At 40.2% G+C, this 144,179-nt stretch overlaps 6 protein-coding genes, 1 long non-coding RNA gene and 1 pseudogene across 19 annotated transcripts in view; 5 read left to right on the plus strand and 3 right to left on the minus strand.

The window, feature by feature from the left end:
- Positions 1–10,580: 10,580 nt before the first annotated feature.
- On the minus strand, positions 10,581–13,295 carry LOC100454610 (large ribosomal subunit protein uL10-like; annotated as a pseudogene).
- A 4,007-nt stretch (positions 13,296–17,302) lies between these two features.
- On the minus strand, positions 17,303–31,326 carry PRR9 (proline rich 9). 2 transcript variants are annotated; one of them, XM_063727543.1, is made up of 3 exons: positions 31,191–31,326; positions 21,160–21,439; positions 17,580–18,487 (listed from the first exon to the last, which is right to left on the minus strand). In XM_063727543.1, the coding sequence occupies exon 3, from the start codon at positions 18,465–18,467 to the stop codon at positions 18,117–18,119; it is 351 nt and encodes a 116-aa protein (XP_063583613.1). In that variant the 5' UTR covers positions 18,468–18,487; positions 21,160–21,439; positions 31,191–31,326; the 3' UTR covers positions 17,580–18,116. The 2 variants fall into 2 exon arrangements, with proteins under 2 accessions (XP_003775615.1, XP_063583613.1); XM_003775567.4 differs by lacking the exons at positions 21,160–21,439; positions 31,191–31,326 and adding an exon at positions 19,383–19,921 and having other exon boundaries at positions 17,303–18,487.
- Positions 31,327–31,381: 55 nt separating this feature from the next.
- Positions 31,382–31,794, minus strand: LELP1 (late cornified envelope like proline rich 1). The gene has a single exon (XM_002810170.4). It carries the CDS (start codon positions 31,792–31,794, stop codon positions 31,498–31,500), a length of 297 nt encoding a protein of 98 aa, XP_002810216.1. The 3' UTR covers positions 31,382–31,497.
- Positions 31,795–33,170: 1,376 nt separating this feature from the next.
- On the plus strand, positions 33,171–43,481 carry LOC129049262 (uncharacterized). 3 transcript variants are annotated; one of them, XR_008512226.1, is made up of 6 exons: positions 33,187–33,663; positions 36,968–37,040; positions 37,164–37,360; positions 38,739–39,744; positions 40,891–41,202; positions 42,326–43,481. It is a non-coding gene; the product is annotated as an uncharacterized LOC129049262 (long non-coding RNA). The 3 variants fall into 3 exon arrangements; XR_008512216.1 differs by lacking the exon at positions 36,968–37,040 and having other exon boundaries at positions 33,171–33,260; XR_008512207.1 differs by lacking the exon at positions 36,968–37,040 and having other exon boundaries at positions 33,184–33,663.
- An 11,154-nt stretch (positions 43,482–54,635) lies between these two features.
- Positions 54,636–91,091, plus strand: SPRR2G (small proline rich protein 2G). Of its 5 annotated transcripts, none has more exons than XM_054527703.1 (4): positions 54,636–54,745; positions 69,468–69,613; positions 70,294–70,484; positions 90,546–91,091. In XM_054527703.1, exon 4 carries the CDS (start codon positions 90,567–90,569, stop codon positions 90,786–90,788), a length of 222 nt encoding a protein of 73 aa, XP_054383678.1. In that variant the 5' UTR covers positions 54,636–54,745; positions 69,468–69,613; positions 70,294–70,484; positions 90,546–90,566; the 3' UTR covers positions 90,789–91,091. The 5 variants fall into 5 exon arrangements, 3 of the variants coding, with proteins under 3 accessions (XP_054383678.1, XP_063583618.1, XP_054383697.1); XR_008512202.1 differs by lacking the exon at positions 54,636–54,745 and adding an exon at positions 65,288–65,519 and having other exon boundaries at positions 90,546–91,090; XR_008512199.2 differs by lacking the exon at positions 54,636–54,745 and adding an exon at positions 66,824–67,172 and having other exon boundaries at positions 90,546–91,090.
- Positions 91,092–97,864: 6,773 nt separating this feature from the next.
- Positions 97,865–99,426, plus strand: LOC100455334 (small proline-rich protein 2E-like). Of its 6 annotated transcripts, none has more exons than XR_008512250.1 (3): positions 97,865–98,115; positions 98,814–98,854; positions 99,114–99,426. XR_008512250.1 is itself a non-coding variant. In XM_063727557.1 (2 exons), the coding sequence occupies exon 2, from the start codon at positions 98,833–98,835 to the stop codon at positions 99,049–99,051; it is 219 nt and encodes a 72-aa protein (XP_063583627.1). In that variant the 5' UTR covers positions 97,865–98,115; positions 98,814–98,832; the 3' UTR covers positions 99,052–99,107. The 6 variants fall into 6 exon arrangements, 2 of the variants coding, with proteins under 2 accessions (XP_063583627.1, XP_054383712.1); XR_008512244.1 differs by lacking the exon at positions 97,865–98,115 and adding an exon at positions 98,284–98,346; XR_008512252.1 differs by lacking the exon at positions 97,865–98,115 and adding an exon at positions 98,286–98,346 and having other exon boundaries at positions 99,176–99,426.
- Positions 99,427–127,216: 27,790 nt separating this feature from the next.
- LOC103891370 (small proline-rich protein 2B-like) lies at positions 127,217–127,484 on the plus strand. The gene has a single exon (XM_024232071.2). It carries the CDS (start codon positions 127,239–127,241, stop codon positions 127,482–127,484), a length of 246 nt encoding a protein of 81 aa, XP_024087839.1. The 5' UTR covers positions 127,217–127,238.
- A 15,726-nt stretch (positions 127,485–143,210) lies between these two features.
- The window catches only part of LOC100456072 (small proline-rich protein 2A), a 1,391-nt gene continuing 422 nt past the window's right edge, over positions 143,211–144,179 (plus strand). Inside the window, exons 1-2 of the mRNA XM_002810174.4 lie at positions 143,211–143,253; positions 143,967–144,179. The exon at positions 143,967–144,179 is cut by the window's right edge and continues 422 nt beyond it. Of these exons, the coding sequence (XP_002810220.1) occupies positions 143,986–144,179 (194 nt within the window). The 5' untranslated portion in view covers positions 143,211–143,253; positions 143,967–143,985. The remainder of the gene's footprint in view (positions 143,254–143,966) is intronic.

Genomic DNA, 144,179 nt, shown 5'->3' on the forward strand with positions numbered 1-144,179 from the left:
GATTAGAATTGCATTCATTTTACAAATTAATTTAGGGCAAATTGATATTTTTACCACCTTTACACTTTCCTATCTAGAAACGTAGAAACATTAACCAAAACATTTAGAAGAGCTGTAGATTTTTAAAAAGTTGAAAAGATGGTATAGTGCTCCTGTGTACCCCATATTTTTCCCTATTGTTAATATCTTACACTATTTTTTCCCTATTGTTTTCCCTATTGTTAATATCTTAACAGTTTTCCCTATTGTTAATATCTTATACTATTGTAGTACATTTGTCACAACCAATGAGTCTATCAATATACAGTTGACCCTTGAACAACATCGGTTTGAACTGCATGGGTCCACTTTTATGTGGATATTTTTCAATAAATATATTGGAAAAATTTTTTGGAGATTTTTGACAATTTGAAAAACTTCTCAGGCATACTGTGTAACGTAGAAATAGCTAAACAATTAAAATGTTAGGTATGACATGAATGCATAAAATATGGGTAGATACTAGTCTATGTATGTGTTAATCACCTATTTATGTTATGTGTAAGGCTTCTGAACAACAGTAGGCTATTAGTGTTTAAGTTTTTGGGCAGTCAAAGTTGTATGTGAATTTTCAACTGTGAGAAGGGTGGATGGGGGCTGGTGCCCCTACTCCCTTTGATGTTGAAGGGCTAACTGTTATTAACTAATGCCCATAATTTATTCATATTCATTAGTTTTCTCCTGATGTCCTTTATTGATCCCAGCGTTCCATTGAGAATACCATGTTTGTTGTCACGTTTTCCGAGGCTCTTCTAGACTGCGGCAGTTTGTCAGACTTTCCTTGTTTTCAATAACCTTGACTGTTTTGAAGAGTGCTGGTCAAGTATTTTAAATGTCCCTCAATTTGAGTTTGTCTTATTTTTTTCTTATGAGACATTGATTTTAGGTCACAGTAGTGTGAACCCTGAATATCTGAGACGGTCTCAATTAATTTAGAAAATTTGTTTGCCAGGGACGTGTGCCCCTGACACAGCCTCAGAAAGTTCCAACAACATGTGTCCAGGGTGGTTGGGGCACAGCTTGGTTTTATACATTTTAGGGAGACATGCGACATCAATCAACATATGTAAGAAGTACATTGGTTCAGAAAGGCAGGGACACCTCAAAACAGGGAGGGGGCTTCCAGGTCACAGTTAGGCGAGCGACAAATGGCTGCATTCTTTTGAGTTTCTGATAATCCTTTCAAAGGAGGCAATCAGATATACATCTATCTCAGTGAGCAGAGGGATGACTTTGAATAGAATGGGAAACAGGTTTGCCCTGAGCAGTTCTCGGCTTTACCTTTCCCTTTAGCTTAGTAATTTTGGGGCCTCAGGATTTTCCTTTCACAGTAGCTAGGGAAAATCTTATTTTTTTCTCCCTAAGAAATATCTATCAGTAGGACCTTACAGAGGAGACACTGAGTGCCATGGAATACCAAGTATCCATCAAGAGTGTGGTAATATGTGGAAATAGTTTTTCATGGCCAATTTTCATTAATACTAGCACAAAATCTTATGTCAACACATGAAGTTTCAGTCCAAGGAAGGCCATTTTCTGAGCAACTAGGTTAATGCAGTTGACTATTTAGTTTTACAGTTGTCTAACTTGTCTCACGGATAGAACTTAGAGGAAAGGATTAGTATCTAGATAGTGACTTCCTTAGACTACCATTCCCAGTGTTTAGGAGTAAAGGCTTAGAGTCAAACTGCTGGGTTCAAATCCTGTCTACACCTCTTCTCTCATTCTCTGACGCTGACGTCTCTTCAGGGTTGTGTCCTAATCTCATGCTGGAGGAGATGATCGTACCTGCTGAAGAGAGCTGTTGTATGAATTAGATGAGATGGCACATCATAAATAATCAAGACTGTTAGTTAAAGTAGTCATTCTTTCAGTTGAGACTTCTGATGAGCTCTGGACCCATGAGGATTAGGAGTTACACTCTCAGATACATGCCTGAAGCTCTTGAAGATGCTGTTGAATGTATTTACATATGCTTTGGTAACTAAATGAATAGGTAGCAGGATTGATAATCTAGTATGAAAATTGAGAAGTCAAACCAGTGCGCTCTTCTAGATGGACAGCTACCTGCCTCTGAATGGAGCCAGGCCTTTGCTCCACCCACAGGTAGGGTTGGGCTTTCTGTAGGAAGCAGCTTAGGGTCAGCTGTGTCCCCTACAGAGGTCCTTGGTTGAATCCCCAATCTCCTGCTTCACAGCACAAACAAATTATTTTGTCCTGAAAGCAAAACATTTGCTTGGTTTCAGAAAATTCTGTACAAGGCTCCCCCGATCATGAGCTGAGGGTTTCTCTCAGGACTCCTTTGTTTTGAATTAGCTGCAAATGGTTTCCCATTACAATCTCTATTGCCACCCTTTCCAGGACAATGTACAGGTTTGCTCCATGGAATTATTGAGTCAATTAAATTTTGGAGGAAATTACCCAAGGTAGCCATTTTCATGAATTATCAATTATTGTTGACCCATACTCTCTGACTAATTAGGTTCTAGGACCTAGTCCCTTGAGACCATGAATCTACATCATCTGTCTTTCAATTATGCATGGCAGGAAGGCACAAATCCATTTAATCTAACAGTGTTATTATATTATTAGTATAACTATCAAGGAAATGCTAAGACATTTACTAACACTTAAATGCTTAAAATGTTGCAGTTGTACTGAGATTTGAATGTTGCCACTCATTAAGGATTGAGCTTACTTAGTGCTTGAGCCCATGGCTGATTTTGACCTGTAGAGACTGAATTATATTTTGTTTTTGGGTCCATGCTTAAGCTTGGAGCTACCATATTAATTTTTTTAGCATTCAGAACTCTGTGCTTTGTGGGCACATACTTCAGTACTCTCATTTTATAAGTCAGGAAACAGAGAGTACAAAGGTCATATATGTCATGAATTAGAGGCCAAGATGATGGTGGGGGTTCCAAGTCCAGTTTCTTTTAAGTGTTAATAGCTCAACTATGTCTTCAATGAATTTGTTTCCTCACTCACTTTGGAAATCCCTCTCCTGGCCCCTTTTAAGCTGGACATTTCTCCAACATTGTATTTCTTTCAGCATGTTGCTTTTTTTTTCGTCCTCTTTCTGCCTCTGCCTCTCCTAGTTGACTTTGAGGTCCTTGAGGGGAGTGGCTTTGTCTATTATTTTCTGCATATCTAGTAGCTGGCTCCATAGCAGGCATAGAAGGCTCCCATTAAATGCTTATCGAATGAGTGAATAGACGAATGGACACAGCATGCCAGTTTGATGAACGATCCTCACATTTGTATTTGACTGCCAACATTCTTTGTGCCAGGGATTTGCCACTAGCCTGTAGTATGGAGCTGGAGACTGGGCCTTCCTTTCTTGGGACCTTGCACTTGGGTGCTCTGGGTGGGTTCCCCTCTTGTGTCACATATGTATGACATACTCCAGGGTCCCTGTTGAGACCTGCTTAGAACCACTGGATGTCATAGGTGGAAGAGGCCATAAAGAGCATCTAGTGCAATCCCATTCTTTCACAGATAAGGGGGCTGAAAAGACCTCATATCCCCAGCTCTTGTACCTAGCCGAGAGCTGCGATCCAGAGGGCAGTCAGATGGGACTGATGGTTTGATTTTATGTGAGCTGAAGCAGAGTGACTCTTTAATGCTCTTTGAGGCCGTGGGTGGAAGTGCTGCTTTGCTTTGCAACATCTAGGGCTATGGGCACTGAGGTAGATTTGTCACCTGGAGATTCTAGTAGAAGTAATGACAATTACCAACTGGTCCTTCTTGCTGCTTCACATCCTGCCCCTCCTCATGGCCTGTCACAAACACCTTGCACAACTGTCCTTGTCCTCCAAATGCACATGGGGCAACTCTTTCCATGAGTCAGCTCCACTAAGCTGTGTCATTACTCAGGCTGTGTGGCCTCAGGAATGTCACCTGCAGGATTGGAGTGGGGCAGGGAGCTGGAGCATGGTTCCCTGGTGAGGCTTTGCCTGGGCCGTGTGAACAGGGACAGGCCACATTCTGAGGAGCCTGGCTCTATGCCAGTTCTTGACCCCTGCTCTGCCTCTGAATCTAAAATTCTCATATTTGAAACTGGGTCAAGTAAACATGGGTGATGTGTTGGTGGTAGATACGATGATATAAAGACTGGAGTGTCAGAGTCGATGTTTTAACTCCAGCCTGGGTTAGACTTCAGGTGAGTATTCAACATATGACTGAAGAAACACACTTGTCATATTTTGATCAGGGCTCTTTAAAGGTGAGTAAGTTGGATGTGATTTTCATTTTGTATTTTGTACTATGTCTTTAAAAAATCCAAGTCCGGAGAGGGTGAGGACAGAGATGTGTAGGATGGAGACCCTCACACTTTGTGGGGACATTAGCATTGGGGATCTTCTGAGGCCAGGGACCTTTTCTTTCTCCTCAAACTGGGGATAACCTTAAGGCCAGGACTGTGTCTCTCCACTGCATTCCCTCTGCAGGCTCCAGAGGGTGGGGCTGTCTTCTTCCTCATCCCGGGGTCTCCCTGAGGTTTGCTATGTCCTGTCTTCACACTGGGGCTTCCCTGGCAGGAAGGGCTTCCTCCAACACCGGATGAAGTCTAGGAACACTAAGGCCTCAAAATGAGGACCCTGTGATGGACAAAAATAGTAGCATGAATTACAAAAGGGCAGAATTGTCATTTTCCTTCTGCCTGTGTGGCCAGCATGGCAGGCATTTGGCAAAGGGCAAGGGGAGGCATGGTTCCAGCATCTGGAATCATCACACTGGCTCTGTGTATGTAAGTGTGTGTGTGTGTGTGTGGTATATGGTGTGAGAAAGTGCAGTGTGTGAACCTCATGCAGGTGAGGCTCTGGGGGGTGACGAGAAAGAGGTGCTCCCTCTTCTAGGAGGACGTGGTGGGGATGGAGAAGCAGGCATGGGCTGAGTAAACCCATGCAAAGTCTGATTACGGCTTAAGGTGTGTTTGCCATCTGGGCCTGACTCAGCCTCTGGTGTCAAAGGTTCAGGTGAGGTTGCTTTGTGAACAGGGTGGAGTAGTCCAGGTCCACTTGTGGAAACTCTATAAATGGAAGCCTGGGCTTCGGTGTTGGCTTCCCTCCTGGTTTGGGGAAGTGCTGCTCAGTCCTGCCTCCTCCCACTCGCCTTCCCACACCTGGACACCTGCAGCCAGGCATCTTTCATGAAGGCCTCTTCTGTCCCAGAGTAGGTCTGAGCTGGGATTTTCTTTGAGCAGCAAACCAATCCAGCTGCATCCAGGAATCCCACAGGCCGCCCTGCTTGGTACCTCCCTTTGCTCCTCAGTCCACTCTGTTCTGTTCTGGCCTCTGTGTCCCCACCCAGGCTGTCCTCATCAAGATCACCAGCCACTCTGCATTTCTTGACCAGTTAGTATTGGTTGACTCCATTGATTCTCCTTCCTTTCTTGGACACCTGTCTTCTCTTGTCTTTCCAGTCTCCACCCTCCTAATTTCTCCTCCTTCACTGACCGCTCTTTGTCAGCTGGCTGTACAGGCTCCTTCTGCACTGTCCAACCTTGAGATCTTGTGGTGTCCCCAGCTCGGTGGGGCCCTCTCTTGTTCTCCTTGGGTGATCTGAGCCACTCACATATCTTTAAATACCTTCTATGTGATGACAGCTCTCAAATATGTACATTTTTGGCCCAGATATCTCTGAGCTTCAGACATGTACCCACATATCTCCTAGTCCTCACCTCTCTGCATCCACCTAGTGGCCTAAGTCATAAACTTGGGAGTATTTCTGCCTTCTTTCTCCTCCTTTACCCCGCACATTCAGTCCCCCTGCTACTCCTGTTAGTTATTCCTCCAGAACACTTAGCATCACCCTCTTGTCTTTGTCTCCACTGCTGCCGTCTACCACCTTTAGCCATAACTCCAGTAGCAGGTCCTTCCTCTCCCTCTTTCATGCTTCCTCTAACATCCAGCCTTTATACATTTTGCAGATGGAATAATCTTTTGAAGCTTTGAACCAAATAAAAAGCCTCTGCTGAGACCCCTTCGGGGTCTTCCCGATGCATTTTGAATAACATCTGAACAGTATATACATGTTGTCTGAGGTTTGATGGGATACATGCTCAGGCAGGTGTGTGTTTATGCCTGTGAACAAACCTAAACAGATGCAGGTGCATATTCACCTTGGCCACGATGTGCCCACCCCAAGATAGCCCTATTGTTTAGGGTCTGGGACCCATCAGTGTCTGGCATCATGCTTGGCATTAGATGCTCAGCAGGAGCAAGGTGAATGAATAAATGACCTTTTGGTGTCCTCTAAGTGTAAACTCCACAAAAACGGCACTTTTGGTCTGTTTACTGCTACATCTCCAGCACCTAAAGGAAAGCTTGGCATACAGTAGCTTCTCAACAAAGATTTGTTGAATGAAAAAATAAATAAATGAATGAGAACACATTGAGTAATCTACAGATAGGCTTTGTCATTCTGGCTATTTAGGAATCAAAGGTAATGTGTTCAGTGGCACTTTTGTCAGTCAATTCACATTCAAGAAAATGTTCCCTCAGATTTCCTCTCACCTCCAGCACCCTGCCATCGCCACCATCATGTAACCCATCATCTCTGTTGCTCTCACCTCAGATCGGCCTTTCCACATTACCCGAGCTAAAGAGCACTCCTCTTCCCTGGTCACTCTTCATCACTTTGTTTCATTTTCTTCAATTTCTTATTTATGCATTTGCTGAGTTGCTTTTTGTCTGTCTTCCTCCTCACGTGAGCTCCGGGAGGCAGGGATTCTGTGTATCTGGTTCGCTGCTGTAACTCCAGTGCTTGGCACATAGGAGATTCTTTGTCACTTACTCTCACATAGGAGAAATTTGTTTTAAGGCAACAATGGAAGTGGTGGAGTCTAGATTTGAATTCCAGAAGTCTGATTCCTGAGCCTATGTCCTGAACCATTATTCGTGTTGCTCCCACCCTATAAGTAATGTAACTCTGTCTTGCACATATAGCCTTCCTCTGACTCTGTTAGATGCTGCATCTCTGTACTCTTGTCTTCACATGGAGTATTGACTGGGCCCGAGTGTGTGCGGCCATCTCTAACTCAGGCCAGACTGGGTGTGATTAGCAGAAGGCCAAGTGCCTCTATGGCCAGCAGGTGGTGCTGTTGGGAAGAGAAGAGAAAAGGGGTCCCCAGCGGCTTCTAAAGGAGGGAGGACTGGTTATGAGGCTGGCTTGGGAACCGGGTGATGAGGGAGGTTGAGTTGAGAAGGCCCTGCCAGCTGACCACCTCTTTTCTTTCAACCATGAATGGCGGTGGTGGCCCCCATGATACCACAGTCACCACCATCACCCCTCACCGACAACTCCAGAACACCAAGCTCCCCTCTGAGCTGGCCCTACAGGGCGAGTGGCCAGACTCTCACATGCTCGTCAGTTGAGACAGGGTCTCAAGGATGTAACCCAAACTATACATTCATTTAGTGTAAAGGTTATTCCTTCATGCATCATCCCCTGGATAGGTGACCTTAGGGGATGCCTCTCACTCCCTACCCCAGTTTTTGATGAACTCCTAAGCCATAGATTCAGTTTTAGAGATAAGTAAAATAGTCCTTAAAGTATGATATTAAACATGACAGAGAGTGTGTCATCAGAGGTATTTCCCCTGGGTTAAAGCTTGTATTTTTAAACCAAGAATATGGACATTGGAATCAGATGAGCTGGGTTTCAGCTCTGGCATTGATACTTACTGGCTGGATAATCTTGGTCAAGCTGTTAAACCTTTTGGGTCCTCAGATCATTTATCATTCATTCACTCATTTATTCCCACGTACCAGGATCTGATGGCAAACCGCTGTGCCTTAGAAGAAGAGAAGTGAGTGGGAAGAGGTTCCAGTATTTGAGCAACCCCTGGGTGACCAGCCTGGCTGGACCCTCCCACCCCCATGCCTGCTCTCCATGTTGTCACTCAGTGTGGGCACTTCCTGATCCTCAGTGGCATTCAGCATTTTGCGCACTCTCTCCTTCCTGACTTTTCTCTTAAATCATTGACTGCTTCTTAATCTTTTGTCAAGGGCTCTCTCTCTTCTCAACCTTTAGCTGTTGAAGTTTCTCAGGGCATGGTCTTAAGTTCCCTTCTTTTCTTAATCTATATTCTGTCACTGGATGATCTCTCCACCCCAAAGCTAGAGTGCTACCCCTGTGATGATGGCCCCCAAGTGTAGATCTCCGTTCCTGACTTTCTCCTCAGCTCCTGACTCATAGATGTAAGTGCTTACTTTGTATCTTTGCTTGGTTACTCTATATGCATCTCAAAATTGACAGGTTCAAAACTGAGCCCCTGGTCTTCTTACCTGGACTGCACCCAAACCTGTTCCTCCCTCAGTCTTTCCCAGCTGCTTCTGGAAATGGTGGCTGCTGCTGCACAGAGGTCATTCTAGAGACTTGGCTATAGCCATGGTGTCCCCAGTGGCTCCCGCTTCACTTCTTGCTTGCTTCCTCTAATCCATTCTCCACACTTTAACTAGAGCAATATTTACAATCTGCAAATTGAATCTTGTCACTCTCTGCTTAAAAATCTTTAATGCTTCACTCTTAGGGCAAAAGTCAAAACCTGTCATGTGGTCTCAGAGGCTTGTGGGGTCTGTTCCTGCCCACATACCTCCTGTCCCTGTCTGGGGACACAGTCCCTCTCACTCCCTGTCTTTGTGTCTGACACAACAATCAGGCTTTTCCTATATCAGAACCATCTTTTGTTTTCACTATAATTTTTTTCTTCTTGTGACCTGGACAACTCCTCCTATCTCTCCAGTTTCAGATTAAATTTTATTTCCTCATGGAAGATTTTCCTGATCTCTAGTCTAAATTAGGTTCTCCAATTCATTATTTTATATAACCTAGAACTTTCTTTTGTTGAATGTAACAAAATTTAGAATTATGTATTTATTTTTGTGTATTTCTTATATTGATTGCCTCTTTTACTAGATCATATGCTCTGAGTGCAGGGACTGTGTTTGCTTATTTACCATTGCATACCCAATAACCAGTATAGAGCTTGGCATGTAATAGGGGCTCAAAAATACTTGCTTAATAATAGATTAATGAAAGGAAGTTTGCCTTGATATTAGACTGAGCTTTGCTGAATGGGAATAGATTTTGAATGCTCGAATCAGCTTTGGAGGGTAATGTGAAGAGCATCTAAACTAGGCTATCTCGATTGTTATCTCTGAGATCTTGTGTAAGTTAATTTCTTTGAGCCTTAGTTTCTTGTCTATAAAATAGTCATATTAATATGACCTCCTTCTTTTGCTTGTTATAAGGGTTATAATAGCAGCTAATATACATAAAGTGCTTAGAAAATATCTGCCACATAGTATTCACCATTATTATCATTTTTAATATCATTATTTCCACTCTCTTCCTGGTGCAGGAATCACTCTACAATACCTTTGGCAGATAGTTTTGCCATCCTAGTGATGGAGAACACTCTTCTTGAAACCTCTAGCTACTTTTAATGAAATCCAAACTATTTACTATAGAAGTGGCTTCACTATCATGTAAATCTATGTTAATAGTAACTATCTGCTAATAGTAATAATCATATTAACCCTTCACAAATACTTCCACAAATACCTCATTTGATCCTGAGGACAGCCATCTGGGATGGGTGGGTGATCACTAGTGCAATTTTACAGATGCAGAAACTGAGGCTGGGAGATTTGCCAAAGATCATGCAGCGTTTAAGTAATCCAGGACTTGATTATAAAAAATCTCCAGAGAAGCTGATTGTTCACTGAGGGTGCATAAAACTATTCATTGGGAGCAGAAAGAAAAAATTTGAACTTTTTTCTTTATGTATTTTTATCTTTTCTTTTAAAATTGTCTGTATTTTGTGTTTGTTTTTTAACTTACATGATGTTAGAATCACAGTACATATCTATTGCTTCTAAATAATATATATTATATGATGAACCCCAATAAAACTTTCAACTCTTTATTAAAATATGCATTCAGAAAAGTGCATATATTGTAAATGTCCAGCTCAATGAATTTTCACAAACTGAACACAACCAGATAAGCAGCCCCCAGATAAAAAAATAGAATGTTACCAGCAACACAGAAGCCTTCCTTCTTCTCCCATCCAATGACCATGCTACTACAACCAACACACACACAACCACGTTCTTACTGTCTACAACAGAGATTTATTTGGCCAGCTTTTGTACTACACATAAGTGATATAAATGGAACTATACAGCGTGTTTTATGTTAAACCCTATGAACAGTTTTTGACCTCCATAAATGGCAATTTTATATGTTTCATCCTAATGCTTTTTTATGTGTCTTTTTGTTTGGCCACTTACTTTATGTTTGTGAGATTCATCCGTATTGCTGTGTGTAGCTGTAGATCATTTGTATAAATTGCTGTATGGAATTCCATTGTCTGAATATACCACCGTTTATTTATTCATTGATGGGTATTTGTATTCTTTCTGATACTTGGATATTATGAATAACACTAGAATAAACATTTTTTTTTGAAAGAAGTAAGGCTTCATTTCTTTGTTTTGCAAATAAAGCTGGCTGAGTTGGTTGCCTTTTGGTGATTAGTCAAATAGGCCAAATCCCATATTCTCATCCAAGTCCTCCAACTCTTCTTGGCCTCAGCCTTGGCTGGAGCTGCAGCAGGAGCAGCAGTGGTGGCAGTGGCCCCAGGGGCAGCAGCCACAAAGGCAGATGGATCGGCCAAGAAGGCCTTGACCTTTTCAGCAAGTAAGAAGGTGCAATCAGTTTCCACAGACAAAGCCAGGACTTGCTTGTACCCATTGATTGTAGAATGAGGTACTGATGCAACAGTTGGGTAACCAATCTGCAGGCAAACACTAGCAACATTGCGGACACCCTCCAGAAGGTGAGAATGCAGTTTCCTATGTGATGTCAAGCAGTTCAGGGTTGTAGATACTGCTACTGTCAAACAGCTGCTGGATAATCAGCCCAAAGGAGAAGGGAGAGATGTTCATTCAGCATGTTCAGCAGTGTGTCTTCGCTAGCTCCCACTTTGTCACCAGTCTTGATCAGCTGCACATCACTCAGGATTTCAGTGGTGATGCTTAAAGCCTGGAAAAAGGAGGTCTTCTCAGGCTCCAGCCCAGTGTTCTGGCCTGGGACAGTGACTTCACATGGGGCAATGGCACCAGCATGGGTGGCAGCTGGCACCTTACTAGCCAGCAGCATGTCCCTGATCTTAGTGAGGTCTTCCTTGGTGAACGCAAAGCCCACATTTCCCTGGATATGAGGCAACAATTTTTCCAGAGCTGGGTTGTTTTCCAGGTGCCCTTGGATGGCCTTGTGCGTCATGGTGTTCTTGTCCATTGGCACCATGGCCTTCCCTCAGAGGGACATGTGGATCTGCTGCATCTACTTGGAGCCCACATTGCTGCTCCTACAATGAAACCTTTCAGATAATTATTGAAAAATTGGATGATCTGAAGGAAGTAGTTGGACTTCCAGGTTGCCCTGTCTTCTCCCTGGGCAGCATGGCAGTGTGTCAGGGGTTGCCACTTAGGGTTTAAAGGTGATGCCACTTTCACAAGGATGCCTGATGAGCGCTAGAATGAACATTCTAATATTTGACTTTTGGTGACCGTATGCAGGGCAGATGCCTAGGAGAGGAATTGTTCAGTCATTGGCTGTGTATACATTCTACTTTAGTAATGACCGTCAAAGAGTTTTCCAAAGTGGTTGTACCAATTTGCACTCCCACAACCTCACCCACACTGTGATTCTGTCTTTTGACTTTTATCCCCTCCAGTCGGTGTGTTGTGGTATCTCTTAGGTTTTCATTTGCATTTCTCTGATGAATAATGAGAGGTTGAACACCGTTTTTATATGTTTGTTGGTGAGGCTGAAATATTTTTATTACCAGGGTGTGCAACATAAAAACTTTTGGGACTTGGGAAGAGTAGGATATGTTCTCTAATTGCTTATTGCTTAGACTAGTTTTTTCTTAGACCGTTGTAAGGAAAAGGAAGTTCCATCTTCTGGTGCTGGGACAGAAAAGGGGAGCATATGAAAGGGAGGTGAGGACCTCCACTTTTCATCTTTGCCAGAGTCTGCTCTGGGTTTGACAAGAAGCGTGTTCTGTACCCAACAGCCAGTTTTCTCCTGCCCTGCTGTGATGTTCCCCAACCCTGGGGCAGACATTCCTTCAGTGACTGGCTGACAAAGGCTATTTTACTGTATTCAGAGAGAAGCAAAATCTTGTGGTAACCTATAAGCAATTCAAGTGCAAGAGTAGGTGATAATTAAAGATTAAAAACATTGCATCCACACTTCCTATAATCTCAGCTACTTATTTGGCCTCTGCTTGCATATTTCATGGATGGTGGGATCACTACTTCATGAGCAGTGGGCCATTTGCTGGGCCATTTTATTCCTGATATGAGCAGAATCCACTTTTCTGTGCCCAGAACTCACTGATCCATGCTATTCTCCTTGGGATCACAAAGAATATATCCACTGCCTCTCTCTTTGACATTTGACAGGCCTGAAAACAGCCACTGTGTGTCCCTAAGTCTCCTCATCTCTGGATGAAACGCCCCCTTCCTTCAGCCACGGCTCATGTGACAAGGTGCCCAGAGACCTCGCTCTTTTTCTCACATTAATTTGGATGAACTAAAAGTTGGCCAGGGTCTACCTTCAAATGCAGCATCCAGCATCCGAGTTAAGGCTCCAGGGGCAGTCTGACCTGCAGTACTCCCTGTACCTGCTCTTCTTTTTGCGCTGATACTTACCCCTGATTCTACATGGATGGCTCCTCCTACTGTTCATGTCGCTACTCGGACATCCTCATCTCAGATCGGCCTTTCCACGCTACCTGAGCTAAAGAGCACCCCTCTTCCCTGGTCACTCCTCACCCTTTATTTCATTTTCTTCATTTTCACTTTCTTATTTATACATTTGTTGAGTTGCTTTTTGTCTGTCTTCCTCCTCATGTGAGCTCTGGGAGGCAGGGATTCTGTGTATCTGGTTCGCTGCTGTAACTCCAGTGCTTGGCACATAGGAGATTCTTTGTCACTTACTCTCACATAGGAGAAATTTGTTTTAAGGGAACAATAGAAGTGGTGGAGTCTAGATTTGAATTCCAGAAGTCTGATTCCTGAGCCTATGTTCTGAACCATTATTCGTGTTGCTCCCACCCTATAAGTAGTGTAACTCTGTCTTGCACATATAGCCTTCCTCTGACTCTGTTAGATGCTGCATCTCTGTACTCTTGTCTTCTCCACATGAAGCATTGACTGGGCCCGAGTGTGTGCGGCCATCTCCAACTCAGGCCAGACTGGGTGTGATTAGCAGAAGGCCAAGTGCCTCTATGGCCAGCAGGTGGTGCTGTTGGGAAGAGAAGAGAAAAGGGGTCCCCAGCGGCTTCTAAAGGAGGGAGGACTGGTTATGAGGCTGGCTTGGGAACCGGGTGATGAGGGAGGTTGAGTTGAGAAGGCCCTGCCAGCTGACCACCTCTTTTCTTTCAACCATTTTCAGATGTGAGGCAGGTGTCTGTAGGAGAGAAGGAGAGCAGGAGTGGACAAGTCCAGATCTGCTGTCCATGGGGTTATTGACAGGAGCAGGAATGGGGGTGGTGGCCCCCACGATACCACTTCCCCTGGTCAAGACCTGCCAGTTCATGCTGAAACAGGCCTAGGCTGGGAACCTGCTCGTTGATCTAGTATTTGATCACCCCTCACCAGCCCCTGCTGCCCCCACCCCTGCTCATGGAAAATGTGGCTATGTAGGGGGCAGGCAGTGGGAACTAGGCCTCCTGGGTTTACAGTTTTCCAGAAAAATCCCTTGGGCTATAAGTTCCTCCAGCATGGAGGGCCTCGTCTGCTTTCCCTCTGTGCTCCCCCACCCGGAACAAAGCATCATGTCTTATACACACAGGTGCTTAGGGCAACCAACCATCCCAGTTTGTCGGGGACTGAGGGAGTTCCCAGGATTCAGAAATTTCAGTGCTAAAATTGGGACAGTTCCAGGCAAATCAAGATGAGCTGGTTACCCTATCAATAAAAGAGATTGTCCAGGTGGTCTGGAAGCCAGCATCCTCCTTTGTCTCTGCTCAGGGGGCATGCTGGTGGCCGGCCGTACGGGTTTCTCAGACCTCAGTGTGATGGGCCCTGTGAAGTCAGGCAAGAACACAGACAGCCCCAGGAGCTGTCATCTGGGCTCTCATGCCGACAGGAGACATGTGTCATTCACATACAGGCAGCTGGTGGAGGGCTGCAGACCCCCGGGGCCACTGCAGCACAGAGCCCAAGCTGCAGTACTTAGGAGCTAGGCTGAAACCATGGAGGGCTTCCTGGAGGTCAGGTTGAAACCCCTGGTTTGGCTGAGACAAACAGAGAAGAGCCCTGGGTGGGAGAGAGGAAGGTGCAGGCAGAAAGGAATCTGTGATAGGTTGTCAGGTGGATCACTTTGGTACAGAAGAGAAAGGGTATCTGGATGGTAAAGAAATGAGATGTAAAAGGGAGTGAGCACACTAAACCCAGCTGGGAAGAATGAGATTAGAAAGCAGTGAGGAATTACTGTAGGGTGCTTCTCAGGGCTGAAGCATTTGTGGGTCCAAAAACATTAAGAAAACCCCAAATCTGGGGGAGCCTCTTCCCATGACTTACCTATCTTCCTCCTTTCCTTTAGTTTCAAGCCAAGGTCTCACATTCTGCTGGTCCCCAGAAGTTTGGGCCCCCTGAAGAGCCTCCCAGCAGTGTTCTGGAAGCCAGGGAAACTTCCTGTCTCCTGAGCTTGCGGTCAGGTCTTCTGAATCTCCCTTCGCGGGAGGCTCCCTGCCCCTGGGTCCCATTTCCACGTACAAGTTACAGTTAGAGGAGTCACAGTATTTGATGGATTGGGAGGAGCTGGTTGTCATCCACTGGCTTGCAAACCTCCAGTTCATGGGACACAATGCATCCAAAGGCAGCTCCTGTCGCAGTCCAATAGATCTCATTATAAGAAAGTTCTTAAACTGAGCCCAATTTCATGATTTCTGCCCATGGGTCCTAACTTTGTTCTTTGACACTTCACAAAAATCTCACTCCTCCCTCATAAAAGCACTTAAAATATTTGAGTTCAGCTGTCCCACTCCCTCGGGTATTTTCTTTTGTGGACTAAATATTTTTCAACACTTCCTGATGTGAAAGTCTTTCAGGCCACTGCTCTGCTTGCCCACCTCCTGGCATTGTCGCAGGTTTCCAGAGTCTGGCTTGGAATAGTAGTTTCTCCATAAATATTTTGAGTGATTGAGTGAATCCACAGGTCCTCCTGTGAATTCCTGTCTGTTTGTGTTTTTTCCTCTTGGCATGTGGGGCCCACAGATCCACTATTGTCTCATGTTGAGTTAACTGTTAGCTAGAACCCCTAACATCCAGGGCTCTCCTTGGTAAGGCCCCTCCCTACTTCCTGAAAGGCTCAGCACAGAAGTGGCAGCTGGGGAAGTCTGAATGCTGTGTCCTAGCTGTCCCTGTGGCCTCTGTGGCTGTGGACCTGGTCTGTGTCTTAAGAGACCAGGCTGCAGCAGCAGTGGCCCAGGCAGTGGCTGGGGCAGACCTCTGTGAGGATGAGGAGGTGTGGAGGTTCCTATGACAGAGCTAGATGAAGGCCTGCTGGCTGCTTGGCATTTGCTCACCTATCTGCAATCTGCAGACTTGTCCCCTTCCTAACCGTAGAGGCCTTCCCTGTAATCAGCAGATTTCTCCTCTCTCTGATAAGTCTGGACTCTCCCTGTTCATTAGCCCCCTGCTTCCTTTAATGCCTGGCTGTCTGATCTTGGACTCCAATCTGTGCATGCCTTTGATGCTGGAGAACAAAGATGTTTCTTGGACTTGAGCCAAGCTGGAGAAGTGTCTGTGAACAGAAGCTTCACTGATAGGAAGGCCTGTCTGGCACATCTCCGCAGGATGGAGCTCTGGGAGCTGCTGGCCCTGGGGAGCAGCTGGTTTATTCCAAGGTTGGAAAATGGATGAGAAAACCTATTTCAACTAGGCAAGGAGGCAAGAGAACTGTGATTCAGGCATCTGGAGATGTTCAGGGACTTGAGACATCCAGGAGGTTTTCAGAAAGGTACCCTTGGTGCATGTGGCCTGCAGAAGAGACAGCTTGTAGCTCTGCACAGGGATACTGACTGCCTGGTTCACCACTGTCTCTCCAGTACCTGGCATGGTGCCTGACACCTGGTAGGTGTCAGGGAGCATGTTTTAGGTGGATAAATGAATGAATGAGTTTCTGGAAATCTCTTCTGTATGCCATAGCACTTTCATTACAAAAGTGAGAGCTCCATTCTGGAGTCAGAGGGACTTGGGTTAGCATCCTGACTTCACCACTTACTGGCTTTAGGACAAGTTCCTAAGCAAATGGGCAGCACAGGAACTCCCCAAGGCTGCTGTTAGAATCCCCATAGAGAATGTGCATGGAGTTCAGGGCCTGGTCCATGTCACCCACAGACTCAGTGACCCTCAGTTTAGCCAAACGACTGAGACATAGAGCTCTACAGGCCCTACAAGGAGGGGCTATCCCAGCTGTCCACCTCCTCCTCACGAGGATTGAGGAGGGAGGGGGACCTGTAGAATGGGTAAGAAGCTACATCCCCCCTAGGAAGCTGGTCCTTGGCATAGCTTCCTTTGGGCTCAAGTCGGAGCTCGGGGCACTGCCGAGGGAGCAGCCTGTGGCTATTTCATGTCAGTACAGTGCCCTCTCCACCCGTTCACAAACCCCAGTGGCCACTGCCTGTGTTTCCTCCATGGGTGGGGGGCAGCAGGCCGGTTACCCAGGCCCCAGGCCTACCTGAAACCTGGCCAGATGGCAGGGCAGACAGTTTTGGTCCTCGAGTCTGCATTCATCTCAGAGGCGTGCTTTGCTCTCTCCTTTGACACAGATGCTATGTTTGTAGGTGTCATGAATTGATTTGGGATCTCTCTTCCACACATCTCCCCTCCTTTCCATTTCAGCCCTTCCCTTTGGAAAGCAAGGATCAGGGAGGAAAGATGCTGTAGTAGAAAGAACCTGGACCTGAGGTTTTGAGTGTGGGCAGGTCCTAGCCCCTTGCTGGATTCTCTCATGTGTGAAGTGCACAAGTGGGTGAACCTAGGATATGTTGTGGGTGGGGTGGTCTCAGTGACCTTCAAGAAGCCTCTTTCAGAACTGCTATTTTATGCACCGGTGAGGTCTGTGTTTTATTCCTGTTTCAGATTACTCTCCTCCCCCACCAAAGGAGGAGACAGTTGTCACAAGGACAATGAGGGGTTTGATGGTGGAGAAAAGAGAGCACACGTCAAGTCAGATATCAGCCTTAGGATCAGCTTTATTATGTATTTTACCTTCACCAGGGAGAAGAAGGCAAGAAAGCTGGAGAACAGACCAGCCTGCATCACACAGACACAAATCACATCTCTAAAGAGTGTACATGGTGAGAACTAAGGGCCCACATTAGACCAGCTATGAAGCACAGAGATTGACAAGGGCACCAAACATCCATCTCATCTTTCCCTTCTGATTGTTTGGATTCAATCATTTACATACTTTCGGTTCATTTTAAAAAAGCACAACCAACATTTCAATGTTCAATAATTTGCTGTTCTTTTTAATGTATAGAGACAAAATCACCCAATTTTTGATTTTTGAAACACCGCAAGCCGCTTTGTCTCAACACCTGTGGTGGTGGTGGTGGTGGAGGTGGTGTTGGTGGTGATAAGTGGAAAGTCCATCAGAATTCAATTTGTTTTGAGGCTTATTTGAGAGCCTGAAACTCGGAAAGATGAATGAAGGCATCCTTGGCTGTTACACACCCAGAGCTGCGTGAATTTTTGCACCAAGGAAGCTGTGCTAGGCTTCTGTGGTCTTCCCTGACAACCACACCATTCCTACATTTAAGACCTTCCATCAGACTGTTGAGAACAATGCTTATTCACAGAGGGTGATGAAATACAGAAAGAACTGTCTTCAGAGACACAGACCAAGTCCTGGAATGCTAAGGAAGCCAGGAGGCAAGAAGGTACATTGCACACAGAGGTAACCACAGAAGAAGGTCACCAGAGCTGGGCTGGGGTCAGGGTTTCATCTGCTGGCCATCTTCTTCACCCCAGATGACATATGAGCAGCTACTTTCCCTTGCCAGGGGATGAGCACTTCTCCTGGACTTTCTGTGGGCAAACCTCCACACATTTTGTCTGGAATAGCTCCTGGCATGGTTCTGCACACTGAGGTGGACATTGGTCTTGGCATGGAGGTAGGCATGGATCTTGGCCTTGCTGTGGGCATTTTTCTTGACTTAATTCCTGGCACTGAGAAAGACATACCTCCTGGGCCTGCACTAGACACTTATCTTGGCAGGGGTGCTGGCATGTGGGGAGGCACACCTCCTCAGCCTTTGCCTGGCACTGCTCCTGGGTCTTTGGGAGGAATGGAGGGGGCACACATGGCTGCTTGCACTGCTGCTCACTGAAGGACATCCTAGGGTGATTTGCAGAGCCTGAAAAAAACACAAGATTCGAAATTATCTGCATTAAAAATATCAGCATGGGAACTGGGGAATGAAGGGTTGAGAAAGAGGAATGAGGAGTGGATGGAAGAACTGATGGAGTGGAATGAGGAGTGGAAGTAAGAACTAATTTCTTGGCTGCTTTTTATCTCTTTCTCTTTTCTTTTTTTTTTTCTTTTATTATTATTATTATTATTATTATACTTTAGGTTTTATGGTACATGTGCGCAATGTGCAGGTAAGTTACATATGTATACATGTGCCATGCTGGTGCGCTGCACCCACCAACTCGTCATCTTGCATTAGGTATATCTCCCAATGCTATCCCTCCCCCCTCCCCCCACCCCACAACAGTCCCCAGAGTGTGATGTTCCCCTTCCTGTGTCCATGTGTTCTCATTGTTCAATTCGGGGTTTGGAGCTATGGGTGTCTAGACAGAGGCCGTGAGAATACTCCCACTTTGGAGACAGGTGCCACAGGGAGCTGCGGCCAGGATAGAAAAGAGAAAGAGAATATGCAAAAACCAAACACCGCATATTCTCTTTCTCTTTTCTATCCTGGCCGCAGCTCCCTGTGGCACCTGTCTCCAAAGTGGGAGTATTCTCACGGCCTCTGTCTAGACACCCATAGCTCCAAACCCCAGTCCTACCACAGGTTTTTTTCCCTTCTCTTCTAGTCTACGAATCCTTTTGAAAAACTGGTGCAAGAGACTAGACTAGATAGACAAATTCTAGTCTGGATAGAATATACAGGATAGTTTGTGAGGCCCAAGAAATGGCAAACCACTTAAAAAATCAGTAGAAAGTACAGTCCATAGGAGGAACAGAACAGTGGCCACCTAAAGACAGAGTAACAGGGAGAGAGAGGGCACAGATGCCCCACTTACCTGATCTTCAACAAGACTCAACAAAGGCTGTGGACTGTGAAGCCCAGCAAGGTGGGACTTTTATATGGTGCTTAGTCCAGCCTCCCGCGGGACTGACTGGCCACATGGGCTGTGGTACTAATTGTGGAGTCACCATAACAAGCTTCCTCTGAAATTGCTGATGGTTTGAGTCACTGCTTGGGATGCCTGTTAATCAGACTGCATTTTGGCCTGTGGGTCCTCACCAGACCTCAGCAGGGAGGGGCTTCTATCAGATCTCTCTCATCAGAGGCAGCAGGAAAAGAATGTCATAAAGTGTTATCTCAGTCTGTTCAACCAGGATTCCTTGTCTTCCCAAACTGGTACAGGATGTGGTGAGAGATAAGATCCACCTTGCTCATCTCATCTTCACCAATGGGAAGATTTTATGCCTAAGGCCTGGGGCCTCTCTGGGTCAAGGGCTTGTATGGCCTGTTGCAGACACTTTTTCATCAAGCCTAGAAAGTCACCCTTCAGATGCAAGGACGAAGGCTTGTCCTATGGTTCCAAGCGAACAAAAGGCTTTCAGCCTGCTGAAGAGAGTGATTTTCCTACATGGTGGTCTTGAGGGAAATTGCGGTTCATTTGTTACTCTTGGGTTGTGAAGTGGGGTGAAGGGGAAGAGAGAGGAAGGAGAAGGCAGACAATCTTCATCTTCTCAACCTTGATTTATGACACCCTTCTGAAAGTGGAGTTACTCACAAAGTTTTCATAGTGACCAGGAGAACAGGCTGGAACAAAGTTAACTTGTCTCTTTGCCTTCTGGAAAACGTTTTCTTAGAACTCAAGTCAATAAAAGTCAGGGGATGAAAGGAAAAGTTTCAAAGCAAACACACCCAGTTTTCTCTACCTCTACTTTCTAGTTTGGGCTGTTAGTTTTTGCCTGGTGTGTTCTCCCTGTGCCTGTGGAAATCCTAAGCATTCTGCAAAGCTTTACTCATGTCTACCACCCTCTGAGAGCCTTTCCTGATTACTCTAAACCAGAAATGAATCCACCTCTTTATGCATTCCCATGGTATCTATTGTTTATATTATCCATATGACATTTACTATTGAAATTAGGACTTTCCAGATATTTATATACAGATCTTATTTTTTCCTGGGTTATAAGTTCCTAGAGGATAGGTACTATGCTACAGGTATAGTAAGTGGAAGATGATGGAAGACAAATGATTATTGATGGGGTAAATGTATTAATGAAGGAATAAAGAAGGTGGATATGGGAGAGCTGGGAGTAGAGGAAAATCTCATTTAATTGAAAATGGAAAAGATTTACTTTAAAAGAAGCCCCCACTTCCTTAAAGTGGTGGTTCTGTGTTTGTTTGCTGAAGTTGACCAAATTCAAGGGTCTTTAAATATGATGATGTTCCCTTCCTTTCTCCTTAATTTAAAGTTATGTTCTCACACACTGGGGCCTGTTGTGGGGTGGGAGTAGGGGGGAGGGATAGCATTTGGAGATATACCTAATGTTAAATGATGAGTTAACATTAGGTGTTTAACATGTGGTGCAGCACACCAACATGGCCCATGTATACATATGTAACTAACCTGCACGTTGTGCACATGTACCCTAAAACTTAAAGTATATAAAAAAAGTTATGTTCAATCTCTTAACTTGAAGGGGTAGGTTTAAGTCATTTCCTAAGAAGAATATTTGGCTAAAATCAGAAATGTCTCAAATGTTTATGTAGGTTTTGGATGCTTGATACCTGAAAAGTTTTTAAAAGGTAAGCTGGGGAGATCAGGAAGCATTTCTGACCTTTGAGACTGGTTCTCAGAGGTTAATGTGACATCACCATGAGCCCCATTGATGTCCTGGCAGTAGACAGAGGCCTGAGAGTGGAAGGACTTGGAATACCCAGCTGTATATCTGAAGAGACAAAGTCATTTGGGGCATCTGAGAGAGTAGGTGTAGGGTGGGGAAACTCATCCTTCTTTTTCTCCTCTTTTTTCATTTCCTCCTTTCAGTCCTCTTCCTCTTTGTATTTTTCATCTTTTCTTAGAATGCTGTTGAAGAGACAAAGCAACTCTCCTGTGTCCTAGAAAACAAGGAATTCATCACTGAGTTTAATAATATGTTCTTTCAGTCACTCATGGCCCCTATGTGATGTTGATGCCTTTCCCTTCCAAAATGACTCACAGTTTCATGGAAAATATGGCCAGAGGTAAGCCCCTGTGCTCCAGAAGAAGGCCTCTTCCTTGGTTTTGGGTGGAAGGTCACGGGAGGCTCCTGGGGGAGGGGATGTCTGTGCTTTGTCTTACCGGACAGTATGAATTACCCAGGCAAGGAGGGCGGACAAGGGCATTTCAGGTGGCCTCTAGGAAGGAATGCTTGTTGGGAGGCTGTTGAAGTACAGAGATACAAGTGAAATGAAAGGAGAGATGGAGGCCGGCTTAGGAAAGGAATGAGAAAGAGACTCTGGGAAGAGACCTTCTTAGCTGGGATTTCTGGAAGTTTCCTGTGACAGGATGCATGAGGTGACCTTGCTCATGTCATGTATGTCTGTGACTTTGGTTAAGCCCCAGGACAAGGAGACTAACTAGGAATGTGCAGAACAAGAGACTAGATCATGTTCTCATGGAGGGGAGATGAGCCCAGTTAGGTAGAGCCCAGAGTTTGACTCCTCTCACTGGATGCCCTGCCTGCCATCGAGTTGATTCATGACAGTGGAACAATCTTGAAATTGACCCAAAAGTCCTTCTGTGGTAGGCAGAATAATGGCCTCCTAAATATGTTCGCCACCTAATCGCTAGAATTTGTAAACACGTTAGGTTACTTGGCAAGAGAGACTGAAAGTAGTGAATAAAATCAAAGTTGCTAATCAGATGACTTTAAAATAGGGAGATTATCCTTGATTATCCAGGTGGGGCCAACATAAGTGTAAGGCTCTTAAAACAAGAAGAGTCTGTCAGAGTGATGTGATTTGAGAAAGACTTAACTGGCCATTGCTGATTTTGAATATGGAAGGAGTCCACGAGCCAGAAATGAGGGCGGCTTCTACAGTCTGGAAACAGATTCTCCAGTAGGACCTCCGGAAAGAGATGCAGCTTTGCAGGCACTGTATTTCAGTCTGGTGAGACTTCTGTCAGCCTCTGAGCTCAGGAACTGTCATAGGATTCACTTTTGTTGTTTTAAGCCACTAAATTTGTGGTAACTTGTCACAGAAGCAGTAGAAACCTAATAACCTTCCCAGTGCTGGAGGCTCTTGGGAGCTCTTGAGGAGGGGAGCCTCAGATGAAGAATAAAATCTCATTTACCATTCCCTCATTTAAATATATTCCTACTTGTCATGTCAGCATACTCAATCAAAGTCTAGCTTTTGATAAAGAGGCACTGAGCTGGGTGTGGTGGCTCAAGCGTATAACCCCAGCACTTTGGGAGGCTGAGGCGGGTGGATCACTTGAGGTCAGGAGTTTGAGACCAGCCTGGCCAACATGGTGAAACCCCGTCTCTACTAAAAATACAAAATTAGCCGGGCGTGGTGGCGGGCTCCTGTAATCCTAGCTAATGGGGAGGCTGAGGCAGGAGAATCGCTTGAACCCAGCGGGTGGAGGTTGCAGGGAGCTGAGGTTGTGCCATTGCACTCCAGCCTGGGCAAAAAGTGACTCCATCTCAAAAAACAAAGCAAAACAAAACAAATAACAACAAAAAAGAGCCACTGAGATATATGGAGAAAGAACTCAGGATTCCATTCATCTGGGGTTGACTATCACATAGAGTATATGCAATATTGGATAAGTGATTTAACCTCTCATAATCTCAATTTCCTCTTGTTGAGAAAGGAAAATACTATTTCACAGATTTCTTGTGAGGAATAAATTAGATAATGCATGCTCCAAAACTTAGGGCCATCAAGCTACTTATGAATATTAGTGCAATCTGAATCAGTTCAGGACTCACCTCCTCCATGAAGCCTTCCATTATTTCCCTGGTTCTTCTTGTTCTATGTCCTTTGCTCTGCCCCTCCAATACTTGGTCTTTGACTTGAATTTTTTTTTTTTTTTTTGAGATGGAGTCTTGCTCTGTCGGCCAGGCTGGTGTGCAGTGGCACGTGATCTCGGGGCACTGCAACCTCTGCCTCCCAGGTTCAAGCTATTCTCCTGCCTTAGCCTCCCGAGTAGCTGGGACTACAGGCACATGCCACCACTCCCAGGTAATTTTTGTGTTTTTAGTAGAGACGGTGTTTCACCATGTTGTTCAGGCTGGTCTCGATCTCTTGATCTCGTGATCCACCCCCTCGGCCTCCCAAAGTGCTGGGACTACAGGCGTGAGACACCGCACATTTTTCTTTAAAACAGGTTCAAATTCTGCCATGTATTTATCTTTCCATGTGTGTGTGTCATAGAACATCTAATACATGCCCAAAGCCAAACTCCTGATCTTGCCTCAAAAACTCCTCCTACCATAGTCTTCCTCAGCTCAGTAAGTGGCCTGGCCTCATCGTCTTTAAAATAGGAAAGTTAGACTTTCAGTCAGGTCCATCCCATCTCTGACATTCTCTGACACTATAAATGTGATCATGAATGATTAGCCTGGGTAACTATGTAACTTTGTAGTGTGTGGACACATGTATGTGGGCACTTTTTCCTTGGTCAGGTTGTAATATACCCACAGGAAGACCCAGTCTTCTGTCTTCTGCATGTGGCAGTAGCTCACCCAGTGGCTGAGTGACCTTAGGTGACCTGTCTTTTCCTAGGTGTGGAGTGGGAGTATTTGGGGTCTGAGTCCTCAAAAATCAATCTTGATGGCCCAGTATCTGGGGTTGTGGATTAGAAAGCTTTGGAAAAATTGTCTCACCCCAAATCTTAAGATAAGGTGATTAAGTTGTTTCTGTGATCATCCCTAGCCCTCCAGCAAGATTGGAGTTAATCTGATTTAATGACATCTGAGATTTAAGATTTTAGACTTCTGGAGCTGTCATTATTGGGAGCCAGGGCATAATTAGACAGGATCAGCAGAAGAGTCTCAGGTGTGTGCAAGACAGTTTTTTTTTTCTCCCATTCCCATCAAATAACTATCTCCTCTGTTCAGATCTTAAAAGTCCTCAGACTCCTCTGATCCATTCATCTGCATATTACAGGGCAATGTCTCTGATAGAGCTGAATGGTACAGAATTTGGTTTCCTGCAGAGCGGGTGCCCCTGGGCAGCTTGCGAATTCCTGGGGGAAATCCACCACTCCTCTCCCTTCCTTTCCTCCTGTGTCACCCACACAGGGGGTCTGAATCAGAGGTGTGAATTCAGGAAAGAGCTGTAAATCACAAGCCCTCAGGGCCAGATGGGACTTGAGAGGCCACCTGATTCTACCTCCTTGTTTTAGCCCCAGCACGTGCTTTAAACAGGAGACACAGAACTATTTATAGACTGCGTTTTTTAGATGAGGAAATTGACGCACAAAAGTGTCAAAGATCTTGTTCAAGGTTACGTGGTCAGCTCATGTCTGGTCTGGGCAATGGTCCACATAAAAAACACTTAGCAGACCAGTGTATTGGGGATTCCTTATAAGCTTTGGGAAGACAACAAAGGTGCAGAACAGCCAGTGGCTGTTCACAGTTTGGGATCACAGGAAATACTCACATGTACATGCCGTCATCTATAAGGTGTTCAGGGACTCCAGGTCAAAGACCACCAACACAGACGGTGGGGAGGAAGGATGTTCCCCAGTTACTTAAATTTGTTGCAGATCTTCAACTTTTTCCCTTTTGAGTTTGATTTCTGGCACACCTTGGCCTAAATCCGGATTAGAAATCCTGGATGCTTTCTACAACCGACACCCTGTGACTTTGGTTGTTCCCCTCTCTGGACCTTCGCTTCCTCATGTAGACACTGAGGATATTTTAAATGCCATGTTCAGCTCTGATATTTGGCAATACGAGCATCTCCTTCTGGCTCCTACTGTGGGCCCAACCTGGGAATGGGGTGGCGAGGTGGCCCCTAACTCTACTTGCCTTCAGAGATATTTGTCATCCTTTTGTGGAACTCCTTGTTTGTCCCTCAAATGCACTGCTTCTCACAGCAGATAGCAGGAAGCTTTTGCTGCAGTAGGTGATGGGTTGTGACTCCAAGTGTGTACATAGATACTAGAGTACTGTTGGCATCTTGGCTTCCTAAGTTCAGTTGCCCACACTAGGGGCTTGATATAAGTTATTTCACTTCATCACCCCACCTTGCTCCTTGGTGAGACTTTTCTTCTCATTCCTCAGGTGAAGAGCTCCCTTCTCCCACTGAGGTGAAGCATCTTGCCTGGCTCCACAGCTGGTTGGTGCAGTGCTTGCTTGGAGCCCATGTCTGTAGGATGCCAAGCCCTTTCCCTTTCCTTGCTGCTGCCCGAGGTGAGGGACCCACATGGAGGTAGCCTGCATCTTCCTGGCAAGGCATTAGGAGGGCTGGCAGGATCTGTATCTTGTGGCTGAAGGGGAAAGTGGCCAAGGACAAGACTGCAACAAGGGCCAGGGCTGCCTTTCAGCCCCAGGCCACTCATGCTGAGTCCCCTTCCCCTCTCCCCACCGTCACATTCTGGGGATGACTTCATGCCACGAGGTTAAGGAGCACAGTGGACAGGGGCTCAGTCCAGAGCAATCCCCTCTTGTTTGGGAAAGTGGCTCTGCAGCCTCTGAGCATCCAGTCATTGGTTATTACTGCATGTCAGCGATGTGTGCCCAGCTGCCCCTTCTCAAAGGGCAGGCTGGTGGGAGAGTCAGGTTACGAACACGTGGCCAGAATGTGAAGTGATAAGGGGAGGAAGGCATGGAAGCTCTGAGACCACAGAGTGGGGTATCTAACCAGTTTGAGGGTGGGATATGGGGAAGATTTTTGGAGCAGGTGACCCTTGAGTTGACTTAAAGGGTGAGGATTTGCCCAGGTGGATCATTCAGAGGAAGATTCAGTGGAGGCAGAGCAAAACGATAGAGAAGGTGGTGTAAAGTCACAAAGGCTAGAGACTCTGTGTTGTGTGCCAGGAAATGCCAGCAGTTACCTGTTACTGGGCTGTAAAGTTCTAGAAGGAGATGGAGAAATGGCCCTATGGCTAGAGAAGGAGGCAGGGGCTTGATCATGAAGGCTTTTGCATGGCAGGATGTTATTTGAGCTGCCCTCTAGGCAAAGGGGAGACTCAAGGATTTTAAGCAAGGATATCATGTATAAATTTGAATTTTAGCAAGACTGCCTTGGCTGGCTTCCACTGGAGTAAGAATTGGAGGAAGGTGAACTTCGAAAGCCAGTTAGGAGGGTTGAATGGTGTAGGTGAGAGATGATGAGCACATTTCTGGGAAAAAGCCATGACTCCTTAGTCTGAGAAGACTTTCCTCTGAGCCTGGGAGGGAGCATATAGCTCTGGAGATGAGACATATGAGATTTCCTGCACTTGGAAGACAGGTACAGCTGAAAATATCCTGGTATGCATTTTACGATCAGTTTGTATCTTAAAATCTTTACGTGTTTGGCAAATGGCTTAGTGTTTTTACTGGTCTCTTTGCTGAGCATCAACCCCTGTGACATGGAAGCAGTTATGACTTATCACTAATAAAGCCTTCTAGAATTTGCCTGTGCTTGTGTGCTGAGCTGCAATCTTGGTCCTGTGGGAGCAGGACAGGAAAAATAGGACGTTTGGTAACTGGTTACTTCCTCCCCTCTCCCCAGTTGCCATTCATGCGTGGAAGTGGAGGATGCAAGAAAATGGTCTCTAAGGTTCCTTTCAGCTTCAAAGCCAGACATCCCCGAGGTTCTGTGCCCAGCCCTCATAGCGCTAGCCCACCTCACAGCCAGTTGCCTGATTTAGGAGGGCTTAGAAGCCCTTTTAGAAGGCTAGCTGTACTCTGCCTGATTCTCAAGAAAGCACAAGGCAAAGGGGTCTGTGGTGGAGGCTCCTTTTGTGACCATCTTAATGGATCCTCAGAACTGCTTTGTCATGAAGGGAGAGGTCTTGGTCCTGCCTGTCTTGTTATCTGGGAGCCATCGAGCCTGGTGCTGCACAGATTCTTGTGATGCCACTCTTCAGGCGTTGCTTATTTATACAGCCCTCTACTGTTTGGGGCAGAACGCTGGTGACTGCCGCTGGGGCTGGGAGTAATTATGGCATTCTGCAGGGAGGTGGCACCCTCAACATGTCTCAGCCATCTCCCCAGAATTGCCTTTGATCCAGCTTTTTGTTGGGAAAGTAGCCATTAAGAGATGTCTATCTTGGCCAGGCGTGGTGGCTCTTCTGTCCCTCCTCCTTTTTGACTTCCTGTGAGGTAGAAGGGTTTTCCACCTGTTACCCACAGCTGAAGGGGTTTCCACCTGTTACCACAGTCCCCAGTGCTCTATACGAGACTTTCCCAGCACTTTGGGAGGCCAAGGCGGGCGGATCACGAGGTCAGGAGATCGAGACCATCCTGGCTAACATGGTGAAACCCCGTCTCTACTAAAAATACAAAAAATTAGCCAGGCGTGGTGGTGGGCACCTGTAGTGCCAGCTACTCTGGAGGCTGAGGCAGGAGAATGGTGTGAACCTGGGAGGCGGAGCTTGCAGTGAGCCGAGATCGCGCCACTGCACTCCAGCCTGGGCGACAGAGCAAGACTCCATCTCAAAAAAAAAAAAAAAAAAAAAAAGAGATGTCTATCTTTGGTTCCATTTACATGGGAGAAACGAGACCTAAATTGGCAATGAATGGTTTCATGTTCCCAGAGCTGCCTCCTTTCAGGCTGTGCGCAGAGTTCGCAGAACCACCTGGGAGGGCACAGCCTCCTGACACGTACTCCCTGTCCTGGGACTGAGATCCTGCCCCTGGAGGGAAGGCATCCACGGTGAGGTGCCTTCGATGTGGCACCTCATGTTTTAGGTGAGGTGCATACTCCCTAAAACATTCTTCCTTCCCTGTTTTTGTACATTGACTAAAATAAAGGACTTTGGGGGTCTCTGAAGTAGTCATGATTATTTCATAAATTGTTGATTATTTCATGATTACCTCTTTTTTAACCCATCACAAAACAAAAACGTGAAAATCCAGATGAAAATAGAAATAAACTACTAGTTACCCATATCCTCATTGTCTTAAAATAATGAGAATATCCACAAATTTCCTTTTGTTATTATTATTACCATTATTATCGAGGAAGGTTTTGGTTAAAGATAATGGCTTTACGTTATATTTTCAATTGAGGCCTTACTTTCTTTAATTCATTTTAATGTATTAAATTAATTTAATACATTGAATAGGTTAATACATTAAAATTAAATAAATTAAAATTTATTTTAATGTTTTAAAATTATTAAATTTAATGTAATGAATTTATTAATGTATTATTAAATTTAATGTCTTAAAACAATGTTTCATCATATAATAGGTTCAAGTTTACTTAATCAAACCTTGTTAGATATTTAAATTGTTTCTAAGTTACGCTGTGATAATCATCTTTATCTATATAGCTCCCCTACCCACCATTTTGCAATTTTTTTTTTTGAATAGGTTCTATGAAGTGGACCCATTGGGCCAAAGAGTTGAATCATCTAATGCTTTTGATGATACATATTCCCACATTCCTTGAATTGTTTTCTAAAAGGATTTTTGTCTATTTATATTCCCACCAACTGTAGCACACTCTTTAGCACTGGGTTCGGGATTTATTATTTAAAAGTGACCATTTAATAGAGGATGGTCTGTTGACCATGAATGAAGATGCCACGTTATTGTTCTATTATCTCTCTCTCTCTCTCCCTTTCTTCTGTCCCTCCTCCTTTTTGACTTCCTGTGAGGTAGAAGGGTTTTCCACCTGTTAACCACAGCTGAAGGGGTTTTCACCTGTTACCACAGTCCCCAATGCTCTAAACTAGACTTTCAGAGGCTCCTGGCATCCAGTGAGTGCCTCTCTGCAGGGATCTAGAGTATGGGAACCTCAGTGCCTCAGAAGACCCTGAGACCCTAAGGTCTCCTCATGTCACACCTGGAAAACGAGGGGGTGGTGCCTTAAATGCTCCGCCTGCTTCACGTATTCTAAAAGCCTGCTCTGTCACCAGCTGACTGTACAGCCTCGGTCTGGTGGGGTCCCAGTTATTTTTTCTTTGACACATTTTGGACTCTCTATACTTGCCACACCCTTCGCTGTCTGAACCATCCTTCAGGCTCAGAAGGATGAGAGCTAGTTTTGTGTAATGGTTCCATAGGGAGCCATCCCAGATTTGGCTCTTTGGTTATCTATTATGATGATAGCAGGGAATCCTTAAATGCTGTTCACTGTATCGCTGCTTATGTGCAGTGCACCGAAACAATTCACAACTGGTTTGTCTGTGCGTCAAAGCTCTCTCATCTGCTTGGCCACGGGGGCATGCTCGTGACCTTCTAGGCAATCAGGTTCCTCTCCTGGTGAAAATAGGAATATCCTTGTGCCCAACCTGTCAACAAGCTGGGTAAGCAACTGGCCCAGGACCTTACTGAATGGCGGGGTGGGGGGCACTAGGAGAGGATGGGACATATTCTGAGGCATTGTAGAGGCTGGCGAGATGAGAGTGGCTGAGATGGTGGAGTGGGTCCCTGATCCTAGGCCTTGAAGTCTTGATTCCTACAGTTCTCCCTTTAATGCTATGCCCTGTTCCCAAACCCTTCTCAGCATGAGCTGATAAATTCTGTTTTGTGAATTAAGCTAGTTTGACATGGAATTTCTCTAACTACTTGTAAATAATCTCCACTAACACATCAGCCATGAATGCTTTTCCTATTCATTACTAATTGAGGTCCCAAATATGTACAATATCAAGTTTTTTGTACTTAAGTTTTTATTTTGAAATTTTATAGATTCACAGAGTGTTGCAAAAATAGAGGTTTCATGTACCCTTCACTGGGATTCTTCCACTAGTGACATGTTGTGTAACTATAGTTCAGTATTAGAGCCAGGTAACAGATAGTGGTATAATCTGTAACTCCTTTTTGAATATTTTTAAAAGAATGTCTAACTGTATGCTTACAGATGTCAAAGCCTGACTCCTGTGGTCAGGAGATTTACAGGCTAAGAAGAATTACACAAAGCAATGAAGTTCAGGTGTGATGAGTGTTACACTGCGGTGGGTGTGGGGTGCTCCTTCACCAACTCACTATGTCCCTGTAAACCTGGCACTTGGCATTTGTTAACTCTTTTTTTTTTTTGTTTTTGAGATGGAGTCTCGCTCCTCTCATGCAGGCTGGAGTGCAGTGGTGCGATCTCGGCTCACTGCAACCTCCATCTCCTGGGTTCAAGTGATTCTCCTTCTTCAGCCTCCCGAGTAGCTGGGATTACAAGCATGTGCCACGCCCAGCTAATTTTTGTATTTTTAGTAGAGACGGGGTTTTACCATGTTGACCAGGCTGGTCTCGAGCTCCTGACCTCAGGTGATCCACCTGCCTCGGCCTCCCAAAGTGCTAGGATTACAGGCGTGAGCCACCATGCCTGGCCTGGCATTTGTTAATTCTTTAGCCTCACAACAACTCCATAACAGCAGTACTGTTAGCATCATCATTCCTTTTTGCAAAGAGAGGAAAACTGAGACACAAAGAAGTTAAGCAACTTGCTTAAGGTTACACGGTGTTAGGGAGCAGAGATAGGGTTTCATTAAACCCATGCAGCCTGTACTGAGAGCCCTTCTGCATAAGCATTGTGCAACAGGACTAACAGAAAGGTAGTACAATGCCTTTTCCTGAGCCTTCCTGGACCTTTCACCAATGTTCTACTCCTCTTTCTCCCTCATACCATCTCTTTCCTGCTTCCTGGAGTTAGACACTTTCACTGCTGCAACCATATTTATGGATCTCTCAGGCTTTGCTCTAACACAGCCTGGCATTACCTGGGTACACCCTTCAGAGGTGGGCACCTGCCTCTAAGCAGCAGGTGGGGTCAGAGGGAAAGTCAGTTCTCAAAGGTTGTTGAGAGTGCAGGGTTCTAGCCTCACTTCTCAGGGATTGCTTGTTGGTGGTTTAGTGCTGTAAAACAACAAACAAAACAAATCAAAACCCATCAGAAACACCAGGAGCGGTCTTGCACAGCAGAGGAACACGTTTACTTGTCAGTTCATGGTTTCAGTCTCCAGCCCCACAGTGTTGTACATGGTGGAGGTGGCAGTGGTGGTGGGGTTGGGTAGTGCCCCCAGTGCCTCACTCTGGGGGAGGGCAGGGAGGTGGGCAAGCAGGTGGGCAGGACGAAGGGCATTTAGGAGGACAGGGCTTGGTGCAGAGCTTGGGAGGGCAGGACGAAGGAGACTGCGAGGGGCAGGGCGGGCACTTGGGTGGTGATGGACACTTTTCCCGTGGGCACTTTTCGGAGCAGCGTTGCAGCAGCTTCTTTAAACAGCTGGGCTGGCATTTGGACTCACACTTTTGTTCACACTTGGGATCGCAGTTCTTGGGTTCAGTCTTGGGGTCATTTGATTTACTTTTATCATCACTTGACATTGTTTCTTGATTATCTGAGCCCTGCAAAGAAATATGAGATGGGTTGTAGATGGGAGAGGATACCTACAGGCTTCTTACAGCTTATCCTTGTACTTAAGAAAGTCTTCCGTGAGATGCATTCAGGCTCTAAATCATCTTCTCATTTAGGGCTGCCCTCATCCTTGTATGAGTTTGAGACAGCATTTCTTAATCTCTCCACCCTTAACTCTGCTTCCTTTTCACTTATTCTTGCTTCCATGCCATAGATTCTAATAGGAGTTCTTAACCTAGGGTTTTGGACCCCCCACCTCCCCCACCCCACTGAAACTGTATTTCAGTAGAGTTGGTGTCTCTGTAACTCCATATGTTGTATTTAATTCATTTAGAAACATGATTCCAAGGAGTCCCTAAGTTTGACCAGATTGCTCAAGGCATTCACGGCACAATAGAAGTTTCGCTCCTCTAAGGCCACTTCCCGTTCCCCTGAAGATAGATGGGAGGTACACCAGCAGACTTGGGGGCCTAGGACACTGCTTTCAATCCTGTGTCCCACCTAAGTTCCCTGAACCTTGAGAATTGCTTTCTTTACTAGAGGCCATGGGAAGGAAAGTAATTTAATCCCTGCCATGAGTGGGTTCCCATGGGCTACTCTAGAACTGCCCACTCCTTTGCCTCCATCTAGGTTCTGATAAATAATAGGGTAAGGGAAGAAATCAGGAGATGAACCATGAAATTCCAATTTCTCTGAAAATCTGAATGATAGAGCCACAAAATGTGATTTTCAGAAGGGAATTCCTTTTCTCCCCTGTTGAGTTTTGCCCTGAGCTAGGCATTTCTGTACGGACAGTTTAACTCCTAGATACGGACAGGAATTTTCAGTCCCTCACAATACTTCAAGTTGGATCTGATTGGTTATATTTCTTTGATTTCTTTTAACAATATAAAAATAACATTTTAAATTTTGTTTTAAAATCAGTATAGCTCTCTGGGGAGGTGTATTATTAAGTTGAACTCTAAAATTGTTGAGACTGTATTCCAAGGTGAAGCACACGCCAGTTCTTACCACTGAAAATAACAGGAAACTTTCATTCAACATGACTTTCCCAACTCTGCTCAGTGTGTGGGGTACTTCAGGTCACTCCCAGGATAGAAGAGGCCAAAGAGTGGCCACTTCCACCTGTCCAAATGCAACTTACCTCTCTGTGTTGGTGGTGAACTTGACAAGCAGTTGAGTGAGGTGGATGTTATGGCTGTGCCTGGGAAGGTGGATTTTCCCTCTGGTTCCTCTGCCCAGATCTGAGGAAGCTGGGGGTGGGGGCAGGGGCAGTGACCTCCGCTTATGAGGTCATTGCAGCATCATCGAGGGGCGATTGTTGTGTGACTCCATAGCTCCCAGCACAGCAAGCCCTGGACACCAGAATAGAGCCATGATGAATCACCTCCCTTGGCTGTCCCACCCCTCCCTACACCCCTCAACATTCAGGCTGGTAAAATGAGGCTGCAGTGAAGAGTCCTGGGCTCTGAGGATGGGAGGCTCATTGTCGCTAGGAGCAGAAAAGCTGGCCCACTGTTGACACATGGTCTCCAGCTCCTCTTCCACCCTCAAAGTTTAATTCCTCTGAACCTGCCCCTTCCCCACCCTTCTAGGAGAGCATCCCTGAATTGATCACAGCCATTTTGACATTCTTCTTTTCTTTATTTTTCTAATGTGAGATTCTGAAACCTCTTCTTACCACCCCACACAATTGGGTTAGCCCCAGATCCTGCCTTAGGGTACAAAGATTTGCCTCACAGAATTCCTTCCTTGCCTTTTTTAAAGGCCTGACCAGGGTCTTTATGGTTGGAATGGGGGTGTGTCAGGAGTGGCGATGGGAGGCTGGAGTGCGAAAGGTGGGTAGGCTTAGACACAGGGTGCCTGAACTCAGGTTTAGGAGGTTCATCGTGGCAGTCATCACGAATGAATCTCTAGTGACTTTTGATTAAAATTGTGACACGATTGTGCCTAAGGTATTTAAATATTAGGATGATTTGGGAGATGGAGTGGTGAAGTAAAAGTCGAATGAGACTGTTTTAAAGAAATTATGAAAATCTCCACATCTGAAGGAAGGCAGTCTTGGGTCTGGGTGCCCATGAGAAAGGCCTCATTAGACAGGCAGATTCATGGGACTTATTTACTGACTGTGCAGAAAATTAAGAATTGAAGATGACTCCGGAGCAAAAGGGCTGCTTCCTAATGTACTAGAAGCCAATACGATGACACCAGGTTTTTGAGAAAAGAAAAGCTTTTTACTGCAACTTGACCATCAAGGAGACAAGAGTTCAGCTCGAATCTGTCTCCCTATGCTGGCTTTAAGGCAATCATTTTATTGGGAAAGGTTTAGGGGTCAGATTCTGGGATTAGTAGGTGACTGGTAGAAGGAAAAGGGAGGGCTGGAAAAAGTCCTCAGGCATGGGAAGTTATCTGTTCATGCTACCTCATGGGTCACGTGTACAGTTTCGGGGAGGGTCAGTATGAAACATGCAGTGGAAATTTGGCTGTGACATCAGCATGCTTTTTCTGTGCAGACTCCAGTCTGCCATATTGGCGCCAATGACTTCAGCCAATTTTGTTATCTTACAAATGCAGAGAGTTTCAGCATTTCAGCAAGTTGTTCTTTTTTTAAAATCTACCATCATGTAAACTCAAGAACTTGTATTAGTCACTAGCTTGTTTAACTCTTTGGGACAATGTTTCACCAGGTTTTGGGGTGTTAGTATTACTTTTAATGAGAGCTGAGGAAATAGGGGAACAGATTTGTGCTAAAAGAATATGGGTTTAAGTCTGAGAAGAGTTTAGTTAGAGTGAACCCTCTTGGGTGGTTATTGGAAATATGGCTTTGGCCCTTGGGCCACTGGGGAGACCTGAGGCCTTCAGTTCCTTTCAGTTTAACAAGTGTTTATTGAATAGAAGAACATGAGTTGAAGATGGAGAAACCTCATATAGGGTTTATTCACAAGGATAAATAATGCCATATTTAATTAAACCTCAAATGAACCTAAATAAAAGAGGAGAATGGGTTGGGATTTAACCCCCTATCACTGGAATAATTGACGATAGAGTCATAGTCTTGGTGCAGGCCACTCCTTTCATAAGAATTTCCTCTTTCTTCCATAATTTTGTTCATCAGCTGTCTCTCCTCAAAGCTGTTGAGAAGCAGCTCTCACCCTCATTTCAGGAGACCCAGCCTCACCCGATGTTCAGCTCTGGACCAAAGCTACCAATCTAGATATGGGGATGGCAGTCATTTGTGACAGCAATGTAAAAAATGTAGTGATTTCTACTAGCCATTGTTATCTTTCTCTTTCTCCTTTCTTCCCTCTCCTATTTCTTGCTCAAGAAGTTCTCAGTGAATGAAAGTATATCAGTCACTGGACTTTCAGTAGGATACCGTTTGCCCATTATCTTTCCAGTCTTTAAAACCTTCCTCTTTAAAGGTCAGCACTCCTGGCAGTGTTACATTTGGTATCCCAGCTACCAGCCTTACCTTTCACTCAGGGTTTGGTGGCTAAGTGACTTCCTTCACTGGCTAGAAGGAACTACTACTGAGACGAAACATAGAACAGGCTTCTTAGGCTGCTGGGCCTCCACAAGAGAGGCTGGAAGAAGAGATAAATGTCAAAGCCCAGCTTGTCTAGATTAGGGTTAGAAGAGGACCCTGAAGTCAGATTTCTGGGTTTAAATCCTGTTTTTGCTAGGCACGGTGGCTCACGCCTGTAATCCCAGCACTTTGGGAGGCTGAGGCGGGCGGATCACGAGGTCAGGAGTTTGAGACCAGCCTGGCCAACATGGTGAAACCCCATCTCTACTAAAAATACAAAAATTAGCAAATTAGCTGGGTGTGGTGGTGCATGCCTGAAATCCCAACTACTCGGGAGGCTGAGGCAGGAGAATCGCTTGAAATGGGAGGCAGAGGTTGCAGTGAGCCGAGATTGCACCATTGCACTGCAGCCTGGGCAATAGAGCGAGACTCTGTCTCAAAAAAAAAAAAAAAAAATCCTGCTGTCATCCTTTACTTGCTGAACAACTCCTAGTAATTTACATAACCATCCAGGTCTTGATTCCCTCATCTATAAAATGATATAATGTCACCATCATCTTAAGATAATATATAACTTACGTCGATTGCTCATAACATGCCAGGCATATTTGCAAGTGCAAAACCTACACCCTCATCCATTACAGTGCCTCACTAGACTCATAGAATTGTAAAGACTGGAGATGCCCTGTATGAAGTACCCCCCAAAAATGTTTGTTATTCATATTAGTTATCGTTTTTGTCAACACTGGCCAGGTGTCTTCATTGGTTTGCTGAACCTCTCTCTCTGTGTCTTCATTTCTGTCTCATTCTCTTGTTTTCTGGTGTTGGCCCTATAATCCCACTTCTCCAACTCAATATTTTCCTCAGACCCCTTCTCCATAGCGTTTTTTTTTTCCTGACTTCCAGCCAAAGATCCTGGTGGTGTTTACAGTAAGATTAGATATTTTAATGTTAACTATTAATGGATGATTTCACTTTTGAGCAGGAAGAGTTGATATCAATGTTATTGATAAAAGATAGTAACTTAATTTAGGCCAAAAAAGTCATTGGGCCATTCAGTGGTTCCTCTCTGTGTGTGTCTGAAGGCCCTGTATGTCTGCATATTGTATCAGCCCAGGGACGTGCTATGTATCAGCAACTTTAACTCCATTAGGATCCCCCTCGCTGCTTTTTTGTCAAAGTATTTCGATTTTTTTCCATGCCTTTTTCTATCTCTCTGTGTAATTCTCGTTGAACAGGCAGAACCTGCATGATAGTCAGAAAGCAACTCTATTTCTTCTCTTGATGCCTCTTAAAACCCTCTCTGTGGGGCTGGCTCTTCCCTTTCTCTTGGAATGAAATCTCTAGCAGATGCCCTTTACTTTTAGAATCATGCTAAGAAATAGCATGATTTCTTACTTCTATTTACATAAAAATAACTTCCATTTACATAAAAAAATCTTATTTCAGTAATCAGAAGGTCTTTCCTTGAATGTTGGATTTCCTTCTCTTTCCTACTTGGTACTACTGCAGGAAGGAAGGCTGCACGGAAAAGAAGAGTATCTTCTCTATTAGTTACTAGAAGTTTTTAATTTTCTTCCCTTGCTCACCCAGCTGCCTCTTGTCCATTTGGGTAGGGGCTGCAAAGGAATAAGAAAGAAAGACCTGAAAACTTTGTGAACTGGCATAAGAGCTTTCTGGGCTTGGCAGGTGCTTACGGCTGACCTTTCTCCCATGGAGAACTTGAATGTGTTCTTCACAGACTCTCCTCTCCCTGCTGGCTGGGTGTTGGCCACAGTTCTTTAGTATGACAGGCGTGTCTGCTTTGTCTAGCTGTGCATGGCTCCTGTAGCGCCTAGGCATTGGCAAGCTCTCCAACAGCTTCTCTTGGCTGGTATTCCTCATCTTCACCTCCTGGAAAGGATTTTAGACCATGTGGACAGCCAGTTTTCCCTCCCTTATGGCTCATATCTGGCCCATGGGAACCAGAAATACATCCTCCCCTTTCACTGTTTATCAATCACCATTGGGTAAGTTTTTCTTGATATTTGTGTATTTTTGCTCATTCATTATATAAAGGGGGAAGAATGTTCTATGAAATCCTCATGGACATGGTTCAGGGTTTATCCTATTTGACTTTACTGCAGTAATTGTTACAGTTGTGTCCCATATTTTAACCCTCTTCCCTTTTGGTCCTCTGTGACATGGGTAGACTCCCACTTACAGCCTCATCTACTCTCCTTCCTGAGCCCTTTCTCCTCTGCTGAATCCTTTGAACATCACCCGCACCTTCATTTTTCACCCTTGCTGCTGATATTATCATCCACCATTGCTGGAAGTACCAGCTCTGCATAGAGAATCCCAAAGCCCACCCACCCTCTTACCTGAGCTCTAGGTCCCAATATTAACATCCATTGGATGTACTTTGGTACCTCAAGCTGATTTTACAAAATCAGAGTTCAACACCTTCCACATTTTTCCTAACATGCCCCTCTTGCTCCTCTTATGCGCTCCAACTCTGTGAATAGCATCCTGTCCACCAAGACTTAACCAGAAACCTGGGATCTTCCCAGACTCTTGCTTCCTACTTAACCTTACACCAAATGTGCTATCAGGACCTGAAGATTCTACCTCCTGAGCCACAGGCTTCTAAGCCAGGGTGTGTTTGGGAGCTGCAGGGGACATTGCTCTCAAGTTGGTCCCCCATCCTCTCACAGCCATGATTGCTGCCTTTATTGTGGCATCATCATCACAGGTCTCCCTGTCTCCAAAGAGTCCCACCACTAATTCAACCCCCACAGCATTGCCAAAGTGAATTTTATAAAACAAAAGCTTAATTTTACTACTGAATTTAAGATGAGGCCCAAGGCTCTTGGTTGGGTCAACAAAACTCTTACTAATCTGGTGTCTATTTCAGCTCAGTCTTCTACTTTTACCGTAGATTCTGGGGTAAAGCTACTTGCAGTTTCCAAAATATGCTAGACTTTTTTATTTTTTTAAACTCTGAGTTTTTGCTCTGCCAGCGAGTCCTCCCTCTCTCCTCCTCAACTTTGAACTCATAGGAAATTCTCCTTGGGCATGATTTCTCTCACCTTCCCAGGCAGTTAGTTGCCTTAGCCAAGTTCATTCTGAAATTTTTATCCCCATATTTTATTGTTATTTATTTCCTGATCTAGTCTCTCACATGATGTAGTGTAGAGATCAGGAACCAATTACTTTTTAAAATTTCTGTTTCTGCAGTGTCCAGTGTGTGTCTTGGCACATGTTGGCCAGGCAATAGTTAATGCTTCTTGTCAATAAGGAGATGGAATAATATTATTTCAATGGTTTTGCAATTGCTTTTCTCTCTAACTGGAGTATCCCCCTCCTTTTTGCCTTACTGATATTTATTTATCTTTTATCTTCTAGATACAACTTGAAAATGCCGCCTTCCATGTGGACTGCTCTGAACCCCACCCTGCTGCAGTTAAGAGATACCATCTCTGAACATGCCTGACGTGCTCCCCATGGGTTGACTCCCCACCTGTTCTGCCGGGAGGGGGGCAATGCTGTCTTCTGTCTCATACAGTGCCCTAATCCAGGAAAGGGCTTTCTTATTATTCTTTGCATCTTTAGTGCTGGGCCAGGGCCTGACATATAATAGATGCTCAGTGAATATTTGGGGAATAAATGAATGGATATACAAGACAAAGTTCAGCAGGGGAGATAAGAATCAAATAAACTATCTGTCAGAGGAGGGAGATCCAACTTTATGGAGATGGAGATCTGTTTCTCAGGGTCAGCTTCCAACATGACTCTATCTGTATGAGGCCCAGAGATTCCAGGAGGCAGGTACCGCTGGGCTGTGTAGGCTGAAAATCCCAGATCATGTTGGATTTGTCCAGGATACAGCCGCCATCTGATCCAGGCTCCCAAGCAGAGATGGACTCAAGCTTCAGCGAGTGTCCATCTCCCCTTCCCTGCAGCTGGGGTTTGTCTTGCCCTGCACCTCCTCACCCTCCAACACACACACACACACACACACACACACATTCTCTGGCTGGTGAGACCCGCTTCAGGAGCACTGAGGAGGACATGGGATGGAGTGGACTTGGTAGGGGAGTAGCTGGGCAAGGCACAGTAGGGAAGGATCCTGTGGGTAAATGGGAGTCATTCTCTTGAGTGAAGCTCTACCGGACTCCGCTGTGGAGTCCACATTCTACCTGAGGGCTCCTCCTGAGGTGCCCACCAGCCTTCTGTTTCCTTTTTCCTCCTTTGGCACCATCACCTTCCCAGTTACAAGCAAGGGCAATAAACTGGGGGCCCACTGGGGAAGATGTCTTAATGGAGAGAGCAGAGATGAAGAGAAAATCCCTCAGCAGGTTGAGAGTGCCTTCTGCAGGCTCAGGGCACAAAGCGAGAACTCTTTGCACAGGTAAGGAAGGCAGTGAAAAACAGAGACCCATTTCCTTCACTGAGTGTGGGATCACAAAGTCAGGAAATTTAGGGGACATTTTCAGATGATTTGAAGTAGTTCTTGTCAATTTCTTAACCAGCTTTACAAGGTGTTCATATTTTTTAATAAAGTGGGAGGCAGCACTGTGTTTCCCTAATGATCTTCTTTTGCCACAGGAGGCAGCGTGGGCTGGAACAGTAGCAGCTGGAATAAGCAGCTTTATCTAATCAAACTTTAGCTAAGATGTGAAAATAACCTAAATGTCCATCAACAGATGAATGAAGAAAACGTGGTATATACACATGATAGAATACTATCCAGCCTTAAAAAGGAAGGAAATTCTGCCATATTCAACAACATAAACGGCCCTTGAGGACATTACGCAGTGAAATAAGTCAAATACAGAAAGACAAATACTGCATCATTCCACTTACATCAAGTATCTAAAAATGGTCAAATTCATTAAATCAAAGGCTGTAACAGTGGTTACCAGGGACAGGGGGAGGATGAAATGAGTTATTAATTAACAGGCATAAAATAATTAAGTAAGATGAATAAGCTCTAGAGATCTGCTGAACAACTTTGCACCCATAGTCAACAATATTGCATTGTATTAATACACTTACAATTTGTTAAGAGGATAGAGCTCATGTTAAATGTTCTTACCACAAAAATATAAATAAATTTAAAAAGAGGATAAGGAAGGGGAAGGATGGCACACCTGGCCCCCAGGAAGGTCCTGAGTGTACTTTTGTCTAATTCCTGCTGTTTTCTGGGAAGGATCTGGGAGGAGTCACTCACCACCTATGGAGGCCCAGTGGCCTGGGAAGGTCTTCTCCTTGTTGCTCATGAGAGTTGGGGTCTTGTGGGCTGTGGGGTGCTCAGGGTGGGAGCACGAGGGAAGGAGGTGTGTGTGATGAGTGAGATAGAGTCCCCATGCCTCTAGAGGAAAGGAAGAGTCATCTCAGCATGTTCAAAACAGGCTTAGGAGCAGACTAAGAGGTCAGCTCTCTTAGGAGAGGAGGTGATAAATAAATGTTGTAATTGTCTTGATTGAAGCTGAAGGATTGGAAAGAGAAAATTCTTAAGACTTTACCATTGTCTAAAGCAGTTTTTCTTTCTTAGAATTTCGATCATCCTTGCTACTTAAGATCCCCAAAATGGTGGAACCAAAGGGTACTGAGAGCTAAGGAAGGAAAACTCCATACTTGAGATGCCTTCTTGAGCCAGCAGGTGGCAGTAGTGGTGGTGGAGGCAACAGTTGGATGAACTGACTGGTCCTGACCACACAGTGTCAAAATAGAGAATGGAGAGCAGGTCTGCTGTTCATGAAAGATGCCTGAAACACGGCCCACGTGTCCAAGCCTTGGTGTTGTCTGGAGGAGGAGCCAGGAGGAGACCGTTGATGAACTGCTCTCAGATTGTTGGTCTATGAAGGTATCTTTCTCTTTCAGTAGATGAAAGGTAATTTCTGGGCTTTGTGATTCTGGAAGAAAGAGATTGGAGAGGGTGCAGGGAGCAACGTACTGCCTAGAAGCTGGGGGGAAGGGAGGCTTCAGAAGATCCTCTTTGGCTTTGGTGGTATTCCTGTTAGCATGGGGTGGAAGTCCACTTCTGCCAGCTGTGGGGTACAGAGCAGGGCTTGGGGGCCCAGGAGGGGACTGGCAGGGAATCTGGCACTGCTGCAGCTGCAGCTAGGTCATCTTTCCTGTGTTGATGATACACTGCAAAAAACAGGAGATAAACTTTTATGCTTTAGTGACAGCAGTGGAGGAGCTTCCTCCTGAATGTTCACATGTGAGATATTCCCTCTCTTCTCCCTAATTCTCCATCCTTGGGGACTAAGACCTTCACTCCCACTCACTCACTGCCATGATCAAAGCCACGGTTGCCTCCATTGGAGCACAGCACTCAGCCAAGGGGAGTGTCTCTGGGGCTGCACCAAGGAGCCGATGCCTGCCCATGTCTACTCCAAACTCAGAGGGCTGAGGCCAGTTATGGATGCTGCTGTCTAAGACAATCATTCTCACATTGCAATGATTCAGAAAAAAAGCAAAAAGTTTGGGAAGCACCAAGATAGAGTGCCTGTTAAAAAATGGAAAGTGGAGTAGGGGAGTTTTAGTCTGAGGAAGGAAAAGTTTGGAGGAGGGAGCACAAGCCTGCACATAATTCAAGGCTGTCCCTTATGAATACATGCTCCCAAATGTTCCAGAGAGTGGGAGCAGCACGTGTGGGTGGAAGTGGCAGGAGGTAAGGAAGAAGTTGCTAACATCCTCTTCTCAGGCCAGTAGCAGCACTTCCTAAGTTTATCAACTGTCTGGCCCAGCAAATGTTTAATTAAGTGCCAACTAATCTTTTGAAGGCGTTTTGGTGGAGAATAATTTGATGGGAGGCAGGACTAGATGACTTTTAGAATGTCATGCAAAATTTCCTGTGTTTTGATGTGTTTTATTAATAGTTATGCAGACATTTTGTCTTTTCTCCTATTATTGACTGTTTCTCTTCTTCATCTATGCTATTCCTAGTTACTTTAAAATCTGATCTCTCTTTTTTTTTTCAGGAGGTTAATACATGTCAGTTTGACATTGTATCATTGAATCAGAATTGAACATCAGAAAGAGTAAAATTCCCAGGCCTTTGTTACCCTAGCCTGGGTACAAGCTCAAGATGATGCAGAAGGAGGAGCAAAGCATGGGATCCAAGAAAGTTAAGTTCCAGTTCAGGTCTAAGAGAATCATGTCTGTGATCTGTGTCTTTGGTTTCTTCATCTACAGCTGTCATCTTGTGGGCTGGAGCATGGTGGCCAGGCAGTGTGCAAGGGGCTCTGGTGTCCATGCAGCCCTCATAGACCTGCGGAGGTATTATTGCTCTAAGCCCCCAGTGGAGTTCCAGTTTGATAGCTGCCCTGGATGGAGATGTGGGAGTGAGAGAAAGGGGATATGGAGGCAGGTCTAATTTACTCAGCAGCACGTCAGGTCTTTGGGACTTCCTGGTGTCTGAGAGGAGACAAGCAGAATGAACTTGCTGAGCTCCTCATCTCCAGGAAACAGTTCTTCTACAAGGATTCCTGGGCTGGGTGTTTAGCATCTTTCATATGCCCCCACCCCAATCCCACCTTCTCTTTCGGAGACTTGAAATGAAATCGCTTAACATTAACTCACACCACCTCTAGCTCTGCTCTTTAGGATTAAATGAAGTTTAAAGTCACTGAGCCTCTCCCAGAGGCTAGACCCTGTGTGTGCGTATGCATGCCTATGTCCTCATGTGTGCATGTGTGTGCGTGTGAGTGTGTGTGCATGCACATGTTTGAGGGCAGCATAGGGAATGAAGATACAGAGCAACCTGGACAAATACTCTGCAGTCTAGGCAAGAGTGAGTGTGGTCACTGATGTTGAGGCACAGAGCTAAGTGTGGGGAAATATGGCTGAAGTTTGTTCAGTGTGCTGTGGAAATCCATTTGGATGATAGGTGGGGGTGAGTGGGTCACAGAAAACCTCCTGGGGAGCTGTCACATCCAGGCATGATGTAGAGGGGATTCTGTCTCTTTCTAGGTCAATGCATATCGACCATCCTGTGGCAGTTTATCCAGTCTTTTGTTCTCTAGCTGCATTTGTTTATGGATACTACATCCTTTTCTTCTCTTCACCAGCAAGACTTCCTGGGCTGGTCAGTCGACAAGGAGAAGGTTTACCTAATCTCTCAAAATAAAGAAATGGAAACCTAGTTCTAGTGTGTGCCTCACACTAGCTTGCCAAGGCATAGCCCAGGTAGCTCTGATCTTTTGATACCACCAGTTCCCAGGTGGTGGTGCTAGAAACACGTCAGTGGTTTGGGTCCGGACAGTGGATGATGGATGGGGGTTCTTACCTACACAGGCAATAGTGTCAGTTTAAAGTTTGTTTAAGAAATTCTGCCTGCTAAACTTAAACAAAAAGACTTTAAGCTGTGGAAATTGTAGAGAAAAATATATTCTACATACCTACAATGCAAAGAGCTTGAGAAAAATTTAGGCTCAGGAGAAGAGTTTAATAACAAGATTTAGAACAAGAACCAGAAGCTCTACTCTTTGTTTCAGTCTGAAATTAACCAGCAGGTACATTCCTGTGCACAGTGAAGGGACCCAGGAACCTATAATCTTGACTAGGCAAAAGGGAAGTGGATACAATTTGGGAGGACCTTCCCAATCCTACTATAAAATTAGTTCTTATCCTTTCTCTTCCACTTCCACTCTTGATTGTTCTTGAAATTTTTTATCCTTCAGGTATATTTTTCAATTGACTATGATGCGGTTTTACCTCCATGGAAATAAGGGAGAGGCTATTGTGTGGCTGGTGGGAGGAGAACTGGGAAATAATATGATTAGATTCAAAATTCCATAATCACTGAATATGATTAGCTCCCAAGGAAACTCCTGCCGGTTGCGCTTAGGAACCCAAGGAAGAAACCCAGATGGGAGCCCAGGAGACATCCTCTGCTCTGCCTTCTTTCTCACCTTCCACGTTCAATACATCATCCCACATGCCCTCTGTGCCTAATAGAAGCCCTCGTCAGATCAGCCTAATGGTTCATGCAGCACATGTGTGTCCCCACTGCTGCAGGAGACAACCGAGGAGGCTTCTCTAGAGAGCCTCAGTGTCTTATTCTCTTTGTCTTCAGGTTTTATAAACTAGACGCTTTCTAGGCGTTGTTGTCAATGGTTGTTGAATAATGGTACAGAACTCAATTTAGCAGTGCTAAATTGGTTCTGATTAATGATTATTGAATTAAAGATCAGAACTTAATTTACCTGGATAGTTAAACAACAGGCATAAATAAAACCCACAAGTAAGCTGAGACCAAGGAGAATGTCCTCAACCCTTTGAAACTTGTGCTACTGTGGTGTGTTGTGCTCTGAGACCCTGGAGCCCTGGCGCACAATCATGTCCTAGACCAGTGGTTGTCAAAGTGTGGTGTGGGAACCTTGGGGTCCCTGAGATGCATTCAGTAGGGTCAGCGAGATCAAAACAATTTTAATCATAATGCTGACATTATTTGACTTTTTTACTCATATTTTTCATTAGTCTATGGTAGAATTTTCCAGAGAGTAGATGATATGCAATGACATCATCACTCTGCCAGCTAGTGCAATATCTACTTATGTAAAATGTGTTTAAAATTTTCTAGTTTTAATTTTTAATACAAGAAATATCAATAGATGTAAATCACATGAATAAAATCTATTTAGGGTCCTTAATAATCTTAAGTGTGTAAATTATTTTCAAGGCCAAGTAGTGTGAGAACTGCTGCAGTAATAACTCTCTCTGGGGTCCATCCCCAACAGACTGGGCTCTGTGCAGAGCCAGGCTTACAATTCTGGTCCCAGATGCTGAGCGCTCACATCTATGAACCTTGCAGGGCCTGTCACTTGCTCATCCCTCCTGCAGCCCTGACACTGATGGCTCCTTTGTGTACCCTCCTCACCTCCCCTGCATGGCGAGTCCCTAATCAGAAATGGATCGGTGCCTCATGTAGAGGTGGGTCTGGAGGCAGCTGAAATCAGAGACTGAGACTGGGCAACTGGGGGGAAAAAGAAGACCTTCTGACTTGAACCGAGTTCGCTTGTCACTCTTGGGTGGCCCCTGATTGCCTCTAGGGTCCTTCCAAGGATTTCCCATTCAGTCTCCACTTTCCTCCATTTGTCCTTTGTCTCTCTGTGACTTTGTCTTTCTGTGACTTTTTTACATCTCCAGCAAAGAGCAGAGACGTGACCAGTCAGGGATACATATGTTTGATTGGGAAGCAAAGAGAGAAAATAAAATCATAGGTCTTGGAATAGGTTCAAAGTCCAGAGGAAGGGGTGAGCTTTGTTAGGATTTATGGAGATTATTAGGGAGAAAATACAAACAGACAATGTCATTGTCTTCATCAAAGAGTGTGGAGTTGTGCTGTAAAGAATTCTGGCAAATTTTTCATTGATTTAAGCAGTTTTCATGTGTTAATTTTTTAACAACATTTGCTCCTAGAAACATTAATGAAGTTGTTGAATCCCATTGAGGCAGAGATCTAAATGTTCTGTGTTCTTGCAGGAATCTCATATAGCCAGCAGAAGGCAGTGTGGTAGAGAAGGTAGCTGGTGGAAATATGGCATATTTGGATCACAGGTGGAAGGTTTGAAAACATGGCACTCTGTCTAAACCATGTTGTCTCCTGGGTGAAAAGCTGGGAGGGGTTGTTGATTCAGGGAGGAGACCCCAGTAGACTATGACAATATCTTCCATCTTGAATCTGAAGACAGGTAGCATCTTCTAGGTTGTGTGGTGGTCCCTATTATTGCTGGAAGTAAGGGGATGGAGGTGGGCGGGGGATGCAGTATCCTCTTGTCCAGGTCAGAGAAGGTGGCTTCTGAGGGTCATTTCTGCTTTGCTGCACAGTCTTGCTGGCATAAGGGGTATTAACAGCTGTACTTCTACTGTATGAAGGGTGGGAGACAGGGCTCAGGCACCTGGGGAGGATAGGGCTGTGGGACCTGAGTTGGGAGTGGTGCTGGCAGGGGACTTTGCCTTATTTCTGCTGCTACTAGGACATTTTCCCTAGTTGAAAGTAAACTGAGCGAAAGAAGAAAGTACTTTAGTATGAGACAACATCAGTGAAGAAAATTATCCCCCAAAATACCACAAGGGAGAAACACCCTCTTTCATCACCCCTTTCTTTAATGTCAGTGACAAGACATCTCATTGCACTCGCTCCTGAGACTGCCTACCCCACAGAAGCCTTTTGTGGGTCTGCCCCACAGATGGCTGAGACCTGCAGTGTCTGCCCCTCCCAGGAGTTGGTATCTGGACTGCACCCTGTCCTTCTCCTGGAATATTTTCACATCACAGCAAGTCAGGGGAGAGAAAAGACGTGAAGGTATCTGGGAGGTAAGCCTTGAAGTGAAAGGCAAAGCAGAGCGCTGGCTAAATTAATCAGACCTGTTGTTGCAGATAATCTAATTTGGAGGGAGATCGGATTATATTTTTTCTGCTATGAAACACGTCCTTTCTTTGACTCTGTGTCCCCTGTTCCTAAGGCATTTTTTCTCCTTACTCATCCCTCCTTGGCAACTTCCCTGGACCTTTTGTACTGCCCCTATGACTTACAACTTGATCATTACTTCCTCAGGAACATCAGTGTCCCTTGTCATGGCCCATCTTATGTGTTAGAATCTGGGAGCATACTAAATTGTATGTCCTGGCAATCTCCCTCATCTCTGCCAGGAAACCCAACTTGAGTAGCCACATGAACAAGTTTCCTTAGTTACTTACATATAAAAAGATGGAAACTATCAACAGATAATATTTTTCTATGGTTCTATGAAGTAATTGAAAACAAAAAAGAGACAGCTCTTATAAGTTCATTAAATGTTTCTAATAAAACTTTAAATATAATTATCTATAAAATATAAGTATATTTTATTTGGTAAAATGAACAATAATTATTATTAATCCTAATAAGTATAATGATATCTGACTTAGAAGAATTTATAAACACAGAGCCTTATAACCATAGGGAATAATAGACAAATATTTCAATTTCAATGTACTTACACATTCTTTCAAAGAGAGTAGCCAATAAATATATTTAAGCATATGTTACACTAAAAATGTCATAAAGAAGTAAAATGGAAATTCAAGTTGAAGTAGAAGAAAACCATATAAAAATTTCAAATGTAAAAGAAAAACTTTGGTCAACCTCTTTCATGAACATAGATAAAAAAATTTCTTAAAGAGAGCTGGCAAGATGACTGAATAGGAACAGCTCTGGTCGGGAGCTCCCAGCAAGATCAAAGCGGAAGGCAGGTGATTTCTGCATTTCCAACTGAGGTACCTGGTTCATCTCATTGGGACTGGTTAGACATTGGGTGCAGCCCATGGAGGGTGAGCAGAAGCATGGTGAGGCGTTGCCTCACCCGGGAAGTGCAAAGGGGTGGGGAACTACTGCCCCTAGCCAAAGGAAGCCATGAGGGACTGTGCTACCTGGCCCAGATACTACACTTTCCCCATGGTTTTGGCAACCCACAGACCAGAGTATTCCCTCGTGTGCCTACACCATGAGGGTCCTGGGTTTCAAGCACAAAACTAGGTGGCTGTTTGGGCAGACCCTGAGCTAGCTGCAGGAGTTGTTTTTCATACCCCAGTGGTGCCTGGAGCCCCAGTGAGACAGAGCTGTTCACTCTCCTGGAAAGGGGGTTGAACCCAGGGTGGTCTTGATCAGCGGGTCCCATGGAGCCCAGCAAGCTAAGAACCACTAGCTTGAAATTCTTGCTGCCAGCACAGCTGTCTGAAGTTGGCCTGGGATGATTGAGCTTGGTGCGGGGAGGTGTGTCTAGCATTACTGAGGCTTGAGTAGGCCGTTTTCCCCTCACAATGTTAAGGAAGCCAAACTCACCACAGTGTGGCAAAGCGGCTGTGGCCAGACTGCCTCTCTAAATTCCTCCTCACTGGGTGGGGCATCTCTGAAAGAAAGGCAGCAGCCCCAGTCAGGGGCTTATAGATAAAACTTCCATCTCCCTGGGACAGAGCACCTGGGGGAAGGGGTGGCTGTGGGTGCAGCTTCAGCAGACTTAAAAGTTCCTGCCTGCCAGCCCTGAAGACAGCAGCAGATCTCCCAGCACAGTGCTCAAGCTCTACTAAGGGACAGACTGCCTCCTCAAGTGGGTCCCTGACCCCTGCGCCTCCTGACTGGGAGACACCTCCCAGGAGTGGTCGACAGATACCTCACACAGGAGAGCTCTGGCTGGCATCAGGCAGGTACCCCTGTGGGATGAAACTTCCAGAGGAAGGAGTGGGCAGCAATCTTTGCTGTTCTGCAGCTTCCACTGGTAATACCCAGGCAAATAGGGTCTGGAGTGGACCTCCAGCAAACTCTAGCAGACCTGCAGAAGAGAGGCCTGACTGTTGGAAGGAAAACTAACAAACAGAGAGCAATAACATCAACATCAACAAAAAGGACACCCACTCAAAAACCCCATCCAAAGGGCATCAGCATTAAAGCTCAAAGGTGGATAAATCCATGAAGATGAGGAAAAACCAGCCCAAAAATGCTGAAAATTCCAAAACCAAGAATGCCTTTTCTCCTCCAAATGATCACAACTCCTCTCCAACAAGGGCATAAAACTGGATGGAGAATGAGTTTGACGAATTGACAGAAGTAGGCTTCAGAAGGTTGGTAATAACAAACTCCTCTGAGCTAAAGGAGCGTGTTCTAACCCAATGCAAGAAAGCCAAGAACCTTGATAAAAGGCTACAGGAATTGCTAACTAGAATAACCAATTTGGAGAAGAAGTAAATGACCTGATGGAGATGAAAAACACAGCACGAGAACTTTGTGAAGCATACACAAGTATCAATAGCCGAATTGATCAAGCAGAAGAAAGGATATCAGAGATTGAAGATCAACTTAATGAAATAAAGCATGAAGACAAGATAAGAGAAAAAAGAATGATAAGGAACAAACAAAGACTCCAAGAAATATGGGACTATGTGAAAAGAGCAAACATATGATTGATTGGTGTATGTGAAAGTGATGGGGAGAATGGAACCAAGTTGGAAAACACACTTCAGGATGTTATCGAGGAGAACTTTCCCAACCTAGCAAGGCAGGCCAACATTCAAATTCAGGAAATACAGAGAACACCTCTAAGATTCTCCTTGAGAAGAGCAACCCCAAGACACATAATTGTCAGATTCTCCAAGGTTGAAATGAAAAAAAAAAATATGTTAAGGGCAGCCAGAGAGAAAGGTCAGGTTACCTACAAAGGGAAGCCCATCAGACTAATAGTGTATCTCTGCAGAAACCCTACATGTCAGAAGAGAGTGGGGGCCAATATTCAACATTCTTAAAGAAAAGAATTTTCAACCCAGAATTTCATATCCAGCCAAACTAAGTTTCATAAGTGAAGGAGAAATAAAATCCTTTACAGACAAGCAAATGCTGAGTGATTTTGTCAACCCCAGGCCAACCTTACAAGAGCTCCTGAAGGAAGCACTAAATATGGAAAGGAAAAAATGGTACCAGCCACTGCAAAAACATACCAAAATATAAAGACCAACGACACTATGAAGAATCTGCATTAACTAATGTGCAAAATAACCAGCTAGCATCATGATGACAGGATCAAATTCACACATAACAATATTAACCTTAAATGCAAATAGGCTAAATGCCCCAATTACAAGACACAGACTGGCAAATTGGATAAAGAGTCAAGACCCATTGGTGTGTTGTATTCCTGAGACCCATCTCACTTGCAAAGACACACATAGGCTCAAAATAAAGGGATGTAGCAAATGGAAAAAAAAAAAGAGCAGGAATTGCAATTCTAGTCTCTGATAAAACTGATTTTAAACCAACAAAGATCAAAAAATACAAAGAAAGACATTACATAATGGTAAGGGGATCAATGCAACAAGAAGAGCTAACTATCCTAAATATATATGCACCCAATACAGGAGCACCCAGATTCATAAAGCAAGTTCTTAGACTCTCACACAATAATAGTGGGAGACTTTAACACCCCACTGTCAGTATTAGACAGATGAATGAGACAGAAAATTAACAAGGATATTCAGGACTTGAACTCAGGTCTGGACCAAGCAGACCTAATAGACATCTACAGAACTCTTCACCCCAAATCAACAGAATGTACATTCCTCTCAGCACCACATAGCACTTATTCTAAAATTGACCACATAATTGGAAGTAAAACACTCCTCAGCACATGCAAAAGAATGGAAATCATAACAAACAGTCTCTCAGACCACAGTGCAATCAAATTAAAAGTCAGGATTAAGAAACTCAAAACCGAACAACTACATGGAAACTGAACAACCTGCCCCTGAATGATTACTGGGTAAATAATGAAATTAAGGCAGAAATAAATAAGTTCTTTGAAACCAATGAGGACAAAGGCACAATGTACCAGAATCTCTGGGACACAGCTAAAGCAGCATAAAGAGGGAAATTTATAGCACTAAATGCCCACATCAGAAAGCAGGAAAGATCTAAAATCAATACCCTAACATGATAGCTAAAAGAACTAGAGAAGCAAGAGCAAACAAATTCAAAAGCTAGCAGGAGACAAGAAGTAACTAAGATCTGACCAGAACTGAAGGAGACAGAGACGTGAAAAACCCTTCAAAAAAATGAATCCAGGAGCTGGTTTTTTGAAAAGATTAACAAAATAGATACACTGCCTAACAAAGAAGAAAAGAGAGAAGAATGAGACAGACACAATAAAAAATGATAAAGGGGATGTCACCACTGAGCCCTCAGAAATACAAACTACCATCAGAGAACACTATAAACACCTCTACACAAATAAACTAGAAAATATAGGAGAAATGGATGCATTCCTGGACACATACACACTCCCAAGTCTAAATCAGGAAGAAGTCGAATCCCTGAGTAGGCCAATAACAAGTTCTGAAATTGAGGCAATAATTAATAGCCTACCAACCAAAAAAAAAAAAAAAAAAAGCCCAGGACCAGGATTCACAGCCAAATTCTACCAGAGGTACAAAGAGGAGCTGGTACCATTCCTTCTGACACTATTCCAAACAATAGAAAAAGAGGGAATCCTCCTTAAATCATTTTATGAGGCCAGCATCATCCTGATACCAAAACCTGGCAGAGACACAACAAGAAAAGAAAATTTCAGGCCAATATTTCTGATGAACATCGATGTGAAAATCCTCCATAAAATACTGGCAAACTGAATCCAGCAGCACATCAAAAAGCTTATCCACCACGATCAGGTCAGCTTCATCCCTGGGATGCAAGGCTGGTTCAACACCTTTGAACCATCAATAAATGTAATCCATCACATAAACAGAACCAACGATAAAAACCACATGATTATCTCAATAGATGCAGAAAAGGCCTTCAATAAAATTCAACACCCCTTCAGGATAAAAACACTCAATAAACTAGGTATTGATGGAACATATCTCAAAATAACAAGAGTTATTTATGACAAACCCATAGCCAGTATCATACTGAATGTGCAAAAACTGGAAGCATTATCTTTGAAAACCTGCACAAGACAAGTATGCCCTCTCTCACCACTCCTATTTCAACATAGTATTGGAAGTTCTGGCCAGGGCAATCATGCAAGAGAAAGAAATAAAAGACATTCAGACAGGAAGAGGGGAAGTCAAGTTGTGTCTGTTTGCAGATGACATGATTGTATACTTAGAAAACCCCATTGTCTCAGCCCAAAAACTCCTTAAGCTGAGAAGCAAATACAGCAAAGTCTCAGGATACAAAATCAATGTGTAAAAATCACAAGCATTCCTGTACACCAATAATAGACAAACAGAGAGCCAAATCATGAGTGAACTCCCATTCAAAATTGCTACAAAGAAAATAAAATACCTAGGAATGCAACTTACAATGGACGTGAAGGACCTCTTCAAGGATAACTACAAACCACTGCTCAAGGAAATGAGAGAGGACACAAACAACTGGAAAAACTTCCATGCTCATGGATAGGAAGAATCAATGGCCATACTGCCTAAAGTAATTTAGAGATTCAATGCTATTCCCATCAAGCTATCATTGATTTTCTTCACTGAATTAGAAAAAAGTACTTTAAATTTCATATGGAACCAAAAAAGAGCCCACATAGCCAAGACAATCCTAAGCAAAAAGAATAAAGCTGGAGGCATCATGCTACCTGACTTCAAACCATACTACAAGGCTACAGCAACCAAAACAGCATGGTACTGGTACCAAAACAGATATATAGACCAATGGAACAGAACAGAGGCCTCAGAAATACTGCCACACATCTACAACCATCTGATCTTTGACAAACCTGACAAAAACCAGCAATGGAGAAGGAATTCCCTATTTAATAAAAGGTGCTGGAAAACTGTCTAACCATATGCAGAAAACTGAAACTGGATCCCTTCCTTACACCTTATACAAAAATTAACTCACGATGGATTAAAGACTTAAATGTAAAATCTAAAACCAGAAAAACCCTAGAAGAAAACCTAGGCAATACCATTCAGGACATAGGCATGTGCAAAGACTTCATGACTGAAACACCAAAAGCAATTGCAACAAAAGCCAAAATTGGCAAATTGGACCTAATTAAACTAAAGAGCTCCTGCACAGCAAAAGAAAATATCATCAGAGTGAACAGGCAACCTGCAGAATGGGAGAAAATTTCTGCAATCTATCCATCTGACAAAGGTCTAATATCCAGAATCTACAAGGAACTTAAATAAATTTACAAGAAAAAAACAAACAACCCCAACAAAAAGTGGGCAAAGGATATGAACAGACACTTGTCAAAAGAAGACATATATGTGGCCAACAAACACATGAAAAAAAGCTCATCATCACTGGACATTAGAGAAATGCAGATCAAAGCCACAATGAGATACCATCTCACTCCAGTTAGAATGGCGATGACTAAAAAGTCAGGGGCCAGGCGCGGTGGCTCATGCCTGTAATCCCAGCACTTTGGGAGGTTGAGGCGGGTGGATCACCTGAGGTTGGGAGTTCGAGACCTGCCTGACCAGCATGGAGAAACCCTGTTTCTAATGAAAATACAAAATTAGCTGGGTGTGGTGGCGCATGCCTGTAATCCCAGCTATTTCGGATTACAGGCATGCGCCACCATACATAATTTAAAGAATCACTTGAACCCAGGAGGCGGAGGTTGTGGTGAGCCGAGATCGTGCCATTGCACTCTAGCCCGGGCAACAAGAGTGAAACTCTGTCCCCACCCAAAAAAAAAAAAAAATTCAGGAAACAATAGATGCTGGAGAGGATGTGGATATATAGGAACACTTTTACACTGTTGGTGGGAGTGTAAATTAGCTCAACCATTGTGGAAGACAATGCAGCAATTCCTCAAAGATCTCTAACCAGAAATACCATTTGACCCAGCAATCCCATTACTGGTATACACCCAAAGGATTCTAAATCATTCTACTACAAATACGTGTGCACACATGTTTATTATAGCACTATTCACAATAGCAAAGACTTGGAACCAACCCAAATGCCCATCAATGATAGACTAAAGAAAATGTGGCACATATACACCATGGAATACTATGCAGCCATAAAAAAGAATGAGTTCATGTCCTTTGCTGGGACATGGATGAAGCTGGAAATCATCATTCTTAGCAAACTAATGCAGGAACCGAAAACCAAACACCACGTGTTCTCACTCATAAGTGGGAGGTGAACAATGAGAACACATGGACAGAGGGAGGGGAACATCACACACCAGGGCCTGTCAGGGGTGGTGGAGTACAAGGGGAGGGAGAGCATTAGGACAAATACCTAATGCATGTGGGGCTTAAAATCTAGATGATGGGTTGGTGGGTGCAGCAAACCACCATGGCAAATGTATACCTATGTAACAAACCTGCATGTTCTGCAGATGTATCTCAGAACTTTAAGTATAATAAAAAAAAAAAGTCATGACAAAAACCACGATAACTTTTGCACCAACCTAATAAAAAAATTCTTAAAACAAAATATAAGTAAATCAATTAAGTGAGATACAACAAAGAATAATATGCAACAACCAAGTTGATTACATTTCAGGAATGCAAAGTTAGTTTAATATTCACAAAGACATCTTTGAAATTTACTATGTTAATAGAAAATGGTAATTATATAAAAATCCCAGTAGATTCAGGAAAAGTTCTTGATAAAATTCAACAAGAACTCATGATAATTCTGATTATACTAGAAATAAAAGAGAATTTCCTTAAAGGAGTAACTATAAAAATATACAACAAACTTTACTCTTAATGGTAAAATCTTAAATGCTTACCCCAGAGATTGGAATGAGACAAGGATATTCATTATATTCATTTCTATTTAGAATTCTATAGGAGATTCTAGCTGGAGTCATAAGCCATGAAAAACATAAAATGTCTGAAGATTGAAAGAGAAGAATACAATTGTCTTTATCTGAAGAATACATAATTATGTAAGTCAAAAATGAAAAAAACTGTAAACTATGAAACCTAAAAAGTCAATTTATCATTGGAAATAAAATCAATATATAAAAGTTAACTGCATTTCTTTGTATCAACATCAAAAAGACAATTTAAAAAGTTATAAAGTTTATAATGACATAAACTATACAAATATATGAACATATTTAGTAAAGATGTGCAAAATCTTTAAAATCTGTAGAACATTATTGAGAGAAATTAAAGAAGATTTAAATGAAATAAAAATATCACATGTTCTTAGTTTGAAGACTCAGTAGTAAAATATATTATACCCAAATCGCCCTATAGATTCAATGTGTATGAATTATAGTACTGTCATTTTTGGTAGAATTTGTCAAGCTTATTTAAAAATTCAATTTTAAAATTAGGTTGTATTTATTGTATATTTATTCTGACATAATTTTGTTGGTAGCACTTGACAAGCTTATTTTAAAATTTATTTGGAGAGACAAATAACTAACAATAGCCAAGAGGTTCTTAGAAAATAACAAAGTTACAGAATTTCAACTACTCGATGTAAATGCTACAGTAATTAAAACAGCATGTTGCTGGTGTAAGGATAGACCAATGAAATAGAATAGAGACTCCAGGAACAGACTCACACACATATAATTGCTTGATACGTGAGAAGGATGACTGCATGGCAGTAGAGCCTTTTTGATAAATGGTGCCTGGGCCAATTGGATATTCCTATATTCCTATGGAATAAAAAAATATAACTTCCCCCTACCTTACATCATAAACAAAAATTAGTTCCAGGTGGATTACAGATCTAAATTTGAACAGTAAAACAATGGAACTTTAAAAAATAATCCACAGACCAATAATGAGTAACCAATAATGAGTAACAAGATTGAATCAGTAATAAAAAGTCTCTCAGCAAAGAAAAGACAAGGACATAATGGCTTCATTGCTGAATTCTATCAAACTTATAAAGAACTAATATCAATTCCCCTCAAAGTATTTCAAAAACTAGAAGAGGAGGGAATTCTACCCAACTCATTCTATGAAGCCACCATTATGTGGATACCAAAACCAGACAAGGACACAACAACAAAAAAGAAAACAACAGGTCAATATTCCTGATGCACATAGATGCAAAAATCTTCAACAAAATACTAAATACTAGGAAACCAATTCCAACAGCACTTCACAAAGATAACACACCATAATCAAGTGAGATTTATCCCAGTATGCCAGGATGGTTCAACATTTGGATGTCAGTAAATGTGATATACCACATAAACAGAATGAAGGAAAAATAACGTCATCCTCTCAATAGTTGCAGAAAAGGCAGTTGACAAAATTCAACATCTTTTATGATAAAACTCTCAACAAATTACGTATAGAAGAAACATACCTTAACAAAATAAAGGCCCATATGCAAGCCTATAGCTAATATAACATTGAATGGGGAAAAGTTCAAAGTCTTCCTCTAAGAACTGGAATTAGGCAAGGAAGGCCACTTTCACTATGCATATTTAATGTAGTACTAGAAGTTCCAGCCAGAGCAATCAGGCCAGACAAAGAAACAAAAAGCATCTAAATTGGTAAAGAGTAAGTCAAATTGTCCCTCTTCACAGATGACCTGATCTTCTATCTAGCAAAACCCAAAGACTCCATCAAAAACCTCTTAGCTCTAATAAACAAGTTCAGTAAAGTGGCAGGACAAAAAATCCACATACAAAAATCAGTAGCAGTTCTAGACACCAATTACAAACTATCTGGAAAAGCAATCTCATTTACAGTAGCTACAAAAATAGCTAGAAATAAATTTAACCAAAGAGAGGAAAGACCTTTACAAGGAAAACTATAAACACTGATGAAAGACATTGAAAAGGATACAAACAAATGGAAAGAGATTCAATGCTTATGCATTGGAAAAATTAATATTGTTAAAATGACCATACTACCCAAAGCAATCTATACATTCAATGTGATCTCTGTCAAAATATCCATGTCATCTTTTTACAGAAGTAGAAAAAACAACCCTGCAATTGGTATGGAACAAAAAATGAGCCTGAATAGACAAAGCAATGCTGAGCAAAAAAGACAAAGCTAGAGGCATCACTGTAGGCTGTTTGTGTTGCTATACAGGAATACCTGAGACTGGGTAATTTCTAAAGAAAAGAGGTTTATTTTGGCTCACAGTTCTGCAGGCTGTACACAAAACATAGTGTTGGCATTTGCTTTTGGCAAGGGCCTCAGGAAGCTTACAATCAATCATGGTGAAAGGAGATGGGGAGCCAGTTTGTCACATGGTGAGAGAGGTAGCAAGAGAGGAAGAGGGGATGAGGTGTCACACTTTTTTACAACCAGATTTTGCATGAACTCACAGAATGAGAACTCACTTATTACCATGGAGAGGGCACCAAGCCATTCATGAGGGATCTGTCTCCATGATCCAAACACCTCCCATCAGGCCCACCTCCAACACTGGAGGGTCATATTTCAACATGAGATGTGGAGGGGACACAACATTCAAACATATTAATTACACTACCTGACTTCAAAACATATTACAAAGCTATAGTAACCAAAACAGCATGATATAGGATTAAAACAGACACATAAAGCAATGGAACAAAATAAAGAACCCCCAAATAAACTCACGTATTTAGGGCTAATTGACTTTTGGTGAAGGTGCCAAGAACATACACTGAGGAAAGGACACCCTCTTCAATAAATAATCCAGGGAAAACAGGATATCCATATGCAGAAGAATGAAATTAGACCCCTATCTCTCACTGTATACAAAAGTCAACTCAAAATGGATTAAAGACATTAAATGCAAACCCAAAACTCTATAACTGCTAGAAGAAAACAGAGGAAATACTCCAGAACATTGGTCTAGGTGAGGATTTTATGGTTAAGGACTCAAAAGCACAGGCAAATAGGCAAATAGTATTACATTAAACTAAAAATCTTCTGTACAGCAAAGGAAGTTATCAACAAAGTTAAGAGATAATTTGTTGAATGGGAGAAAATATTTGCAAAACATTTATCCAACAAGAGACTGTCGGGGTGGTGGAGTACAAGGGGAGGGAGAGCATTAGGACAAATACCTAATGCATGTGGGGCTTAAAATCTAGATGATGGGTTGGTGGGTGCAGCAAACCACCATGGCAAATGTATGCCTATGTAACAAACCTGCATGTTCTGCAGATGTATCTCAGAACTTTAAGTATAATAAAAAAAAAAAGTCATGACAAAAACCACGATAACTTTTGCACCAACCTAATAAAAAATTCTTAAAACAAAATATAAGTATTATATTTTGGGTATGCAGGAAATCAAACAACAGCAAAAAATCAAACAATCCTGTTAAAAAGTAGGCAAAGGATCTAAACAGACATTTCTAAAAAGAAGATATACAAATGGCCAACAAGTATATGAAAAATTGCTCAATATCACTAATCCTCAGGGCAATGCAAACTAAAACCACAGTGAGATATCATTTCACTCCAGCAAGAATGGCTATGATCAAAAAGATGAAGAATAACAGAAGCTTGAGAGGATGCAGAGAATTCTCATACACCATTGGTGGGTATGCAAATTAATACAGCCATTATGGGTAACAGTATGGAGATTTCTCAAATAACTAAAAATAGAACTACCATGTGATCCAGCAATCCCACTACTAAGTATTTATTTGAAGGAAAGAAAATCAGTATATCAAAAGGATATACACATCCTAATGTTTACTGAAGCACTATCACAATAGCAAAGATATGGAATCAACCTAAGAGTCCATCAACAGATGAATGCACAAAGAAAATATTTTATATATATATATAATGGAATACTACCCAGCCATAAAAATAAGGAAATCATATTATTTGCAGCAAAATGGATGAAACTGGATGGAGGTCATTATGTTAAATAGAATATGCCAGACACAGAAAGACAATGATCATATGTTCCATCATATGTGGGAGCTAAAAATGGTGATTTCATGAAGGTAGAGAATAGAATGATAGTTACCAGAGGCTGGGAAAGGCTTGTATGTGCATGGGGTTGTGGGGGATAAAGAGAGGTTGGTTAATGGGTACAAACATATAGTTAAATAGAATAAACAAGTTCTAATGATTGATATTAGAGTGAGCTGACTATAGTTAATGAGAGTGTGTTGTAAAATCTTTCAAAATACCTGGAAGTGAGGAACTGAAATGTCCTCACCGCAGATAAACGATAAATGCTCATGGTGATGGGTATTCTAAATACTGTGACTTGATCATTATACATTCTGTGTGTGTAACAAAATGTCACATGTACCCCATAAATATGTATATTATGTACCCATAGAAAATAAAAATATATTACACAACCAAAAAACAAACAAACAAACAAAATTCTAAACTCTGGGAGAATGTCTTCAGATCTTGTCAATAGGAAAGATTCCTTAATCAGGTAATAAAAAGCATACCAATAAGGTGGAAAAATGACAAATTGGATTTCATTAAAATTAAAAATTTCTGATTATCAAAAACACCACCAAGACTGCAAAATGTCAAGCCACAGAGATGGAGAAGCTGTATGTAATACCTATATTTAACAAAGGGCTTGTTCCCAGAACACATATACACATGTGTTCCTACTCACAGATCAACAAAAAACAAGAAATGAGCAAATAGAAAAATATCTGAACAACTTGAACAGGCAATTCATGAAAGGGCATTTCCGTATTTCCAATAAACATATAATAAAGAGTTTAATCTCATCATTCATAAGAGAAATGCAAATTCAAGTCACAACGTGTTATCTCCACATAGCCACCGAAATGGCTAACACGAGAAAAGATAGACAATACCAAGTTTAGACAGAGTGTGGAGCAATTGAAACTTTCATACACAACTGATAGGAATAATAGATGGTAGAAAGAATTTGGAAAAGTTAACAGTATTCACTAGAGCTGAGCATATCCCTATCCTCTGACCCAGTCATTATATTCCTAGGTATGTACCTAACAGAAGTGTGTACATATAGTCACAAAAGGATGAGTACATAAATATTCACATTAGCACTATTTTTAAAAATTCCAAATTGGAAACTACTAAAATGCCTTTAGCAATAAAATGGATGCATAAATGGTAGCATATTCTCATAGAGAAATACTATACAGCAATGATAATGAACAATCTATATCTACAAACCAGAAAATGAATCAGTATCACAAACACAATTTTGAGGAAAAAAAATCCAGGCACTAAAGAGTTCATACGTATGATTCCCTTTATATACAGTTCAGAACATGAAGAACAAATGTACAGTGTTAGATGCCAGGAAAAAGGTAATGTTTGGGGGCTGGTAGTGACTGGGACTGCTTCTGAGGACCTGCTTCCCAGGTGGACTGCTTCTGAGATGCAGGTAACATGTTATTTCTTCATTTGTGCATTGGTTGCATGGTTGTTTAGCTTATGAAGCTTTATTGAGATGTATACCTGTACTTGATGAGCTTTTATAAATTTATACTTCAATTTTAGTCAGTTAAAAGGTTACTTTAAAGGGAAGGAAGCCACCAAAATGCCAATATTCCTGCAACTTAGTGAACAAGGAAAGAAAGATATGATGAAGTCAGCATAAGAGTCACTGCCACACAGCATGAAGTGCTTTGTAGGACAGTAAGGTCTCCAGATTTTTCTCTAGCTACAATGGCAAGATATATTTTTTTAATATGATACCCTTTTAATGGTATATATGGAAGATATTTACACCAAAACATTTGCCATGAGTATAAAAGATATGATATGGCTTGGATCTGTGGCCCTGCTCAAATCTTTTTTTTAATTTTTAAAATTATTTTTTAATTTTATTATTATTATACTTTTAAGTTTTAGGGTACATGTGCACAATGTGCAGGTTAGTTACATATGTATACATGTGCCATGTTGGTGTGCTGCACCCATTAACTCGTCATTTAGCATTAGGTATATCTCCTAAAGCTATCCCTCCCCCCTCCCCCCACCCCACAACAGTCCCCAGAGTGTGATGTTCCCCTTCCTGTGTCCATGTGTTCTCATTGTTCAATTCCCACCTATGAGTGAGAACATGCAGTGTTTGGTTTTTTGTCCTTGCAATAGTTTACTGAGAATGATGATTTCCAATTTCATCCATGTCCCTACAAAGGACATGAACTCATCCTTTTTTATGGCTGCATAGTATTCCATGGTGTATATGTGCCACAGTTTCTTAATCCAGTCTATCATTGTTGGACATTTGGCTTGGTTCCAAGTCTTTGCTACTGTGAATAGTGCCAGAATAAACATATGTGTGCATGTGTCTTTATAGAAGCATGATTTATAGTCCTTTGGGTATACACCCAGTAATGGGATGGCTGGGTCAAATGGTATTTCTAGTTCTAGATCCCTGAGGAATCACCACACTGACTTCCACAATGGTTGAACTAGTTTACAGTCCCACCAACAGCATAAAAGTGTTCCTATTTCTCCACATCCTCTCCAGCACCTGTTGTTTCCTGACTTTTTAATGATTGCCATTCTAACTGGTGTGAGATGGTATCTCATTGTGGTTTTGATTTGCATTTCTCTGATGGCCAGTGATGGTGAGCATTTTTTCATGTGTTTTTTGGCTGCATAAATGTCTTCTTTTGAGAAGTGTCTGTTCATGTCCTTTGCCCACTTTTTGATGGGGTTGTTTGTTTTTTTCTTGTAAATTTGTTTGAGTTCATTGTAAATTCTGGATATTAGCCCTTTGTCAAATGAGTAGGTTGCGAAAATTTTCTCCCATTTTGTAGGTTGCCTGTTCACTCTGATGGTAGTTTCTTTTCCTGTGCAGAAGCTCTTTAGTTTAATTAGATCCCATTTGTCAATTTTGGCTTTTGTTGCCATTGCTTTTGGTGTTTTAGACATGAAGTCCTTGCCCATGCCTATGCTCATGGGTAGGAAGAATCAATATTGTGAAAGTGGCCATACTGCCCAAGGTAATTTATAGATTCAATGCCATCCCCATCAAGCTACCAATGACTTTCTTCACAGAATTGGAAAAAACTACTTTAAAGTTCATATGGAACCAAAAAAGAGCCCGCATCGCCAAGTCAATCCTAAGCCAAAAGAACAAAGCTGGAGGCATCATGCTACCTGACTTCAAACTATACTACAAGGCTACAGTAACCAAAACAGCATGGTACTGGTACCAAAACAGAGATATAGACCAATGGAACAGAACAGAGCCCTCAGAAATAATGCCGCATATCTACAACTATCTGATCTTTGACAAACCTGAGAAAAACAAGCAATGGGAAAAGGATTCCCTATTTAATAAATGGTGCTGGGAAAACTGGCTAGCCATATGTAGAAAGCTGAAACTGGATCCCTTCCTTACACCTTATACAAAAATTAATTCAAGATGGATTAAAGACTTAAACGTTAGACCTAAAACCATAAAATGGCAAGATATTTGATCATTTCAATTAGGCAGGACATAATCTTCTCTATATTTTATATGATTGCTGTGGTTGTTCTGATATGGGATTGTTGTGGCACAAGATAGGAATAAGGAGACAAGATAGAAATCAGGTCACAAGATAGGAAACTTCTGCAGTGGTTCAGGTGAGGATGATGGTGGCTCTAATTAGGGTAAGAACATTGAAGATAATGAGAAGATGAGAAATGATAATAAGCTTAAGGCAGAACTTGGGATCTAGGAAGAAGTAGTATGTGGAAGGTGAGGAAAAGAGGAATAAGAGATGAATCCTAGGTCTTAAAAATTATCATTATGACTACTATCATTACTTCAAAAATTATTATCCTTATTTAGTTTGTGGCATGAGTACCTTCACACACATGATGATATTGTATATTTAAAAATGAATAGAAACCATTTCACAAATGATAGGCGTGACATTTTTATATTTAAAATGAGTGGATATTATAAACAACTTCATATTGAATTCTGCAACTTAGATGAAAAGCACAAATTCCTTGAAAATAAAAAACTAACACATAAAGAAATGAAAATTTGACAGCCCTGTGATGGTCTTTTGTTGTGTCAGCCTGGCTGCATGACAGTCCCTAGTTACTCAATCAAATACTAATCTAGGTGTTGCTGTGAAGGTAGATGTGATTAAAGTCCATTATGAATTGACTTTAAGTAAGGGAGAAAATCCTAGTTTATATAGTCTGGTCTGATTCAATCAGTTGAAAGGCTTTAAAAGCCGAGCTAAATCTTCCCTGAAGAAATTCTATATGTGGATTACAGCTTCAGCCTATGACAGAGTTCCAGCTTACCCTCTTGATGTCCTGACCTCTGGATTTTAGACTTGCCTAGCTGCCTTTGCAATCACATAAATTGAGTCCTTGTAGTAAATCTCTGAAGTACATTTCCAACTGGTTCTGTTCCTCTCATTGTACCCTGACTGAGACAATCTCTAAAATTATTACAGAAATAAAACCCATAGTTTAAAACCTTCCCATATAGAATACCCCAGGTCCAAAAGGGTTAACTGGTGAATTACACCACACACTTAAGAAATAAAAATTTCAATCATACATAATTTCTTTCATAAAACAGAGAAAGAGGGAATATTCACCAAGTCTTTTTCAGGTTAATGTAGCCCTGATATTGAAACTTGACAAGGACATTAAATGAAAAGAAAGTTACAGATCATTATTCCTCAGGAGCACAGAAGCAAAAATCCTGAAGAAAATATCAGTAAATTGAGTCTAGCAATATATTAAGAGGATTTGTCACAGAATGCAAGGTTTATTGAATATTATAAATGTAATTCACCAAATTAACTGAATAAAGGAAGAAATTATATCATCTGAATAGATGTAGAGAAAGCATTTGACAAAATTCAACACACATTGAGGATAAAACTCTTGCAAACTAGGAATAGAAAGAAATTTTCTCTATGCGGTGAAGGTCATCTATGAAAAGCCTTGGCTAACATTATATTAATTGTGAAATATTTTTCCCCTAATATCAGAAACAAGGCAAGTATATCCCAATTTACTACTTCTATTCTAACATTTCCTGGAAGTTCCAGCCAGTGCAATAAGGTAAGAAAAATAAGTACAAGCATGGATTTGAAAGAAGAAGCACAAATGTCTTTACTCACAAATGGCATAATTGCCCATGTAGAAATTCCTAAGAAACTTACAGAAATATGTATTGGAACTAATATGTAACTTTATCAAGGCCACAGAATACAAGGTCAATATATAGAAATCAATTATATTTCTATATACCATCACCACACAATTGGAAATAAAATTTAGAAATAACTTTATGACAGCATAAAAAGATAAAATGTTAGTAATATATTTAACAAAAATTTGTAAGACTGCTACACTGAAAATTATAAAACAATCTGGAGAAAAACTAGACAGGACCCAAGTAAATGAAGAGATATAGGTTCATATATTGGATAACACACTATTTTAAATGTATCAGTCCTCTGAAATTGATGTATTTATTCCCTGCAATCCTAACAGAAATCCCAGCTGGCTTTTTTTTTGGAGAACTTAATGGACCAAATTTAAAATTTACATGGAAATTCAAAGAATCTAGAAAAGTTTAAACAATCTTGGAAAATAACAAAGTTGTAGGTCTCACACTGTCTGGTTTCAATACTTACTATAAATGTTCATCAATCAAGAATGTGTGGTTTTGGTGTATGAATACACATATAGATAAATGAAAAAGCATGAAGAACTCAGAAATAGACCCACATTTATGTTCAAGTGAAAATGTATAAATGACCAAAACGCATGTGAAATCCTTAACCATATTATCAGTCAGGGAAATGCAGTTAAAAAGCCCCATGAGATATCATTTCAGACCCACGAAAATGGCTAATATTAAAATTAATGACAAAGCAAGTGTGGCAAGGAGGTGGAGCCCCTGGAACTCTCATACAGTGCTAGTATGAATGTAAGGTGGCACAATCAATGCAGAAAACAATTTGGCGGTTTCTTATAAAGTTAAACATACAACTATGCTATGACCAAGAAGCTCCACCCCTAAATATTCATTTAAGAGAAATAACATGTCCATGAAAGACTTGTACATAAATATTCGTAACAACTTTGTTCATATAGCCCCAAATTGTAATAACCTAAATGTCCATCTGCAGGTAAATCAATAAATTATGGAAAATTCATACAATGAAATACTGCCTAGCATTAAGAAAACTTAAGAAAGTATTAAAAAAGCAGGAATTTGATGCGTATCAAGACACTATGTTTAGCAAATAAGCCAAACACAGCAGAGTATGTTCTGTATGATTCTATGTATATAAATCATATTAAAATGTGCTTAACAACACTATTAGTCAGGGAAATACAGAATAAGGAAAACTAACCTATGGTGAGGAATCTGAACAGTGCCTTTGGGAGGGGATTAACTAACTGCAAGGGGGCATTGGAAATATTCTAGATCCCCCTTGCGCTCAGAGGTTCCAGGGGCTGTTATGATAGGATTATGGTTTCTATTTACTTTTCTCATTGTTCTAAGTTCTTTGTTGAGATAAAATTACACTACCAGAAATCTACATACTTGAATTATCTTACTCACATTAGCTTTAATGAGACAATGTATTATTGCTGTGCTTTTTCACTTTTACTGACATGGACTACAAGAACTGGCTATATGAAATCTGAGTCTGCTTTCATCTCGCCCCTTGATAAATGCCTTCTCTGTGAGCCCCAGGAGTGCTAGAAAAAGTAGGCTTTGTCACACCCATACAGACATGGTGTGTTTTCTCCTCCAAGGCTCTTCTTCCACGTAAGGGAAAACTGTTGTTAGTACCTGTACAGCTGCCAAAGTGGAATTTTCTTTGAAAGTCAGAAGTTAGTTTTCAGGAATTGAAGTGAATCAAAATTGTTGGGGAAATACTTTTTATGTGTTCCAGACCAGTTTTATCTAGGATAAAAGTTTCCAAGTCTGTCTTATTCATGCCACTGGGATCTTCTGAGGACAAGGGCACCTTGGACAGGTGGGATAGGAGGTAACTAAAACTGAGAAGCAGACATGGACAATGGATAAATACATGTGTGAGTAACAAACACGAGTGCATAAAGGAAGTTCCAGGAAGAAGGAAATCCAATGTCCATGTGTTCCAGCTGCTGAACTGAGGTCTAGAAATGTAAAGTAACTTGTCTAGGGTTACATAGCCAATACTAGGACTCAGCGAGTTGACAGTGCCGTATGCCTTTTCTGGCAGTATCAGATCTCACCTCCCCTTGCTTGCATGGCCAAGGCTTCATTTCTAGGAGGAAAGAGAAATGAACCGGACTGTGAAAACCATTCAACAATTTTTTTTTTTTTTTTTGAGATGGAGTTTTGCTCTGTCGCCCAGGCTGGAGTGCAGTGGCATGACCTCGGCTCACTGCAGCCTCTGTCTCCGGGGTTCCAGCAATTCTCCAGCCTCAGCCTCCTGGGTAGCTGGGATTATAGGCATGCACCACCACATCTGGCTAATTTTTGTATTTTTAGTAGAGACGGAGTTTCACCGCCCTCAGGTGATCCACCTGCCTTGGCCTCCCAAAGTGTTGGGATTACAGGTGTGAGCCACCACATCTGGCCAAGAAATATTTATTGAGGCCTCATATGTCTTAGGAACTGTGAGGTACCGGGCATATAGCAGTGGTGAATAACACATGGAATTTAAATTCAGTAAGGATAACAGACATTAAACAAAACAAATGTTTACCTTGATAATTACTTAAGTATAATGGTTACATGTGTCATGAAGGAGTTGTTCAGATTTATAAAAGCATAAAACAGAGGGAACTAACCTCATCTGAAAGAATCCATGAGAATTTGCCTGAACCTTGTATGGAACATGAAAGTTCATCAGGGAGAGCTCCTGGCTGAGAGAGCAGCATGTGTGAAGGCTGGGAGGGAAGAACCAACCTGGCACATATCAGGAATAGAGACCAGGGCCTGTTAAGCCAAGCCCAGGGAGAGGAGCGTTGCATGGACTGGACTTATGGGAACAGCCAAACAATTAGAACCTTATAGGTCGATGTTAAGGAGTTCAACTATTTTTTCTAAGTGTAACAGGAAGCCATTGAAGGAAGGACAGCAGGCAGGATAACACAATTGCCTTTGTACTTTTGAAAGATCATTTTGGCAGTGTGGTGTTTAGCTTATAGGGGATTGGGAGTTGAAGACCAGTTAAGAGGTTCTTACGATTAGTCTAAGTGAGAGATGATGGTACCTGGATGAAGGTAGCAAGAGTGAAATGGAGAAAAGTAAATGGAAGATATAGAGGAGATATCAGGTGGAATTGTTAAGCTCACAATATTAGCTCTGATCATTCTAACAATTCCCTGGGTCTGGGACCCATGATAACATCTTAGCAGTCAACATCATAGCACAATTAATGAATACAGTTAGGTCTACCTTACTCTAGGGTACAGCCTGCTGCCTGAGGTATTAAGTGTTTCCTCTTTCTTTTCTTTTGTTTCTTTCTTTTTTTAAAAATCCAGGTCATTTTCATCTAGCAAAACTTGATGACATGACAGATGCTTCAAATATTGGCTGACACTGCAGGTGTTGTCTCAACTTGCCTGGATCTAAAACCAGTGATAATTTGGGCTTGTAGCAAATATATGTAATCTTTTCCCTTGCTTTCCAGTACTCTTTGCACACTGTCACTATGTATGGACTATTTTACAGACTTGTATTCCTTCTCCCCAAGGTAGAACCCAGAAAGTAAATCTCACAGTCTGTTTTGCAGTCAGGGTGCGCCCTATGACGGAGGCTCTACCAGTCAGAGCTATGCTCTGGAAAGGAACAATTGGAGGAGGGTCTCCTTGCAGAAGACATTTTGCTGGCAGGGGTGGTGGCTCCCTTTTGCGGCTGGCTGAGGATGCAAGGATGTGTTCCTGGCATGATGTAACAATGGTGGAGCAGTCGCTGTGGCAGTAGAACTTCCTCACCAGGCTAGTTTTGTGGTGTGGTTTTTGGATATTTCTCCTATATGCTTAGCCTCAAGCCTGGTTCTGCGGCTTTTCTAAGAGTTCTATAATCTACCCAATAATATTTTAATAAACCCCTTTTCTGTTTAATCAGTCAGAGTGAGCTTTTGTTGTTTGTAATTAATATCCTGAGATGATACAAAACTAAATGCTATTAAGTACACAGTATTAGCCTGCTCTTTAAATTCTACTAAAGCAACATCATGAAATTGGAGTTCTTGGAAGAGTGACCAAAGAGGAAGAAATAGGTCTGATCAAAGCTTTTGTTCATGCTTGGCTTACATATGGGTTATGCCAAACATTTATCAACATATAAGAGAAATGTATGTCCCTATAACATTTCAAATAAACTCTTTCATAGGGCCTTCTCATAGGTGAATTTCTGAGCCCATCTGCTAAAAATTAAACTATAACAAAGTAAAAAATGTGAATGCCTCTGAATTAGTGAGTGAGTCTTTCCTGCCCCATCCTTTATGGTGTGAAAGAATCTGTAAAATTTCCCAAGGAGTCCATGAGCAGGTGGAAGAGTGGCCTAGGTGGGGAAGAAACAAGGCATAAACGATTCTTGAAGCCAATGAGAGACTTGAGTCTTGCCACCTCCAACCCCATGGAAGGAACTCCCTGGAGCATCACTGACTCAGGACTACTAGCCTCTGCTATGACACCTCCAGTGACAAGGAGGGAACTGCTCTGTAGTTCAGAGCAAAATTCTCCTAAAGTAACAGAAGTCACTGGGAAGCACATTTCAGTCCAACCAAGGAAATAGTTTCTAAGTAATTTCATTAATAATAAATCGGGTTGCCTCCCTTGTACAGAGCACTCTATTGTGGACAGACTTCAAGCAGAGGCTGAAAGACCATCAGGAGGTATTTTAGAGCAGATTTCCTTTCAATATGTGCTTCTGATCCCATGATTCCTATTCTTTTCTGAGATTTTTTTTCTGTTTGACTTCCCTTTAGAGCCTCCATCATTTCCCTCTATTTGTTTCCCTCTCTCTGTAGGACAACCTCCATATTTATTTCCCTCTGTCTGTAGGACAACTTCACTCTTTCTTATTGTCCAAACCACAGGCTCTGAAAGAGGAGCCAGGGAGTAATTGAATATCACAAGCCTGAGGGTTCTGGAAGTGTTAGCCATGTTCTGTCTCAAGGCCTTCACTCAAATTGTCAGGTCTGTGTCCTCATTTGAAGACTGTTCTTTGTGGTTTCTGAATAGCTGGGATTTGACTTCAATTTAAGTGAAGTAAGACCTCTTGGGGTTGTAGAAAGAACGTGAGATAGGATGTGAACATGTGGATGCTAGCTTTACTGACATTAACCAGCTGTGCATTCTGAGTGAAGTTCCTCAGTATCTCCATGACTTTATTTCTTCATCTCTAATATTGAAGACTTGTAAGAGTTCCAAAGTTAATTCTAGAATTATATTATGTTTATCTGCCTGTCTATTTATGCACTTAACTATCCTAATTCTTTAAAACCCCACCTTGAAAAAAGTGGTCACTATCAGTCCAACCACACAGTCTTCTTCCGGCCCAGATGAGGGCTAGCCCAAGCCCTAAGGGAGAGTCGCTGTCTCTTCTTCAACTTCCTGCTTCAGAGGATTAAGGTGGCATAAAAAGTAATCTTGTACCTTTGATCCCAAGCACAGTCAAACTTTTGGAAAACAAAAGGGTTTGCCCCAGTTTTCTGTTTTTTGGATGCCTCATTCCAGTTACTAATGTGATGTGTCTAACTCTTTTTTTGTACAGGAAACTCCGGTTTTGCAGGTATTGAGTGACCAGCAAGGTTTCCATCTCCTGAGGAAGGGTAGCCTGGGAGAAAGAAGACACAGAAGCCCTTTCCCACAGTACCTCTGGGTTCTCTGTGGGGGCAGCCAAGGGAAAGGTGCAATGAGGTGCGTGGGGGGCAGGACCCTTGAGTGGGGGAAGGATGTGTGCAAGGACTGGTAGGTGGTAGGTTAGTGGTAGAAGACTTGAACTTATGTTGTAATGCTACAGCAAAAGTCAACCCCATGAGACCAGACCAAGTATTGTAATAGGTGCCACCAGGAAAGAACTCTGTGGAATTGATAGATAAAAAGGTTTGTTAGAAAAAACTAAATAGGACAGTCTGGAGAAGTAGACCTGCTCTTCTGAGCATGAGAGTTATAATTTCAGAATAGTTTTGTCAGTCAGGGAGTGTTGATAGACCCTGGAAGGTGAGAGGTGAAGTAGAGTGGAAGCCAATTCCTGGTCCTCTCATGGGACATGGCTTGACTGTCAGTTGTCTCATGTATTCAGGAGGATGCTGGATACCTGAAACTATAGGTCACTCCAATTTCAATGGAGGACTAAAGTTGAGAGTCAAAGAAATTGGTAAACCAAAGAAGAAGGTCTGAACAAGTCCTTAGTACATGGCCAAAGGACATATGTAGATACTGATAGCTGGAGTACAGGGCTGGGGATTCAGGGGGCATGGGAAGGGAGGGCAGAAGCATTGGGCAGAGCTCAAGAGGGGAATTGTGGTCCTTGGGTAATGTTAGACATCCACTAATTTCACTGGTTGATGTGTTTGCTTTGTTGTATTATTTGGTAGGGAAAACTGTGCTTATGGAACCATACATGGGCAAAAAAAGACTTCACTATCTGTGCCAGGGAGATGGGACCACCATATGTTGGCAGCTATGAAGTTGAGAGGTGGCTGTTCACCAGAGATGAATACACAGGGTTTCCAGTCAACTTTCAGCATTTTGGTGCATGATACCTGAGCCCTAGCCAGTGGAAAAAGTAAGCAATTATCTGCTGAAGAAATGTCCATAGTGGTGAGTGGTGGTAGGCTGGATGGAGGAAAAGTGGTGGCATGTGCAGTGGAGATTCAGGTACTGAAAGAGTATATGGTGTGATCACACAAGTCCGTATAACCCAAATTCTCAGATGTTCAGCCTGATGAATGAATAAAGGGAAGCATTCCTGGGGAGGTGAGTGGGTGTAAAGGCTCCTGTAGTCCAAGAATCTTGAATGTTTATATGCAATCCATTAGCTCAATAGTAGCTATAATTGTTATTTACTCTCTTTTTGAGTTTTAGTGTTTGTGTGTGGTAAGACACACCTGTGTTTCAAGTAGTCCCAGGACAGCCGGGAAAAGGGTGGAGGAAGGAAGGGTGTTTCCCTGCTCATATTCAGAGAAACTAATTGCCTGGGAAAATTCAGGCTAAACCAATGAAGATGAGAGAGTTTCAACATTTCAGTCATACTGGCATTTAAGGCAGGTGTGAACAAATAAACATTAGTGACAAGAACAGCCTTGCCAAGCAAAGTACTCTTCCGTGAAAAGAGGGAGGATTGACCCTCCCATCTGATGTCAATGCCAAGGCCAAAGAGGGTGGAATGAGCTGACTGTGGATCCTGGATCTTCTAAGCCTTTGAGAATTTCTATGTCAGTTGCCCATGATACCCTGTTCTTTCTCACTTGTTGACCACCTCTCTGAGTCACTGACCAGACAGTGCTGGTTTATTTAGGTGGATTTGTGGGGTCCTGGCCTGAATCACCATATGCAGAGGTGGCTCTCAGAGGGTGGTGGGCAGCCATGGGGAGGTGCAGGGAGGTAGGACCTTTGAGTGGGAGAAAAGCAAGTGAGGGGCCTGATAGGTGGGTCTGTGGGATCCTGGGCTGATTTACCGTATGCTGGTTAATTTTTAAAATCAAAAGCATTTTCTTTTGAAGCCATGGCATGATACCTCTCTTATCTCTCTATCAAGCCCTTCTTCCACCTTTTCTTCTTTCCTCCTTTCCTCTCTCTTGTCCGATTGCCCAATAGTCTTCTGGTGTTGATTCCTAAACCCAGGTCTACCTTTTCTACCTACTCTTTGCGACTCATAAAGCTTTTGTTTTCTGTTCATTTTTCATTGCCATATGCTGTTTTTGTGTCCTTGAAGTTGGCTTTTGTGTATCACAAAGATGATTTAAGGCACACTTTGGTTTACGAAATTTATATTTACTTTATTAAAGTTGCCAATTATACTGCTTTTTGTGAGCCATAAGTTAGATAACTAATGTTATTAATTTAATTAAAATTCTAGAAATTTGTGTAATTTTTTCAAGGGGCTTTGGAGTAATAATTGATCCAGTTAACAACTTTGGTTAAACTCTCTTAAACAACTTAAACTGAGGTTACAAAGTTGATATCCTCAATTTTAGAGTACTTTAAGTCTCCCACTGACTAATACAATTCCAAATACATACTTGAAGAAAATTTATACATATTTTGATTCTTATGTTTTCTTAAGTATTTCAATGCTGTTTAGAAACCTAACCAAATTCCATTACACTTTGTAACTTAAAATCATGCCTAAATAAGTTAATTAGCTACATTAGTTAATATAAACTGTAAGACTGTCAACTGAAGAATGATGAGATTCATATATTTGGAAAGGAGAGCTTCCTTTCTCATAAAGTGGTTCAGTCTTCAAGGTGGCCATTCTGACAGACTTGGAAGCACAGCCTCCAGCCAGAAGCCAGAAACACAGATATTTGGAGGGTGAGAAGAATAAGGCAGGAATTTATGCTGAACAGCGTGGCTGAATATACATGTTAAGTAAGCTATAGGAGGAGTTATGAATATTTGTGAAAGGAGAAACGTGCACATACACAATTGAGCTTCATGCCCCTGGGTCCCATGTTCAAAAAATGGCAGTGTTAACATGATGGAAGGCTGAAGTTTTCAGCCTTCTGACATTAAAAGGTGAAGTGGAGGACATGAAAGTCATCACTGTGCATCCTCTGTTGACTGGCCAGAACCACTTTGTGGTTGGTGGCTTTTTTTTTTTTTTTTTTTTTTTTGAGATGGAGTCTGGCTCTGTTGCCAGGCTGGAGTGCAGTGGCATGATCTCAGCGCACTGCAACCTCTGCCTCCCCGGTTCAAGGGATTCTCTTGCCTCAGCCTCTTGAGTGGCTGGGACTACAGGTGCGCGCCACCATGCCCAACTAATTTTTTTGTATTTTTAGTAGAGACGGGGTTTCACCATGTTGGCCAAGATGGTCTCGATCTCCTGACCTCGTGATCCACCCACCTCAGCCTCTCAAAGTGCTGGAATTACTGGCATGAGCTACCATGCCCCCGGCTGGTAGGTGGCCTTTTATTAGGAAGGAATGTTGGTCCACTGTTGTGTTCAAAGGCAAAAGGGAGGAGTAGTCACAAGGTTGGTTGAAATCATTGGAGAGCAAATCTTTCAAAAGGGCTGGTTGCTGTTTAACCCTGAGGGAAGAAAGCCTAAAGGCGGTTAGTGAGGAAGGGAGTATAACAAGGCACCTCCAACGTCTCATTCTGTAATGCTAGGAACTCAGTTTTAAGGTTTCTCTGGGGCCCCCTTGGCCAAGAGTGGGTCCACTTAGTTGGGAGCCTTAGGACTTTATTTTTGTTTCTCAAGGCTGATTTATTTGATGATCTAACATGCCAAATTTTATATCTTAAACACACACACACACACACACACACACGAGTACACAGTCAGGATGACAGTTGGGACTGGCATCCAGATAGGGTGCTCTCATAGCCTATGCTCTTCTGATTCGAATTGCACATTGACCAAGAATTCCCTGTTGTCCAAATCTGCATCTTCCTTCCCAGGTTTTATCTGATTTCGTTTGGTACTTATTTGGATTTTTCATTGCTGGGGGTATTTTAGCATACTTTTATGTTCTTTTCAATAGCTCTAAGAATGTATCAATGTCTTTCCACAGGATCATTCATATGTTTATGTAATTCCTTCAAAACTTCTTTGAAATTTAAGAATTTTAGATGAGATAATATAAAATGGCATCTAGTAATGTCCCAAGCAGATAATAAGGACTTAATAATTGGTAACTATTATGATTCTGCTATTTTGATAAAAATAATAACAGTCAAAACCAGATTGTTATAAATGCCAAAATATAGGTACAGAATTAGTGAGACTGTGAGGGAAATCAATTTCTGTGGGATTCACATCCATGTCTTTCTTGCTGTAAAACTGAAGCTCTGTGCTGTGTTGAGCTCCTGATGTACTTCTATGTGATGTAAGATACAGTGGAAGTTCTATCAAGATACAACTGAAGTGGAGCTTTGAAAGATCAATTCCCAGACTAAGTTAAATACCCATGTAGGAGAGGCTCATAAACACTCAAATCTTCTTCATTCTCAATGATTGAAACCTTTCATTCCCCTCTACTATAACCAGAACTAAAACTACAAGTGCAGAAGCCTCCCTGGTACAAGGCAGGGAAGAAAGCCAGTTCTCCCTGAGATTGTCCATGGAAAATCTCTGCCCAGACACAGAATACAAATGATTCTCTGGACCTGCCCTATCAACCCACCCAGTATATAGGTACAAAGAAAGAGGCCGGGCAGAGAAGGAGCTGGGAATTGTGTCATGTGAGGCACTAGGGATGCCTTATGCAAAAGAGAAGTCTTGGGTGAGTAAGAGCATTAGCTGCACCATCCAAACAGCTGAGCCTTGAATACAAAGCAGAATTGGCACCTGTGGAGTTTACGGTCAGAGGTTCAGCCTGATTCCAGCACAGTACAAGAAAGACACTCCTGAGTTGACCCCAAGGCTGTCACTGCTATTGGTGGGGCCATGAAGCCTGTGCCTCACAGTCACACTGGCCCCCAAAGTAAGAGTTTAGTTTTTCATCTTCAAAGAAGGTTTTATACACTATCACTGACACACCACCAGGACTGAAATAAGGCATTGCTTATCACCTGTAGAACTCTGATTTCCTTCCAAAGCCACACTTCCAGGACTCTATTATATATTATTTTGTCTTAGACTTTTCATTATTTCTGCCACTTCCCCACGAGAATACATGCTGTGTTCTCAAGCCATTTTATATATGTTCTCTTAACCTCTGGACCAAAGGAGTTCTGGGAGAGGAGATAACATAACACTAGATTTGTATCCCAGCCTCATCCTCTTGCAGTTTTGTGTTAGAACAATGGTCCCTGAGTCTCTACTTGATGCCTCTGAGGAGCCAGACTTACATTATAAATTAGGAAAATGAAGTCAGAAAGGGCAGAAAAAGGATTCAAGTTCTGGAATCTGGGAAGTTCTGTCAGTGATAATCTAGCTGTGGGAAAGTTGTTGTGAAGTCAGTTATCTACTACTGGTTCAGTTTTATGCTCTGTAGTAAGCTTCCTCTGTGCTTGAATCAATGAATTCTCTTTGATTTTTTTTTAACTTAGAATATCCTATTTATTGTATTAGTTAAATATCTATCAATATTTAGAATCACCTATATTTTGATCAATCAACTGCTCCATCCATCCATCCATCCATCCATCCCTCCCTCTCTCCCTCCCTCCCTCCATCCATCCATCCATCCACATTTGCTTTCTAAATCCTACCTTGAAAGCCGCCTGGGTGCAAATGTTCTGGATCTGATTTTCAGACTCAATGGGAGTCTATCTCCTGCCAGGTAGAACCATCTCATTCATCATCCTCTTTTAGTTGCTCCTTTTCTCAGAGGACCTAAGTTACTTTTATCTTTGATCAACTTGATGGATGGAAACAAAAATAATTTCCCAAAAGTTTGCACCAGGGAGAGGTGAGAAGTGTGTAGGGAGAAATGAGAAGTGTGTAGAAGTTATCCTGTTATCCTGCTACTTTCCATCTCTAGCCTGAGGGGAGTTTATAGGTTCCTTAAACATACAGCCGGTACTCCATGTCTGTGGGTTCCACATTTGTGGATTCAACCAACTGTGGGTCAAATGTATTCAGAAAAAAATTCCACAAAGTTACAAAAAGCAAAACTTGAATTTGCAGTGTGCAGAGTTCTATGTTGAACCCACCCCACACAATGAAGTGATGTTTAGGAATTGTACTAGGTATTACAAGTAATCTAAAGATGATTTAAATTATACCAGAGGATGTATATAGGTTATATACAAACACTATCTGATTTTATATAAGGGACTTGAGCATCTGTGAATTTTGGTATCTATGGGAGGGTCCTGGAACCAATCTCCCATGGATACTGAGGGATGACTGTATTTGGTACTCAAATTATTTTAAAATAACAGAGCCACTTACTTCCTTCTCCCGTCCCCTCTTCAGACTACTCTTTTGAGCTTCTGCCCACCCATCAGCATTGGATTAGAGATTCTGGACTAAGGGACTTTCTCCAGGGATAGTTGCTGGCGGACAAAACTTCCAGGAACACCCACTTTTCCCCTTTCTTGTACCTCTCTTCCTTGCCTCATGGTCCTGCCATTCATTGCTGAGCCAGCCCGTCAGTCAGTTAGAGACCTGTGCCTCTCCATGCCCAAGGGCACTTAAATAATCTCCATCATTGTTCTTTGGGTTGTGAATGATTTTGTCCATTAAGTTTTGTTTGCCAAATAACATTTTCTGTTAGTTTAAAATCATATAAAACCTGTTACTTGAAAAACGCAGTTGAGAACAAAAATATTTCATAACTCAGTGTAAGATAAATTACATAAAAGATTGAACTAACTGTTAGTGAGTTTAGAAAGTTCTCTTTCTAATTGTATTGCTATTATTGATATTACTATATATTAGTATGAAATAGTATTGATACCATTTGGTGAGGATTGAGAAATATGAGGGTATTTTAGATGACTCAAAATCTTAGACTTTGGAGGACAGAATAGGTGATGTTGATATAGAGTTTTGGTCTTCCGGAAGAGCAGCAAGGTTATGAAGAATGGGATGGGTTTTGTTTTGGATACACTGTGCTCAAGAACTGTGATAATCTAGGTTGAAATGTTAACTGGCTGTTTAGGAATATCATTCCTATGGCCTACCAACAGGGCTGAGACACAGATGCAGTACACAGAAGGTACATGGATGGGGTGAAGACTTGGGAAAGGAGGAGAACAGTCAGAGGGACAAAGTGAGTAGGAAAGACTGAGCTGAGAACAGAATGCCAAGGTTAAGAGGATTGAGGGCTGCATTTTAGGCTCCAAAAAGAGGATGGGACACCTCTCTTGCTTTGAAACTTGCTTTGGAATTGATATACACTGCTCCCCAGCTAACATTTTGAAGATCTCTTACCCTTTTCTTATGTGTCCCCAAATATAGGAGCCCCAAATATAAATAGTCAAGTCTCTATCACCTATAATTCCAATTGCTATAGGTAGGCGTGTGATGTTTGGTAGGGCTAATATAGTGGAAAGCTGAGATGTTTAGAAAATCATGTGCCTTTGGCATAGATGGCCTTCTTTTTGGAATGTGTAGACAACCATATTTTATTTTATGAAACATAACCTCACCCATGAGATAATTTGTCTGCTGATCCCTCAGCTCCATTTTTATCAATCACATGTGCGCACAAAGTCACACTCAATCCATGCACAGTTCTAAAAATAATGCTTCCTTTCCAGTGCCACTTTTTCTGTGTTGTGATCATCGGGAAGCAAGTCTTGTCTGTCACAATACACCGTATAGTCTTCAAGATTAGGGTCATGAACAGCTCATATCTTCATCTTGTGCATTTTTAATGGTGTCTGCTATGTAGTAAAACGATTGAACGGATGCTTAAAAGCCAGTTTTGTTTCTACCATTATTATCACTGGACCTGCTAATCATGAGAGAAGATTCTTTATTGTCATTTTAGGCATTAGAACTAATGTTTATTTACTTGTTTGATAATATTTGTTTGACCCCAATTATGTACCATGCCCTGTCATAGGCACTGGGGACCCAAGATTGAGTAAGGCACTATCTCTGCCCTAAGGGGCTCATACTATCTTGTATAAAATGTAAAGACACATAGAAAATTAAAATATTATGTTGGCAAGTGCAATGATAAAGATGCACAGATTGGCTGTGGTTGGGAGAGGATTCCTGGAAGACATAACATCTGATATGAGCTGGAAGTCTGAGGTGGTCAGGCCATGGAGTTTGAGGTTCCCAGTCCATGATGTGTCCTGCTTTAGGACCCTGCGGCCCCTCACTTTCTCTCTGGTCACCAAGCAATTCTAAGGCCAGGGTCTTGGGCCTGCACCATTTCAGTGGGCTAATTTAACTGTGATTCTGTCTGTTTCCCCAGCCTTGACACACTAACTTGCTGTTTAATTGTGGGACCCATAGCAGTAATGGAGCCTCCAGGATGTCCTGGCTCAGGCACAGCAGAAGGACAGAATCTTTGGGTTACTCTAGGTAGCTCTCTGCTCCGTTCAACAGAGGACATGCATTCCTGAAAACGATTGGTATTCACCATGGACTGTTATGCAGCCATAAAACAGAATGAGGTCATGTGCTTTGCCGGAACATGGATGGAGCTATGGGCCATTATCCTTAGCAGAGTAATACAGGAACAGAAAACCAAATACCACATGTTCTCACTTATAAGTGAGAGCTAAATGATGAGAACACATGGACACATAGAGGGGAACAACACACACTGGGGCCTATCAGAGGGAGGAGGTGGGGAGGAGAGAGACGATCAGGAAAAATAACTAATTGGTACTAGGCTTAATATCTGGGTGATGAAATAATCTGTACAACAAACCCCCATGACACAAGTTTACCTATATAACAAAACTGCACATGTACCCTTGAAGTTAAAATAAAAGTTAAACAACAACAACCACCACCACCACCACCACCACCACCACCACCAAAAAGCCCCTGTTGGTATCATGGAGTCTGTTGAAATGCAGTTTTCTGTCTTCTAATTTTATGAAGGAGATTTTAGACATTGTCAATTTAGAAAGGTCAATTACCATTATTTGAAACCTATTTTCTTTTTGATGTGAAGATTCTCAAAGTCTGCATATTACCTGAGGTTATATTTCTAATTCTAGAGTAGTCTTTGTAATTTCTGTCCATCTGATTTCTAAGATTATTCACAGTTTATATATGGTCATTCTCATTTCTTTGCTCCAGAGTTCCAACAGACCAGCTAATGGCAGGCTGGGTCTCTTAGGTGAGTCCTAGGGTAATGATTTAATGCAAGTTATAGATGAAACTTACATGAAAATCACAGGCAATGAAATAAAAAAGTAGACAAGTGGGGCTGCATCAAATTAAAAACCTCTTGACAGCAAATGAAAGAATCAACAGAGTGAAAAGTCATCATACAGAATGAGAGAAAATATTTGCAAACCATACATGTGATAGGGGGTTGATATCCAAAATATACAAGGAACTCAAACAACTCAAAGGCAAGAAAACAAATAACCTAATTAAAAACTGGGCAAAGTACCTGAATAGACATTTCTCCAATGAAGAAATACAAATGGCCAACATGTATATGAAAAAATGCTCAATATCAGTAATCACCAGGAAAATGAAGAGCAAAAACCACAATGAGATGTGACTTCATATGTGTTAGGATGACTACTATTATTGTTATTATTTTTTATTATACTTTAAGTTTTAGGGTACGTGTGCACAACGTGCAGGTTTGTTACATATGTATACATGTGCCATGTTGGTGTGCGGCACCCATTAACTCTTCATTTAACATTAGGTATATCTCCTAATGCTATCCCTCCCCCAACCCCACAACAGGCCCGGGTGTGTGATGTTCCCCTTCCTGTGTCCTTGTGTTCTCATTGTTCAATTCCCACCTATGAGTGAGAACATGCAGTGTTTGGTTTTTTGTCCTTGCAATAGTTTGCTGAGAATGATGATTTCCAGCTTCATCCCATCCATGTCCCTACAAAGGACATGGACTCATCATTTTTTATGGCTGCATAGTATTCCATGGTGTATATGTGCCACATTTTCTTAATCCAGTCTATCATTGTTGGACATCTGGGTTGGTTCCAAGTCTTTGCTATTGTGAATAGTGCCGCAATAAACATACGTGTGCATGTATCTTTATAGCAGCATGATTTATAGTCCTTTGGGTATATACCCAGTAATGGGATGGCTGGGTCAAATGGTATTTCTAGTTCTAGATCCCTGAGGAATCGCCACACTGACTTCCACAATGGTTGAACTAGTTTATAGTCCCACCAACAGTGTAAAAGTGTTCCTATTTCTCCACATCCTCTCCAGCACCTGTTGTTTCCTGACTTCCCAAAAAACAAAGGATAACAAGTGTTAATGAGGCTGTGGAGAAATTGGAACACTTACGCACTGTTGGCGTGAATGAAGAATTGTGCAGCTACTATGGAAAACAGTATGCAGTTTCCTCAAAAAATTAAAAATAATTCAGTAATTCCATTTATGGAGATATATCTAAAATAATGGAAATCAAGATCTCTAAGAGACAGTTGCATTCTCATGTTCATTGCAGCATTATTCACAATAGCCAAGATATGGAAACAATCTAAATGTCTATGAGCAGATGAATGAATTGAAAAATTGTGGCGTATATATGCAATGTAATATTACTGAACCTTAGAAAAGAAGGAAACCCTGTCATTTGCAAAAACATGTTTGATCCTTGATGATATTATGCTAAGTGAAATAAGCCAGTCATGTAAAAGGAAAAATACTGTATGATTCTACTATGTGAAGTTTCTAAAACATCCAGACCTATGGAAGCAGAGAAAAGAATGGTGGTTGCCAGGGTCTGGGGTAGAAGGAAATAGAAAATTTGTTTTTCAGTGGGTATAAAGTTTCAGTTGTATAAGATAAATTCTAGAGACCTGCTGTGCAATGTAATACCTATGGTTAACAATATAGTTGATATGGTTTGGCTCTGTGTACCCACCCAAATCTCATTTCAAACTGTAATCACCACATTTCAAGGGAGGGACCTGCTGGGAGGTGATTGGATCACGGAGGCAATTTCCCCCATGCTGTTCTTGTGGTAGTGTGCGAGTTCTTATGAGATCTAATGGCTTAAAAGTGTTTGGCAGTTCCCCCCAACCTCTCTGTCTCTCCTGTCACTATGTAAGACACGCCTTGCTTCCCCTTGCCTTCTGCCATGATTGTAAGTTTCCTGAGGCCTCCCCAGCCATGCAAAACTGTGAGTTAATTAAACCTGCTTTCTTTTTACCCAGTTGCAGGTAGTATCTTTATAGCAGTGTAAGAACAAACTAATACAGACAATTGGTACCAGCAGAATGGGTACTGCTATAAAGATAACTAAAAATGTGAAAGTGACCTTAGAAGTGGGTAATGGGCAGATATTGTAACAGTTTGGAGGGCTCAGAAGAAGACAGGAAGATGTGGGAAAATTTGGAACTTCCTAGAGACTTGCTGAACGGTTTTAACCAAAATGCTGATAGTGATATGGACAATGAAGTCCAGGCTGAGTTGTTCTCAGATGGAGGTGAGGAATTTATCGGGAACTGGAGTAAAGGTCACTGCTGCTATGCTTTATTTAGCAAAGAGACTGGTGACATTTTGCCTCTGCCCTGGAGATGTGTGGTGCTCTGAACTTGAAAGAGATGATTTAGAGTGTTTGGCAGAAGAGATTTCTGAGCAGCAAAGAATTCAAGAGGTGACCTGGTTGTTTCTGAAAGCATACCGTCACATACATTCACAAAGATATGATTTGAAATTCAAACTTAGGTTTTGCATAAGTAACCAGGAAAGGAATGTTAATCACCAAGACAATGGATAAATGTCTCCAGAGTATTTCAGAGATCTTCGTGGCAGCCACTCCCATCATAGGCACAGAAGCCTAGAAGGGAAAAATTGTTTCGTGGGCCAGGCCCAGGGCCCCACTGCTCAGTGCAGCCTTGGGACTTGGTACCCTGTGTCCCAGCCATCCAGATTGAGCCATGGCTAAAACAGGCCAAAGTACAGCCCTGGCCATGGCTTCCTGCAAAGGGTGCAAGTCTGAAGCCTTGGCAGCTTCCATATGGTTTTGGGTCTGTGGGCATGCAGAAGACAAGAGTCAAACTTTGGGAACCTCTGCCTAGATTTCAGAGGATGTATCGAAATGCCTGAGTGTCCAGGCAGAAGTCTGCTGCAGGGATGGAGCCTTCATGGAGAACCTGTTCTAGGGCAATGCAGAATGGAAAAGTGGGGTTGGAGCCCCCACACAGTGTCCCAACGGGGGCACTGCCTAGTGGAGCTGTAAGAAGAGGGCCACTGTCCTTCAGACCTCAGAAAGGTAGATCCACTGACAGCTTGCGCCGTGCACCTGGGAAGGCTGCAGGCACTCAATGCCAGCTCAAGAAAGCAGCTGCAGGGGCTGTACTGTATAGAGCCACAGGGGCGGAGCTGCCAAAGACCATGGAAGCTCACCCCTTGCATCAGCATGCCTTGGATGTGAGACATGGAGTCAAAAGGGGATTTTGAAGCTTTAAGATTTAATGACTGTCCAGCTAGGTTTCAGACTTGCATGGGACCTGTGGCTCCTTTGTTTTGGCCAATTTCTCCCATTTGGAATGGGAACATTTACCAAATGCCTGTACCCCCATTGTATCTTGGAAGCAACTAACTTGTTTTTGATTTTACAGGCTCATAGGTGGAAGAAATTTGCCTTGTCTCAGATGAGACTTTGGACTTGGACTTTTGAGTTAATGCTGAAATGAGTTAAGACTTTGGGGGACTGTTGGGAAGGTGTGACTGTTTTTGAAATGTGAAAAGGACATGAGATTTGGGAGGGTCCAGGGGCAGAATAATATGGTTTATCTCTGTGTACCCACCCAAATCTCATCTCGAATTGCAATCCCACATGTTGAGGGAGGGACCTGTTGGGAGGTAATTGGATCATGGGGCCGTCTTATGAGATCTGATTGTTTAAAAGTGTTTGGCAGCCCCCCTCCCACCCCTCTCTCTGTCTCCTGCCACCATGTAAGACATACCTTGCTTCCTCTTCACCCTCTGCCATGATTGTAAGTGTGGCCCCCCTCCAGCCATGGGGAACTGTGAGTCAGTTAAACCTGTTTTCTTTATTAATTACCCAGTCCCAGGTAGTATCCTTGTAAGCAGTGTGAGAACGGACTAATGGTATTGTGCACTTTAAAATATAAGAGGATAGATTTCACATTAAGCGTTCTTACCCAAACTCAAACCAAACCAAACCAAACAAACCAACCCATAATAACACAACAACAAAAAACCCATGGGGAAATTTTTAGAGGTGATGGATATGCTTAGTGTCTTGATTGTGGTGATGATATCATGGGTATATGCATATGTCTAGATTCATCCAGATGTCTACATTAAATGTGCATGAGTTTTTGTATATCAATTATACCTCAATAAAAGCAATAAAAAAGAGTATTATAATCTCCCTTGGACCCATCACCTAGCTTATAAAATTATCAACAATTTGTTATTCTTGACTTCATCTACTCTCCCACACTTTGTTCTTTTTATCACTGAACTATTTTACAGTTCCAAATATCATATAATTTCACCTATAAATTTATCAGTATGTGTTTTTAACAGATATCTTAAAATAGCCACAAGATGATCATCACACTTAACAAAATTAATGATTATTCTACATGTAATATAAAAAAGATATATATGAAATTTGTACCTTAAGTTCTAAAAGCTGAGCAATAATTCACAAAATACAGATAATCCCCAACTTATGCTAGTTTTCCTTACAATATTTTTGATTTTATGATGGTGCCAAAGTACTATGCATTCAGTAGAAAGTGGTGTGATATTCTTGGGTGATGCTGGGCAGTGGCAGTAAGTCCCAGCTCCTCAATTTACCATGTGGTTTACCCTGTAAATTGAGGAGATCTGTACATTTTGAATAAAGCCGAACAATCTTGTTCTGACCTTATGCACAGGGTGACATTCAGAAGAAATATTAGTCTGAGTTCTAAAAAGGAAACATAATTGAAAATCAATTTAAATACTGATGTTTACTTAACAAATGGCAAACTGGAATTATATTGCCACAAAATAACTTAAAATCCTCTTTACCTCTCTCCCCAAATTTGTACTCAATTTTGCATGGTAGCTACCCTTACCTTCTGTTTTGCCTTTTCTGTCCTTTTTAGTATGACTCTGTCTAGGCTTTCTGGTATTATTTTAGTCCTCTCCTTTATCCATTATCTGGTTCAATACAACAAAACAAACTTCTCTACCAATCAGCAGTGGGCAGTGAATGGTGAGGGTGAGGGAGGATAGAGAAAACAGCGTGTATTTCAATGTACTGCTCTTACCAAATGTTATAGAAATAATATTTAATATTCTACTACCTCTGTCACAGGAGACATGAACTAAAGAAACTCTGCAATGTCAGCGTCTTAAAATTCTTTAGACAATTCTTTTTGTCATCCATTGGCAAGATACATGGTGTTTACAAAGTTATTCAGCAATCACATGCATTGGGACAAATTGTCATGGAGTATCCAAATATAGGAGCCCCAAATCTAAATAGTCATGGCTCTATTATCTGTAATTCCAATTGCTATAGGTAGGTGTGTGGATTTTGGCAGGGCTAATGTAGTGGAAAGATGAGATGTCTGGAAAATCATGAAATCACATAGTAATTCAATAGAATATTAAATGTTATTTTTTTCTAGTCACAGAGGTAATAGCAAATTCTTTCCCCCAGAACTCACAAGATTGTTGTGACACTCATGTAAGGCAACAAAATTTAGAAACTGAAATCATTATTTTTTTTTAACAACTATTTATTTAGCACATACTGTGTTTCAGGTATTGGATCATGTCCTGAGTGTAGAAAGTGAAGTTGCAGTCCGACTACTCAAAGTGCTTGCAAGCTCAAGGGAAAAGGATATGAGTGGGAAATCCGCTTAATGCAGATGGGTTGCACTAAACACTTAATGCAAAGCTCAGAGTGTTTTATGGGACTCTTAGGTAGGGGCACCTGCCCTAATAGGAGGGATCCAGGAAGGCTTTTCATTGAAGTGATGGCTTTTAGAGAATTGTGTAGACATTAACCCGGTAAAACAATAACAATATGGCATATTACAGGTTAGTAAATAAATTCACTGAGGATAGAAAAATCTGGTATGTGAGCAAAATTACAGAGTTTGATACATGACAGCACACAGTTCAAAAAGTGGAGTAATAAGGAATGAGGCTAGAGGTGAAGGAAGGGCTATGTAATGGACCTAGAACTTGCTCTTGTAAGTTAAAGTATTTTAAGCATGCAAGTGATGTAGTCAGATTTTACTTTTTAATGTATCACTCTTATGGCAATGGAAAGATGGATTTAAATCAAAGAAGATAGAGGAAGAGAGCTATATTAGGAAGCTATGGTAATAATCGAGCAAGAGATGAGGAGGCCCTGAACTAGGGCATGGCAGTCAGCATAGAAGGAGAGAGATGGATTCCAGAGATACTTAGGCTGTTGAACTGTCAGGATGAGGAGTTTAGATAAGTAGCATGTGGTAGAAGGGAAAATGTCAAGGTAACTCAAGTAGCTGGGTGATTATTGGTGTACAGGATAGAGAATACTGGAGGTTCAAATGGTTTGTGGGAAAGATGATCAGTTTGTTGGTACTTGAGGTTATCTGGACAGGCATATCTAGAGGGCAAGGGGATATTTAAGTTTGAAGTGAGTTCTGGAGTGCAAATGTAGATGAGTGAGTTAGTAGATTTGTGATGACTGAAACCATAGGAATCATTGATATTGTAACTAGAGAATGCATAGGATGGTAAGATCCATGGAATGAGCACCAGAGGACTCCATTTGGCATTTAGAAGAAGAGGTTCAGATCAAGGAGGAGAAAGATTAAGCACAGGAGTTGGAGAATATTAAGTGGGTATTATGAAAACCAGTAAGCAAAGACTTTAGAGATATATTGGCACTGTGACATGTAGCAGAGAAGTCTAGGAAGATAAAAACGGAGAATGACTCAGTTTATCTGACAGAAAGCTTGGAATAATTTCAGTAGATGGTGGGCTAAATCCAGACTGCCATGGGTTGAGGGGTTAGTGAGATGTGGGACAGAAGAGACAGCAGTTGTAGATGACTCATTTGACAAACCTCTAGCTAGACTAATGAAGAAAAAAGGAGAGAAGATTCAAATTAATAAAGTCAAATATGAAAGAGGAGATATGAAAACTGATGCCATGGATATAAAAAAGATCCTAAGAGACTGCTTATGAACAACTATATAGCAATAAATTGGATAACCTAGAAGAAATTGACAAATTACTAGAAACATGCAACCTACTGAGACTGAATCATGAAGAAATAGAAAATCTGGACAGACCAATAACGAGTAAGGAGATTAAATCAGCAATATAAATACTGTGATCAAAGAAAAATTCAGGACCACATGGCTACAGTAGTAAACTCTACCAAACATTTAAAGAACTAATGTATTAATAAATTATTATTAAACTTTTCCAAAAATTGAGGAGAGACCACTTCCAAATTCATTGTATGAGGATGGCATTACCCTGATACCAAAGCCAGATAAGAACATTATAAAAAAATTACAGGCCAACATCCCTAATGAATATAGAAGCAAAAATATTCAACAAAATACTAGCATACCTAGTAGTCCATTAAAAGAATAATGCAGCATGATCAAGTGGGATTTATCCCTGAGATGGATGGTTCAATAAATTTCCTTCTTTCCTAAAAAAAAAAAGATGGTTCAATGTAGGCAAATCAATAAATGTGACACACTACATAAACAGAATAAAGGATACAAATTGTATGATAATCTAAATAGAGGCAGATAAAGCTTTCCACAAAATACAACATCTTCCCCCCCCGCCTGTGTCCATGTGTTCTCATTGTTCAACTACCACCTATGAGTGAGAATATGCGGTGTTTGGTTTTTTTGTTCTTGCGATAGTTTACTGGGAACATCACACTTCGGGGACTGTTGTGGGGTGGGGGGAGGGGGGAGGGATAGCATTGGGAGATATACCTAATGCTAGATGACGAGTTGGTGGGTGCAGCGCACCAGCATGGCACATGTATACATATGTAACTTACCTGCACATTGCGCACATGTACCATAAAACCTAAAGTATAATAATAATAATAATAATAATAATAATAAAGAAAAAATAAATAAAGAAAAAAAAAGAAATAACAATCACAAAAAAAAAATACAACATCTTTTCATGATTAAAACACTCAATGAATTAGGTATAGAAGAAATGTATCTCAACGTAATAAAGGCCATATATGAGAAACCCACAACTAATATATTCGAGGGTGAAAAATTAAAAGCTTTTCCTCTAAGATCAGGAGCAAAGCAAGGACGCTCACTCTTGCCATCTCTGTTCATTTCTAATTCTATTATTTTTAAATTCTATATTCTCAAAAACTTAAAGGCATATTATGTAGTAGCAGCATATCTTTATTTATTAAAATAGAAATAATTTTATCGGGAGCTTAAAGAACTAGGCTATAAATGTTAAATCAAGTAAAATCAAATGGCCCTTGGGAAATGTCGTCATCTCTCTCTTTCCCCTTTCCTCTTCTTTCCACTCCCCTGTCTTCTACCCTCTCTACCTTCCTTCATTTCTTCATTTCTGGGACTCCCATAAAATAGCTTTGTCCTTCTTTTCAAAATCTTTAGGCAAATCAGGAATTTTGGGACCAGGTAATTCAGCCTCATAATTCCCAGCTTTCCATGGTTGTTTTACTAGGCTTACTATTTAATTTATTTTATTTGCACCTTACAAAAATGTCCGTCAGAGAAGTATTATTATTACCATTTCTCAATGAAGAAACTGAAAATTGCAGAAATGTTAAGAAAATTGCTCAAAGTTACACACCTAATTAGGACTTAACTCAATCATTGTGTTTATACAATGCCAGTTTGCTAACATAGTATTTACTCACAGATTTATTTCAATTTTAAAATATCTTTGAACATTTAAATATTTAAACATTTTGAATAAGCAAAAAATATACATGATACCAAAATTCAAAAGAGAAGAAAATGGTCATGCAGTGAAAAATTAGTCTCTCTCCCACTCCTATCCCCTAGATACTTAACTATTCTCCTGAGATAACCACGGTTACTAGTTTATAAGTAAATTCTAGCAAACCCTCATGTAGATACTATGTGAGTTTCAGAAGTTTAATTTGCACAGAGTGCTTCAAGTGCCCATTATTTGTGAAAAATGAGGATCATCTGTCCTTTAGCTATTTTCTCTCTATATAAAAAAATTGCCCTTTGTGAAGCTGGCAAACCTCATTAAGCATTCTTTTCTTAAAAGCCCAATCCTCCTTCAGTTTATCAAGCATAAATGATAACCCAAATAATTTATTGGTAAAAATAACTTTGGAATCTATTAGTAATTCATGAGGCAAAGAAAAGTAGGTCTAAAATTGTGTTGATAGAACTGTTGATAGAACTGTTTTAAGTCACGTAATCCTTAGCTAATTCTTCAGCATACATCAGCTATGGTTCCTAGGATTTCAACATGAGAAAGAACACTGTGAAAGTGCCTCACCCATCCCAGGAGCATCCCTGTTCCTTCTGGCATCCCTGAAGTGTGTCAGTTTCCTGATAGTAACTTAGATGACTAAATTGTTTGGTTTCAGAGTACTAGGGAGGGATAACTAGCCTCATGTTGTTCCTCTGAGATGCTGAGAAAGAATTTAATAGTAGGGCTCAACTCAAAGACATTCCTACCTCTTCAAATTCCCATGTTAGGTCCTCAGTTTTTTTTTGTTTCTCTACTGTACCAACCCAATCAAGTTTGAAACATTGCAGATACAGCACAGCATTCTTCTGGGTAAAGAGCACAAGGCATGAAATCTTCCCTCAGATAGTGAGAGGAGCTTTCTCAGGAAAACAAGGTGCCGACCCTGCAGGTGCTATGGTACCCATGCTGTCTAATTAGTAGTGACTATAGCTAGAAGAACGGGGGATGCAGAGAAAGGATCTTCACTAGATAGGCCTTACTCTAAACAATGCCATTCTTTATTTTCTTTTTTTGACATTTTTGAAATTATTGGTTAGTTGTGATTAGTTATTATTCTTATTTCTTCTACATTTTAGAGTTTATATTTCTTAGAAGACCCACTATGTAACGTGCATAATTTTAGGCCACTCTTTGAGTTTTTGTAGGAGACTTTTGTGGTAGGTATATTTTTTATTTCTGTTTTACAGCTGTGTAAACTGTGTTTCAAGGAGGTTAGGAAATATTTAATGCCACACAGTAGTGGTGGCTGTAGATGTATGCATAACCAAGGTACTCAAGTTTTCTCCAAGTTGGGACAGTGAGTAATACTAGCTGAAGTGTTAATATGGTTAAATAAGCTATACTAAGAAATTATCCGTGGGATCCGTGCCAGCTATATTTTACTTATTTAGGTAAAAATATCTATGAAGTAAATGGCAGGATAAATAGCTTTCCAGAACTTCATTCCTTGAATGTGCAAAGAAAGCCTGAAATCCTACTAAATGTCATTACAAAAGAGAGAGATTGTGAAGGAGCAAATGAATTAGCATGTAGGAGAAAAGCTTCCAAATGGATGCAGCACATACATTAAGTCAGTTTGGAAGAAAATGGGAGAAGATGAGTTTGGATTTCTAGTAGACCACAAGTCACTCATAGTCACAAGGGCCACAGAGATGACGTTAGTGTGTAAATCTGCAAATGTGAAGCTTTAAGGAGGGGCCCCAACATGACTCTAATGGCCTAGAAAACCAAGAGATGATGTTGCCTCGTTCAAGCCCATTAATACCATGTCAGAACACACCCAGGTTGGGGCTGTCAGCATCTAGGAACCTGATATATGATTTTGTCGCCCTGTTCAAGTCAATTAATTGTCAAGAAAAGCCTAAGGATCAATAGGCCATGATAAAAGGGGAAGTTAGTTATAAAGAAAAACTGCAGTTGAGGGTTAGGATATAGCCAGGCTGCAGGATCAGCACATACTGGTCTCTACTAAAGAGAACACAGCTGGATACCGGGCATGTGAAACTGAATGGGAGTAGTTTTACATACAGGATACTTTGGAAGCTGGGAAGTAGGAGAAGCACCATCTCTAATTATAGGAAAGCACCACAATTGTCAGACAATATGTCACATTCTACAATTGCCACTGGCATGAGGAACCTGAGATAATGTCCCAAGTGAATCACTGTGCACTTATCCTGCTGGGGAGGATCCTGGACTAGGAATTTTGTGATACCAGCGTGTATTACATGCAGGTGGTATTTTGGTTGGGAAATAAGCACATCATGCTAGTCCTGGGCTGTTCCCTGTGTAGGACTGCCTGCCCCTTATAAAAGGACTCTCCACCACACTGATGCTGTCTTCTTGCCATTCAGTTGTAGATCTTTGGAGACTCTGGTGAGTACAAATATTAGAAGCCTTTCTTGCACTTGGATGGTGTTAGGGTTTAACCTGGGGACAGAAATGCCTATTTATTTTAACCAATTTATCCTCATGGATAGGAAAAAGAAGATAATGAGGTCTTGAAGGTAAATTTTAGCTGGTATTTGGTAGATAAACATGAAGGTGATGAGGAACCTGGAGTCAAATATATAAAATCTTAAACTGAAGGAGAGTGAGAGACACAAGATGCTGTTCTGTCTTCTGCTTCACATCTATTCCAAATACATCTCTCTTGGAGTGCAATCTCCTTGGGTGACGGGTGCAAGTTTTTGCAATTCTCTTCAAAAACTCATGGCTCAGCACCACAGCCAGTTCATTAAAACTGGTAACTAGGGCCTCATGGAAGATAAGAGTACAGATTTGTTTGGTATTGGCTAGAATTTTAATATCTGAGTTTTTCTTCTTGAGATAGTGTTTGTATTCAGACAACACTTGTTGCTGTCTCATAGGCAATTTTATTTTCAGAAAACGGTAGAATGAGGGAACAGCCAGAAACACAGAAGAATTGAGGGTAAGAGGTCCTAAAAGTGAAGTGTGAAGAAGCTACACAAAGTCATAAAGACTGTATTAGGGATCAGAGTTGGTCCCTAGATACTGGAGATTTGATGTCCTAGCTAATTGCTCCACCAACAGGACTGTCTCTCTTATGAGCACTGTTGCTTGCGTATCTTTCAGATTATCTGAGACTGAGGAGAGATGTCTTACCAGCAGCAGCAGTGCAAGCAGCCCTGCCAGCCACCTCCTGTGTGCCCCACGCCAAAGTGCCCAGAGCCATGTCCACCCCCGAAGTGCCCTGAGCCTTACCTGCCTCCTCCTTGTCCACCTGAGCATTGCCCACCTCCACCATGCCAGGATAAATGCCCTCCTGTGCAACCATACCCACCCTGCCAGCAGAAGTATCCACCCAAGAGCAAGTAACATCACTAGAATTCATCAGGACCATGAAACAACAAGATCCAGTGGCTCTTCTTACTCCCAGGACTCCATCATCATCCCTTCAGCTGTAGTGGGAGGCTGCATCTTCCCTAACCTCTGCCTGGCTTGAGAGTTGACAGAGAAAAGGCTTAGTTTTGAAAACCGATATGTTGTTGGAAGATGAGCAGCCGGATCATCCCCTAATCTCGCTTTGCTGTCTGTGATGTAGATGGTGGTTCCTATCCTGAGAGCAAGTGTTTATTCTTTTGCTTCTTCCCAATAAAGCACGTTTCATGGTCAAGCCCACATTGCTTTTGTTTGCATTTCGTGTCTTTAACCTCTTCTGTTAACTACATCAAGTGAGTGTTCCTTTTCATTCCTATTGAATTATTAGAATTATTAGGCTTTTCCATCACTGAATTCAGTGTTGCTTGCAATGTGTGTTTTGGATTCGGTACAACAAATAATTCTCTTTTATTGGTTTTAAACTCATTTTTACCCCTTCTAGCTTGTATGACTGAAAAAATTACCTAAACTCTCTTAGCTTCAGTTTCATCATCTGTAAAAAGTAAGAGAGCATGTATTCAGCTGAGTGTACTCATAGCAATTAATTTATTCACAAATGTTTCCTAATTGTCTATCATGTGCCAGCCAGTCTTCTATGCACTGCTGATAGGGATAATGATGACCAAACAAAGTCTTTGCTCTTATAGAGTTTACAGTCTTAAGAGAGTCACATACCACCCCCACCCCCTGACCCCCACACACCTCCCACACACAGGACAAATTATAGTAATACATGGGCTATATTTAAAGAAAATTATTTAGAAAGACCCTTTGAAGTGACTTTTGGCTCAAAGACATGAATGAATAGAAGAGGGAGCCATGGGTATATCAGGGGTTGATTGTTCCTGTTGGAAGAAATGGCCAGTGGTAAAGAAATACAAAATAACATTAGCTGGGTGTGGTGGCAGGCGCCTGTAGTCCCAGCTACTCGAGAGGCTGAGGCAGGAGAATGGCGTGAATCCGGGAGGCGGAGCTTGCAGTGAGCCGAGATCGCGCCACTGGACTCCAGCCTGGGCGACAGAGCGAGACTTAGTCTCAAATAGAAAAAAAAAAAAAGAAATACAAAATAACAAAAAGGAAAATGGTGGTCAAGGAGAAATGTCTGCAAATGAGGTCAGAGAGGTTGGATCTCTAGGATACAGTCATGATTTCGATATATATTTGAAGTTTGACAGCCATCTTAGGATGGTCAAAGTCCTGAAATTTTATTGTATATAACTCAACAATTGTATATAATTACTTTTGCACAGCATTTCAACCAGAAGTACATAGGTTGTTTCAAACATTTTTTTTTAAAGTTGAAAAGAACTGAGGAATAAATTAAAACTCTTTTGCTAAGAGGGACTGCCCAAATGAAAAGTAGGTCTACCTATTTTCACATCTTAAAGGGAAATATATTTGATTAGTTTCATCAAATTGCAGCTAGCAGAATGCTTAGGGAATTTTGTTCTTGCTGTACTCCAAGCCCCAACAGGAATGTTAGAAGGTAGAATTTACACAAGGCAATACAGAATAACTCCAAGTTATTGTCTTAACAGTAAGCTGTTGAATAAAGCTCTGGCTTAATATTGTTGACAGTTCCTCCTAACCCCCAGGCCACATTTTGTCTTTAAGAAAAACAAAAATAAAAAATCCTTTATTTTAGGTGAAATATAATCAACCCATTCAAAAAGTTCATAAACTTTAGCTGTACAGGGCGAATAATTACAAGCTGAGCACTCATGCAACCAATGCCAAATTCAAGAAAAATGACATTACCAAACTTTCTGAAGACCCCACATTGCCTTATTCAATAACACTCTATACTTTCATCACTGGAAGTAAACACTCTGCTGACATTTAACATAATTACTTTCTTGCTTTTTATTTTATTTTTTAACCATTAATATAGAGGGATCTATATTAATAGATATAGTTGTTTTCCAGTTTTTGAATTGCATATAAATGGAACCATACAGTATGTCATTTTTTTGCCTGTCTCCTTTCAACCATCATTGTGTAATTTTTGCTTATTCATGATTGCATTTTAGCATATCATTGTATAAATATACAACACTTTTGTTTCCTTATTTTTTCTACTCTTGGTTGACATCGGGTTGTTTCCTATTTGGTATTGTTATGAATAGTGCCATCATGATGTTTTCTTCCTGCCTGTGGGTGCACATGCTCACACATTTCTCTAGGGTATACACCCAGAAGTATGTGCATCTTCAACTTTGGTAGGTGATGCCAAACTGTTTTCTAAAATGCTGTCCCAATTTAAATGCCTAGAGCTGTGTAGTAGATTTTATGCTTCCTTTCCCTCCTTCAGCTAATCAATCAATGTCACCCTTCATAGTTTTACCTATCTGGTATGGGCATAATTATCTTTTATTGTACTTTGAATATGCATTTTATTAAATATTAATGTCTTTTAGAAGTTTTTAAAAATATGTTTATTAACCATGTTGACATACACTCTTGTGAAGTGCCTGCTAAAGGCTTTTACCCATTTCTATTGAGCTGTTTTTTTCTGACTAATTTTTATGAATTTTTAATATATTTTGGATACTTAGCTTTAATGGTAATTTGCCTAACCCACTGTAACTAAGATTTTCTCCTGTTTTCCTCCAGAATTGCAGAATGTTTTATTTATATCTTAGTGATACATTTTGAATTAATTTTTGTATATGTGAAGTAAGAATCAAGATTCACTATTTCCCATATCAATATCCAATTGCTTGAGTACCATTTGCTGACAAGTTTCTTTTTTTTTGCCCATTAAATTATCTTGACACCTTCATTGAAAACCAACTAACTATATAGATATAGATACATATCCATGTGGGTCTATTTTAGGACTTTATTCTATTCTATTGATCTCTATGTCTATTTTTATGCTAATACTACATCTGATTAGTTTGGTTCTAGAATAAATATTCATTTGTGCTGCTCCAAGTACTATATATTTCCACATATGTTTTATAATTAGCTTGTTAATTCTTTAAAAAACACTGAGGGGGTTTGACTGAAATTATATTAAATCTATGGCTCAATTTGGGAAGAACTGACAGTATTGACAAAATTTAGCAGTACTGACTTTTTGATCCATGAACAAGGAATATCTGTCCATTTATTTACTTTCTGTCAGCAGAGAAGTATACAGTGTTCAGTGAATGGTCTTGCACATCTTTTCTTAAAGTTTTTTGGTATTTATTTCAAATGTTATTATAAGTGGATTTTGACATTTTATTTTTGAATTGTCTGTTGCTACAGATATTGCTATGACCCTGCTTCAAGCCACCTGAATATCTGCATTATTTCTATAGCCTCCTTACTCTCTCCCCGCTTTCATCCTTGCTCTATATAACAAATGCTCAACACAGTAGTCAGAATTAACCTCTTAAAGATAATGTCACTTCTCTAGCCAGATACTTCCCTTCTAAATCAGAATATGAGACACAGTCTCTACAGTGATCTACAAAGCCCAACATGAATTGAAACTCACCTCTGAAATCTACCTCATCTGTATTTATTTTTCCTTCCTTCTCTCAGAAAAGCTTAAGTAGGATAGGAAATTGCATGGTCAAATGATGAAGTGAGAGGCAGCATTTTTTTTCTCTGTAAAATTTTGTGTACCATTTTATTACTATATAATACATATGTCATAACTACTACTAAAAATACAATTAAAATGTTCAAGCTAGTCCACTGAAATAGTAAGGTACTGAATGAAATGATTTGTTTTGTCAAGTGTTTTCTTTGATATGTGTTTACCATATGTTTATCCTGTATTTCTTTATCTTTTGTTAGTATTTATGTGGTTGAGGCAGAAAAACTTGGGAAAGTTGCTAATACTTAAAATACACATGCAAGCATTTTATTTTTTTCAAAAAGGGGGCAAGTCTGTAATTGTTTGATTTGAGACAGTTTATTTTAGCTCTTCTTTTGTTTTCATCTTACTCTCTTTTATTTCTTCCTTCTTCCCTCTGACATGCCCACCCTATTTATCTGATTTTTCCTTCCTTCTTGCCTTCATAAGTTTTGAGTATATATTTGCCAGGCACTAAGCTCAAGGGATAAATGATAAGCCATTTTGCTTGCCCTCAAAAACCTTAGAATCATATGTAAAATAAAATAATTGCAATTCCGGTATACATACTATGTTAAAATTATGTTCTATAAGAAACATTTGGGGTCATTTGATTCTACTTGAGAAGATAGGGGTGGAGCTAGGAAAACGTCCAGATGACTGAGCAGACTGTAGAAGCATATGCAGGTGATCATCAGGGAGAGCTGAAAGGTAAAGTATTCCAGACGCGGGGGCAACATCAGAGAACCCACACAGACACTTGCAATATTCCAGAGACTGCTTTGTCGTTCAGTAGGTCTGGAGTAAATGGTGCAATGGTAGGTGTTGTGTAAAGTTGTGTTAGAGTACACACAGCCCAGTTGTGAACCTTCTTGTGGTTATCTACCAAAATAGCTACCATTTCTGTCTTATTTACAATGATACTGCTATAAAGTTAAAAAACTTCAACAGCGCAGAAAAGCTATGACCCTCTCTATCTGAGTCCATGCTCTTCCTTTTTGCCCAAAGATAATCACAGTTAATTTCCAAAGTAACCATCATTAACATGAACAGCCATCATTATAGATACCTTTCCATGCATAGTAAGTAGAAAAAGAGATAGAAAGAATAGAGAAGTGCCGTAGCTGGAACTTTTAATGCATTAATTTAATTTAACAGAAGAAAAGGAAATCAAGATATAATTAAGAAATGTCAAACTTCAGGCAAAATTTTCTCCAGTGCTCAGATTTCTGCAACAGTGTGAATAAGCAGGTCTTAAAATGCAAAGCATTTGGAGTCATTGTTTTCTTATCTCCACATTTCAATATCAAATATTATTATAGAATTACCAATATAAATGTTGAGTAAATTTGTATCTTCCCAACCCATTTTCACTTCAACATTTTTGCTAGTTATACAGAAATTTTCACATTGTTAGGGTTTATAAATACTGATGCTCTGTTTTATGACCTCAGTTCCTACAGATGACTATGTTTATTTCATTATTTAAAATGATACATTGCTAACTACTATTTCTCTTACCATAGCTTTCTATCTATGAGATGTTTAGTAGATTATATCTCTTGGATGGTTGTATTTGACAAAGCAGTTTTATAAGAATTTACTGCAGGAGCTGCATTTATTAGCTTCTTCCATATCTATATTTTAAAGCTTCAATAGCCTTTATTTTCTTGTTGGATTGTTCGAAAATTTAAAGGATGATATAGAGTCTGTTCTCCTTCTTATTCAGATTTTCATTTCTGGAGGCCTCTGTTTGTTTGTTTGTTTTTTTCTAGTCTGTGCTGACAGCTCTTCAGGTCTCCTGTACACCCCTTGTCCTCTCTCTTCCCTTCTTAAATAATTTCCTGGATTAAACCCACCATTTCTCTACCTTTCGGTTTCTTGAGCTTATGCCACTACTCATTGAAGAATGTCCTTATGTAATTCCCTAATAAAGAATGTGTGGGAGAAATAAGTGTCTCAAAGCAGATACAGGATTCAGCTACCTTCCATAATTTGTGCAGCTAGGAGAAAAAAAACACATTGAGGTTTCCCTCATCATTCCACTCTGTTTCTCTTTCTTTCCTCATCAACTCTCATACTTAATCAGGAGGACTTTTGGCTCCTTTGTCCCCTGAAGTTAAAAGATTCTCTTTAGTTGGATCTTCAAGTCCACCTCCAGATTTATAAAGAAATTCCTTTCCCAAATAATCCTTAGCATCAAACACTTTATCAGCAATACAGGCTGCTAGGAGTCAATGGATAAAAGTCTTAAAATTCTGAGTGAAGTTTGTTTTTATTTTTCCAAGGTAGTGGATTGGAGACATTGTTAGCATGCCTCTCTCACTTGGAAAGACAAAATAGTGTGTAGAGATCCACACTGTGAACTTTTTCCCAGGAAGTAATGCAGGAACTTAACAGGAAAACTGAAAAAGAAAAAAAACCCACAAAAAAGAAAAAAACCCCACACATCCTTTGAAAGAAGCTGCAGGCTGCAACCTACACTGTGAGCCAGGCAGAAAACAGAGTTTTTCAGAGTGTGAGGGGGGATGGACTGCCTCCAGGATATACACTACCAGGTAACCTGGCAATCCAGGCTATGGAGGAAGGCCTTAACCCTCCCCAGCACCGGAACTGATTTATGGAGCAGTGAGGAATATCAAAGTAGAAGCAGCAGTGGGAAGAGCCTTGTGTGTATCCCCAGTCTCCAGAATTTACATGTGATGGTGTGAGTCTACACATCTTGTTTTCTGCTGTGGGGAACCACATAGGCGTGGTTCAATAAATAGGTTTTAGGTGACTCCTTGTGGTTTTTGTTCACTTCTCTCCATTTCTTTAATGTGGCGATTAGGAGTACATTTTTTAATTCCTTAAAAGGTCTGTAGTACACATCTTTGAGGGCAGCAAGGAGGAAAAGCACTGAGGGGACTGGATTCCACTGTGGAATCTGTCCTAGCAGAGAAATGCCTCTATGAATTGGGTGGAAAAGACAGCTCTAAAAACGCAAAGAATATAGGTCAAATCCAGGATTATACAGGAAAAAAAAAAAGAGATGGAGGAAAAAATTTCAGGCTTGAAGAAGAGTCTACAAATAGCGCGATGTGGACAGTCTCCAACCTAGAGCCAAGCATTATTCTCTCCTGTGAACAGAGAAAGACTCAAACCCAGGGGGAAGAAGTGACCTACCTGTGATCACAGGACTTGCCAATGATAGAACTATGTTCAGTTTCTCATTACTTCTAGCAAATTGGCAAATTATACTAAGGGAGTAGAGGCAGAGTTGAGTTCATGTACAACAATATAGAAATCAGCTAAAGTGGATCAGAGCAGGAAGTTTTACAATTCAGGGAAAGGGTAAGATAGAAAGGGATCCTTTCCCCCAATCAAGAAAGACAGCCTTGGACCACCAGTTAGAGAATCCCCTAATTTTCTCTCTGCCATAAGTCACTGAAACTGAGAGCTAAGGCAGGGCCTCTGTGAGTCATGAGCACTTAACCCAGCGGGAGACCTCAGAACAGGATGTTTCCTTTTTTGAGATTCCCTGTCATACCAGTTATGGATAAATTTGCATTTTGGATGGGACATTACTGGACCAGCCCATTTTAGGCAGTTCCGTTTCCCCCTGGGTGGGGCAGCAGGCCCTATGAAGAGGTTCTCAGCCGCATGACTCCTAAACTCCCGGTACTTGAGCACCGATCTGCTTCGGAGAAACTGGTGAGTCTGCTTACTTGAATTTCTCTGTTCTTTGTGCCCTCGAATGTTGAATTTAATCTGAAGACAGAAAGTACGGTTGATCCAAACCTCTGATGACAGTTTTGACACTACTTAGTGGATGGAACCTTAGGATTAGATCATAATGACACATTGTTTTAGCTTTTTTTTGTAAGCAGCTTGGTGTTCATATGAACAGCGAAGTTAATAGGAATGCTTTGATTTGAGGAAGAGGTAAAAGCAAAGTCTTTTTCCTTTTTTCTATATCTCTGTGGTGTCCTTTTCAAACATTTGTGTTTTAGCAGATGTGAGAGCCTGCAATTCTTCCCAAACGGCCCTTTGCTCTGTGCCCATCAGCCCAGTGGGGCTTTACAGCAGATAATGGTGATAGGAATAGCTTCTGAGATTGCCCAGGGTATCTGAACTTGTGACTGCCTTTCATGAAGTGGTTATTTTCATGCTTGATTGTTTATAACAGAGATATTTTCTTTGGAAAAATTGCATGAGAAAACACAGGATTTCCCAGGGTTGATAAAGCAATTTGCTAAAGTGGAAAGGAGAAACCAGAGAGTCATGAAAAGGGAATTAGGAGTTTAAATAATTTTTTGGAGATTGGAGAAATAGCCAATGGTATTACATAAACGTTGGCTTTTCTTTGTAGGAGTTCCTTCCTGTGAACCCTGTTATATAATTTCTTTCAGATTCTGAGACTCCAGCAGGATGTCTTATCAACAGCAGCAATGTAAGCAGCCCTGCCAGCCACCTCCTGTGTGCCCCCTGCCAAAGCATCCAGAGCCATGTCCACCCCCGAAGTGCCCTGAGCCCTACCCACCACCAAAGTGTCCACAGCCCTGCCCGCCTCAGCAGTGCCAGCAGAAACGTCCTCCTGTGACACCTTCCCCACCCTGCCAGCCAAAGTGTCCACCCAAGAGCAAGTAACAGCTTTAGAATTCATCAGGAGCATGAAAGGATAGGGATAATTGGCTCACCTCATTCCACAGCTCCACCTGCATCTTCTCATCAAAGCCATCCAGGGATACACAGGGAGCTTCTTTCCCCTTAGCCTGTGATCTGCCCATGATGATCCCCGACAGCAAAAGGTTTCCTTTCTGAGGCTGCCATACTGCCACTGTCCAGGTGGAGACTGAGAAAAGGAAGTCCTCAGCTGTACCGGCCTTTCAGAGCTTCTCTTTGGGTGCCATCGAAGAATTATATTGATGTCTTCTGTGTCTGTCTGTCACCTGGCATGAGCTTCTACTATCTGTGCAATTGTCACTTTTCTTTCACTCCCTGAATAAAGTAGCTATGCCTATATTTTTGTGAATGGATATTTCATTTCTTTTTAAACCTACTTTATTAACAATATCATATGATCATTTGGATTTATTTCTATCTTTCTTTGGCCCCCAGGACCAGGCTCCCATGATTATTGTAGGAATTTTGGGTCATACTAAAGATTATTTCTGTGTGATTTTAAACCCGTTTTATTTTCCTTAGTTAGTGTTTTGATAGATTCAAGGAACATATTATTCAACTTCTCCAAATGTCAGTCTCTTTACTGCAAAGTGAGCAAAGTAACATTTACATAACAAACTAGTCTAAGGCATAAAATTGAATTACTATCTGAAATTTGGTTGGCAGAATGCTTGACACATAATTAGCAGTCATTTAATTGAGGTTTATTAGCAGGAATATATCATCGTCTTCATCATCATCATCATTATCATCATCACCAGCATCACTACGCCACTACAACCACCACCACAGTTGCTCCAGCAAGAAAGTAGCTTGGATATAACTAATACAGGAAATAAGAAGAGTCTCTATTGCTATTTTTTATGAATTCATAATACTTGTACACAGTTACGGGGTACATATGATATCTTGTTACATGAATAGAATGTGTAATGATCAAGTCAGGATACCAGAAAATTTATGTTATCCATCGCCTGTGGTATTTATCATTTTTCTTTGTTAGGAACATTTTAATTCTTCTCTCCTAGCTATTGTGAAATATAGAATACATTGTTGTAAACTAGTCACCCTACCCTACTGTCAAATATTAAAACTTATTCCTTGTATCTTTTTGTTTGTACCCATTAACCAACATCCCCCCCATCCCCCACAAATACCTTTCCCTGCCTCAGCTATCTTATCATTCTATTCTCCATGATATCTATCTCCATGATTTTGACTTTTCTAGCTTTATATGAGTGAGAACATGTGATGTTTGCCTTTCTGTGCTTGACTTATTTCACTTAAGATAATGACCTCCAGTTTCATCTATGTTGTTGCAAACGACATGATTTCATTCTTTTTTGCAACCAAGTAGTATTTCATTGTATACTATACAATGAAATATACTATATTTTCTTTTTCCATTCATTCATTGATGGACACTTAGGTTGATTACACATCTTTGCTATCGTGAATAGTGCTGAAATAACCATGGAGGTTCAGGCATCCCTTTGATATACTGATTTATTTTCCTTTGTATAGTAGTTAGATTGCTGAATTGAATGGTAGTTCTATTTTTAGTATTTTTTGTGAAATTGCTATTATTACTTGTGCTTTTGAAGTCTTACCCGAAAACTCCTTGCATACTCTAACATCATAGAGTATGTTTCCTGTGTGTTCTTCTAGTAGTTTTATAGTTTCAGGTCTTACATTTAAGTCTTTAATCCATATTGAGTTGGCTCTTGTATATGATGAGAGATATAAGCCCATGTTTCATTCTTCTGCATATGAATTCCATTTTTTTCTGAACAATTTATTGAGAAATTTGTCCTTTCCCCAATGTGTATTCTTGGCATCTTTGTCAAATTCAGTTGGTTGTAAATATGGGGGTTTATTTTTGGTTTCTTTATTATTTTCCGTTGGTTTATGTATCTGCTTTTATATAATAGCATGTTATTTTGTTGACTATAGCCTTGTAACATATTTTGAAGTCAGGTAGTGTGATGCCTCCAGCTTTGCTCTGTTTGTTCAGGATTGCTCTGGCTATTCAGGGTGTTTTTTGGTTCCAAATGAATTTTAGAATTTTTTTTTCTATTTCTGTGAAGAATGACACTGGCATTTTGATACGGATTCATTTAATCTGTAGATTGCTTTGGGCAGTATGGTCATTTTAACAATAGTAATTCTTCTGATTCATGAGTATGGAATATCTTTCAATTTGTTTTAGTGTTCTTTGATTTTTTTCATCAGTGTTTTGTAGTTTTCCTTCTAAAAGTTTGCATCTCCTTAGTTAAACTTATTCTTAGGTATTCTATTTTTTTTGTAGGTGTTGTAAATGGGATTGCCTTTATAATTTCTTCCTTAGCTAATGCATTATTGGTGTATAGAAATGCTGTTGATGTTTATTTTGATGTTGTATCTTGTAACTACTGAATTTATTTATAAAATCTAAGAGATTTTTGGTGGTGTCTTTCTGCTTTTCTAGATACAAGATCATGTCATCTGCAAAGAGTAACAATCTGACCTCTTCTTTTCCAATTTGGATGGTTTTTTCTTGTCTGATTGTTCTGACTAGAACTTCTAGTACCTTATTGAACAGGAGTGATGAACGTGGGCATCCTTGTCTTGTTTCAGTTCTTAGAGGAAAAGTTTTCAGGTTTTCCTCATTTAGAATGATGTTGACTGTGTGTTTCCCATACATGGACTTTATCATATTGAAGTATGTTTCTTCTGTGCTTAGTTTGTTGAGTGTTTGTATCATGAAGAGATGTTGAATTTTATCAAATGCTTTTTCTTCATTTATCAAAATAATTACATGTTTTTTCCTTTATGGTATTGATGTGGTGATTTATGTTTATAGGTTTCTGTGTATTAAACCATCCTTGTGTCCCCAGGATAAATCCTCCTTAATCATGGTATATTATCTTTTGATGTTTTGTTGATTTCAGTTTGATAGTAATTTTCTGAAGATTTTTGTATGTATGTTCATCAGGGAAATTGGTCTATAGTTTTCTTTTTGTGTGTGTGTCCTTGTCTGATGTTGGTGCCAGAGTAATGCTTACCTCATTGAAAGATTTAGGAAGAATTCCCTCCTCTTCAATTTTTTTGAATACTTTGAGGGGGAATTGATGTTAGTTTTTCTTTGAAAGTTTGGCAGAATTGAGCAATGAAGCCATCTGTTCCTGGACTTTTCTTTGTTGGGAGACTTTTCATTACTGGCCAATTTTATTACACTGTACAAGTGTTCTATTTCTTCCTGATTCAATTGTGGTAGGTTGTATGTATTCAGGAATTTATCTATTTCCTCTATGTTTTCCAGTTTTTTAGTATATCGTTGTTTATTATAGTAAGATATTTTGTATTTCTGTGGTTTCAATTGTGATTATTTTTTCTTTGTTTTTGTTCATTTGTGTCTTTTCTCCCCCCTGCCTTGGTTATTTTAGCTAGCAGTTTTATTTATCTCTTAACAAAACCAACTTTTTGTTCATTATTTCTTTGTGTGTTTTTTTTTTTTTGTAGTGTCTAATTTGTTTAGTTTTGCTCTGGTCTTCATTATTTCTTTTTTTTTTTCTTTTTTTTTTCTTCTTCTTCTTCTTATTATACTTTAGGCTCTATGGTACATGTGCGCAACGTGCAGGTAAGTTACATATGTATACATGTGCCATGCTGGTGTGCTGCACCCACCAACTCGTCATCTAGCATTAGGTATATCTCCCAATGCTATCCCTCCCCCCTCCCCCCACCCCACAACAGTCCCTGAAGTGTGATGTTCCCCTTCCTGTGTCCATGTGTTCTCATTGTTCAATTCCCACCTATGAGTGAGAATATGCGGTGTTTGGTTTTTTGTTCTTGCGATAGTTTACTGAGAATGATGATTTCCAATTTCATCCATGTCCCTACAAAGGACGTGAACTCATCATTTTTTATGGCTGCATAGTATTCCATGGTGTATATGCGCCATTATTTCTTTTCTTCTCTAATTTTGGGTTTGGTTTGCTCTTGCTTTCCTAGTTTCTTGGGTGACATTGTTTATTTAAAATCTTTCTGCTTTTTTGATGTAAGCATTTAATACTGTAAAATTCTCACAGCACTTTTTTTATGTAATCCATAGCTTCAATAGTCATTTAAGAAATTTTTTTATTTCCTTCTTTTATTTTTTTTCATGACCTAACGGTCATTCATGAGCATGTTATTCTATTTCCATGTATTTGTAGAGTTTCCAAAATTCCTTATTATTGATTTATAGTTTTATCCCATTGTGATCAATTTCTGGTTTATTCCAAGAAGATACTTGATATGATTTCAATATTTAAAACTTTTTTTAGACTTGTTTGGCATCCTAACATATGTTCTGTCCTGGAGAAGTTTTCATGTGCTGATGAGAAGAATGTACATTCTGTGTTTGTTGGATGAAATATTCTGCAAATATCTGTTAGCTCCATTTTGTTAAATGTGCAGTTTAATGTTTCTTTCTTAATTTTCTGTCTAGATGATCTCTCTAATACTGAGAGTGGATCATTCAAATTTCTAATTATTATTGTATTGGATTCTCTCTCTCCCTTAGATCTAATAATAATTGTCTTGAATATCTAGGTGCTGTAGTATTGGGTGTGCATAGATTTATAATTGTTATATCTTTTTCTATGCTTTTATAATTTCAGTCTATACGTGTTTTTACAGATTAGATAAGTTTCTTTTTGGATGCATATAGTTGTGTCATGCTTTTTATCCATTCAGCCAGTCTATGTATTTTAAGTGGACAGTTTAATCCACTTACATTCACGGTCATTATTGAGATGCGAGGGCTCATTAGTGTCATTTTATTAATTGGTTTTTGGTTATTTTGTGTATCTTTGGTCCTATCTTTGTCTCTTATTGTTTATCATTGTAATTTGGTGATTTTCTATAGTGGTACCATTTCAGTTCTTTCTCTTCTGTGTTTGCTCTACCAGTGGGTTTTATACTCCCGTGTGTTGTCATCGTCATAGATACCATTTTTTTTTCTTCCAGGCATAAGACTCCCTTTAATATTTCTTGTAGGACTGGGCTAGTGATGATGAAGTCCCTCAGGTTTTGATTGTCTGAGAAAGACTTTATTTCTCCTTCATTTATAAAGGATTACTTTGGGGGGTATAGTATCCTTGTTTCTTTTCCCCAGCACTTTGAATATATCATCCTGTCTCTTCTTGCCTGTAAGGTTTCTGCTGAGCAATCCACTGTTACTTTCATGGGGATTGCCTTATAAGTGACTAGATGCTTTTCTCTTGCTGTTTTTAGAATTCTCTCTTTATCTTTGACCTTTGATAATTTAACTATAATTCGCTGTGAAGAAGATCTTTTGAAATTGTTTCTATTTAACTATTTCTGAGTTTCCTATATCTGGATGTCCGCATCTTTTGCTACATTTGGGCCATTTTCGGTTATTATTCTGTTAAATAGGTTTTCTACCACTTTTGTTTCCTCTTCACCTTCTGAGACATTGAAAACTTGAATATTTGGTTGCTTTATGTTTCCTATATGCCACATAGATTTTGTTCTCTTTTTTAAAAAAAATTCTTTAAAAAATGTTTATCTGACTGGGTTATTTCAAAAGACCTACATTAAATTCCTGAAATTCTTTATTCTACTTGACCTAGTCTATTGTCAAAACTTTCAACAATATTTATTTTCTTTCATTCAATGAATTCTTTAGTTGTAGAATTTCTTTTTTGTTCTATATTATTATACCAATTTCTTTGGTAAATTTCACATTTATATTCTGAATTTATTTTTTGATTTCTTTGTGTTGTTTATCTGTGTTCTCTTGTATCTCACTGAACTTTTATTATTATTATTATTTTAGATACCGTGTCTCACTATGTTGCCCAAGGTAGACTTGACCTCTTGGGCTCAAGTAATCCCTGCTTCTCAACCTCTGGCATAGCTGGGACTACAAGAATGTGCAACCACACTGGCTTCACTGAGCTTCTTTAATGTCATTATTTTGTTTTATTTTATGATATTTCATAATTTTTCCCCAATGGAATCTGCTGCTGGAGAATTATCATTTTTTTGGAGGTATAATATATCATAGCTATTTCTTATTTCTTATGTCCTTACATTGATGTCTGTTCATCTGATCTAATAGTTGCTTCTCCTAAATTTTTGAATTTGCTTTTGTAGGAAACAACTTTTTTCTGAAGATGTGTGATATTGGTTGAGTAGAGATTTTGGCTTTGATTTTGGGTACATACAGAAATGTAGTCTCCTTGTGATTTCTTAAGCTGTAAACAGGGTTTTTGGTGTCTGTGATTTCCTCAGTGGCTAAGGGTGTTAGTGTAATCTGTGGAGAAGTTTTGCAGGTAAAGGGATGCCAGGTGAGCCAGTTCTTAGTTTCTAGTGGTGGCAGTGGGAGGCTTAGCATACCTGTCCTTGGGCCCCAGGGTAGCATGTGATGGTACCCATGGTAGTAGGTACAGGGGGGCCAATTTTTGGTCTCCAGGCAACTTTCTCCAGTGCTAATAGTGGCAGCAGTAGGCCAGGAGGGTGGGCAGATCGTTGGGGCCCTAGGTAACCAGTGTGGCATGGCCAATGGCAGTAGCAGTGGCAGAACAACCCTCTGGTTCCCAACTGGTCTGCTCTTGGTGATGGCTGCAATGGCCCTGGTGGCCCAGTTCCAATGCCTGTAGTTGGTGTGTGCAGGTAGGTGTCAGCTGTGGTGGTAATGGCTGGTTTGGCTGCCCCATTCTCAGGCCCCTGGGAGGAGTGTTCAGGAGGCAACAGTGGTCCATAGGGCTGGGTAACCTCCGAAGGTACGCTTGGGCACATGGGGGACAGGGTGGAGCTGGATGAGAAGAACATGTCCTCAGGTTCCCTGGTAGTCCATGTACGTGCTAGCTGTGGTGCACAGGGGCGAGGTGATTCTGAGGTCCCTGGTGGAATGTGCTATGGCCCTGCTACTGGGGAGGGCTGAGCTGCTTTCCGTGGCAACAACTGTAGGTAGGTGGCTCAAAAGTGTGCACTTTTGCCCCAGATGGTAGTTGTGGGTGAGAGATTCTTTCCTCAAGATACTTTTGAATGCATGGTAATTCCAGTACTGGAGGCAGTGGAGTCACGGCCAGTGGCCCATGCTTCAGTGGAGGCAGCCAGCAGTGGCGGTCACTGCAGGCAGGGGAGTCTGACTTTGGGGCATGTAAAAATGCATGACAGTGCTGCTGCTGGGGCAGTGCGTCATTGCCAATGGCTTGTGTTTCAGCTATGGTGGCTGCAGGCAACTGCAGCGATGGCTCTAGATGAAGCATGTCAATGGGACTCCTGGGAGGTGGAGATGCAGGGGCGGTTGGGCCTGAGGGTAGGAGGTAGTCTAGGGGGGACTAGACTCTCACTATGGTGCCTTGCTTAGCTGCTTATGACTTGGGGGTGTGTGGGATACAGTGTGAAATTCATCTCTGGAGTGGTGCTGTTGCATGGTCTCCAGGCAGCTCCCTACGTTAGTCTCAGGGCCTGAGGGCATTGAGGGGTTCTCCCATGGCTAGGATTGCAGGAGTCTGCAGAAGGGATGTGAATCCCTGGGGATCTCTCCATCACCCTTTTTTTTGTATTTAGGATTCTCTTCAGGCTCCCAGCCATCCTGACTGAGCAGGTTACTGCACTTCTCTTTCTTTCCTGCTTTAGAGGTTTCTTGTCACTTCTCTATTGAATTCCAATGTTCTGTCTCAGATGATCTATTTGAAGTGTGATTATCTACTAGCTATTTTGGTTCTTCTTCATGGAAGAGGTGAGTACCAGCTGCCACTAGTCAGCCAAATCGCTTGAAGCCCTCCAAATCTCTGAATTTTTAAAAGGTATTAGATGGTTATATTAACAAAATTATTCACTATTCTCAAATATTTTTGTTCAGTGTGAAGCTGGAATCTCTCCACTGGACTCCTGGATTCTCAAAGAAATATTTATGCCCATGGATGGCGATCAAAATTGGTGTTTCTGTGGAGTTATGAAGGCCAGAATAATCTAATCCACCACATAAATGATGTCACTCCCTTTGTCTTGGGTTTTAATTGTAAAGTTGTTATACAAATTAAAGATATTTTGAAAAACAGTCTAAAATAAATAAAAGTCTAGACCTTGAAAAGTCAGAAAAAAAATTATTCAGACGTGCTCACAGAGAAAAACAGCAATAGTTTTTCTCATATTCAGTTCTGCTTCCCAGTAGGAAATACTCCTAATTTTTTTGTTTTTGTTTTACATTTAGTTATTTTGATTATTAGTTCCATACAGCTAAATAACATATCTATTTCTGGTTTTGATTTATTAATTTTAGAATATCTTTAATTCTTGCTATCATAAGTATCAGATATCTATCACCATATTAATACCGCATTACAAATAACCAACAAACCACAGCAGCATTTATCAATAAGCATTTACTTTTCCTCACAGGTCTTAGTGTTAGCTGGAAGGTCTGCTGTACCAGTCTGGCCTCAGTAGCTGATCTCAGCCCAACCCCCTCATGCACTTGTGATCAGCTGGTCCTGGATGGCCTCCAGGTGTTAAAGCTCTTCTCCATGTGGCTTCTCCTAATTCCATACTTTAGTCTCCACATGTTTCCATGGTGGTGAGATTCGGAGAGAGGGCAGAAGTTTGCAAGGGCTTGGCCTTCCTACTAGCACACATCACATCCACCACCTTCTCTTGGCCACAGAAAGTCACAGGCCAGCTCTGATTCAAGGGGTTGGGAAATTGCTCTCTGTCTCCTCTGCCATGAGAATAGCATGTGTCAGATAGACCCAGCTCCTTTGATTAGATTTGGAATAGAGACAATCCGTAAAAGAATTGCAATGAATTCACAAAAGACATACGTGAAGGAGAAATCAGTCTTTGTTACTGTAAGCCACTGAGAAGTTTTTTCTTTTTGGTATTTCAGTATTGTTCAGCTACAGTAGTCTAGCTTAAAATACAAATATTTTATTCTATTATCATGCTTAGTCTATAGGTTCATTCTAAAGTTGAGGACCAATACAATTTTTTAATTATTATGGCTTCTAAATATTATTCACTGACAGGCCAGTTAGTGACTATGATTATATTTCCTTTTCTATATCACTTTCTGTTTCTCCTTTTCTCTTGCCTTATCTTATATTTCTTCCTTAAATTTCTCTGAATTGTTAAAAATGTATTTAAAATGATATTAAATATTTTGATTGGCTTATTTTTCCTAGACTCTTCCCTACTGAAGGACACCTCCCCCTAGATAAATCCAGACTGGTTGCTCCTTGACTTCCTACACAACTGTCAACCTGGAATATTTGTTTTCTCTTTAATATGGGTTGAAGCCACTTTTTGTTGGTTCTTGTATTTTCTTCCTTCTTGTTTTATCTCCTGATTTTCCTGTATTACTTAAGAAAGGACAGCTGAAACATATTTTTGAGTCCTTTCATATAGGAGAGTCGTTCTATTCTACTGTAACATTTGAATTTTGGATTGAAATCCTTTTTGTGTCTAATCTTTGAAGATTTCTGTTCCATTATACTTAGGTATTGAACACTGCCAGTTTTTATTTTTAAAGAAGCTTCCCCGGAAGATTTGGAATTGTTTCTTTACACGTTGCTTCAAAATTTCACATTTAATGAGTCATTTTTAAAACATGCACTGGCAGTCAATTGGGCTTCTTATCTGGAATCCTTGTGTCTTTTAGATCCAGGTAATTACCTAGGATTTTTTTAAATTGATTTCATAGCATCTATTTTTTTTCTTTCTCTATTTCTGAAATTTCTATTGACTGGAAGTTAGATCTTCTGCATTGGGTCTCTATTATCTTGATGTTTTCTCTTATGTTTTTCTTTTCTTTCTTTTGCTGCACCTTTTGGAAGTTTCTTTGAACTTCACTACGTGATTCCTGTTTGGAGGTCTTGGCCACAGAACCTGGAATGATGACACAGTCTGTGCTACCATGGCCAGAAGTTTCCTTCTAGGTGGCTGTCCACACGGATTATAGTCTCCTAGATGAGACCACAACTGGCTTGATTATTTCAGCAATACTGACTGAATAGCTGTCACTCAAATTTTAGACTACAAAACTAAATTTTAAAAAATAGCCTAAAAAAAAAACAAAGGGAGCATGCTTTAGGTATCATATGAAACTGTTGCTTTTGTTCTCTGAAGCCACTTGGATTATATAGCAGTAAATGGCATGGCATTTGAGGACCAGGTAGTAATAAAATTATTAATAGATACCTATTTTCAAGCTGTTGAGTGTGGTGACTTTGTCTCTCAGTAACCATGGTCAATAATTTCATATAAAATCTCCTCTAAGGCAACACTATGAGCCCTGGAGAATCCTGGGACCTGCTGTCCTGATGGAGGAGGTAGCCCTGCCTGAAGCTGTGCCTGGAGCTCAGGTGGAATCCAAGAGTCACATTCCCAGCAATACCTCCTCCAAGTCCCTTTATCCTCCTATTCTTCCTTCTCCTCTTAGAAAACTGCATTCCAGGGGTGAGCCCTGATAATCTGGGTGGGCCAAGGATGCTCTAGCAGGATCAATTGGATTTTTTTTTTAACAACTGAAGGCACCACTGAATAAGAGGAGAGTTGGTCAGAATTAGGGAAAATATAAATTTATATAAATGCTTAATTAATTTGTATTAATTGGGTGTTGTATTAGTCCATTCTCATGCTTCCATGAAGAAAGAGCTGAGACTGGGTAATTTATAAAGGAAAGAGAAATTATAAAAGACTTAACCGACTCACAGTTCTGCAGTACTGGGGAGGCCTCAGAAAACTTACAATCATGGTGAAAGGAAAAAGCAAACATGTCCTTCTTCATATGGCGGCAGGAAGGAGAAGAATGAGAGGCTAGTTAAGGGGGAAGCCCCTTATATTCAGAGTTCACAAAGCTCATTTAAGACAAAACCCACATTCCTTTACAGAATTTAGATCTACAGAGTTCAAGTCTTGGTTCAGCTCTCTAAACTCTCTGTTAGTCATTAGTTTGTTTTGCTCACGACTAAAATACTACTTTGTATTTTGAAAATTTCTTACTTTCTTTATTATTGTGTGTGGAGAAATAGACTTTCTCTTCTTGGGAATGCAATTTTAAAACAGACTAGAAATTATAAGAGTTGTGATGACAGACAGGTACCGAAAATACTGTGGTATTTTAATGAAAATGGCATCTTAAGTTATTTATCAAACTTGTGGAAAGTAGCTAAAGTTATTTCTAGAAAAATTGAATACCATTAAATACTGATGTCAGAAAAGTAAAAGGTACAATATTAAGTAAAGTTCTCATCTTATAATTTTAGAGAAAGCAAAGGAAAGTAAATGCTAAGGTAAAAAATAATAAAGATGAAAATAGAAAGGAAAGAAGTGCAAAGCACACTTTGGAGAAAATAAATAAATCAAAGTGACATATACCTGATTAGATTGAAGGTCACCATCAGGAATGAAAAAGGGACATATAAAGGGAGCAGAAATTATAAAGATAACAGGAAGATATTAAGAACAATTTTATGATAATAGATTGGAAAATTTATATAAAATAGACAATTTACTTAAACAGCTAACTTAAAAAAATGAACTCAGAAAGAAACAAAATACTGAACTACCCAGTAACTAAATATAATTGAAGTAGTAATGAAACATACTTTTGTATGGAAAATTCTGGACCAGAAGGTTTTACCAGTGATCTACCACATATATGAAAAGAAGAAATAATTTCAAACTTTCAATTCATTATAAATTGTTAAGTAAAAGTAAAAAAAGCATATTCAACAATTCCTGATATGGGGCTAACAAAACTGTGATTCCATACCTGATCAGGATGTTTTTCAGAACATAAAAGATGAAAGAAAAAAATCAGATGATCCATCCATGCAGTAGAATAAAATGATTGGCTAGGTGCAGTGACTCGTTCCTGTAATCTCAGTGCTTTGGGAGGCTGAGGCGAGTGGATAACTTGAGGCCAGGAGTTCTAGACCAGCCTGGCCAACATGGTGAAACCCTGTCTCTACTAAAAATGCAAAAAATACAAAAATCAGCTGGGCCTGGTGGCGGGTGCCTGTAGTCCCAGCTACTCAGGAGGCTGAGGCAGGAGAATCGTTTGAACCCAGGAGGCGGAGGTTGCAGTGAGCTGAGATTGCACCACAACAGCGTGAGACTCCATCTCAAAAAAAAAAAAAAAAGAATGAAATGATTGATAAAAATCAACCTCTATTCATGGTTTAGCCAAAAAAAAAAAAAAAAAAAGAAAAAAAAGAAAAAAGTGCTTAGTAAACTAGCACTGGAAAAGATTTTATTTCATCTAAACAAGAGACACCTACTAAAAGCCTATCACAAATATTATTCTTATTGGTCAACTAGTGAAAGCTTTATCCACATGAGTGCTCTCCCTGTGTCTACTCAAAATTGTGCTGAAGGTGCTCAACAATGCAGTTAATGTAAGAGAAAAGAAATGCAAAGAATAGGGATTAGAAAGGCAAACAATAATATCAACCAAAAACAACAAAATAAAAATAATTATTACTATTTGTAAAAGATAATTTGTAGATTAAAATGTAAAAGAATTACAAATAAACTATTATAATTAATATGAGGGCTTAAAAAAGTGCTGGATTCAAAATCAGGAACCAAAACAACGCTGTTCCTGCATGTTAGAAGCAAACACTTAGAAAATAGAATTGTATAATATGAATCAATGTGTAAAAATATGTGAAGGACATAGAAATAAATCTAACAAAATTTGTGCAACATTTTCATGTGTAGAAATAGAGTGACAACCATGCGTGTGAATTCATGACTCAAAATTGTAGAAGCATCAACTTTCTCCCACACTGATGTCTGGATTTAAACCAAATCCTAATTAAAAACCCAACATAATAAATTGATTTAAAAATATGTGTGAAAATGGAAAAAGGTCAAGATTGAGTCAAAATGTTTCCTTATAGTTAGTATATTTTATTCTGTGCTCTATTTCTAGCTGACACAGGTCTACCCTTAGATCAGCTTCTCCTGGATGGTCAGGTGATTTGCCCATTCCAAAAGCATTTTCATACTATTCTAAATCAACTCCATTAAGTGTCTCATTAAGTGTTGAAAACTATAAGAAAATAAAAAAGCTGAGAAATAAAAGTTATAATAGGCGCCTGAGGGGAAATTAGTTGGAACCTATTGTTTTGGAATAGTTGCAACCACAGTGTTAGGTGTTGGGAGAAAGCCCATGACAAAAGAAGGATTGATCAGGAGTTATTAGCTGAAAGCAGGAAGATCACATTCTCCAGAATGGAAGCAGAGAGCAGGTCCCTAGCAGCCATCTCAGGAAATACTTGTTATAACCTATGCTGTTGTGGTCTGTCTCTCTCACTAGCCTGCAGGTATGGGAAAAGGCAGGGATATAGTCATGATCTTTGTTGTAGAGCACATGTGGCTTATCAATTTGTCAATGAAGGAATGCTTGGGATTTTGGTTTACATTTTATTTTTCTATACAAGAATAAAAAATAGTTAAATCTTCAAAAAAAAAAAAAGAAAAAAAGAACTCTAGTCTTCATTCTGAGGGCAGCAAAGTAGAAGAATGCTGAAAAGCCAGAATTCCATTCTGTAATGAATCCTCAGATGCTCTCAAGGTTTAGGCAAGAAATGAGCAATTAAAGAAAAGGGATCATAGACTATAGAGAAGGCTCTGTGAGAGGAAGAAAATGTGTAGAGTCATTGAGACTGGAGCAGGGTCAGTGAAAACTCCTGTGTCATCCTCACCTACACCTCATCTCCATTGCTCAGAAAAAGATCCTGGGCAAGACTGGCCAAGGAGACTCTGCTTCTCAATGATTGACCTGGGGCCAGAACTAAGGTCTCTTGAGGACCTGCCTGATATTTTCTATCTTCTATCTGCTGCTCTATTTTATGGAGAAAATAAAAATTACACAGATGACACTTAATCCCTTCAAATTGTGTGCTAACTGGGAACAATGTTAACAAATATTAACATCAATAAAATTTTGAAGCAATGATAATTCATAGTGAAGTTCTTACATGAATGGTAGTTAATAATAATGCAAAGTTAATCATAACCTAATGAAGAACATCTCACCATTATTAATGGCTTCTGTGCTAACCAAAATATATTAAAAAAATAGTTAATAAAAATACATAAATATAATTGCTCATTGGCATACCAAATGGTGAGGTTAATGGATAGAACTTTTTGAAGATAGCATGAGAAATAAGCCAAACTCTATTTGCCCTTTAATGTTTGGAGCAAACATTAAAGTAATGAGCCAAACTCTATTTGCCCTTTAATGTTTGGAGCAATCAAGATAAGTCAGCTTGTGGAAGACCTGTAAGACTTAATACTGCACCATACTTCAGCAGATACGAACAGAAAACCTCCTACATCTTACCAGCCAAAGACTGAGCCCCTTGCAGACCTAATTAGATGGAGAATTTCTTGAGTTTCTGGTAGATTCTTGGAGGTATAAGACAGTGCAGTTTTTATCAAAGCTCCAAGGGTCCTGGTTATGACTGTAAGGTAGGGTGCTCTTATGTTTACTAATGTGAAGAAGGCTAAGGGAAGGCATTTCATCCCCAGCTAAAACCATTTGTGACCTTTAAAGAAGCCAAATCTATGTAGGTTACAAATGGGAGCAGTTTTATCAGCAGCCTGTCTACCTGACTGCTGATAAAACTGCTCCCGTTTGTAACCTACATAGATTTGGTCTAAAATCTGCTATTCTGTATCTTTTAAGTGGAGCATTTAGGCCATTTACATTCTATGTTAGTATCAAGATGTGAGATACTATTCTATTCATCATGCTATTTGTTGGCCTGAATACCTTTTTTTTCATTGTGTTGTTGTTTTATATGTCCTGTGAGATTTGTGTTTTAAGGAGATTAGATTCTATTTTGGTATATTTTGAGGATTTTTTTCAAGATTGAGAGCTCCTTTTAGCAGTTCTTGTAGTGCTGGCTTGGTAGTGGTGAATTTTCTCAGCATTTGTTTGTCTGCAAAAGACTGTACCTTTCCTTCACTTAGGAAGATTAGTTTCGCTGGATACAAAATTCTTGGCTGATAATTGTTTTGTTTAAGGAGGCTAGAGATAGAACCCCAATCCCTTCTAGCTTGTAGTGTTTCTACTGAGATCTGCTGTTAATCTGACAGGTTTTCCTTTGTAGGTTACCTGATGCTCTTGCCTCACAGCTCTTAAGATTCTTTCTTGTTTTGACTTTAGATAACCTGATGACTATGTGTCTAGGTGATGATCTTTTGGCAATCAACTTCCCAGGTGTTCTTTGAGCTTCTTGTATTTGCATGTCTAGATCTCTAGCAAGGCCAGGGATTTTTTCCTGGATTATTCCCTCAAATATGTTTTCCAAATTTTCAGATTCCTCTTCTTCCTTGGGAGCACCAATTATTCTTAGGTTTGGTCATTTAACATAATCCAAAACTTCTTGAAGGCTGTGCTCATTTTTTAAAAATTCTTTTTTCTTTGTGTTTGTTGGATTGGGTTAATTCAAAAGCCCTGTCTTTGAGCTCTGAAGTTCTTGCTTCTACTTGTTCAATTCTATTGCTGGGACTTTCCATTGTATTTTACATTTCTCTTAATGTGTCCTTCATTTCCAGAAGTTGTGATTGTTTTTTAATTATGCTATATGTTTCTCTGGAGATTTTTTATCCATATCCTGTAATGCTTTACAAATTTCTTTAAGTTGGTATTCACCTGTCTCTGGTGCCTCCTTGAGTAGCTTAATAATCAAGCTTCTGAATTCTTTTTCTGGCAATTCAGAGATTTTTTTCTTGGTTTGTATCCATTGTTGGTGAGCTAGTGTGATCTTTTGGGGGTGTTAAAGAACCTTGTTTTGTTATGTTACCAGAATTGTTTTGATCACTTCTCACTTGGGTAGATCATGTCAGAGGGAAGATCTGGAGCTCAAGGGCTGCTGTTCAGATTCTTTTGTCCCATAGGGTGCTGCCTTGATTTGGTGCTATCCTGCTTCCACTAGAGATGTGGCTTCCTGAGAGCCAAACTGGAGTGACTGTTATTTCTCTTCTAGATCTAGCCACCCAGCAGTCCTACCAGGCTCCAGCCTTGTACTGGGGAGTGTCTGCAGAGTCCCGTAATGTGATCTGCCTTCAGGTCTCTCAGCCATGTATACCAGCACCTGCTCTGGTGGAGGTAGCAGAGGAGTGAAGTGGACTCTGTGAGAGTCCTTGCTTGTAGTTTTGTTTAGCACGCTGGTTTTGTGTTTTGTTGGCCTCCAAACAGGAGGTGGCACTTTCAAGATGGCATCAGCTGCAGTAGTATAGGGCAGATACAAGCTTGCCCCAGGGTTGCCTGGATTGTTGTGGGAAGTCAGGGACCCCAAATGGAGGGACCAACTGAAGCCATGGCAGAAGAATATAAATTGTGAAGATTTCATGGGCATTTATTAGCTCCCCAAATTAATATTTTTATAATTTCTTATGCCTGTCTTTACTGCAATCTCTGAACATAAATTGTGAAGATTTCGTGGACACTTATCACTTCCCCAATCAATACCCTTGTGATTTCCTATGCCTGTCTTTACTTAAATCTCTTAATCCTGTCATCTTTTAAGCTGAGGAGGATGTATGTCGCCTCAGGACCCTGTGATGATTGCGTTAACTGCACAAATGTTTTGTAGAGCATGTGTGTTTGAACAATATGAAATCTGGGCACCTTGAAAAAAGAACAGGATAACAGCAACGTTCAGGGAACAAGGGAGATAACCTTAAACTCTGGCTGCCTGTGAGCCAGGCGGAACAGAGCCAGATTTCTCTTCTTTCAAAAGCAAATAGGAGAAATATCGCTGAATTCTTTTTCTCAGCAAGGAACATCCCTGAGAAAGAGAATGCATCCCTAAGGGGAGGTCTCTGAAATGGCCGCTTTAGGATGGCTGTCTTTTATGGTCGTAGTTAAGGGATGAAATAAGCCCCGGTCTCCTATAGCGCTCCCAGGCTTATCAGGATGACGAAATTCCTGCCTAATAAATTTTGGTCAGACTGGTTGTCTGCTCTCAAACCCTGTCTCCTGATAAGATGTTATCAATGACAATGCGTGCCCAAAACTTCATTAGCAATTTTAATTTTGCCCCAGTCCTGGGGGTCCTGTGATCTTGCCCTGCCTCCATTTGCCTTGTGATATTTTATTACCTTGTGAAGCATGTGATCTCTGTGACCCACACCCTATGCATATACTCCCTCCACTTTTGAAAATCACTAATAAAAACTTGCTGGTTTTACAGCTCAGGGGGCATCACGGAACCTGCTGACATGTGATGTCTCCCCCAGACACCAAGTTTTAAAATTTCCCTCTTTTTTACTCTGTCCCTTTATTTCTCAGACCGGCCGACACTTAGGGAAAATAGAAAAGAACCTACGTGAAATATCGGGGGTGAATTTCCCCGATACTGGATAAGTATTTGGTTTTCTCAGGCAGTAGGCAGGGCCAGAGAGCTTCCAAGAGATTATGTCCTTTGTCTTCGGCTACCAGTGTGGGTAGAGAAAGACCATCAGGTTAGGGTAGGATTAGGCATGTCTGAGCTCACACTCTTCTTGGGTGAGGCTTGCTGCAGCTGCTGTGTGGGGATGGGGGTGTGGTTCTCAGGCCAATGGAGTATGTTCCCAGGGGTATTATGGCTGCCTCTGCTGTGTTGTACAGGTCATCAGGGAAGTGGGGGAAAACCAGCAGTTACAGGCCTCATTCAGCTCCCATGCAGCCTGAAAAGCTGGTCTCACTCCCACTGTGCCTCCCTAATAGCACGGAGTTTACTTCCAGGCAGCAGGTGAGCAGGGCTGAGAATTTGCTCCTGGCTACAAGCCTTCCTGCTGAGAAAGTAAGCAGGGCTTTCAGGTTTCACACCTCCCTGTCTGCTGCAGCTGCTGTGCTCACATTCACCCCCTCCCCCGGGTTCTGTCCAGGAAACTTCATGTTCAGTTGAAATTGTTACAAAGTTCAGCTGGAAGTTTCCTTCTCTCTGTGGTCTTTCCCCAATTCCACTGGCAGCCCTCCTCAAGGACTCTTGTGAGACAAAGTCAGAAATGTCTTCCTTGGGGACTGAGAGTGTCCACAGGGCTCTTTCTGCTGCTTCCTCTCCCCTGTATTTCACTTGGCTGTTTCTTTATTTGTAAAAAATTTCCCATGCCTTTTACATAATTTTTATTAGGAATTTTTTTTCTTATTTATGTGTAGGAGTTGGTAGTATAGAAGAAAACTTTATTGAAACAAATCTTCATTTTTCTTAATATGTTTATTAGCTCTAATAGGGATTTCAGGATAATATTTTAGAGTTTTTTTACATGCAAGATTATATTATCTGTCAACAGAAATATTTTATTTCTTCTTTTCCAACTTGGATGCCTTTTATTTTTTCTTACTTAATTGCACTGACTAGAACTTTCAATAGTATGTTAACTAGAAGTTGAGAAAGTGGGCATCCCCATCTTGTTTTTGATCTTAAAGGAAAAGCTTTTGATCTTTCACCAATAAGTTTGATGTTAGCAGTACATTTTCCTATATGGCCTTTATCAGTTTGAAGAAGTTTCTTTCTATCTCTAGTTTATTGACTATTTTTTTGTTTGTTTTAAGGCAGGGTCTTGTTCTGTTGCCCAGGCTGGAGTGCAGTGGCACTATCTCAACTCACTGAAGTCTTGACCTCCTGGGCTCAAGCAATCCTCCCACCTCAGCCTCCTGAGTAGCCGAGACTACAGGTGTATGCCACCACCCCCTGGCTAGTTTATGTATATTTTGTAAAGGCGGGGTTTCACTATGTTGCCCAGGATGGTCTCAAAATCCTGGCCTCAAGCAATCCACCCACCTCAGTCTCCCAAAGGGCTGGGATTAAGGCGTGAGCCATTGTGCCTGGCAGTTTTTTTTTAAAATTATGAAACAAGGTTGAATTTTATGAAATGCTCTTTCTGCACTGATTGAGAGGATCATCTTTTTTTTTCTTCTGCTGCTAATTTGGTATATCATCTTAATTGATTTTCTTATGCTGAGCAATTCTTGGATTGGGGAGTGAATCACAGTTGGTCAGGTTGTATAATCCTTTTTAATTATGTTGCTAAATTTGGTGCACTAAATTTATTTGATGATCTTTTCCATTAATGTTACGAGAAATATTGATCTGTAGTTTTCATTTCTTATAGTGTCTTTTTGTATCCGGGGAATGCTGGTCTCAGAACAAGTCAGGAAATATTCCCTGCTTTGAGTTACAATTGGTATATAATTCACCAGTAAATCTTTCTGCTTCAGATCTTTTTTCCTGTGAGGTTTTTGATTAGTGATTCAATCTTCTTACATGTTATAAGTCTATTCAGATTTTCTATTTCTTCATGATTTGGTTTGATAAATAGTGTATTTCTAAGAATTTTTTCATTTCAACTGGGTTATCCAATATGCTGACATAGAATTTTTCATAGTCTTCTCTTAAAATCCTTTTCATTTCTGTAAAATCAGTTGTAAATTTCACACTTTCAAAATTTTTATTTATTTGAGTCTTACATCTGTTTTTCTCTTAATTTACCTAAAGATTTGTCAGTTTTGTTGACATTCTCAAATAAATAGCATTTAGTTTTGTTGATTTTCCCTATTGATTGCTTGTCCTTTGTTTTATGTATCTTCACTCTCTTCCCTCTTATTTACTTGCTTTGGGTTTATTATGCTTTACTTTTTTTTGTGATTCAATTTCTTTTTTTTAATTTTATTATTATTATACTTCAAGTTTTAGGGTACATGTGCACAACGTGCAGGTTTGTTACATATGTATACATGTGCCATGCTGGTATGCTGCACCCATTAACTCGTCATTTAGCATTAGGTATATCTCCTAATGGTATCCCTCCCCGCTCCCTGCACTCCACAACAGTCCCCGGTGTGTGATGTTCCCCTTCATGTCTCCGTGTGTTCTCATTGTTCATTTCCCACCTATGAGTGAAAACATGCGGTGTTTGGTTTTTTATCCTTGCGATAGTTTGCTGAGAATGATGGTTTTGATGCTTTACTTTTTAAAGTTCCTAAGATATAATATGAGGTTAATGATTTGAGGTATTTGTTTTCATTAAAATATGCATGTGGTTATGGCTGCAAATTTCCCTGTTAGCACTGCTTTTGTTGCAACCCATAAGTTTTGGTATGACATGCTTTTGTTTTTAGTAGTCTCAAAGTACTTAATTTTCCCTGTGATTTCTTCTTTGACCCATTGGTTGTTAGTATGTTATTTAATTTCTACAAATTTGTGAATTTTCCAGTTTTTCTTTGATTATAGATTTCTAGTTTCATTCCATCGTGACTGGAAAAGTACTTTGTATGATTTTAGTCTTTTAAAATATATTAACTTGTTTTGCAGTATAATATAATATATGATCTACCCTGGAGAGTATTCCATGTTCTCTTGAGAAAACTGTAATGTGTATTCTGCTGTTGGTGGGTGGAGTATTCTGTATTTGTCTCTTAGGTCTAATTGGTCTATACTTTTGTTCAAATCATCTTTTTTTTCAAACTTCTGTCATTCTAGTCATTATTGAAAGTGAAATATTGAAGTTTTCAACTTTTATTATAGATCTGTCAATTATTTAAAAAATTTATTTCAATGTAGCTTCATATATTAATTGGAGTTCTGATATTTAGTGAATGTATGATTATAATAGCTGTATCTTCTTGGTAAATTGATCCTTTTATCAATATATGATGTCTTTTTTTGTCTCTGATAATGGTATTTAACTTGAAGTATGGCTTTATAAAATATTAATTTAGCCACCTCAGCTCTCTTTTGGCTTCTATTTGCATAGAATTTACTTTTCCATCCTATTACTTTCACCCTGTTTGTGAGGTGGGAAATTAAGGAAAGAAAGAAAAATAAAATTAAAAAGAAAAAGACGTAAGCTTTCCTGTATTAGGCTGACTTATCTCAGAGGCAGCAACAGGCACAGCCCAGACCCAGGAAAAGCCTTGATAAACATTATCTAAGAAGCTAGGACACAAAGAAATGTACTCTGGAGACCCTCCCAGCACTCCTTCAACATAGGGAGGAGAAAAACAAATTTTCGTTTCTTTTACGGTATAAGTTTATAGATTCCTGTTCTCTGTAACTAGTAACTTCAAGTATTCTGTTTTATCTAAGTGGAACAGTGAAGGACATGAGCTGTCTGAGCAGGCCTGAATTATGGCCACCTGGGCGCTGTAGTGAAGGTCATGGAATAAGCTGTGCTAGGCACTAGGGCAAACCTAGATAAAGGCCATCTGGGTTACATAGCAATGGTCATGTGTAATCCTGAGTTATGAACCTGTTAAAATTTGATTAACTGTCTTTGTTCTGCCTCTGTATCCTCACTTTCGTGCCACTGTAAGCCTGTTTCAAGCTAGCCCACCCCCTTTTAAAAGTGTGTATAAAAGTCAAGTGCTGTCTTTGTTCCTGGCCCAGCTTCCGACGTTAATCCTCTGGGTCTGAGTGCACTCTATAAATCCTCCTCCTTTCACCCCATGGTCTCTCTGGTTCTCCTGATTCTGCAACTGTTGTGTCTTCCATGTAAAGTGAGTCTCTCTTAAATAGCATAGAGTTGGATCTTTTTTCTTTTTTATCCATTCCACCAATCTCTGTTTGTTGATTAGAAAGTTTAATTCTCCATTCAAGGAATTCCATTTAAAGTAATTACTGATGAGGAAGGTCTTCCTTCCACATTTACTGTATGTTGTTTGTCCTTCATTTCTTCCATGATTGCTTGATTTTGTGTTCAGTTGATCCTTGTAGAAAAACTTTTTGATTGTGTGTATTTTTCCTTTTGTATATATTCTATAGATATTTATTTTGGGGTTACAATGGGGATTATATATAACATCCTAAAGTTACAGTTATCTAGTTTGAATTAATACCAACTTAACTGTAAATGCATAAAAAATTCAACTCTGACAAAAATCTATCCCCTTTTTATGTTATTGATTTCACCAGTTACATCTTTATACATGGCATGTCCACTAACTTTGGCTTATAATTATATTTTATGCATTTGCATTTTAAATCCTGTAGAAAATTAAAAGTGGAGTTACAAGCTAAAATTACAATAATGCTGGCTTTTATGTTTGCCCATGTACTTTTACCAGAGACCTTTATATCTACATACAGTTTCAAATTTCTCTCTAGCATCCTTTTATTTCAAATTGAAAGGCTCTCTTTATCATTACTCACACAGGAAATCTAGGAGCAATGAACCGCCTCAGGTTTTGATTATCCGAGAACGCTATAATTTCACCCTCATTTTTTAAGCACAATTTTGCCAGAAGTGAAATTCTAGGTTGCCATTTTTTCCTTTCAGCACTCTCATTATATCATGCCACTGCTTCCTGATCTCCAAGGTATCTGATGATACATTGTCCAACAGTCTTATTAAGGATCACTTATATATGAAGATTCACTTATCTCTTGCTGCTTTAAAGATTCTCCCTTTGATAGTTTGATTATAGTGTGCCTCCGTGTGGGTCTCTTTGAATTTATTTTACTAGGAGTTTGTTGAACTCTTTGGATGTGTAAATTTATCTTTTACAGAAGTCACATATATGGAAACTTAAAGTACGTAGTCTTTAAGACTGACTTCTGTTACTTATCAATTTGCATTTAAAATTCAACCACGTCTTTGTGAGTCTTGATAGGTCATTCCATTTTTTCACTGTACAGTATTCCACTCTATGGTTGTGATATACTACAATTTATTTATCTATTCATCTACTGAAGGACATCTTGGTGGATCATAATTCTTGGAAATTATGAATAAAGCTACTATAAACATTTGATTCCAGGTTATTTTTTGTGGGCATATTTTGAAATCTGTTACATGAATTTCTAGGAGTCATGATGGTGGATGCTATGGTAAAATTATGTTTAGTTCTGTGAGATCATGAGTCAGTTTTGATTTTTCTGTTTGTAGTTTATTTAACTTCTCTTTAACTTATGGTACAATGCTGTCAGCACTTTTCTATGTTAGAGTTTAAACTGCTTTTCCACTCCAGAGTTTTTCACAATTTTGTCCGGTTTACTTGCTTTCCTTTATTTATTTATTTGTGTGTGTGTGAAGGGAGGCAACTTTAAATCCATGCACATTCACTGTCTTAAAAAGATTCTTAGGAGGAGAAGTGTCAGATTTATTCTATTTCTTAGCCCATGTTTTTAATCTCCCTAACACAAAGCATACAAGATCATCTTGTATTTCTGATAGCTCTTGAAATTATTCTTTTAACTAGTCTGATCTAACATGTAGAGAATAATAAAACTAGAATTTACAGGCCCTATTTACTTTGGGAAGGTTAATGCTAATGAATGATTCAGTTCCTTATAAGGACTTAGACTGAAATTTAAATAATCTGCCACCAGAAGAAATATGATATTTAAGTGAGAGAATTTTTTATTGTCCTGAACAGCTAATCAAAGTAATAGTAAACTAGATTAGAGATTACATTATATATTTTTATACAGAATGCTAAATATTTACAATGTCAATTTTGTGCAAACTAACACAGTTAACATACTGCATTTATTGTAGTTAGTTTTCTATTTTTGTACTTAACAGTAGTCAGAAGACAATCTTAGTCCAAATAACTAAGAACAATTAAATTATCTTGTTTCTGTACTTTATTCTACATTTCTTCTTTGATTAACTCTCATTTTCACCACACAAGAGTAAGTGTCAAGGTTAGCCCATCTTATTATTTCACCGCACCTCATTCAAATAAAGTATTTTTGTTTGCTTCCCCCTAAAATCTTCTGGCTCTGACCTAATAGAAATATGATATAAAATATCTTAAATATAAAGCAAATAACTTACCATCAAACACATCTCAAACTTGAAGTTTTGGCTCTATTTCTTTGATTAACAATATATTACATTACTATTATGAGTACTATCTGTAGTCATAAGTCTAAGTACATAATGTACTAAGTACTTTATGTGCAATTTCTGATTTAATTTTTTTCTTTTGACAATTTAATGGTAGATACTATTATTATCACTTGTTCTTTTATCCTTACCACCTGTCTTAATAACTATCAATTTCTTCCAATTTCATCATAATTGGACGAATTTTACGATTACTATCTTGCCGGCTCTTGGATGGTAGACAAACTCATTCCTAATGTTTTTAACCTAGTATGATCTCTCAATTTTGGTGAACTGTTTCATAGACATGTATGGCTATTGGGTGCCTGTGGCTTCCCTGTGTTTTTGTCACTGGTAGGAGGAAGGGTGATTATTATTAGGAGTTTTCTTCAAGAAAGATTATAATAGGGAGGTAATTAAATGTTGGAGTATAGTAATAAAACAATTCGTACTCATGTCCAGCCCCACCTTTGGTGTTTGGCCAGAGATGCTTAAAAAGAAAAAGATCATTATCTCACTAATTGAGCCATGGACAGACTTGTCTCTTGTCAGCTTTTCAAAGCAGAATTTTAAGTCTTTACAAAATAATAGGTAACATTTGGAGAATATTTTGAAAAGGAAAATAAGAAAATAAAAATCATCTGTAATTACACCAACCAAACAGAATCATATTTAATAAAATGTTTTAGGTACTTCTTATCTTTTCATAAATAAATGTTAAAATGTTTTCATGCTTTATATATGCTTTTACTATAATCTGAATGTTTTAAATAATATTAAATAGTCTTCTAAAACATCCCCCCTAATGATCTTAAGAATTCTGCAACATTTATGTCCTATAATTTATCTGATTAAGCAAAATTAAGGAATAATGATGGAATGTAAGCCTTATATTCAGGAATAAAACAGAAGCAGAAATTCACAGAGACTTAGAGTGATTTATTTAAGAAGACTAGGAAAATCTTCCCACAATTCCTGTTTCTTCTTCCATGTTTGATGGCAGAATATTAATTTGCCGGGACTATTTTGTTTAATGGTGTAAAATTCATAGTAGTAAAATGTGAGATAGAAGTTGAATCAAGAATAACACAAAAGTTCAAAAGTTTTTGTTCTTTCTTGTCATTTTTATGTAGTAATGATTTAAACTTAATAATCCCTTCAAAAATCATGGAGTAAAAGTAGGAGAAATGGACCTAAGGCTATCAGACTGTTAAAGAATATAAAGCTAACCTCTTTATATATATGGAGAGATAATAGAAAGATAGATAGATAGATGGATAGATAGATGACACATTAGATAGATAGATAGAAGATAGATAGATAGATAGATAGATAGATAGACAGATAGATACCCATGGTGTGTATGTGCGTGTGTAAAGTATGCCTCGCTCAGGGCATGTCTCAGGGCCTGGATGTCCTAACTGGGGGAAGCTGTGACTGTTAGCTGCCCCTCTTCATGTTGTGGCCATTCCTCATGTAGCTGGTCTGTGAGGAACTCTGAGTTTCAAGTTCACCACCTCAACTTGTAAAGTGAGCCTGTCTGAGATGCTGGGGGCACTAGGGCTGCTGTCATTCTGTTGCCTGCTCTGCTGTGATAAGCAGCCTGTTTGAGTGGGGTGTTCTCAGAAGGGGAGTCTCAGGGAGGACCCAAACTGTATTATCTTACACAGTGATCTCATTTGGCAGCCAATTCTCCAATTTTGCATGTTAGAAATCAGACATTTCTCTAAGGATTTGTGTTTTAGATGTGATGTGAGGCTGTTGGGGAGTAGTAGGTGACCTATTGAATAAAGGCCCTTTACTTTGTCCCCTGATGTGCTTAGCATGCGTAATACTCTGTAGGGATAATTTGGTGAGAACACCATTTGTAAACACCTGGCCTCAAGGTGCTGATGTGATGTCTTTATTTCTGTACAGTACTGGCCAGTAGTGATCTTGCCCCAGAGCCCTTCCTTATTGATGGGAGCAATGGCAGCTCTGGGAACCTAACCTGCTTAACTGAGGGATGTGATGCTGGGTTGATTCAGCACTCCTACCCTTCCTGGAGCATAGTGGGTGACTGCACCAATGATTTTGAGTCTTTCCTCTTCCTCTTCCTCATTTTCCTTTCTTTTTCTCCAACTATAAACTACATTCTTGGAAAGCTTCCTGACAACTGGTCTAAGGAAGCTCTAGCAACATCAACTTAAATATTTAATATACCATGTTAAGTAAGCCTCACTGATTGCAGGAAGAGTTTACAAAAGATATGAAAGAGGAGTCACTATATGCATTGACAATATATATGTTGAGTGAACAATATGTACCAAAATGAATAGATGAGAGGTGTACATTGGGGTGTGACTTGATAATCTAGCAGGTCATGGGACTAGGGGGCTTATGGAAAAGACAGAGAAGGAACATGCAAACAAATTAAAAAACACTGAGAAACACCTAAAACCTCTTTAGAAGCAGAGGGGAAGAATACATATTAGATTATACTTAGTTTGTATTTTCCCCCAGATTTCAGACTTTAGGTGCGCTGACCATGTCCACTCTGCAAACCTACTTCTAATTATTTACATATGATAATGTGAGTCTATGCAGATTGTTCTCTATAGGGTAGTTTCAGGGAATCATATAGGCATGGTTCAATACATAGATTTTGAATGAATGCTTGTAATTTTGTTTCATGTCTCTCCATTTCCTTAATGTGGTAGCAAAGAATACATTTTTATATATAAAAAGGCACTAGTACACATCCTTGATGGCAGCAAGTAGCAAATGTGCTGGGGAGACTGGCTCTCACTCTGGAATCTGTCCCAGGTGACAATTGCCTGTACAAATTGGGTGGAGAAGACAGCTTCAAAGAGGAAAGGAAAATCGTAAAATCCAGGGTTCTATGAGAGAGAAAGATAGAAGTGGAGGAGAAAGTTTCTGGCTTGAACGGGGTCAGAAGGTGGCACAATGCGGTCAGCTCCCAACTCCAGAGGTAAGTATGATTCTCCCCTTCTTATAATCCCAGGGAGGAGAGGTGACCTGCCTGTGGTCACACAACTTAGCAAACAAAACAAAACAAAAAAAGGGCCAGAACCCAGGCCTTTGTTAGGTCTCTCCTTCCTTTTAGTGCATTGGCAAATTGTACAAGGAAAGTAGAGGTGGAGATGGGTTCATGTACAACAATATGGCATTCAGCTAAAGTGGATCCGGACAGGAAGTTTTATGATTTAGGGAAGGTGTAAGACAGGAAAGGATCATTGCCCCCTGTCAAAAAAGAGAGCCCTTGACCACCAGTTAGAGAATCCCCCAAGTCCCTCTTTGCTGTAGGTCACTGAAACTGAGATCTAAGGCAGGGCCTCTGTGAGTCAGGAGCACTTAACCCAGTGGGGAGATCCCAGAACAGGATATTTCCTAGTTTGATAATCACTGTCAGGCCAGTTGTGGATAAATTTGCATTTGGCTTAAGAAATTACTGGATCAGTGTAGATTCTGGCAGTTACACTTCCTGCTGGGAGGGGTAGCAGGCACTATAAAGAGGTTTTCTGCTGCGCGACTCCTAAACTCCTGGTACCTAAGCACTGATCTGCCTTGGAGAACCTGGTGAGTTGGATTCCTGGAGTTCCTCTGTTCTTTGTGCCCTGAAATGTTGAATTTAATCTGAATACAGCAAGTTTGGTTGATCCAATCCTATGAATGTTGATTTGATGCTACTTAGTGGATGGAAATTTAGGATTAGAGCACAATGATATGCTATTTTACCTTTCTTTTGGTACAGAGTTAGGTGTTCATATGGACAGAGAAGTTAGTTAAGGGGAAAGCTTTGATTTGAAGAAGAAAAAACAACAAAGTATTTTTCTTTTTTTCTCTGCCTTTCTGGTGTCCTTTTCAAAGGTTTATGTCGTAGCAGGTGTGAGAGCATGCAATTCTTCCCAAACAGTCCTTTTCTGTGTGCCTATGTCAACCCACTGGGATTTTACAACAGATAATGATAATAGGAATAGCTTGTGAGATAGCCCTGGGTATCTGAACCTGTGACTGCCTTTCTTGAAGATGTTATTTTCATAGAAATAACATGCTTGGCTGTTTACTACAGAGATATTTTCTTTGGAAAAATTATATGAGAAAACACAAGAGTTCCCAGGGACAATGAAGTAATTCGCTGAAGTGGAAGTGAGAAACCAGGGAGTCTTGAAAAGGGAATTAAGAGTTTAAATAATTTTTTGGAGATTGGAGAAATAATATGCCATGGTATTATATAAGCTTTGGCTTCTCTCTCTGGAGGAGTCCATTCCCATGAACACTGTCATATCATTTCTTTCAGATTCTGAGACTCCAGCAGGATGTCTTATCAACAGCAGCAGTGCAAGCAGCCCTGCCAGCCACCTCCTGTGTGCCCCACGCCAAAGTGCCCAGAGCCATGTCCACCCCCGAAGTGCCCTGAGCCCTGCCCACCACTAAAGTGTCCACAGCCCTGCCCACCACCAACGTGTCCACAGCCCTGCCCACCTCAGCAGTGCCAGCAGAAATGTCCTCCTGTGACACCTTCCCCACCCTGCCAGTCAAAGTATCCACCCAAGAGCAAGTAACAGCTTCAGGATTCATCAGGAGCATGAAAGGATAAGGATAATTGGCTCACCTCGTTCCACAGCTCCACCTGCATCTTCTCATCGAAGCCTACCATGGATACACAGGGAGCTTCTTTCCTCTTAGCCTGTGATCTGCCTGTGATGATCCCTGATAGCAAAAGTTTTTCTTTTTGAGGCTGCCATACTGCCACTGTCCAGGTGGAGACGGAGCAAAGGAAGTCCTCGGCTGTGCCAGCTCCCAGAGCTTCAGAAGAAAGAGCAGCTTTCTCCCTGGGAACCATCAAAAAATTCTGTTGATGTTTTCTGTGTCTGTCTGTCCCCTGGGCATGAGCTTCTACCACCTGTGCAGTTGTCACTTTTCTTTCACTCCCTGAATAAAGAATCTATGCATATATATTTGTGAATGGATCTTTTGTTTCTTTTCAAATATGCTTTATTAGCAATATTTTATAATCATTTGGGTATATTTCCACCTTTCTTTCATCCACAGACAGGATCTCACAATTTGGGACATATCAAAGATTATTTCTGTATTATTTTTTATTTTTATTTTCCTTAATTAGTGTTTGATTGATTTGAGGATCATATTATTCAACTTCTCTGAATGTCAATCTCTTTACTGCAAAGTGAGCAAAATAACATTTACTTAACAAACTTGTCTAAGGCATAAAATTGAATTACTATCTGAAATTTTATTGGCACAATGCCTAACACATAATTAGCTGTCATTTGATAGAGGTTTATTCTCAGCAACATATCATTGTTTCCACCATTATGATGATGATGATGATCATCATCATCATCATCATCATCACTTCCCACGACAACCACTACCATATTTGTTCCAGCAATAGAATGGCTTGGTTGTAACTAATATAGAAAATAAGAAGACTCTCTTTGCTATTTTTTATTGATTCTTAATACCTATACACATTTTGGGGTACATGTGATATTTTGTTACATGGATCAAATGTATAATGATAAAGTCAGGATATTAGGAAATTTAGGGCATTCATCACCTTGAGCGTTTATCATTTCTCTCTTTGTTGGAAACATTTTAATTCCTCTCTTCTAGCTATTTTGAAAAATACAATACGTTGTTGTAAACTGTAGTCACCCTACTCTGCTGTCAAATATTAAAACTTACTCCTTTTTAAAAATTTTTTATTATAATTTAAGTTCTGAGGTACATGTGCAGAATGTGTAGGTTTGTTACATAGGTATACATGTGCCACGGTTGTTTGCTGAACCCATCAACCCATTATCTATATTAGGTATTTCTCTTAATGCTATCCTTCCCGTAGCCCCTCCCTCCCCAACAGGCCCCAGTGTGTGATATTCCCCTCCCTGTGTCCATGGGTTCTAATTGTTCAACTCCCACTTATGAGTGAGAACATGCAGTGTTTGGTTTTCTGTTCTTGTGTTAGGTTGCTGAGAATGAGGGTTTCCACCTTCATCCATCTCCCTGCAAAGGACACGAACTCATCCTCTTTTATGGCTGCATAGTATTCCATGGTGTATATGTGCCACATTTTCTTTATCCAGTCTATCATTGATGGCCATTTGGGTTGGTTCCAAGTCTTTGCTTTTGTGAATAGTGCCACAATAAACATACATGTGCATGTGTCTTTACAGTAGAGTGATTTATAATCCTTTGGGTATATACCCAGTAATGGTATTGCTGGATCAAATGGTATTTCTGTTTCTAGATCCTTGAGGAATTGCCACACTGTCTTCCACAATGGTTGAACTAATTTACACTCCCACCAACAGTGTAAAAGCATTCCGATTTCTCCACATCCTCTCCAGCATCCGTTGTTTTCCTGACTTTTTAATAATCGCCCTTCTAACTGGCCTGAGATGTTATCTCACTGTGGTTTTGATTTGCATTCCTCTAATGACCAGTGATGATGAGCTTTTTTTCATATGTTTATTGGCTGCATAAATGTCTTCTTTTGAGAAGTGTCTGTTCATATCCTTCTCCCACTTTTTGATGGGGATTTTTTTTCTCGTAAATTTGTTTAAGTTCTTTGTAGATTCTGGATATTAGCCCTTTGTCAGGTGGGTAGGTTGCAAAAATTGTCTCCCATTTTGTAGGTTGCCTGTTCACTCTGATGATAGTTTCTTTTGCTGTGCAGAAGCTCTTTAGTTTAATTAGATCCCATTTGTCAATTTTGGCTTTTGTTGCCATTGCTTTTGGTGTTTTAGTCATGAAGTCTTTGCCCATGCCTTTGTCCTGAATGGTATTGCCTACAAAATCAATGTGCAAAAATCACAAGCATTCCTATACACCAATAATAGACAAACAGAGAGCCAAATCATGAGTGAACTCTCATTCACAATTGCTACAAAAAGAATAAAATACCTAGAAATACAACTTACAAGGGATGTGAAAGACCTCTTCAAGGAGAACTACAAACCACTGCTCAAGGAAATAAGAGAGGATACAAACAAATGGTAAAACATTCCATGTTCATGGATAGGAAGAATTAGTATCATGAAAATGGTCATACTGCCCAAAGTAATTAAGAGATTAAATGCTATCCTCATCAAGTGGAAAAAACTACTTTAAACTTCATATGGAACTAAAAAAAGAGCATGCATAGCCAAGACAATCCTAAGCAAAAAGAACAAAGCTGGGGGCATCACACTACCTAACTTCAAACTATACTACAAGGCTACAGTAACCAAAACAGCATGGTACTGGTATCAAAACAGATATATAGACCAATGGAACAGAACAGAGGCCTCAGAAATAACACATCTATAACCATCTGATCTTTGACAAACAAAACTTACTCCTTTTATGTATCTCTATGTTTGTACTCATTAAACAGTGTTTTTTCATTCTCCACACCCTGAACACCCTTCCCTGCTTCTGGTATCTATCATGCTACTCTCTACCTTTATAGATCAGCTTTTGTAGCTCCCACATGTAAGTGAAAACATACAATATTTGTCTTTCTCTGCTTGATTTATTTTGCTTATCATAATGACCTCCAGTTGAATCCATGTTGCTTCCAATGACAGGATTCCATTCTTTTTATTACAATGGAATATTATTTCATTGCATGTGTACATAATATTTTCTTTATCCATTTATTTGTTAATGGATGCTTAGGTTACACATCTTTGCTATCGTGAATAGTGCTGCAATAACCATGGGAGTTTAGGCATCCTTTTCATAATCTGATTTCTTTTTCCTTTGGATAGATACACAGCAGTTGGATTGTTGGATTGAATGATAGTTCTATTTTTAGTTTTTTTTGGAGAAATCTTCTTATTGTTTTCCATGGTGGCTGTACTAATTTATATTCCCACCAAAAGCATGTAAGACTTTTTCTTTACATCCTCTTCAGCACCTACTATTTTGTTTTAAACTTTTATTTTAAGTTCAGGGGTACATGTGCAGGTTTGTTATATAGTTAAACTTGAGTCATAGGGATTTATCATACAGCAATTTCATCACCTAGGTATTAATTCCAGTACCCATTAGTTATTTTATCTGATCCTTTCTTTCCCCATAACCGCCACCCTGTGGTAGGCCCCATTGTCTGAAGTTCCTCTCTATGTGTCCATGTGTTCTCATCATTTAACTTGCTGTTATAAATGAAAACATGTCGTATTTGGTTTTCTCTTTCTGCATTACTTTGCTAAGCATAATGGCCTCCAGCTCCATCCATGTACCTGTAAAGGATACAGTCTCATTTCTTCTTATGGCTGCATAGTATTTCATGGTGTATATGTACCACTTTTTCTTTATCTAGTCTATCATCAATGGGCACTTAGTTTGATTCCATGTCTTTGCTATTATGAATAGTGCTGCAATGAACATAACACATTCATGTGTCTTTATGATAGAATAGTTTATATTCCTCTGGGTATATACCAAGTCATGGGATTGCTGGTTTTAATGGTAGTTCTTCAATTTTAGTTCCTTGAGTAATTGCTACCCTGTATTCCACAATGTTTGAACTAATTTACACTCCCACCAACAGTGTATAAGCATTTATTTTCTCTACAACCTCTCTAGCACCTTTTATTTTTTTTTTGACCTTTTAATAGCCATCTGACTGGTGTGAGATTGTATCTCATTGTGGTTGTGATTTGCATTTCTCCAGTGATCCATGACATTGAACTTTTTTTCACATGCTTCTTGGCCACATGTATGTCTCCTTTTGAAAGTGTCTGTTCCTGTCTTTTGTCCACTTTTCAAAGGGGCTGGATTTATTTTTCTTGTAAATTTGTTCAAATTCCTTATAGATGCTGGATATTAGACATTTATAAGATGTGTAGCTTGCAGTATTTTCAGTAGAGATGGGGTTTCACCGTGTTATAGTGCTATAAATTTCCCTTTTAACACTGCTTTAGCTGTGTCCCAGAGATTTTGGTATTTTATAGCTTAAGAACTTCTTGATTTTTTTCCTTAATTTGATTATTTACCCAAAAGACATTCAGAAGCATGCTGTTGAATTTCTAAGTAATTGTATGTTTTTGAGTGAATTTCTTAGTCTTGATTGGTAATTTCATTGCACTGTGGTTTGAGACATTGGTTATTATTTCAGTTCTTTTGTATTTGCTGAGGAGAGTTTTATATCCTATCATGTGATGGATTTTAGACTATGTGCCATGTGGCAATAAGAAGAATATATATTCTGTTGTTTTTAGGTGGACAGTTGTGGATTATTAGCAGGTAAATTTGATCCAGTGCTGTGTTTTGGTAGTGAGTAGCATTGTTAATTTTCTGTCTCTATGATGTGTCTAATACTGTCTCTGTGATGTTTCAGTCTCTCACTATTATTATGTGGGAGTCTAAGTATCTTTGAAGGTCTCTAAGAACTTGATTTATAAATCTGAGTTCTCCTGTGTTGGGTGCACATATATTTAAGATAGTTAGGTCTTCTTGTTGATTTGATCCCTTTACCATTATGTAATGTTTTAGTCTTTTTTTGATGTTTGTTGGTTTAAAGTCTCCTTTGACTGAAATTAGGATGGCAACTCCTCCTTTTTTCTGTTTTTTGTTTGTTTGTTTGTTTGTTTGCTTGGTAGATTTTTCTCCATCCCCTTACTTTGATCCTATGTGGGTCATTGTATGTGAGTTTGATCTCTTATTGTATGTGAGTTTGATCTCTTGAAGACAGCATACCAATGGATCTTGGTTCTTTTTCTAGCTTGCCACTCTGGGTTTTAATTGGGGCATTTAGCCCATTTACATTCAAGGTTAGTATTGATACATGTGGAATTGATTGTGTCATGATGTTAGCTGGTTATTCTGAAAACTTGTTTGTGTGGTTGCTTTATAGTGTCACTGGTTGTGTACTACAGTGTGTTTCTGTAGTTGCTGGTAATTGTCTTTCTATATTTACTTCCCCCTCTAGTAAGGTAGGTCTAGTGGTAACAAATTCCCTCAGCCTTTGCTTGTCTGAAAAGGATCTTTTTTCTCTTCAACTTGTGAAACTGAGTTTGACCAGATATGAAATTCTGGATTGGTATTTCTTTTCTCTAAGAATGTTGTATATTGGCTCCCAATCTCTTCTTGCTTGTATGGTTTCTGCTGAGAGGTCTGTTTTTAGTCTCAATGGCTTCCCTATGTAGGTGACCTGACCTTTCTCTCTAGCTGCCTTTAGCATTTATTCTTTCATTTGACCTTGAAGAATCTGATGATTATGTGTCTTGCAGATGATGTTCTTCTGCAGTATCTTACCTGGGTTCTCTGTAGTATCTTACTTGGGTTCTGAATTTGAATGTCTACCTCTCTAGCTGGGTTGGGGAAGATCTCATGGATGATAATATCTGGAAATACATTTCAAGTTAGTTACACACTTCCCTTCTCTTTCAGCAACACCAATGTATCACTAACTTGATTTCTTTATGAAATACCATATTTATCTGAGGCTTTGTTCATTCCTTTTCATTCGTTTCTCTCTCTTCTTGTCTGACTGTCTTATTTCAGAAAGTCAGTGTTTGAGCTCTGGGATTCTTTTCTCTGCTTGGTCTATTCAGATATTAATGCTCATGATTGCATTAGAACATAACAAATAATAAATTTTGTAGTGTTTTTCAGCTCTATCTGGTAGGTTATGTTTGTTTCTATACTGGCTATTTTGTCTGTCAGCTCCTGCGTTGTTTTATTGTGATTCTTAGCTTCCTTGGATTGGGTTTCAACATAGTCTTCCACATCAATGATCTTCCTTCCTATCCATATCGAAATTCCATTTCTGCCACTTCAGCCATCCTGGCCCAGTACAGAACCCTTGCTAGAGAGGCTGTGTGGTTGTTTGGAGGAACAAAGACACCTTGGCTTCTTGAGTTGTCAGAGTTCTTGTGCTGATTCTTTCTTATCTTCATGTGCTTATATTCCTTCAATCTTTGAAGTTGCTGACATTTGGATGGGTTTTAATTTCTTTTATCTCATTTGATAACCTTGAGGTTTTGATTGTGGTATAACATCAACTCAGATGACTGGCTTCATCTCTGAAAGATTTTAGGGTCCCAGCACTCAGCTCCCAAATCCTGGACTGCATGCCGTAACTCTGAGGGAAGTGTGTCAGGCTTGACTTTGTTCTTTGGCTCCCCCAGGTTAGGAATCCACTGTGCTATGGAGGCTGAGGTGCTCCCTGACCCCTGTTCACTACACTCTGATGGGTGGTGTCAGCCAAAGTGTTTTGCAGTGTGGTGGCAGTGGGGTCCATTCTTGTTTGTATGTGTCAAGAGCAGTGGCAGCATGGCAGGGTGCATACTATTGGGCTGGGGGCAGGGTTCTTGCAGGTGCTAGGGTACCTGCTTCTGTGGGGACATTCATGACAGGGTGCTGGTGGGTGCAGGTCTGTGTCCTTTTTCTGTGTGCTGCAGTTAAGGGTGGTTGTTTGGGGTGCAGGAGTTTCCATTGTTTTAATTGCCTGGTTTCACTCCCATTGTTGGCATGGGGTATACACCGGCATGCGCGGGCACTGGCAGGGATGGGGTTGGCTGGCTATGTGACTGCAATGGCTATCACCAGGGAGAATGGGCTGACTGTACTCTCACTGCAGCGGTGACAGGGCAGGATGCACACTCTCACATGTACCGGTGAGGAGAGGAAAGCAAAACCCACTCATGCATTCACATGCTGGCAAAGTGATATGGGGTGTTGCTCTGGGCCCCAGGGAGGCTACAGTGTTAGGAGTGAGCAGGTGGGCTGGTGGGTGACCCTGGGTGGCTGTCCCACTGGAGTTCTCCATTTGTTAGCTGTGATCTCCCAGCACAGAGGCTAAAATATGGGTCCCAATGTTGCCCGAGTTTGCCCTGCAAGAAAGTGCATCCAGGCTGGCACCCCAGGAGAGACCAGCTGACCAGGGAGTGCCCAGATCAGACTGGCCCCATCTGAACGGCAAGATTGCTACGCAGAATTCAGGTCCAACAGTTCCCCAAGGGCTAAAGTCTGCTATGTGAGTAAGTTGAGCCTAGGGAGATGGCCATCCCTGGCCCTGTTCCACTATAGACAAGCCCCCACCAAATGTTTTGGACTCCACGTCAGCTCCCCTGTCTTTAAGCACCTCTCCCTGACAACTGGAGTGTCCTTGGTGGTTGAGCGGGTCTCCTCCTGCTGGGATTCCAGAGGCCCATGGCAAGAGTGGGTTGCTCCTTGCCAGTTCAACTCAGCTGTTCCCCTGGAGTCACTGGAGGCCAGGAACCAGTCCTGGTGTATAGTGTCCCTGTGCAGGACTCCTAACTTTCTCTCTTTTCAGCCTCATTTCTGGGTCTTCCCTTGGTTCCCTCTCAGTGCCTTCCCTCTGAATATCTGTTAGAAGTGCACCTGTTATCTCAGTCTCTTAGTGGCAGCTGTTCCACCTGGCGGCATCCAGTTGGCCATCTTGCCCAGAGCCAAAGGAATTATCTGGGATGTTAAATGTTTTTGAGTCTTTTTTACTTCAATATTCATGAGAAATATTGTTCTGTAGTTTTCATTTCTTGTAGTGTCTTTGTCTGGTTTTTGTGTCAGGGTAATGGCGGGCCTCATGGAACAAAACAGGAAGTAGTCTCTATTTTCAGTTTTCTTTTTTGAAAGATTTTGAGAAGGATTTTTTTACATTTCTCCAGTAAATCTTTCTGGTTCAACACCTTTCTTTCTAGGGAGATTTTAGATTAGTGATTCAATCACCTTACTTATTATATATCTATTCAAATTATCTATTTCTTCATGATTTGATTTGGTAGACAGTATATTTCTAAGAATTTGTTCATTTTAACTGGGTTATTTAATAAGCTAACATAGAATTATTTATAGTTTCCTCTTCAAGTTGTTTCCATTTCTGTAAAATCAGTAGTAGCATTCCTCCTTTCTTTTAAGAATTTAGGTATTTGATTCTTACATTGTTTTTTATTCCTGTAGTTAATCTGTCTAAAGATTTGTCAAGTTTGTTGACCTTTTCAAAGAAATAAAACTTAATGCTATTGATTTTTCTCTACTGTTTGCTTGTCCTTTATTAGTATCTCTACGCTAGGCCCATATTTTCTTTTTTGGGGTTTATCTTATTTTACTTTTTGTAGTTTCTTAAGTGTAACATGAGATTATTGATCTGAGATCTTTTTTTTTCATTAAAAATGTATGTGGTTATGGCTATAAATTTTCCTGTTAGCACTGCTTTTTGCTGCAACCCATAAGTTTTGGCATGATGTGTTTTGTTGTCAGTAGTCTCAAGTGATTTCTAATTTTCCCTATGATTTCATATTTGACTTGTTGGTTAAGAGTGTGTTGTTTAATTTCCACAAATTTGTGAAATTTGCTGTTTTAATTTGATTATAAGTTTTTAGTTTTATTTCCTAGTGATTGGAAAAGTCCATTGCATGATTTTAGTCTTTTAAAATACATTGCCTTGTTTTGTAGCCTAATATGTGGTCTATCCTGGAGAGTGTTCTTCCACGTTCTCTTGAGAAAACTGTAAGGAGTATCCTGCTGCTGTTGGGTGGAGTGTTCTATATTTGTCTGGTCCAATTGACTTATATATTTAAGTCCTCTATTGTTTCAAACTTCTATTACTCTAGCCATGAGAATTCACTAATGGGAATTCACTAACAATTCACTAATGACAGTAAATTATTTGAGTTTTCAACATTATTATAGACCTATCAACTTCTTTTAATTTCTCTCACTGTATCTTCATATATTTTGTAGTTCTGATATTTAGTAAATGTATGTTTATAACTTCTCTATTTTCTTGGTGAACAAATCTCTATCAATCCGTGTGTCTTTTGTTGTGTCTTATAACAGTTCTCAACTTAAAGTTAATTGTGTCTGATGTTAGTGTAGCCACCTCTGGTCTCTTTTGGCTACTATTTACATGAAATATCTTTTTCCATCCTATTACTTTCACCTTCTTTGTGTCTTTAGCTGTAAAGTTAGTCTCTTTTAAACATCAAATAGTTGAATTTTTGTTTTCTTTTCAATTCATTCTTCCAATTTGTGTTGTTGGGAAGAATTTAATTCATTCACATTTAAAGTAATTACTGATAAAGAAGGTCTTCTTTCTGCATTTAGTCTTTTCTGTATAATGCTTGTTTTTCAATACTGTCTGATTTATGTTTATTTGATTTTTTTGTAGTGAAACTATTTTATTGCCTTTTATCTTTTGTGTATACTCGAAAATATTATTGTGATTTCAATGGGGATAATATATTATGTCCTAAAGTTATAGTAATCTATTTGAATTAACATTCGTTTAACTTCAATTGTATTGAAATGTTGACTCATGCCCACCCTGTCCAACATGGCGAAACCCTGTCTCTACTAAAAATACAAAAATTACCTGGGTGTGGTGGCAAATGCCTGTAATTTCACTACTAAGGAGGCTGAGGAAAGAGAATTGCTTGAGCCCAGAGGCAGAAGTTGCAGTGAGCCAAGATCATGCCACCACATTCCATGCTGGGTGATGCAGTGAGATTGTCAAAAAGAAAAAGAAAAGTTGACTCATACAAACCTATCCTGTTTTTATGTTGAGTTACAAATTACATCTTTATACATTGTGTGTTCACTAACACAAACTTGTAATTACATTGTATTTATTTGCATTTTAAATCTTGTAGAAAATAAAAAGTGGAGTTACAAGCAAAATTTCAATAATGCTGGCTTTTATGTACCAGTGTACATTTATCAGAGATTTTTATATCTTCATATAGTTTCTCTCCAGCATCCTGAATTTCAACTTGAGAGTCTCTCTTTATAATTTTTCATACACAAAATCTAGGGCCAATGAAATGCCTCAAGTTTTAATTTCTGGAAATGCCATAATTTTGCCTTCATTTTAAAGGACAATTTTGCCGTGTGTAGAATTCTAGGTTGAAAGTGTTTTCTTTTAGGGCTTTAGATATGTCATCCCACTACCTGTTGATCTCTAAAGTTTCTGATGAGCATTTGGTCACCTCCTTCTTAAGGATTTCTTCAATATGATGATTCACTTCCCTCTTACTGCTTTCAAGATTCTCTCTTTTGATAATTTGATTGTAATGTGTGTCACAGTGGGTGTCACCGAATTCATTGAACTTGGAGTTTGTTGCACTTTTTGGATGTGTAATTTTGTCTTTTACAGAAATCATGTAAATGGGCCTATAGCCTTTGAGACTGACTTTTCTTACGTGTCAGTTTGCATTTCAAATTCAACCATGTCTTTGTGAGTCTCGCACGTCATTCCATGTTATCACTGCGCAGCATTCCATTGCATGGGTGTGATGTACCACAGTTTATCGATTCAATTATTGAAGGATATCTTGGTAGATCACAGATAGTGGATATTATGACTAAAGCTGCTATAATTATTTGAATGCACATTATTTTTTGTCAAGATATTTTAAAATGTACTAGATCAATTTTTGAATGTGTTATTGTGGGATCATATCATAAAATTATGTTTATCTTTTAAGATTGTAAGTTAGTTTGGATTTTTTTCATAGTGTTTATATTTTATTTAACCTTTCTCAAACTTACAGTAGAATTTTCAGGTCTCTCATCCTATGTTAGAGTTCAGACAGTCTTTTCTCTCCAAATTTTTTCACAATTTCATTTGTGTTTCTTTGTTTTCCTTTTGACTTTTTTTTTTTGAGGGAGACCACAGCCTATGCACGTTCACTTTCTTGAAAAGATTCTTACAAGGAGAAGTGTCTGATTCATTCCATCATTTACCACATAGCCTTCTTAATCTCATTAACACTAAGCATACAGGAGTACTTTATATTACTAATAGCTCTTGAATTTTGCTCTTAAATATTCGGGTCTAACATAAGGAGAAAATAAAAGTAGAATTTATAAGGTTTATACACTTTGGAAAGATTAGGGCTAATGAGGTATTCAGTTTTTTATAAGGATTTAGCCTAAAATTTAGGTAGTTTGCCAGCAGAAGTTTGTGATATTTAAATGAGCAATATTTTTATTGTCCTAAACAGCTAACCACAGGAACAGTAGACTAAATGGGAGCTAACATTATATATTTTTTTCACACAGAATAAACCATTATATATATTTTCACACAGAATAAAAATATCTATACATGTTAATATTTTGCAAATCAATAAATCAACATACTGCTATTTATTGTTTTTAGATTTATTTTTTCATGTACTAACTGAATTGAGAAGAAGTCTGTAGACAGTTCAAATAACATGGACAAATAAAAACTTTTTTTGTATCCTTTGTTCTAAATTTCTGCTTAGGTTAACTCTCATTTGTAACACATAAGAACAAATGTGCAGAACAGTCTATCTTATTTCTGCACACTTCATTCAAATCATACATTTGCATTTGCTTTTTCCTTAAAACTTCTGGCACATACTTTAAACAAGGATTATATAAACAATCTTAAAGAGAAAGCTAATACCTTTCTTAACCATAAACAACTTGAAATCAATGTTTTGCCTCTATCTCTGATTAACCATGTGTTTCTTTACTATTTTGAGTACTATCTGTAGTTTGTGCTAAGTACTTTATATGCAGTCTCTGATTTAATTTTTTTTCTCATGACAATTTAGTGGTAGGTACTATTGTTATCATTATGTTCTATTATCTTTATTACCTGTCTACTTATCATCCATTACTTCCAATTTCATCATATTATGGCCAATTTTATGATATGTATCTGTCTGGGTCTTAGATAGTAGACAAACTCATTCCTGATTGTTTTTTACCCTAGGAAGATCTGCCAATTTTGATGAACTGTTTTATAGATACATATGGATATTGGGTGTCTGTGGCTTCTGTGTACATATGTCACTGCTATGAGGATGGGGAATATTATCGGGGTTTTCTTCAAGAGAGATTTTAGAAGGGATGTGATCCAATGTAAAGCTATAACAATAAAACAACTGCTACTTACATCCAGCTCCACCCTTGGTCTCTGGCCAAAAATGCTGAAAAGAAAAAAGTCCATTATCTCACTAATTGAAAAATGGACAGGCTTGTCTGTTGTCAGCTTTTCAAAGCAGAATTTTAAGATTCTTACCTCAATAGTAGGTAACATTTGGAGAATATTTTGAAAAATAAAACAAGAAAATAAACATCATCTGTAATTCCACCAGCCATACATAGTCACATTTAATATATTGTTTCATATGTTTCCTATCTTTTAATAAATGTTGATGAAAATGTTGTCATGCTTTACATATGTTTTAGTACAATTAGAATATTTTAAATTATATTAAATAATCTTCCAAAACATCCACCTTAATGATCTTCACTATTCTACCTTATGTATGTTCTGTAATTTATCAGATTCAGCATGGAAGGACAAATGCTAGGCTTAGCCTTTCATTCAGAAATAAAAGCAGAAGGCAGATATGCATGGGGAGTTGTAGTTACCATATCTCTGAACATATCAAGAATATTTTACCATAATTCCTGTTTTTTTATTTTTTTCTATTTAATTTTAAAACTTTATTTGCCAGTACTATTTTGTTTAGTGGAATGTATCGTATTAAAATGTGAGATAAAATGTTGAATGAAGTATTAGACAAAATTAAAAGTGTTTGCACAAAGTGAATGGACTTCCACGAAATTATGTTATGTGAAAAAAAAGAGCAATTCTCAAAAGGTTACATGATGTATAAATTCACTCAAATATTCTTAAAATAATGAAATCATAGAGATGGATAAAAGAGTAATATTTACTAGAGGTAAATATTTGGAAAGGAGGGGTGGTTATGGCTATAAGTGGGGAGCAGAGGAGCCCTGTGGTAATGGAACAGTTACGTATCTTGATTGTAGTAGTAGTTAGCCAATGCTACATATGTGATGTAAATTTCATAGCGTTATAAACACACACAAACACACATGAGTGAATATATAATTAATAAAATTCAAATATACTTTCTGAATCGCAAAATGTTAAAGGCATTTGTTCTTTCCTGTCATTTTTAAGTACTAATAATTCATACTTAATGATCCTCTAGAAAATTATGGAGTAAAAGTAATAGGAATGAACCTAAGGCTATTAGACTCTTAAAGAAGATAAAGCTAACCTCTTTAGACATGTAGATAGATGACAGATAAAGACTCATGGTGTGTGTGTGTGAGTGTGTATGTGTATGTGTGTGTGTGAAGTATGCCTCACTCTATGTTTCAGGGCCCAGAAGTCATAACTTGGGGAAGCTGTGGCTAGTAGCTGCCCCTCTTCATGTTGTGGCTGCTTTTCATGTACCTGGACTGTGAGAAACTCTGAGTTTCAAGTTCACCACCTCAACTTGTAAAGTGAGCCTGTCTGAGATGCTAGGGGCACTAGGGCACTAGGGCTGCTGCCACTCTGGTGCCTGCACTGCTGTGATAAACAGCCTGTTTGAGTGGGGTGTTCTCAGAAGGGGAGTCTCAGGGCATGACCCAAACTGTATTATCTCACACAGTGATCTCATTTGGCAGCCAATTCTCCAATTTTGCATGTTAGAAATCAGACATTTCTCTAAGGATTTGTGTTGTAGATGTGATGTGAGACTCTGGGGAGGAGTAGGGGACCTATTGAGTGAAGTCTGTTTACTTTACCCACTGTGCTTGGCATGTGTAATAGTCTACAGGAAGCATTTGGTGAGAACACTTTTGTAAACACCTGGCGCAAAGGTGCTCACTTGATAGTTGTATTTCTGTAGCATCTGGCCGCGGTGATCTTGGCCACAAGCTCTTCCTTAGAGACTGGAGCAATTGCAGATTTGGAAACCTAACCTGCTTAACTGAGAGATGTGATGCTGGGTTGATTCAGTGCTCTTGCTCTATCTGGAGGATAGCTGGTGAGTGCTCCAAAGAATTTGAGTCACTCCTCTTCCTCTTTTTCCTTATCTTCCTCTTCCTTCTTCTTCTCCAGTTATAAAACCACATTCTTGGAAAGCTTCCTGATCATTGGCCCAGACAAGAAAGCTCCAGCAGCATTGTTTTAAATGTTTAATATACAATGTTTAGTAAGCCCCATTGACTGCAGGAAGAGTTTTAAAAAGATGTGAAAGACATTCACATTGACAACATATGTATCGAGTGAACGATGTGTACTAAAATGGACAGATGAGAGGTATACATTGGGGTGTGAGTTGATAGTCTAGCAGGTTGTGGGACTAGAGGGCTTTTGGAAAAGACAATGGAAGAACATACAAACAAGTAAAAAAATACGGTTTTTCAAAGACTAAAACCTGTTTGGAAAGAGAGGTAGAGAAAGCAAACACATAGGATCACACTGAGTTTATATTTTCCCTTAGATTTCAGACTTTAAGTGCTCTGACCTCTATTCTGGAAAACTTCTAATTATTTACACAAGATACTGTAAGTCTGTGCATCTTGTTCTCTATATGATGTTCACAGGGAAACATACAGGCATGGTTCAATACATAGATTTAAAATGAATGCTTGTAACTTTGGTTCCCTTTTCTCCATTTCCTTAATGTGGTGAATAAGAGTACAGTTTTACAAATGAAAACCCTGTAGTACACACCCTTGATGGCAGCAGTGGAAAACATACTGGAAAGACTGGATCTCACTCTGGTATCTATCCTGGGACACAAGTGCCTCTTTGAGGGTTGTAGAAGACAAGGGTTGTGGAAGACAACCCTCAAAGAGGAAAGGAATATAGGTAAAATCTGGGGTTCTGTGAGAGAAAGAGGTGGAGCAGAAAATTTCAGGCTTGAACAGGGTCAACAGATGGCACAATGTTGTCAGTGCCTTCAAACCCAGAGGTAAATATGATGCTCCTCTGTTTACAGTTCCAGGGAGGAGAGTTGACCTGGCTGTGGTCATACAACTTAGCAAAAAAATCTGGGGCCAGAACTCAGGCCTTTGTTAGGTCTCTCCTTCCTTCTAGCACATTGGCAAATTGTACGAGGAAAGTGGAGGTGGAATGGCTTCATGTACAAACAATATGGCATTCAGCTAAAGTGGATCAGGGCAGGAAGTTTCATGATTTAGGGAAGGTGTAAGATGGGAAGCATTCATTGCCCCTAATCAAGAAAGAGAGCCCTTGACCACCAGTTAGAGAATCCCCCAAGTGCCTCTTTGCTGTAAGTCACTGAAACTGAGATCTAAGGCAGGGCCTCAGTGAGTCAGAAGCACTTAATCCAGTGGAAAGATCCCAGAACAGGATATTTCCCAGTTTGAGAATCCCTGTCATGCTAGTTATGGATAGATTTGCATTTTAGTTGGGACATTGCTGGACCAGCTCAGTTTTGCGTAGTTCCACTTCCTGCTGGGTGGGGTAGCTGGCCCTATAAAGAGGTTCTCTGCTCTACAACTCCTAAACTCCTGGTACTTGAGCACTGATCTGCTTTGGAGAACCTGGTGAGTCTGCTTCCTTGAGTTCCTCTGTTCTTTGTGCCCTGAAATGTTGAATTTAATCTGAATCCAGCAAGTTTGGTGGAACCAAACCTATGATCATAGGTTTGATGGTACTTAATGGATGGAACTACAAGATTAGACTACATGATACAGTGTTTTGCATTGATTTTTAAAAAATGTACAATTACATGTCCATATGGACAGAGAAGTTAATAGGAAAGCTTTGGTTTGAAGAAAGGGATGAAGTATTTTTCTGTTTTCCGTATTTTCCTGGTGTCCTTTTCTAAAGTTTGTGTCTTAGCAGGTGTGAGAGCCAGTACTTCTTCCTGAACAGCCCTTGCTCTGTGCCCAAGTCAACCCACTGGTGCTTTACAACAGATAATCATGATAGGAATAGCTTGTGAGATTGCCCAGGGGGTCTGAACTTGTGACTGCCTTTCCTGAAGATGTCATTTTCATGGAATAACATGCTTGCTTCTTTATTACAGAGATGTTTTCATTGGAAAAATTGTATGAGGAAAGGCAGGATTTCCTAGGGCTGATGAAGCAACTTGCTAAAGTGGAAAGGAGAAGACAGGAAGTCATAAAAAGGGAGCTAAGAGTTTAAATAAAATTTTGGAGATTGGAGAAATAATATGCCATGGTATTACATAAGCTTTGGCTTCTCTCTCTGGAGGAGTCCATTCCCATGAACACTGTCATATCATTTCTTTCAGATTCTGAGACTCCAGCAGGATGTCTTATCAACAGCAGCAGTGCAAGCAGCCCTGCCAGCCACCTCCTGTGTGCCCCACGCCAAAGTGCCCAGAGCCATGTCCACCCCCGAAGTGCCCTGAGCCGTGCCCACCACCAAAGTGTCCGCAGCCCTGCCCACCTCAGCAGTGCCAGCAGAAATGTCCTCCTGTGACACCTTCCCCACCCTGCCAGTC

The sequence above is a fragment of the Pongo abelii genome, chromosome 1 (assembly GCF_028885655.2).
Source record: "Pongo abelii isolate AG06213 chromosome 1, NHGRI_mPonAbe1-v2.0_pri, whole genome shotgun sequence".
In the NCBI taxonomy this organism is placed as follows: domain Eukaryota; kingdom Metazoa; phylum Chordata; class Mammalia; order Primates; family Hominidae; genus Pongo; species Pongo abelii.

What these genes read in the sequence shown, in the direction of transcription:
- SPRR2G (XM_054527703.1), top strand. Translation starts at nt 90,567, where the DNA reads ATGTCTTACCAGCAGCAGCAGTGCAAGCAGCCCTGCCAGCCACCTCCT.
- LOC100455334 (XM_063727557.1), top strand. Translation starts at nt 98,833, where the DNA reads ATGTCTTATCAACAGCAGCAATGTAAGCAGCCCTGCCAGCCACCTCCT.
- LOC103891370 (XM_024232071.2), top strand. Translation starts at nt 127,239, where the DNA reads ATGTCTTATCAACAGCAGCAGTGCAAGCAGCCCTGCCAGCCACCTCCT.
- LELP1 (XM_002810170.4), bottom strand. Translation starts at nt 31,794, where the DNA reads ATGTCAAGTGATGATAAAAGTAAATCAAATGACCCCAAGACTGAACCC.
- PRR9 (XM_003775567.4), bottom strand. Translation starts at nt 18,467, where the DNA reads ATGTCCTTCAGTGAGCAGCAGTGCAAGCAGCCATGTGTGCCCCCTCCA.